The sequence below is a fragment of the Eptesicus fuscus genome, chromosome 10 (assembly GCF_027574615.1).
Source record: "Eptesicus fuscus isolate TK198812 chromosome 10, DD_ASM_mEF_20220401, whole genome shotgun sequence".
NCBI classification, from domain to species: Eukaryota; Metazoa; Chordata; class Mammalia; order Chiroptera; family Vespertilionidae; genus Eptesicus; species Eptesicus fuscus.
The window spans coordinates 40,045,135-40,189,313 of record NC_072482.1 but is presented as its reverse complement, the minus strand read 5'-3'; the positions used below and the strand labels follow the sequence as shown (position 1 = coordinate 40,189,313).

General features: G+C 37.6%; 2 long non-coding RNA genes and 1 pseudogene across 4 annotated transcripts; all 3 read right to left on the bottom strand.

The window, feature by feature from the left end:
• Window positions 1–27,561: 27,561 nt before the first annotated feature.
• LOC103284360 (trafficking protein particle complex subunit 4-like) lies at window positions 27,562–28,006 on the bottom strand (annotated as a pseudogene).
• Window positions 28,007–28,365: 359 nt separating this feature from the next.
• LOC114227603 (uncharacterized) lies at window positions 28,366–80,122 on the bottom strand. The gene is made up of 4 exons (XR_008557232.1): window positions 80,096–80,122; window positions 72,611–72,637; window positions 70,923–71,015; window positions 28,366–28,393 (listed from the first exon to the last, which is right to left on the bottom strand). It is a non-coding gene; the product is annotated as an uncharacterized LOC114227603 (long non-coding RNA).
• Window positions 80,123–95,644: 15,522 nt separating this feature from the next.
• On the bottom strand, window positions 95,645–143,956 carry LOC114227446 (uncharacterized). 3 transcript variants are annotated; one of them, XR_008557231.1, is made up of 5 exons: window positions 143,882–143,936; window positions 139,250–139,313; window positions 138,896–139,003; window positions 97,120–97,188; window positions 95,645–95,718 (listed from the first exon to the last, which is right to left on the bottom strand). It is a non-coding gene; the product is annotated as an uncharacterized LOC114227446 (long non-coding RNA). The 3 variants fall into 3 exon arrangements; XR_003613597.2 differs by lacking the exon at window positions 138,896–139,003; XR_008557230.1 differs by lacking the exons at window positions 138,896–139,003; window positions 139,250–139,313 and having other exon boundaries at window positions 143,882–143,956.
• Between the last annotated feature and the right edge of the window lie 223 nt (window positions 143,957–144,179).

Sequence of the window (144,179 nt, the reverse complement as noted above, 5' to 3'; positions counted from 1 at the left end):
TAAAACTGTTTCATAAATATTTTTATCTTTTATTAGGCTATTCTTTTATTCTCTTTAGTCAATTGCAAGCACTTGCCCTCTGAAAGATACTATATCAGGTTTTGTGAGTCAGGGTTATACGTCAAATGTGACAGCTTCTGCCTTCAAGGAGCCTACACTATAGTTCTAAAGATAAAACATATACAAATATTTATTTGTGAGGAAGTAATGAATTTTGTAAATAGATAAGTGCATTAAATGTTATAGGATGTTTATAAAATGAAGACATGCTTTTCACATAGAAGTATAAAACAAAAATTCATAGACAGTGGAATTTTATCTCAGTCCTAAATAATTTTGAAAATGATATTGATGAACTTTACATAAGCCAGCATCTTTAGTTCCAGAAACTTACTTTAATTAATTTGAACAGAAAGGGAACTTGTCAGAAGGATTTGAGGAGCACAAGGACTGGGAGAGCTAGAGAATCATGCTTCAAGGCACTGTGGCCAGCGGGGGAGTCACTGAGGTTTATATTAGGGAAGTAATTTAGCTTGGCACTAGCCCTATTGCTCTATCTTTGAGAAGGAGAGAATATTTTTTTTGACATTTGCTTTTAAAGGTGTTTCCTTTTTTAAAATATATTTTTATTGATTTCAGAGAGGAAGGGAGAGGGAGAGAAAGCTAGAAACCTCAATGATAAGAGAGAAAAATTGATCAGTTGCCTCCTGAACACCACCTACTGGGGATTGAGCCCTTGACTGGAATCAAGCCTAAGACACTTCAGTCTGTAGGCTGATGTATTATCCACTGAGCCAAACCAGCTAGGGCTTGACACTTGTTTTTTAATATTAATCTCTGCTCTTAGACTTTGCTTTGTGAAATGCTTTACTCTCTGAATTTTTAACCTAATAACTTGGATATTTCTTCTTCTTCCAATATGATTTTGATTTAGAATAACACATGAGAAAGGTTGATACAAAATCAAACATTTTCATAGCCCATGTGTCATGTGATGTTAAAATAAAGTCCTCATGGTAAGTGACATTTTAGAGAGTTTGACTAGTCTAAATATTAGCAGATGCCTCCCCTGCCCCCCGCCCCAAAGAACCAAAAGGGCATTTCCTTAACTAATATAAATTACATGTTTTTAGTATTCTCTTAAAAAATAGCATGGCCATTTTGTTTTCCTTTTTTCTCATTTCCTCCTATTTTCACCATTAAATTAAATTTGAATGTGACCATTGTACACTCTTGCTAAACTCCAGTTTATTTCCCATTAAAAATCTATTCTTATTTAGTTTATTGACACTTTTAAAAATATTTTTTTATTGATTTCAGAGAGGAAGGGAGAGGGAGAGAGAGATAGAAACATCAACGATGAGAGAGAATCATTTATTGGCTGCCTCCTGCACACCCCACCCTGGAGATCAAGCCCACAAACCTGGGCAAGTGCCCTGACTAGAAATTGAAACTCCTAGTTCATAGTTTGATGCTCAACCACTGAGCCATGCTGGCCAGGCAACACTATTTTATTTTTTAAAAAATTGTACTAAGATTTGTAGTAAGATTTCAATGGAAGGCATATCTTCCTATATAATAAAAGGCTAATATGCAAATTGACCAAACAGCAGAATGACCAGTTGCTATGATGCACACTGACCACCAGAGGGCAGACGCTCAATGCAGGGGGAGTGCCACTCAGCCAGAAGCTGGGCTCACAGCTGGCAAGTGCAGCAGCAGTGGCAGGACCCTCTCCCACCTCCACGGCAGTGCTATGGTTGTCTGACTAAGCCATCTCTCAGACATCCCCCGAGGGCTCCCGGACTGCAAGAGGGTGCAGGCTGGGCTCATGGACCCCCTCTCCCATGCATGAATTTTGTACACCAGGCCTCTAGTAGATTAATAAAAAAGAAATGGGGAAGAAACCATCAGAATAAGGGAAAGAAGAAAATATGCTAAGCCTAGGCCTAATATAGTTTCTTTGATTAAGCTTCACCTTGACTCAACTTCCTTGAATATAAGATAGAAGGAGAAACAGTGAGAGACTTTATCACCAAAATTAAGCTTCATAGTTTCCAAGAAACATTGTTCAGTACTAAAATTTCAAATGTGTGACTTCATATGGGGCATATTGAGTGATATAAAGGGCAATCTCATTAATATTTTTAAAATGCTGAAGCGAACTTCACTGGGCTTAGCAAACATTTATTTTATAATGATATCTATAAATAAACAACTTCTAGATACTAATAAATAAGATCAGTCGTGGTAAACTCATATATATATATATATATATATATATATATATATATATATATATATATATGAAAATGTAATTTTAAAATATTTGTATGGAGGAAGCAAGAATGAGCAAGATAAAATAGACTGTGGAATGTTCACTATAGGCAGGATTTTAGCTTTTTCCTTTCTTTTTAATTTCTGAGTGTTCTTTATTTCTTCTTTTTGTTAGTAGTTGTAGATATATACTATTTGTCTTAAAGGACCATTTCTGATTAGTAAGGAAACCATGGTGTCATTAATATGTATAATAGACTTATTCTCCTACTTATCAGGATAGAAGGGAAAAAAAAATTTTAATCATAGACCAGTATGATTTTTAGAGAGCACCTCAGAATTCTTTCTTAGTTATTTCCTATCTCTTCAACTAGATTATGATTACTTTTATTTCATAATATACCACAATACATATGGTAGAGACTTATTATATATTTCCAAAATAAATTATCTTTATAATATGATTTCAAGTTTTATGCATGGGATACGCTTTATCTTCTCATTGCTTCATCAGAACTAATACATGTTTAAAGTATCTATATACCAGATACACTGAATGTATTTTCCTGAGATTATCAAATAAGACATTTTCCACATTGAACATCACTGGGTGCTAAAAGCACTGTTGCATTGAATGTAGTTTAAGGTGCAGGATTTTGGAGTTCCCCAATAAAGAGTACTGTTAACTTTTACTATTCTGTGGCAAAATAAGCAAAGACAAACATGGAAATGGAAATAGTAAGCTTGGCTCTACTTTTGCAAGAAAAAGGTCATTTTCGAGGCTTAAATGAATAACACATGTCACTAGTCATATTTCTATATTTAATGTTTAATTTCAAATGAAAGTTCATATCATTAAAATACAGACATTAGACTTACAACAAACCTCAAATATAATTATGTTGGCCTTTTGTCAGCCTTCTTTCCTTTGGATGTTTTCTCTAAGTGACTTATTTGACTAACTTAAGCCCAGAGCACTTTCCTATTTATAATGAACTTAATTAATGGGGGGAAAATGGCTGCCTTAGGTTTATGAATTTATTGTTCTGGGATGATGACCAAATAAATTAAACTTTACTGGCATTGCAAAATGAATTCATAATAGCAGCTGAAGTTTTTTATTTATATTTTAATTAAAGCAAGATACACTATTAAATATAAACAATTTTAAATGCTTACAAATAAATATAATGACACATTCATATTGTAAAGGATATATATAATCACCACATTGAAATTGGAAGCTGGTCATGAAATGAACCTCATGTACTCTCTTTACTACCTCATAAAGTACTAATGACTATCTTATACGTAATAGCCACTTAGTGTTTACTGAGGCCCTTCAGTGACACATGCTTTAATTATACAATTAAGTCAGTCCACTCTAGTAAAATAGAATCATTAACCTCTCTACGTCCTATGTCTTCAGGTGGACTGAAGACCATCAAAGTTTGGCACCTGATAGATGTTGCTAGTAAAGTTGCCTTTCATGTTTCCTATATTCACCCTAAATACCCCCCCTTTTTTTGCTGAAAACTTGTATATGTGCATATATATCGTGTGTGTGTGTGTGTGTGCGTGTGTGTGTGTGTGTGTGTGTGTGTGTGTGTGTGTGTGTAAGTGGGGATATAATTGAAGATTCTAACAAATAATAGACAAGATCTTTATAGTTTCTCTGAAGGCACATTCCAGGGATTGCCACCACTCAAAAGGTTAATCTATAATTAGCTGGATGCTTGGCAGCCAAGATTCAGGAGATGGGAGCTGAGGGCTTTCCAAGCAGGGTATCTGTTATGGGATCAAGAAACTCTGCTGGCCAGCCAGCCAATAGGGGGAAACAGACTGGAGTGGGTGTCTAGGGGGTTGTTTAGGAACAGGTTAGAAGGGAGAAGAATTAAACTAGGATAATTTCAATGTCAGGAGGGATATTATCAAGGGATGTGAACTCCAAACTCAGTACTGAAGTTCCTACAAGGGTTGATAAGTCAGAAGGACAGATTAGGGCTCTGAAGGCCAGCTTCTCAGAACCTGTCTTTCTTGTTCTCAAAGTGGCCTGACCCTAAGGGCCCTGATCAGGAGAGCCAGGCCAGACACCTGGGAAGCTGACAATTTATGAAATTGTAGAATGCAATTTCAAAACAATCTGTTCTTTGAATGCCCTCTGGGAGATGGTTGATGGTTGCTTCCTTGATGGTGAGGATCAACTTGCTTTTAGCATCAAAGCTTCCTCTACTTTCAACTGATTATCAGCTCAATACTTTTCCTCTTATAAAGGTGGCAGTCATCATCTTTCTCAAATAGGAAATAAATGAGTTTACTTATTTATTTTTTCATATCCTTACCAGAGGATATGTTTGTTTGTTGTTGTTGTTTCCATTGATTCCACAGAGAGAAGGGAAGGAAGAGAGAAACATCAATCAGATGCCTCCAGAATGTGTCTCAACCAGGGATCTAACCTGCAACCTGGGTTATTGCCCCAACGGGGAATCCAACCCTTGACCCTTTGGTGCACAGGATATACTCCAACCAATTTGAGCCATACTGGCCAGGGTGAAAATGAATGAGTTTGAGTTTAAACTGTTTTAGATGAACATTGGATTTCAAATGTTGAGGAACATGAAAGACTTTCTCACAGGAGTTTTAATTAGTGAAATATTTGGACCTCCAGATCTCTCTAAAAATTGTGCACCTGCCTGACCCCTATTTATTTCTGGAGAATGTAGGCAGTATTTTATAGGGTCAACAACAAGGCCCATCTGCTGTGTCAGCTCTGCCACATTTACTAAATTTTTCTGCAGGCATAGTCTCCATTGATGTGAAGACTGGAGTGACCACAATGCTGCTCTGCCAAGCAGGGCAACTCTGCTAAAGGCTGGAAAGTGTGGGGGAGTGTAGGAGGTTCTAAAGGGAGATAACAGTGAGTGGAGAGGAGGAAGCATGGCTATTTCCTGGAGCTACACTGTGCCACAATGCCATACCACCACCCTCTGCCACCACCGAGCTTGTAAGAGCAACTTTGTTAAATGCTCTTGTTCTGGGGTCATTGGAAGGCTGTCTATGGACCCTGTATCTTTTAAAAGTTTAATGCTAAAAGGTTCCTTCCTTTAAAAAAAAACGAGTTCCATTTTATAGATGAAAAGTGAGGAATTTGAGTAAGTTACCGATGGTCACATAGTTTGGAAGTGATAGAGATACGATTTACAACTAGCATCTGAGTTAAGAGAGCTTGTGCTGGAACAATTATGCTGCTTTGTTCCAGGTGATGTGTTACTGAACTCAGCTTCTCTTCTCTGAAGAGATCTCTCTCCTCTTACAATGCTTTCTTTCAGTCTCCCAGGAAAATAGGTTCTTGGTAAACCTGATTAAGCCATCTTAGAATCCCCAGAAATACCCAGGCAGGCCTTTATGTGAATAATTCTTATAGACTGAATATTCGAAAATATGTGTTGCCACTCCATGTGGGCCTCTCTCTATGAGCTTTGTGCCTGCAAGAGAATCATACTTCCTGCCCTTTGATGTCAGGCTTCCTCAGGTGACTAGTTTTGGCCTGTGAAATTTAATAGGAATTTTTATGTGTCATTTCGAAGCAGAAGTTTGAAGAGTTAGTTCTGTTTTCCCTTTGTTTCATGGCCAGCATACACAGATAGGAGTAACTCAACTCATTCAGTCTGGATCCCAGCATGAAAAAGATGGGGAACAGAGCTGAAGTTGACCCCAAAAAGACACAACTGAGAAAGGAAACTTTGCTTTTGTAAGGTACTAACACTTTGAAGTTGTTTATTATTAAGCATAGTTTAGCTTTCACTGGCTGATTGAGGAGTCAACACGGTATGGGCAATTGCTTGGATCCCTGTGAAGGTCAGCTGCTGCCCCATCTCCATTGGATCTGATAAAATAGCATTTCTCTGATAGCCACCACCCTCTCTTCGAAAATATGGCATGGCACTACTCAGGTAAACTTAATAAGAGTGAGAAATCACACATGAGAGATGACACATATTTATGCTGTATCCAGGTTGCCTACAGCTTTAAATGATTGAAAAGATGCTACTGTCTGGACAGTTGGGGCATTTTAATTGGAAAACTAATGGACTCATGATTTTGCTGTTGATTTTTTTCCCTGTAATAGTAGGTTGGTTCAGTAATAAATGTGTCAGACCTTCCTTTAAAAAAAAAAAAAAGAGTAGCTGATTGGGTTGTGATTCAGTGAAGCAGAGGAAGAAGGCGATCATGCCTCCCACGTTTCCACGGCTCTGGGTGCTTCTGTTAATAATTTGCCTTTTCCTTCTCTCCTTGGTCCACCACAGTTGGATCCTTAGTGGTGTTGATTCATCCTTACAAACTTTATGGTAAGTTAAAATGTCTTTGATCATGAAATATGTGAGAACTAGATATAAACAGTGAATATACAAATTGCTACTTTTATAACCTTAAGAATGTTAACTATTGTTCGGATCCTCAAGATTTTCAACTTTGACTATTGCAATAACCTTTTTCTTTTGGCCTTCATTTCAACTCCCTCCAGTCTCTCATTCTTGTCAAGCGTGTCTTTATAAAACACATATCTGCTTATATCACATGCTTGCTAATCATCTTTGATAAAGTCCTTATTTCCACAGGACAAAGTCTAAATTATTTGACAAGGCACACAAAGCTCTCATGGACTGGCCCCTCCCTACTTCCATAGTTTTATCTCTTGACATTCTGTTATGGAATTATAACTGTCTCTTTGCCTGTGTGCATCAAAGCCCATTCAAATGCAAACAGGAGTTTGCCGACAAGAAAGTAGAGGTTTATTAATTGAGGAAATAGCATCCAGCCCAGAGTCACAGATAATCTAGTGTTCAAAGACCTGGCTCCTGGGTGGCTTCAGGGGACAGGTTAGTAGAGCAAAATCCATTAATCATGATGGCTAAAGGAACTGGGATTGTGGGCTCTACTGATTGGTTGGGGGCCAAGGTAGGGAGTAGTTGATCATTGTTTCAGGTCCTGATGTCAGCCATGGCATTGTTCTGTCTGGTTTCGTGAGGGCGTGGTCCATAGGGTCTCTCCACTTTCTTGGGCCTGGGGCTTAAGTATAATTAATTGAAGTCAAGATGTTATCTTTAGCTACACTCAAGCTCTGTTTCTGTGGTCAACAGACTGAGGCTTTGTTTTTAAGACAGCTTAATGCTGACCCAAATCAGATGTCCTAAGGGCTTAAAGACTTAAAAAGGAAGTGTATGGACAGAAAATATGTGAGAACAGGATATAAACCGTGAACCTGCAAATGGCTAGTTTTAGAAAAGGTCATGTTAAAGAAATGGAGTTTCTATGCAATTACAGTTTCTTACCTGAAACTTGTGCTCTAGGAATATTGAACTACTTGCATTTCCCAAAATGAGACCATGGTTCCCAATCTTTTGCCTGCAAACCTCTATATTTCCTGCTCCTTCTGGCTTGTCCGCCTTTCCACTCGAAAGCTCCTTCTTCCTGACCTTCAGGTTTGTGATCTCAGTCAGAACTGCTTCACACACTGGGGAAACCCTTCCTTACTTTTTGTTAGTTAGTGCATACAGAATTGTGTTTCCTTAAACTTGGGGGCGGGGGGTGGGGATCCAAGATTTAAGTATGAGATTGGAGAAGCCATCTAGACTTGTCTTTCTAGACAAAAGTAATGTTCCATGAGGTCCAATCAAACTCCCTAAGGTGCTATAGTTAATAAAACTTATTTCTTTAATTAATTTTGTCTGGTGCTTTGCATATTTCTATCAAAGACCTCAAGAAGAAGGGTCTTCTGATGGATGACAGCCCTAGGATAAAGATAATCTTAATATAACTTAAACATATATTGTTATTTTGTAATTAATGATTTACAAAATAAACTATGATGAGCTTCAAAATATTAAACAGCTGTTGTAGGCAGTGGGAATGGCACTAGGTATCTGACCGGTGGTATCAGACCAAACCTGGGTTCAGAACCTTGGTACTTGGGTTCTGGCTAGGAAAGAATTTAGAGCCAAGACTTAAACTGTAAGAGAACATTTATTTAGTAAATCAGAGAGGTAGAAGAAGTAATTTCTAGAAGAAATGGGCTTAGGAAACAAGTTATAGAGGTAAAAGAAGGGCCCCTGGAGCTTGGGAGTGAGGAAGCTCATGGTAACATGCCTGGGTCAGGGAGGGATAGCACACTGGGTCCTCCAGCCTAAGGGTTTTAAGGGTGGAGATTTTAGGAGAGGAACCAGGGGAAGATCTTAATAGAATATTCAGCAGTTTCCCAGGTGTGTCCTTTCAGAGTTATGGTCTCCACTGATTGACTGGCCTGCATCAGAGCAGGGGGTCATTACACAATGCAGCTGGTCCTGAGGCTGGTTTTGTTGCTTATCTGGGCTTGGAGCTGAAATACAACTTGAGGCCTAGATGTTGTCTCTAGAAAGGAAAGGTCAGGAGGTCCAAACTGCATGACCGGAGATATGCTAGGGGAGGAAAAGTCACCCTGTGGCTACGATTGTCCATAGCTAGGGCTTTTCTATCCTGGTGACCTGTACCTGGCCTATCGTCCTTGCTCTGCTCAGGTCTGTCTAACTGCCTACAAAGCTTTTCATCTTTAGAACTACAGTGCTTAGATCATGGTAGGGTCTTTATAAACATTTTATTTTTTCTCCAGTGTTTCTTGATGTTAAATTAGATAACATATACATGCACCTATAATTGTTTCTATTACATAGTGATTTCTACCTGAATTATGCTTGGGGCATTTGGTAAGTATTAGTTTCCTTCTTTCGTAGATGTTCATTTTTTGATTTGTTTATCTGTGGTGGTGACATTTGCTTATTTTAAAGCTCAGGTTCTAGTGGAGTCATGTGACTTTTCTCTCTCTTTCAAAGGAAATACAGACAGATAATTACTGCCTCTCTGGATGAGTCCCTTTCAAGACCTCACATACATCCATATCCTTCAAGATTCTTAGGAAGAAAATGTAATTCTATAAGAAGTACAAGGTCTAGTCTCTCTCTTCTGCAAGGCCAGTATAAAGGTCCAAAAGAAGCTCACATACCTTATATCTAAATATTTAAACATTCATGAACAGCCGGCAACCTCCCATATGGATTATGCTCTATCATCTGGCCTTTATAAAATATCTTCATAATAAATTTTTTAATGCTTTAAGCAATTGTTTTTTACATGATTAAAACTAACCAAAATACTAAAAAACTACTGAATTTAATTTTCACTGCATCTCTGAGTATTTTGTTGATAAGGTACTGAGGTTTAGATGAGTAATTTTTAAAAAAATACATAAGTCATTATACAGTTTCCATAAAAATTATTTTTATTTTTATTGCTTTCATTTTAATAAAATTATTGTGTTGACAAAAATTAAGAATTCTATATAATTTCTGTTCTATTGATAGTTATGTCTAATTAGGTAATCATCACTAAGTCATTAAAGTTTTTATTTATTTATTTATTTATTCAATCCTCACCTGAAGATATTTTTTCCATTGACTTTTTTTTTCTTTTTTTCTTAGAGTGGAAGGGAGGGAAAGAAGGTGAGAGAGAGAGAGAGAGAGAGAGAGAGAGAGAGAGAGAGAGAGAAACATCAATGTGAGAGAGACACAATGATTGGTTGCCTCAAGCAGAAGCCCGAACCAGGGCTAGGGATTGAACCTGCAACCCAGGTACCTGCGCTTGACTGAGAATTGAAGCTAAGACCCTTCAGACCACAAACAGATACTCCAACCACTGAGCAAAACTGGCCAGGGCAATCATTTTAAGTTTTTAATGTTTTTTTTGTTTTGTTTTGTTTTTAATGACCTTCAGTTTGGAGAAACTCCTTTATTTTTTTTAAGTATGTTTTTTTAAAATATTTATTAAATTGATTGGGGTGACATTGGTCAACAGGAACATATAGGTTTCAGGTATGTATGGGTTTCTATGTTTTAAGATAGGTATATTGCACCATGTGTCCACCACCCAAAGTTGAATCTTCTCCTGTCACCTCATATTAGGATAAAATACGTTTTCATTGATTTTTTTTTGTTTTTTTTTTTTTTTAGAGAGAGAGAGAAAGGGAAATGGAGAGAGAGATAGAAGCACCTGCCTCCTGCATGCTCCCCCCAACCGCACTGGGAATTGAGCATGTGCCCTGACCGGGAATTGAACAGTGCTCTGAATAATGGGTGGATGCACAACCACTGAGCCACACTGCCAGGTGAAACTGCTCTTTTGATAAAGGAACGACTAGATTTGTCAATGAAATTCAAAGTTATACTTGAATTTGAACGAGAATTTTAGATATTGTGTTCAAATATAATGGATCATATATTAGAAATTATTGGTAGAAAATAGTACAAGATATTTTTATTTCAACATAGAACTTTCTGTAACTTTTATAAATTCTTAAAGCAATATCTCTATCATAACCAGTATCATACTTCACGTATTATTTAGAATATGTATGTGCATAAATATATTTACATGTATAAGTACATATATGCAATTTTAGAGTAATATGAATTATTTAATGTTGCAGACTGGTTCTTAGCTGCCATTTGAAAAATCATGCTAATTAGTGAATACCTCTACAAACAACAAATTAGAAAACGAAGCAATAAAATGAATGCTTGCCACTACTAGAAAGATATATTTCTTTATAGAAAAAAAACAGCATTCATACTATTTAAAAGGATGAATTTTTTTTAAGTTAATGACTTTGTTTTTTCTAGTATATGAGTGCTATTCTAAATTCTTCCTCCAACTCTGAAGCAGCACCAGTATTGAAGTTTGCAGTGACACACCCCACAAACCTCTGTTGTAGACGGCTGGAATGGCACCAGGTGTTAGACTGGGGTCAGATGAGACCTGGGTTCAGCAACCTCTGTACTTGAGTTCTGGTACTTGGCTAGGAAAGAATTCAGAGCCAAGATTCAAAACTATAAGAGAAGAGAACTTCTATAATAATAAAAGTGCAATATGCTAATTAGACCAGATGTCCTTCCAGATGACCTGCCAGACGAAGCCATGGTGGTGGGGGCTGAGGCAGAGGCCCCCAGTCACCACGGCCATGGGAGCTGAGCCCCTTACACGAATTTTGTGCATCGGGCCTCTAGTTTGTTTATAAAATCACAGAGGTAGGAGAAGCAATTTGTAGAAGAAATGGGCTTAGGAACAACTTATCGAGGCAAAGGAAGGGCCCTAGGAGCTTGGGAGTGGGGGGATAATGGTAACATGCTTGGAGGGAAGGGGGAAGAGGAAGGGAAAGAGAAAGGAAATGTCAAGAGCATGCTCCCAGAGGAGAGTACCCTGGATCTTCAGTTCTAGGGGTTTTAAGGGTGGTGATTTTAGGGGAGCACCCAGGGGAAGATCTTAACACAATATTTAGCAGCTTTCCAGCTGTGTCCTTTCAGGGTCTAGGTCTCCACTGATTGGTTGGCTCCAGGGCAGAGGGTCATTATTCAATGCAGCTGGTCCTGAGGTCAGCCTTGGTGAGGTTTATCTACTTTTCTGGGCCTGGAACTGAAATACACCTGAGGCCTAGATGTTATCTCTAGGGAGGAAAAGTCTAAACCCCATGACTAGAGATATGCTAGGGGAGGAAAGATCACCCTGGGGCAATGCCCCATCCTATAACTGTCCTTTGCTAGGCCCTCGGGGCTTTCTGCCTTGGTGACCTTCTATACCTGGCCCATGGTCCTTGCTCTGCTCACGTCTGTCTGCCTACCACACTTCCAGCTCATTGAGACAGTTATTAGCCTGAATAGAGCTAGTCACAAGATTAGACATTGAGGGTCATAGTGTACCAGCACTAGTGCTGGATCCTGATTGACAAGGACACCCATTGATATCTCAAAACATTTATCTTGTGTGTGCTTAAAATATATGGGGGGTTTTACAATAGTGTGGATAAAAAAAAATGGGGTTCTATGGAAAGTAACCTCACAGGGTGATTTGATCACAAATTCCTAACTGGGCAGGTCATGGTGGGTAGACATGCCCCAAGCATATTTTTTTTAATTTAATTTTATTTTTTAAAGTATTACAAATAGTAGTACATATGTCTCCTTTTTCCCCCCATTGAACCCCCGGCCTCCCTTACCCCCTGGCACATGCCCTAACCCTCCCCCACTCCCGCCCCCCAGTGTCTTGCATCCATTGGTTATGCTTATAAGCATGCATACAAGTCCTTCGGTTGATCTCTTCCCCCTTCCCCCTAACCCTCCCCAGCCTTCCCACTGTAGTTTGACAGTCTCTTCCATGCTTCTTTTTTTTAGGAAAAATAAAATAAAATTGACAAATATTTAGCTAGACTGACTAAGACAAAAAGAGTGAACACACAAATAACTGTTCAAAAAGTGTGGACATTACTACCGATCTTTCAGAACTAAGAAGGTTATAAGACAATACTATGAACAATTGCTTGCCAACAATTTAGTAACCTAGATGAAATGGACAAATTTTTAGAACAACTCAAACTACTTCAACTGATTCAAGAAGAAATACAAAATCTGAAAATACTATAACAAGTAAAGAAATTGAAGCCATAATAAAAAAACACCCTCCCAACAAGAAAAGTCCAGAACCAGAGGGTTTCACTGGTGAAGTCTATCAAGCATTTAAACAAAAATTTTAATTCCAACCATTCTTAAGCTCTTCCAAAAATTAGAAGGGGAAGGGATACTACTCAAGACATCCCATGGGGCCAATATTACTCTGAAACCAAAGAATAAAAAAATATGACCTTGGATTGACAATGGTTTCTTAAGTATGACACTAAAACACAAGTAATGGTTCCTCAATATGTTAAAGGCAGAATCACTCTCCTAGGAATCTACTCAAAAGGACGAAACAGGTACTCAAACAAATAATTTGTACAAAAATGTTCATAACAACAATGTTCAAAGTAGCCAAAATATGTAAACAACTCAAATGTCCATAAACAAATGAATGCATAAGCAAAATGTGATATAGCTATACAATAGAATATTATTCAGTTATAAAAAGGAATAAAGTACTGATACATGCTATACATGGAAGAGTCTTGAAAACATTATGCTAAGTGAAAGAAGTCACATATAAAAGATGACATATTATATGATTCTATTTATATGAAATATGCAGAATAGGCAAGTCCATAGTGATAAAAATACAGATTAGTGGTTGCTTGTGGGGAGAGGAGAATGGGAATGACTGCTTAAAGGGCATAAAATTCCCATTTGGGGTGGTGAAAAAGTTCTGAAACTAAATATTGGTGAGGATTGCACAATATTGTAAGTATACTTATTGCCACTGCATTGTATATTTAAAAATCATTAAAATGTAATGTGTATTTTTTACCACAAGAAAAATAAAATAAAGAAAAAAATCCATGATGCATCACTCTCAACTTGGTAGCTTTGTGTTTTATAAAATAAAGAGAAAAGATAGACAAACTGGCAAGCACCTTAATAAATAATTCTATATGTTTACTTTCCACCCACCTTTTGCAGTTGTTTTGCTCACACCTAGTTTGGAAACTAACTAATTTAAGTTCGTTTTTAACAGAAACAACATGCTCTTGTTGCACTTTTATTGTATTTGCTTGCATAAAGTTTTATTAAAATAATTATATATATGTTAGCAAACATATTTATAGAGACATGTGACTAGAATAAATAGTTCAGGAAATAAACACAACTAAGTCCTGATAAGTAGCTTAGCTCTCAGAAGCAGGGGTGTGTGAGTGAGTACATCTAGAACATGCTATTACCAAGAGTGTCTGGGCACCACAGACATCTACCACCATAATTTTACAGAGAGAATCAGAGGGCGGGTAAATCAGGAAGTCAGTTGAAGGAGCTTCAACTGCAGTTAATATGTGTATAGTAAGCTCTGGCTTACCAAACATTTTCTCATCTACTATGTGAACTTTATGTAATGTATGCAACGACCTCATCTACATCACTCATAATCAGGTTCACATTGCCTACAAATAGTGCCTGGCACATAATCAGTTCTCGGTAAATATCTGTGATCCAGAAGTGACTCATTGAACAGGAGAGGATAAAAAGTATGTGAAAGTGTTTGAAAATATAGATGCTATATATAATATGCTTTATTATATGTTTTTGTCACTTTGCAGCCTGTAACTTCCTGTAGCATATGCTTGGTTTAGAACATGCAGTTTCAATCAACAGTCATTTGAAACTGTCTTTTAGAGAGCAGCACAGTTCTCTAAGGAAACCACAAGACAAAAATGAATGGCCCTTTTCATTATTTTATGTTTGATTATGGGCCCAACATTTACAAGGCAATAATAAAATAAAAAGATTTAAGTAAAACTTATATATTATCATATACTTGTGTGTGCCAACCTGCCCTTGAATCTCAGCGTTGCTTTACAATCAATTCTGTTAAGCCTGAAAACTGTAAATTATGATGGATATGGGTATTTATATTCTAGTTTACCAAAGGGTAAGTGATATACTCATTTTTAAAAATAGTTTCCATTCTTATCCCTGTTTTCAGTTACTTAGATCTTTCTTTAAAAATGCCTGTTTTTCTTGAAACTTTGCTTGTGTGGTCTGACCAAGTGTAAACCATCTTCGGGGAAAATGAGGGAGGAAAAACAAAACTACTTCAGCTATTTCCAAGTAAGGAAAACATATACTTTGTATGCTTTTTATTTTAATGAAATTAAGAACAGACATGTGATGCTCCCTCAGCATTTCTTAAAGTCATCTAGTGTCCTGGAAGCAAGATGGATGGTGGAAAAAACAGGAGCCCTGGAACCAAACAATCTTGATTTCAGTAAAAATGTTGTCACTGTTTGGCTGTGAGAACTTGGACAAGTCTTTTTACCATGTTTGGCCTTCTTGTTCTTATTAGTAAGTGTGGAAAGCAATAAGACCAGGTGAAAGTGGTAGCAAAATGTTCTGATAGCTTTAGAGGATAGCATTAATATTAGTTATTATCTCATAAAGCCCTCAAATATGAACATGAGGAATGTGCTGGTTTCATATGAATACATACAATACTAATTTTAATCTCACTCTTGACTTCCACAAAATTTAACAGCTTTTCGTATGGTAAAATAAACATTATTTTCCACGTGTAGATAAGTTCCAAGAATTTTATACTGTGAGCCACATAACACTGTTAGTTCTTTATTTTCAGAATCTACCCATGTTTCAAGTCATACTGCCAAACGTCTCTACTCACAGTTCCCCAGAGGTAGGACAGCAGTTTCCTCAAGTCTAGATCTCCCAATCTCTGATGCATTGGGTATCTTTCACTATGACTTGCAGTTTTCGGCAAGAATCCCCAGTCTATGTTCAGGTCCTGTACTCACTGCTATGTCTGGACACCCTCATTTGCCTGAGGTCTGGGATAGATATGGCACAGACTGATGACCATTATTAATTTTCCATCTTGCTCTGACTACCTCTACCACTCATCGATGGTTGCAGCAATTCACACACACAGAAATAAAAATGTGGCAGGTTACCCAAACTTCTATGTAAAAATTACAAGTATGAAGATGTTTTCTCTCACTGGAAGACCACAAGTAGAGCCAAATTTTACGTAGGGAAAGTTGGCTCTTGAGAAATATATGAGCCTTATTTTACTTTCTCCACAGGAGGACAGCTTTCTTTCCCCCCAACTAGCTACTTCAACTGAGCATGACCCCTTCACATCCTTATGGTGCACAGACGTCTACTCATTATATGAGTCATGGTCTTCCACTGATGCCAAGAAGAAGAAGAAGAAGAAAAAAAAACTTCATAAGGTAACACCTTTAAAAAAAAACACAGCAAAATGGAATTTTCAGCAAATTAGTTGACCTCATTTTCATAGGACTATTTAAATTCTTTATGAAGGTTGTTTGAAACATTTACCATTTTGAAGAAAGACATCCCCAAATAATTCAAATAATTCCATTATTGAAATGGACTGGATTTTAAGGATAAAATTTACTTTGGTAGGGCATAGTAAATTAAAGGAACAGATTTTAGTAAGAACATAATCCAATATTCATAAATAAAGTACTACTCCAACCAACATTATGAAGGAATTTTTTACATTCAGAAAACATTCAGACTTTCCATGGCAGCATTCTCCCTAGGAATAGATAACAGTGAAACTCAAAAACGTGATTATACAACACTGTGATCTGAAACCACAATTGCTTTCCTCTGTGAAGTTTAAGATGTGTTATGTCCTCAAAAACCAAACATCTCTTTTTATATACCTAAAATGGCTGACTTTAAAATGTCTTGTCATTGGAAACCTCTTTCAGAATGTCATCAGGGAAATTAAATATTTAACAGAAACGAATACCTTATCAGGGAGTCCTCACACTCTTTCCCATTACTTGTAGGAGAAACAGCAAAGGAGAAACAGTCAGTTAAAGCCAGTGGATTCCTTGCATCAAGAACTCACACGATACCCACTTCAAAGCAAATCTCACTATCTTCTTCTAATCCTTTTCACAATACTCTCTGCTTTATGACAATTAATCCCTTTGGTTTTCTGAAGGACTCTTCAGTAGACAATTTATTAAAAAAAAAAAAAAGGATATATTTCCAAATAAGAGATGGGAGTTACAAACACTTCAAATGACATGGGGCCAAGGAGCAACTAACCCTTATTCCCCACCTAATTTTATTCTGGGTGGAAAGGAAAATGTGGAATATGATGAGAAGTTTATCAAAGGACAACACTGAGTTCAAATTTATGCCATACAATATGGTCAGAGTGCAATACCTAATTACACAACAATCTTAGAACTATACCCTTTTTTAAAATTAAGGATTTCAATTAGGACAATCCAATCATTGTAGTTGGGAACTAAATACATTTATTTTTCTAAATTTAAAGTCCATGATTTAGTCTTTTGTCAAATTAAGACACATCCCTATGAAAAATCACAAGAGAAAGAAATATGAAGAGAAAGGGAAAAAAAACACAAGAAAAATAGGAGTGGGAGGAGGTTACATAAGAGTAAATAAAATACAATCGCTTTGCATAAGGAGAAAAGCAAAGCAATGAAAATGAAACCTCTTTACTGTGCTTGCAAAGCTGAAAAAGACAAAACTAGGATAGTGAAGCATAAAAAATAGTGACGAATCCAGTGGCCAGTTATGGAAATGGCACTTATCCTGAAGGAATGTCTGGAAAAGTGTTTCCAGTGGAAGCTGGTGAATGGCTGTGCCCTGGTGAAAATGAAAGTAGGGAGCCACGGCCAGCCAAGGGAGGAGCATCAGAGGGAACATTCCGCTGGCCAGGACAGATGATGAAAGCTGAGCAGCCACATCCACCGCCAGGTCTGGGACAGTCTGGAGAGAGAGGAAGCCAAGGTGAAGCCGAGCTGGTAGGAAAAAAATACCCAAATCCTGAGTTATAAAAAGCAACACCAGAAAGGTCACTTAGGTACCCCTTACCCTTTACCTTATGGATATAATCATGGGATTCGGAAGCAATGTTTAGGAAGAGCATATCTTTGATGATGTGACCAAAACTAAATTGAGGGAAGGGGGTGTTTTAAAGTTATTTTAAACACTTTATTTATTCAAAGAGCATTCACATAGTACCCATTGGATTTGGAATTAGAAAGTGGTGGGTGGTTGAAAGGAAAGGAGAGAAATTGGGCAGAAGCTAGAGGAGATATAGGGCTCAGATGGGTTTGGTGTTTGTTCCAAGGAAAGCAGTAATTCAAATTGATGGCATCTTTTGGTAGATTATTTGATTTACTTATGTTAGCAGAGTAATAATAATTTATACTTGGAAAAGACCCTCGAGATCATTCAATACACTTTTCACATTTTATAGATGAAGAAACTGAGGACCTAGAAGTTTTTATTTTCCTAGTCACTAATTTTAAAAGCCATACCAGCAGACATCATCTGTTTAATATGAGAGAATCAAAAATGCAGTGACTATTTAGGAATTCCCTCCCTCCCTTCCTTCTTTCCTTTTTGCATCCCAAAATTAGAACTATCCTCCTAATAATATCCATTCTAAGTAAAGTATATGATTAAAACTATTATCCAGATAATTTAAGGTGAAACTATAACACCATACTTTTTACAGTCATATATTTAAGCCATATAATTAAGGGAAAAGTGTTGGGGAGACATCAGACTTGGTTGGAAAGTTTGTAAGGAGGACATTTTGAGAAAAGGGAAGTGTGTGGAAGGCCACCTGCCTGGTTTATGGGAATTCCAACTTAGGGGAGTGCCACAGGCGGCGCCCCTAATTAGTCCTTGACCTTTCCAAACAAGTCTGTGCACGTGCAGACCCCCAGGTGTTTACTGGAATCCTTATGCTTAAATCTTTGGGTGTCCTTGCTTAAAGGACACTACAAACACATGTGTCCTCCCAATATTACTTACACTACTGATTGTATCTAAAAGATAAACTTTATCTCAAACTGCAGCTACAATAAAAGCCTAATGAGACAGGCAGTTGAGGCTGCCTGGTTCCTTTAGCTAGGCAGTCCCTTAGCCCTCTCTTTCACAGCAAATGATGTGTTGGAGTAATCCATTCATCCGTTGCTCAGGGTCTGCCAATCAGCCCTGGCAGAAAAGTACATTTTGGAATGATCTTATAATTGCCTCATTTCTACATTTTACTTTGCTCTTTTTAAAAAATATATTTTATTGATTTTTTTACAGAGAGGAAGAGAGAGGAATAGAGAGTTAGAAACATCAATGACTGAGAAACATCAATCAGCTGCCTCCTGCACACCCCCTACTGGGGATGTGCCCTCAACCAAGGTACATGCCCTTGACCGGAATCAAACCTGGGACCCTTCAGTCCACAGGCTGACACTCTATCCACTGAGCCAAACCGGTTAGGGCTTACTTTGCTCTTGTTGACCTGACATTCATGTAGAACTTTTCTTGGAAAAAGTAAATTGTTTTAAAAATAAAACAATCAGGCAAAAACTGGACATTTTTCTTATATAATTTCTTAGTGATAATTTTTTAAAGAACTTTCATTACAAACTATAAATCTTATAGCTGGAATCTCCTCATTCTAAGGCTCAATTAAAGTAATAGTAAACTGTAAGAATGCTTCAAACCTTATAGTAAATAGTCGTTTTGTTTTTGTAGTGCTGAAAGCTTTAGCATTAAAAATATTTAGTGCTTAAGAGCAGACATGATGTGAACCTAGAAAAAAAAATTACAGGATTTAAAAACCTTATGTGACCTTCTGCTCTAATTGAGCCAAAATACATAAATTATAGCACCATTGAATTCGGAGAAGGAAATGGCCTATTAGGTCATTTAGTATTTCCCTTGCTGAGTTTGAACAGGTCCCTACAGCATATTTTCTAACACTGAGCCTGGTTTGGAAAGCTTCACGTGATAACACTTTTCACCACATCCTTAAAAAGCTATTAATCTAGTTGAGCTTCAAAGGAGCAGGAAGTTGTTTTTTTCTTAACATGATTCCACCAGGTTCCCTGCCAGGTGCCCATCTCCAACAGCCTTCTTCCTTTTTTTAAGCATTTGAATCGTATGGAGCCAACCTGAAGGAAAATTGTAAAAGTGGCCGAATTTGGCCTGCTCCCTGTCTGAGCTTAGACACCGACAATGAAGCGTTGCCCTTCATACTTAAAATTATCCTGCCCTCTTCCTTTCTTTCAACTGCCAGGTCCCCTGAAAGAAGGCTATGGGAGTTTAAAATTATATTCATCATCAATTAGGGATTAAAAAAAATTATTGTTAGGTGTGTTTTCACAGCCTTGTGTGGAAAGCAGGGAGTCCATTACTGAATTTGTTTAGAATTGATCCAAGGCGCCATGCTGGGCATTATCCATAGCTAATTTACCGCCTCTAAATTGCTTCAAGAGCAGAGAAAAACAGGGGAGGGGTTATACTTTGAGAGTGATATGTCCTTAAGTTTCACTCTAATTGACAACTGAGATCATTATTCTGAAAGCAAACTGAAAGGCAGTTTTGGAAATTTGGGTCAACATTTGCAAAAGTGTAAACATAGTTATTCAGGAGGTGTTTAAAACACCTGTGTGATATACAGGCCTGTGTGCTAGGGCTGGTTCATACCTGCCCAGGAGTGCAGATTCTTAAATTTTCAGGAATTTCATGAGCTGGTTAAAAACACTCATGATTAATATTAATACATATAAATTAAGAAATAAATTATATCAAGGCAAAGCAAATAAAATCTAGAATTTTATCATTTCTTAATTATTTTACTACATGTAAAATAGTGTTATCAATGCTCTTGAGATTTACATCTATTGCCTCTTGAGATTATTTACATCTAGAAATACTATAAACTAATGGGCTATTTGAGCATCTCTTCCCAACACGTGTTCAGTGACTTCGTTCTGATAGCTTGAAATCAGCAAATGGTACAAAGCAGGGCTCTTCACACCCCAAAAACTGGTTGTTATGCATTTATTCTCATACCACTCTTAACAAAACTTTAATTAACTGTATTTTTAAAAAAAAATCCAAAAACATATGTGTAAGGAAAAGACATTGAATATCTCTCAGCAATTTTATATATATATATATATATATATATATATGTTTTTATTGATTCCAGAGAGAGAAAGGGAGAGGGAAAGAGAGAAACATGGATGTGAGAGAAACACATTGATTGGCTGCCTCCTTCGTGCCCACTATTGCAGATAGAGCCTACAACCCGGGCATGTGCTTCGAACAGGAATCGAATTGGTAATCACTTGGTGCATGGGAGGATGCTCAATCCACTGAGCAACACTGGTGGGGTTCTATCAGCAATTTTATCAGTTGTCCATCATTTTTGTATGTTCATTTTGATACCACTACACCTTTTCATTGAATTATGTTAATGATTTATTTTACTACTATTCTTCATACTATAATTGTGATAGAATATACAATTAATAAAAACATAAATTAGAACATTGAAAATACAATAAAAGTAAGTTTATTAGGCAAAATTGTGAATGTCACTTTGTAATCTGAATAGATTAATTCTTGAAAGTACTGGCTTGGTTCCAAATTTTCTACAAGAAAGATACAAATGAAACTCAATTGTATTGTGCTTTCTATTTAAAGAGGCGTTTATTTTTCTTGCCATTGGATACAAGCAGTAATGCATTACATGGGTAAGTGTCTAGGGGCACTAGATTAAAACCAGAGTATAGGCTCCAAATATGTATTTTTAAATCAATAAATTCATGAGCAGACTATAGCTAATTGGATTTTATTTCTGTTTATCTTCTATGTAAATCCAAGGTGTAACTTCTTTAGTATATTAAAGAATTTCTCTGATAAGTCTAGGGCTTAGACAACTGAGAGAAGCATTCATTTTCAACAAATGTATGTCTATGTGCTACAGACTTAAAGGTTTTGTGAAATAAATATGTTCCTGGCTTGTGAGACCTAACACATAAAGTGAGGTACTTTTACTATTTTCATATACTAGAATTACTAGTAAGTCCAAGTCCCATTAAGACTTTCTCAAAGACACATAGCAAATAGTTGGTGATATCTGAATCGCACCCAGCCAGTCTGGCATCAGATATCCCTGTTAGATGGTATCAAGAGCTCAATCTCAATCAAGTAGCCTCATTATCTTTGTGAAATGAGAAAAGATCCATAGGCATAAAATATCAATTATATAAGGAGCAAAATTGACATTTTTTGACAGAAAACTTCATGTAGTAATTTATTTTTGCCCAAATGGGTAAGCCAGTCTTCCTATGCAATGAGGTGGCCTACAGTTGTGTTGTAGAAAAAAAAAATAGGTAATTCTCTACAAAATGAGGCAAACTATCCCAGAGGCCATGCAACAGAAAGTTCACAGACCAAATTAAGATGCTCAAATCACACACACACACACACACACACACACAGACTTCAAGAGCATAGATAATACTAAAATGTAGTAAAATTTTGGGTCAACATTTGTAGATTTGTAGATCTATGGTTATTATCCACTAATTATTCCTGTTTGTTTATGCAGAATAAGTTCATCTATGCTGACTTATATCCTCTGCATTCAATTTATGAAATCAGCATAATTTTTAATACCAAAACTTTATATCTGGCAAATGTACAAAAATGAAATTACATATCAATCCCATTGTGCCCATTATAAGGGCAATCTTTAAAATAAAATACTACCAAATGGCAATATAGTGAAATAAAATTTTAAATAGTGTTCATTCCAGTAGTTCACTCATTATTAGAAATCTATCAGCATAACTTAAGTAAAAAAAATTAAAGCATAAATCACAATGCAAGATGCTGCAAAGACACTTAATGAATTCACCTAGAACTGTAACATTCTAGAACATATGTAAAAGAAAACTACTTGAGTATGATATAAATTTAGTGTGATCCAAATCATACATTGTTTAAATTAGTCTCAAAGTTGATTTCATATTCAGAAAAATATATTAAAATGTCTAAAATACTTATATTTTTAAATGTCAAGGAAAATATCACAGGAAATTAAGATATAAGTGCTTCACAAGATCCAGATTTGAAAATAAAATGTAAAATTTGAAAATATTACTGTAAATGTATGTTTTGGATGTTCATGGAGAAAATATTATTCTGGGAAACCATGAAAGTCAGCTGACTCATATTACAGAATATTTTATATCAGAAACACCAGTTCTGTGAACTGTTGCTTGATATTTCAATTTCTGCTCATGATAAATCTCAACATAAGAGTCCTTTAGGTTTTAATCAGGAATTCCAGTAGCCCAACAACCCCTGCCTCTGTAAGTGCTATTCCTGCATTGATGCTAAAATCGCTTGCATCAGAACTCAGCACCTTTCAAGCTCCTCAAGAATCTAATCTCACACTATCAATTTCAAGCAATGTACAAGTTACTGGCGATTTCAATGGGAATTAAGAGACACTTTAATATTGTACGTCCCTCAGCAAAGTATGTAGACGACTCCTGAAGTCCTGTCACTTCTTGGAAGAGCTCTCTTGCTGGTGTGGCCACTAGTGGCAGTGAAAGTCCTCTGCTTTAACCAGTTCTCCCACACTGGGCTGGCCCACCTGGCTGGTTTTTCTCACTTGTACGCTACAGAGCCTCTGCCCTCAAATATGCATCGATAAAGTCAACATGATTCTTAATAAAACTAAGTGTCTATCCTCCTGTTAAAATGACTACTTTGCTTATAAGGTAGGTTCAGCCGTCATTTTGATTATTAGGGCCCAGATTGGGCTCTCATCCTCAATTCAAAGATACCTTATTTAAAAAGAATATCCTATATAATAAAAGGCCAATATGCAAATCAACTGAACAGCAGAACGTCCGTCCAGGAGCTATGACATGCACTAACCACGATGGGGCAGATGTTCAATGCAGGAGCTGCCTCCTGGTTGTCAGTGCACTCCCACAGAAGGAGTGCCACTCAGCCAGAAGCCAGGCTCATGGCCTTCGTGGCAGCGCTAAGGATGTCCGACTGCCAGCTTAGGCCCACTTCCTGCTGGGAGAGGGCCTAGGCCAGCAGTTGGACATCCCCCGAGGGCTCCCAGACTGCGAGAGGATGCAGGCCAGGCTGAGGGACCCCCCGAGTGCATGAATCTTGTGCACTGGGCCTCTAGTATTAATATAAAGGGTTCTCCCATTGTTTTTTTGTTTGTTTGTTTTTAAATATATTTTAATATTTTATTGATTTTTTACAGAGAGGAAGGGAGAGGGATAGAGAGTTAGAAACATCGACGAGAGAGAAACATCGATCAGCTGCTTCCTACACACCCCCTACTGGGGATGTACCCGCAATCAAGGTACATGCCCTTGACTGGAATCGAACCTGGGACCTTTCAGTCCACAGGCCAATGCTCTATCCACTGAGCCAAACCAGTCAGGGCTGTTTTTTTGTTTTTTTTTAAATAAATATGTCGCCACACCTTTAATGTATAAAGTGTAGCAAAATCCCCAGCCAGTCTTCGTTTCAGTCTCTGTGTAGAATGTGCACAGTTAGCTGAAGTACAGGGACGTCATTTATCTACCCAGTTAAGGTTAGAAACACACTAGGGTGTGCTTGCAGGGACATTTTCTTTACTGATTTATTGATTCTCTTTTCAGAGTCCTCCTAACTCTTATGTTTTGAATTTGAACTTTTATGAGCCTGAGTCTCATTGTCTAAAAAATATAAATAACCCTCAGGAGATTGTTAAAATAAGTAAAAAAAAAATAAAATATATATATATATTTATATATATATATAGTTATATATATATATACTAGTATGTATAAAGGCCTAGAACATAATAGATATTCAACTAAATGCTAAATAGTTATAATAATTACTAGACAAAGATTGTGAGTTCAACTGTTTTTTCTTTTACGGAAAAGTATTAACAGCTAGAATGTGAACTCTAAGTTCACTGTTATATCTTAAAAGCCTAGCAGTTTGCCTGAAACATAGTTGGCAACAAAAATCAAACGCAACACAACAAAACGTAACAACAAAGATTATGTGTTGAATGTTGGATGGATCCTGATTCCTTTATCTGCACAGCTAGAACCCAATTCATTTAGCCTTCATACCCTTCAAGTTGTGCTATAATTTTACAAGTATCAAGGCACACATTTCTTGTGAGGTCAGATTGAGGAGAAATGTTATAAACTTACCTATTTTTGAATGGTGTTTTGGGATATATTCCCAGAAGTGAGATCACTGGGCCAAATGACAGTTCCATTTTTAATTTTTTGAGGAAACTCCATATACCAATCAGAAAGAATTTATGCACCCCTTTGTTCATAGCAGAGTTAAGTGTAATAGCTAAAATCTGAAAACAGCCCAAGGGCTCATCAGTAAATGAATAAATAAAAAAGCTGCAGTACATTTACATAATGGAATACTATGCAGCTGTAACAAAGGAGCTTTTACCCTTTGATAGCATGGATGGACCTGGAAATTATTATTCTAAGTGAAACAAGCCAGTTAGAGAAAGACAAATGTTACATGATCTCACTTATATGTGGAATCTAATGAACAAAATAAACTGATGAATAAAATATGTGCAGAGGCATGGGTGCATGGAACAAACTGACAGCTGTCAGAGGGGAAGGAGGTAGAGGGTACAGAAAGAGATGAACCAAATAATATATATACATAACCCATGGGCACAGACAATAGGGTGGAGAAGGCTTGGGTGGGGTGGGGGCTGTGTGGAGGAGGGAAAAAGGGGGGGGGGAGGGGACATCTATAATACTGTCAACAATTAAATAATAAAATTTTTTAAAAACTTACCTATTTCTTTTTCCGTGAGGTCATTGTCTAATTCCCATGTAATAGTAGGTACACTCATATCTGTGAATTCATAAAACCCACTTCAGAGTCAAATCAATGCCAACAAATGTTCTTCCTGTGGACTTTTAGAATTTTATTGGCTTGTCAGCTGTTTCATTAATATTTTACAACAGAAAGTAAATCATTATAAACTGCCCCAGCTTCATTCTATTGGTTCTTATAATGTCATCAAAATCCTTTGATGTATGTACAGAAGCCTCCTTACAGGGAATAGTTTCTATTCTCAGTTTATACATATGCAGAAGGGAGAAAACCTGTAAAATTCAATGTTCATGCCTTTGAAGATTTGGAAGGCTGTTTTGGAAATCTGTGTACATTTTTGTCTTCAGGATGGTTCCCATTGTGAAGAGTGTTCATCACCTTTTTTCAGGAAACATCAATCCTCTTGAGTTTTTCATCTTTTTCCTTTGGCCTCCTTACCTGAAAAATTTCTTTCCTGTTATATATGAATGAAAATCCTCAAATGCTACCTACGTTTTAGCTGCTAACTTTGTGTCCACTCTCTCATTCTTGATACTGGTAAGTCAGGCCTTATTCCTTTATCTTTACCAATTTAATTATTTTGATTATATACTTGATATTCTGAATATGTTTTAAGAGTGTTGATTTTTGTTATAGCAAATAGAGAAATTACTGCCTGATTACTTTGAACTTGTAGAGGGTTTACCTTACGGTTTTCCCTTAGTTTTTGATGAATCTCTTGGTCTTGACCTATGTTATTCCTATAATGTAGTCATTCTGGAACTTAAATAGAAAGTCACAGTTATTTATCAAGACCTTCTAACAAGGCAGGATTCAAACTCTAAACTCCTTTCTTTATTCTGCCTTTTCAGCCTTTTAACTATTGCTTTTCACTAGTTCCTTAAAGTTCACCCTACCCCCTCAAACACACCTTCGGTTCAGCCAACACGTTCATGGGAGTTAATATGCAGATGTGAGGTTTCCCACTCTTAGGTTCTCTTTCCTTTCCTGGATATTCCACTTCTGGTTCAGGTTTTTGAGAAGTTCTAAAACCCATTCTCTGACAGCTTGGACCAAAAAAACCATGGATCTCTTTTTAAGTTTTGGCCAAACTGCACTAAATGGACTGTGGACTGTGTGTTCAGGAGAAAAGCTCTAGAAATGTGAAGTCAACCTAGTAGAGTTCTCTTCTTTCAAAAGTATAATCCTCTCAAGGTTTCTCTACTACTGGTAGCATTTTAATCCTGACACTAATGTAAAATATTTTGATAAATAAATAAACATAACTATATTAAATTCAAATAAAATAAATGAATTTATGGTTACATCTATTGGTCCATTCATTAGTATTTCAAACTTTATTTTATTTGACTAGTACTAGTAAAATGAGTCCTAGTTACAAGGCATATCTAATTATTAAAAAAAAGAAAAATTACAATGTAAGGTACTAAAAGGTTTTGTATTCTCTTTTTTAAGGACTTTGGGGATTTTACTTGTACAACACTAATTATTAAAGAAATTGTGGCCACTAAAATAGAATTCTAACAAATTCAAAAGACATAACTTAGAAAGTATTACACAGAATAAAACAGTTGTACAACTGAGCTTTGAATGTGTTTCCTTTTTAGTCAGATTGTTAGCCATGACACGCATAAAAATGTTTTTGCTAAAATTATTAAATCTCTTAAGGAAATTTCATTTAATAAATGTCCAACCTATTTGCCACTTAACATTATCTTTAGCCTTATATTTATTTTTTCCTGTTTTGTAGGTTCAGATATTCTTTTATTTTTTGAGAACAAAGGAATGTTTATTACAGCATTTATGGGCCTGTTTTCTCTATAAATAAATCTGTATAGAGATGCGAAGTAGGAGTGATAGATACAGGAGGGAAGAGAGAATATTATTAAGGCTTTAGGTTCAGTACCTGTTATGAGGCTCAGCATCCTCTCATTTTTGAGAGCACTAAAGGCTTCTGGAATCCCCATTGGAATGAAACAACAGGACCCCTCCTGCAGATCTCTCAGAACTGGGGAGGGGGTTCCATTGCAGGTTCAGCCTATGACCCAGGTCCAAAACTTCCAGCCTTCTCTGACACCCCAGGGCTAGCTTCAGGTTCTTGTCAAACAGCTCACCCCTGATGGGCATTTCCAGGGAGTAGAATGGGTTCTTGAGGGCACAGTCTTAGTAAATCTCGCTAATCTTTTGGAGAAGAAAATCTATGGCGCTTGCCTAGGTTCTGCCAGCGCCACAAACCTGACTGACCCTATCTGACTGGAAGCCGTGCAGTTGGAATGTGTCTGTCTCCAGCATCTCAATGCCTTAGCTGCCCTGTTTGGGAGAAAGCTGGGAGCCGTTTTTCGAACAGCGAGTGGAACGTGGAGGCCAGATGAGCTTCTCATTGGAGGTGAGGTGGGCCTGGCCTAATCCAATGGACACTGGGTAGTTGGCAGGGCTGCCCATGTACTCCAGCACTTCATTCTTACCAGCTGTGTACCTGCCATTAGGGCCATGCCATTGATTGCCAGCACTGTGTGGCCCACTGCAAAAATCAGGCAAGAAGAGTCAACGATGCCCCATCCTGGGGATACTGCCAAGGCCCTCCATAAAAACTATGATGTCACTTTATGTATTGTGCCTTGTCATCTCATACTCTCACCTTCAAGAAAAAGAAAAATCATCATCATAAACAGGCACAGATCAACAATGCAATCTCAGGTTTTCTACATTGTTCTATTTTCATAATACTCTTACTCAAATCTGTAATTCTATTCTAAGCTAGACCAGAATCCACAGAGCACTCTTCTAACCCTGTAGTCACACACTCTGCCATCTCTCCATGCACTTGCACTGGAAATATATTTCATACAGACTCTGCTCAGAGTCCTCAGCTAGGGGATGTGAAAAAAATACTGACTTGAGCATATGTATATGGACAAGTAAACATTAACACTGAGTGATACATGAGGTACAAAAAGTTGATGGAGAGACGTGTCGTAGAACCTGGGAAAAATGAGCAATACTTGGACCACACCTAGGTCTCAAAGAACACAGAATAGTGAAAAGAAAAGCCTGGAATAAAGGGAACCCTAGTACACTGCTGCTGGGAATGCAGACTGGTGCAGCCATTATGGAAACAGTATGGAGTTTACTCAAAAAATTAAATATGAAACTGCCATTTGACCCAGTGATCCCACTTCTAGGAATACATCCTAAGAAACCTGAAACACCAATGAGAACGAATGTATGCACCCCTATGTTCATAGCAGCACAATTGTCAATAGCTAAGATCTGGAAACAGCCCAAGTGCCCATCAGCAGAAGAGCAGATAAGAAGCTTGGTACATTTAAACCATGGAATATCATGCAGCTGTAACAAAGAAGGAGACAGCATGGAGGGACCTGGAGGGTATTATGCTAAGTTAAATAAGGCAGTCAGAGAAAGACAAGTATCACATAATCTCACTCATGTGGGGAATCTAATGAACAAAATAAACTGTTGAACAAAATAAATCCAGAGACAAAGAAGCATGGAACAAACTGTCTTGAATCTCAGAGGAAAGGCAGGGGTAAGTGGGTGGTTGGGAAGAAATCAACCAAAGAACTTATAGGCATACTAGGGGCTCAGTGCATGAATTTGTGCACCTTGAAAGGAACTGTGGACTGTGAGGCTGCCATGCGCACAGGGCCAGGTCTCAGCCCATCCTCTGCACCCCCACTGGGCCCCTCCCACCATGGCCCCCATCCCTTGTCTGCTGGCAGCCCCGCTCCCGCTGCCACCAATCCCATGTGCTGATGGCGCCAGTCCCACTCGCACCCACTGACGGTGCAGAGTGATTGGGGCCAGCGCCAGGCACCAGCAACGAGTGCAAGAAGAGCTGGAGCCAGCAGCAGGTGCAAGCACCCAGCAGGACAGCGGCGCACAGGAGCAAAGAATTTTCAGTAACCACTAGAGGCTTGCCCAGATGACAGCAACCAGCAGCCCGCCTTGGTCTGGCACCCCCTGCTCACTTGTTCCACCATCCCAGCTTGGCCGATGCCTGCCATGTTCCTCGCTCTGCCACCTGCTGCCTATGCCCACCATGTTACGCGCATGCTCCCTGGTGGTCAGCGCACGTCATAGCGACTAGTTGTTTGTTCGGTTGTTCCACTGTTTGGTCTATTTGCATATTAGGGTTTTATATATATAGATATGCATATCCCATGGACACAGACAATAGGTGGTAAAGGCAGGGGGTGGCGGACGGCTAGAAGGGGTCAGTGGGGGAAAATGGGACATATGTAATACTTTCAACAATAAAGATTAAAAAATATATAATAAATAAATAGGAAACAAGTTTTCAGTTGGGGGAGTTCAGCCTGAGCAAAAGTAGAGAGTAGAAAAAGAAAGATGTGTTTAGGGAAAACAAAATGAGTGGGTAATTCTGGCTGGGTGTAGAGGGCCACAGAGGGAAGGAGAGGGCAATACTAATATGATTGATACATAGGATGCGGCTGGACTGTATATTTCGCAAAATTTTTGTCAGGAAATAAAAAGCAGTTCATAAAGACAAAGAGGTAACTCCTATCATATTGACTATTTTAAAAGTTTCTATTTCGAAAAACTGGAAGATGTAGGAGTGATCCTATTGGAAAATGAATTTAAACTATATCATCTCTGAGTAAACACCTTTGAATGACTAAGCTGAACTCTGAGGTGACTTTGTGTGGGCTTCTCTGTTGCTTGTCATTTTCAACGGAGTCAGTTCTGGAACACTGGGGATTTATCTCACAGAACAGATCACACAGGATGCTTCACAAAATGCATCCAATCCATCAGAACCGCTTAAGTTCACTCACAGAAATCAGTAAATGATGGGCAGGCAGGGATTTCTTAATAGGTTTTTTTTTATATATTTTGACAGAATGTATGATGAAAAGATGAAAACATGGATGTCTCAAAAGTCATTTAAAGATAGCTCTTCAGACTTAAGATGACTCCAACTATGAGGCACAGAGCCAACAAAGCTGTAATTTGTTGTAACTTGAACTAAGGCACACGCTATCAAGGGCATATAAAATTTTTAAAATAATCTAAAAAACAAGTTGCTTTTATGTCAATTTGCTCTAACTTGAATACTCTGTCTAGAATATTCAGCATTAAGATGAAAGATTTAGTAGATGCAGCATTACTATCAAAAGAGAAGATAAAGTGTTTCTATTGAAAAAATCCAATGATTTAAGCCACTTAAATGAATATTTATTAAGCACCTGTGTTGTCTGACCTACTGTTTTTGTTTTGCAGATAAACAAAGATGGGCAATATATAGTTCCTGTACTCAATGACTTTACAGTCTAATGATGGGGACAGCATGCATAGCTTATTGTAAGATAAGCAAAATGTGTTAAGTGCCATAGAGGACACCTAAAATATTATGGGATTACAAACTGTAGTAAAAGTAATAGTAGTGTTACAGGCACCTCTCACAGACAGCTGGCTCAGTGCTAAACATTGTATGTATATTAACTCATTTAATCTTATTAATAACTTTATACTATAAGCACTATTGTTATTTCAAAAAAAAAAAAATCTTTAAACGAAGAACCTGAGGCTCAGTAGGATTAAGTAACAAACTCCTACAACCAGAAAGCTCACACTCTCAGAATTCCTGACTTTAAAAGTTCCTCTTAAACACTGCACTATACTGCCTCCTAGGGGAAAGTTTCATGGAGATTATACTAGTAACCTCACTTTACATGAGGTAAAGATAAAGATAAGAAAGAGCATTCTGAAAGTCACAAATATGAGAGAGGACAGTATTTGCTCAGGAAATGTTAATGGTAATATAGACTCAGAGTATCAAGTGTATGATCTTGAGCAAGAATATAATGTATATGCTTTATATATACTATAAAACATAAGGCTAGGCTGGAAGAGCTTCAAGTCCCAGGAAAGAAGCTTGGACTTGACTTTGTGCATTGAGTCTCCTTTCATATGGAAATAACAGTACTAAAATTACCTTTTTGATGATTTTAAATAAGCCAGTATTTCCCCTTTGTTTAGATCTCATAACCACATTTCTTTATGGTAAATACAGCATTTCAGAATGTCTTAAAACAACCAGTCTTTTCAAATTTCCCCAGAATGGATTTGATAAACAGAAAGAAATGAACATAACAAAGAAATCACCATATTATTCAATTAAGAATCCTCAGCCAGTGATTTATATTGTGATATCTTAAACATAATTTATACTATGTTAAAAATCTTTCCACAATGTATTTAAGTCCTCCCACCCTACCCCCCAAAAAAACTGTCTCAATGTCCTTCACAGTAGCACAGTTCATCATTTGTTTGTGTGAATGTACAACTGATGCGCTTTTCCAATCCAATAAAATGTGTTCCTTCTTCCATATGTGGACGGTTGAACACATCAATCATTAAGTTACCTACAGTTTCTTTGGCTTCAGATTTCTGTAAAAATTCCATTAGCACCAGGTACCCTACCAAATGCTAGCAGCAATAATTTAATGATGTTGGTGATGCTCCAAGTCCAGTGTTTGCTTTTCTTTGAGGAGTCATAACGAAAAATAGGAATGTCATAGTTTTCTAGCCAAGTAAGAACTAAACAGTCCCATCCATTGCCTGGCTTATATCATTTTTAAGTATCTTACATGATTTTCTGATTACTTTTGAGTTATTTATAAGGTTGTCTCTTTCCTATCCGTCTAACTCTGAAAATCACTGAATCTGAATTCTTTGTGACTTCTGAACTCATTTGGTCCAATTCCATCCTTTTAGAGAAGAGCAGTCGGATGGATGCAAAAATGAAACGGTTGACCATAGGCTCTCAGCTGGTTAGTGCTCACCTGGAATTTGAACCTGGGATCATGTTACACTTCTCTTTCTATACTCCTTCCCTTTTTGCAGCTCAGGTCATGTTCTCACTATCAAGTGAGTCTGTTATGTCACAAAGGTTTGTTATTGAATGTATGAATTAGGTAAGCCAGAAAATATTTTGCTTCCAAGTTTTTAAAAAATTTCAAACTTACAGCAAAGTTGTAAGAAGTGTACAATGAAAATATATATATATCTTTCCCTTGCGATATTAATTCTTAATATTTTCCCATATTTTCTTCCTTCCTTCCCTTCACTTCTTTCCTTCCTTCTTTCTTTCTCCCTCTCTCCCTCCAACCCTTCTCCCCCTTCTCTCTCTCTCTATATATATACACATACTAATACATATATATAAGAACATACATACATACAGTTAATGTAAAAACAAACATATGTAGACATACACATATGTATTATTAAGTATGTATATATTATTTATTTTCTCTGACACTGATAAAATGTTTCAGACATCATGAAAATTCACCCCTAAGTACTTCATTATGCATTTTGACCTCCTTGTCTTTCTAAAATCTCCATTACCATAATATAATTATCACATGCAATAAATTTAAATTGATATAATACTATTATCTAATATACAGTCTATTTTCAAAAACCACTTGTATCTCAGAATCTATCCTATTGTAACTACTTATTTTCTTTCCTAATTCAGGATCCAGTCAAGGATCAAAATTGCTTGTTATCATTTCTCTTTAATCTTCTTGGAACTCATACAACTTAACAACAGGAGAATATTTTGACCATGGCTGTAGTCATGACATGTTAGGCTTTTTAATCCACTGATAATATATTTTCATAAATTTAATACAACAGAATGTATACAATGTACACAATAAGTTGTATTCTTTTAATGTTGTGTTAAACATCAAGTGATTAATTAATAGCATTTTGTTAAACTGTGTGATTCCAATTACCAATTAGCACAGCATTGAATTAACACCAAGAATTACTGCCTTCTTTTTATGGAATACAAACATAAACACTTTGACATCTTCTGAAGTATTTGCCATGGGTAATTAATTATCCAGTGTTATATGTTGACCTGTATTTAGTCTACCTGAATTACATTCACTTAAATCTGATAACTTGAAGTTTTGATAAAAGTAGCACCTGATATTACTTGTAACTTCATTCCAATACCATGTTTGTTTCCTTGGATAACCTTGCTTGCCAGTGTTTAATTAGGAGAACCCAGCGCCATTTTGCCAAAAGGAAGTTAATCCAAAAAAAGAAGACATCCTTGAGAGCTTTGGTGTTTATCTTGCATCACACTAATCTCTTGTCAAGATGGCTGTCTTTCCTTCAGGCTGTTTGCCATTGTACATTCCAAGTGTCAGGCTGAATCCTCCTCTTCAATGCTGACACATTTCTCTTGATCTCAGAAATTGATCAAGGTTTCCAGAAACGATAAGAAATTCATTTTTTTCAGAGTTATTTTTCTCTTTTAAAAAAGGCTGGAACTCTAAAAAAGACTCATTTGTCAATAAAATATGACTTTATGCTTTGACCAAAAAATTACCATACTTGGAATGCTTTTTCTTAAGGTTTCTAAGTAGAAATTGCCAGTAAGTTGATTTTTTTCTTGTTTCCATTCTCTGACTTGCTAATATACCTCAATGAAGAAGGAGCATTAAGTGAGGCTACATGAAAAAGCCACTCACTGCCACAGGCTTCTTATAATGCATCCATGTCTCACCACCGGGTACAGTGCCTGCCTAATAGGCATATTTCAGCACAGTGACTAAGGGTCCTCTATGGTGGGTGTTAACTAAGAAGGAATCACTGCAAACATTTCTAATGAACTGTTTCTAAAATATAATGTCCCCATGTGGTATAATACCATAACAGAATTGAACAGGCTAGAATAATTTAATTTTATAATTTGGAAGGGTTATTTAGTTTAAGGTTTCTTAAACCTGAAAGATAATCAGAGTCATCTGGGGACCTCTTTTAAAATACAGATTATCCAACCTCTGAATCAAAATATCCAGGAAACTGTGTTTAATGTGTAAAATGTGTTGAGCCTTCTCAGTAAGTTAGGAATGACCTAAGGCCTAGCTCCATGTGCACAACTTTTTTTTTTTTTTTTATACCTCACATGCCAAGTCATCATACTTGGATAAAGGGCTGGGCACCTCTAGGAGCTCCAGGTTCCAACCAGTTGCATCCATTATATCAGCACCTCTGTTCACACATCTTTGGCTCATCAGTCTATGCAACAAACCTGATTAGCTGACAGGAAAGCCTAGGAGTAGAAACAGTCTTTGTGTGAACTTACCCACAGGGGACCATGATCATTCAACTCAACAATTGTTTCTTTTTTTGTTTTACTCTAAGAGAGAATGATATTCAAAGGATTCAAACAGAAATTTAGAGCTGATGGAAAATGTTAGGAACATGTACTCATTAGACTTCTTCCCTTCAACAATGACAGAAACACAGCTCACATCTGCAAAAAATACTTTTAAAGTTATTTAATCTCCTTCTCCATATCTGAATTCTGCTTTCCACTGAAGGGCTTTGTTTCAAACAGGCTCTCTCCACACAGCCTCAGGATGGGCACTGGCAGTTCTCAAAGGGACTAGAGTACAGGAGTAGTGAGAGAACAATGATGCCCATATTAAAGAGATGTTAGGTACACCACTGTATGTTTATACCGAGTAGAGAATACGTTATTTCTTGTCACTTGATACCAACTTAAGCAGAGTCATGTGGGTGATAAGGAAGGAGCAGAGCTGATCTTTAGTTAACAAAATGGTCTGGGATCCTAGAACCATGGTTATCTAGGGAAAGTTTCCCTCTTAGAAGATTTAGACTCTGCTAACTCAGCACAAGCCTCAAGATACTTGCAAGATTAGGTTAAATCTATTATACTACTATAAATTAATCTGTACTTTACATTTTCTTTCATTTATTTCATACTAGTAGCCCTGTGCATGAATTCGTGCACCAGTAGCTCTCTGCCACCCTCCTGTAGCTCTCCGCCCACTGCCCCGCCCTCCTGTAGCTCCCCCACTGCCCCATAGCTTGCTACCCTGCCCCCTCCTGTAGCTCCCCACCACCCGCTTGTAGTTCGCTGCCCCACCCTCCTGCAGATTTGTGATCCAGTCGTTACATTGTCGGTTGTTATGCCTCACAGCGTAATGGATAATTAGCATATTCCTCTCTTATTATAGAGGATATTTATCACTGTTTCTTTAAATGAGAAAATTTTATTACAGAAAACATGTAATAAAATAGAAGGCATGCTACATAGTGTCTGAAAAATCTGATTTTTATGAATCACAGGGCTGTAATCAGGCATCAATATTATCCTTGTGATTACTCACCCCAATGAAAGGTAATTTACAAAAAAAAGGAATACTGAGCTTTATGTGGACTACTTTTGTTTACATCAATGTAAAATAGCATTAAATACTGCTTGACCTGACAGTGGATAAATAATTGAGATGCTTTTAACCAACTTGTCATCACAGGACACTGTGCCTGGAAGATGCCACCAGGAGGATGACCCCTGACCTCACCAGGTCCTCTGCAGCCTGTACAAAGGATTGAGAGCAAACCCTGGGACCATTAATGAGTCAGAACTGTCAGATTTGGTTGGGTTTTGCCATAATAATCTGAGTACAGGACAGTACAGAACATAATCTGTATAAATTCATCTAATAAAATAGAATACCTAAGATGACTCATAATGAATAAACAAATTATTCTTGGTCATTGAGTTTAATTTATATTTATAGAAAGTTTTATAATGGTGATACTTATGATGACTTGTAGTTTATCATTGTTCCTTAAAATATCTTTGTAAAACATATATCAATTGAAAGTGTTCTTATTTTTTTTTAAATATATGTTATTGACTTCAGAGAGGAAGGGAGAGGGAGAGAGAGACAGAAACATCAGTGATGAGAGAGAACCATTGATTGGCTGCCTCCTGCATACCTCATACTGGGAATTGAATCTACAACCCAGGCATGTGTCCTGACCAGGAATCAAACTGTGACCTGCAGGTTCAGAGATCGACGCTCAACCACTGAACCATCCAGCCGGGTGAAAGTGTTCTTATTGAGCAATGCCATCAAATGCTAGTAAGCTCTGCTTTAAAATTTGACTTCTAAACTCTCTTTTGGGTTATGCCTGTGGAGTATAGACTTGCTCGCAGACCCAGAATCAAGTCCCAGCTGAGTATCTTTGGCTAAGTCATTTAAGTTTTCTAAACCTCAGTTTCGTTTTCTAAAACATGTGATCCATGATTATAACTATACTAGAGGCTGAATGCATGAAATTGGTGCATGGGGTTGGGGGGGGCGGAATCCCTCAGCCCAGCCTGTGCCCTCTCGCAATCCAGGACCCCTCAGGGGATGTCCGACTGCCGGGCTTAAACCGGCAGTCAGACATCACTCTCGCAATCCAGGGCCTGCCTGCTCACTGCTCACTCCTTACCACTTGGCTCACTGCTCCTTGGTGCTGCTGCAGAGGCAGGAGAAGCTCCCACCACTGCTGCTGTGCTCACCAGCTGTGAGCCCCGCTTCTGGCTGAGTGGCGCTCTCACTGTGGGAGCGCACTGACCACCAGGGGCAGCTCCTACTTTGAGTGTTGGATGTTTGACCCCTGGTGGTCAGTGAGCATCATAGCAACCGGTCATTCTGGTTGTCCCGGGTGTTCCACCTTAATGGTCGCTGGGCTTTTATATATATAGATATGACCTACATCACAGAAATTGAGAGAATGAAATTAGATAATATGTGTTACTTGTTTAGCAACATGTGTAACACACATTACTTTTAGATATTGATATTTTTCAGCCTATAAATATTCTTGAAGTAAAGCTACATCTGAAAAAATCATAAATATATTATTGAAGGTTTAAAATAAAACTTTACTATTTATCGCAATTTCACTTACACTTCAAAACCAGCCATTATATGCATTTTTACATGTATATATTAATTTATATTATTCTCTCCAAAATTCCATGAGACAAAGAATTCAGGATCCTGGGATGAATTAAGATTGAGTGACATTCTCATGGTCATTCTGTTTATTTTTTATTTTTCTCTTTTTTTAAAATATATTTTTATTGATTTTAGCGAGGAAGGGAGAGAGAGACAGAAACATCAATGATGCGAGAATCATTGATTGGCTGCCTCCCACAGGCTCCCCCACTGACTAGGAATCAAACCATGACCTCCTGGTTCATAAGTCTACGCTCAACCACTAAGCAACACTGACTGGGCTATTTTTATTTTATTTTCATCCCCACTTGAGAACATGCTTTTGTTGAGAGAAAGAGGAAGGAAGAGAGAGAAAGAAACATCTATGTGAGAGAGAAACATCAACTGGTTGCCTCTTGTATGCACCCTGACCAGGGATCAAACCCACAATCTAGGCATGTGCCCTGACTGGGAATGGAACCTGAAACCTTTTGGTGTAGGGGATGACTCTCCAACCAACTGAGCCACCCGGCCAGGGTGGTCATTCTGTTTTCACAAGTCCCATGCTTCTATCACTCCAGAGCTCTGTCACCCAAGGCTTTTGAGAGTTTTGCATTTTCTCTGAAATGAAACAACATACCTCTTAAAGAGGTATCATCAATCCTGCTCCTGAATCCAATAATATTGCATTATACAATAATGCAAAACCACTCTTTTTCAGTTTTTTCCTTAAAATGTCTTATATAGAATATTAGACTTCCCAAGTACACTTATTTTAATCTAGTCAAATATAACATGAGAATATTTTTTTCACTGTTATCTTTACTACTTACCTGTAAGTGTTAGAAATACATTAGCTTCTAAATTCATTTGGGAAGCTATCAGTAAGTCATATATGAAATTAAATTCAAGATGGTAGGCTGACTATATTGTGAAACAAACAATGATAGATATTGTAAAATAAATACTACTTACAAAATACCACCTTGAAGGAAAAAATAGTGACAAAGAACAGTAGTAGAAAAAGAGGTTAATTTTAAGTAGTAGGATCTTAGGAGGCTTACAGAGGAAATAGTGTGAGTTAATTGAGTGACAAGAGAGATATTTATTTATTCAGTTATATATTTCTCAAATATTAACATCTACTAGGTTTATTTTCTTATTTACTTATTCATCAAATATTTATTTAGTACCTACTATGTGCCATTCACTGTCCTAGGCAATGGGGATATAGGGGCTTTTGCTCATAGATTCTATATTCCATGGGGCAGAAATAGAAAATAAGTGCACAAATGAATAAATATGTAATATTTTAGATAAAGATAATGTGAGACATAATGCCAGATGCTTTGGATATTAATGAACCAGGATGAAGTGGTCACAGATATTGAATTAGTGTTTTCAACCTGGATTGCTCTAAAAGTTGCCTGCTGCCTGTTTTCTTGCCTGTTTAACATTCTTGGGACAGCAGCTGGGGAAAAACTTATTTAACCACATATTTCTAGCACCTAGCAGAGTGTTTGACACAGAGAAGCTCACTCTATATACACTTGTAAAATAGAATCTAACCTGATTCTTTCTATAATACCACATTTTTAGTTTAAATGCACATATTACGTATTCAATATATGCTTATTGAATGAATGCTTATTGAAGGTTATTTTTCTAGTCCAACTCTGAGTGAAATAATTTATACTTTTCCTCCTTTTTTATTTTTATTTTCTAGGAATATTAGCCTCACTTCAGGTTAGGGCCACATGTTTCTCCTTACCCATCCTAAATTCTGCCAGATGCCTCATCTCCTTTTCTTCCCTGTGACCACAAAGAAAAAAATATATATTTTCTCATGTCAAAATCTGTGCAAGCAAATGTATCTACTTTCCTCTTTTCTAGGCTCTTTCTTTCTCAATTATATCCATTAATTAATTCAAACTTTTATTACAATGAGTTTTTTATGCTTTTGCTAATTTGCCTATATCCAAGTTCAACTCTTGATTTAAATGATTAGAAAATAAAGTACCCAGAGAAACATGAAGAAAAGAAAAGAAAGCTGAGACCCTACAAACTCTGAGATTTTCTTTACATTATTGTGAATTTCTTGAAGACAAATGCTATGTTTTTATAACCTTAGGACCCACAGCTTGTCAGACCTATAATGTTTTAAATAAATGTTTGTTGAGTGAATATCAGCTAAGTGTCTGCATTTAGACCTATTTTTATCGCCACGTGGTTGTGTGATCCTAGTAAAGCCACCTTTCAAATGAAAGGAACATCAATTCATTTTTAAAGTCCTTTAAAGTTCCAAAGTCTAGAATTCCATTATTTTAACTTTCTACAATAAGGCCTTTCCTGCATTCCAGTTTAAGATTCTCTCTGCTTGTACAGCACCAGTGGAGAATTGTTCATCAAACAAGTGTTGCAGTGAAATTAAACTATTATAATTTAACCAAAGATTAACCTACTTTCTTTACTAAAATTAATCTTTGTGATATGGAGTAAGTTGTGTTGAAAGATGATGATGATGGTGATGAGGATTTATACTGAATTACTGATTGTAATAAACTTGTGTGATTTTGTGATGTTGGTGAACAATTTAACTACCACATTTAAAAGCAGAAAAAAACAAGTACTGAAGTTTTTATATGCAACACATATGAAATGTTGAAATCTTCAGTAAATAGTAGAACTTAATTTGAAAAAAAAAAAAAAAACTCCTTTCTCACAGAGAACAATACGGGAATTCTATATTATTGCATTTATTTTAGGTAGACATTTGATTTCTAGTCTATTCCAGGAGTAGAAGGAGGTAACCATGGGAAGCACCTTCTCTTGTTGGCAAAAAAAGCAAAAACACCAAGATGCTAGTTTACAATTGTGATCTTGAAGAAATAGTAGGGACATTTATATTGTGAGCAATCCCCAGGGTAACCATGGATAAATTGAACATACAGACATCCACAGAGTTGCTATGTGTGTTTGATGGAAAATGCATCTTCATGTCGTTTCTATGGCAATCATAAATAAATCTAACTGCTCTGAAATCAACACAGCAGCTGCACAGACAAACAGATAATGTTCAGCAAAATCTGAAGAGTTTTAGCGTACATCAGTAGTTTGGTTCTAGGAATGCTTGTTTACAATAACAGAGTAAGTTGTTGGGTAACATTTAGTTCCTATGTCAACTCCTAAAGCTATCATTTTAGATTTGACTTTGTTCATGTTTAATAAGGATTCTAAAAAGAGTAGCAATGAAGTTAATTTTCCAAGTGGAAAGACTGTCTTAATAGTGTTTTCATTTACCAATGTAAAAAATAGGGAAAGAAAATGAGTTTCATACAACAAAAGGTAATTGGTTGAGCACTCATTTTATTCAACAACAACAAATCTATTCATTATTTTTACTCATTATGTTTTTGTTAATATAAGACAAACATCATGCTAAATACATTATATCTATTATCTTATTTAGTTCTCACAACAGCCCAGTGAATTAGGTAGTATTGCTACTTTATTTTACAGAGAAAGGAATAGGCCTAGAGCAATTAAATAATTTTTCCAGGTAACAGCTAGTAAAAGGAGAAGCTAGGCTTTGAACCCAAGCAAACTTTTATCATTTTAGATCGGAAAAGTTTTTGCCAAATGATACACAAAAACTTAATGCTAGAAAAGAGAAGACAATACATTTGTTTACATAAAATTAAAAAGGTTGTATGAAGAACAACAACAAAGTCAGTAGAATTAAAAAAAAACAAAACATTAAATTGTGAACAACTATTTACAGCTCGCAATGAAGGGTATATTTCTCTACTATATAGAAAGTACTTAAAAGTCAATCAGAGAAAGATCAAATGTACAATGGAAAATAGGCAATGAATATAAGTAGATAATACATAGAAAATATAATTAGCTCTTAAATATATGAAAGATGCAAACATCACTCTCAATAAAAGAAATTCAAATAAAAAGCACACAATTTTTTTCTCACTTATATTGGCAAATATAAAAAAGGGATAATGATGTATGAAAAAAGCATTTGTATATTGCTAATGTGGATATACATAGGTACAAACCATATGGAAGATAATGTTAAAATATCTATCAAAATTACAAATTCAGCCGAAACCAGTTTGGCTCAGTGGATAGAGCGTCGGCCTGGGGACTGAAGGGTCCCAGGTTCGATTCCGATCAAGGGCATATACATTGGTTGCGGGCACATCCCCAGTGGGGGGTGTGCAGGAGGCAGCTGATCAATGTTTCTCTCTCATCGATGTTTCTAACTCTCTATCCCTCTCTCTGTAAAAAATCAATAAAATATATTTTTAAAAAAATTACAAATTCATTGATACTTTGACCCAGCAATTCTCCTCTAGAAATTTATAGGAAACATATCCACATACACATTTGAAATAAATTTCTCATTGTACATAAATTTCTCAGTGTACATAAATTTCTCATTGCAACAATAGAAAAATAGTAGAAGTAGTCTAAGTATCTATCAATAGGAGTCTTGTGGGTGAATTATGTGTAAGCATACTATTGGAGGTATACCTAATACTTTGTGACCCTTAAAGAATCCCTGTCCATGGTGTTGGTTTGGACCCTAAGGTTCCATACTCATCTTACCTCATTCTGTTTTTTTCCTCATTAGCCCCCTGATTTCCTGCTACTGTAGCCCTGTTCACTTGAACAGACCTTGATATTCTGTCTATTTCTCTTCCTCAGAAGATGATGGTCTCCTAAATTAAAGCCACCTCCATGGAAAACATTCACACCAATCTGAAACTGTTCCAGCTGCAACCTCTATCCAAGGCTCATCACTTAACAAAGAAGACTAAGGACTATGGTGTATTTTTAAGACATTGAACATCATAAATCTCCATTTTAATTTTTCCTCTGGATGAATATTAATCCCTTTACATATATCATATGGGGCTAGATTTTTTTCTTTGAGAGGATTATTTTACCTCCCATTTAAATGTGCAGAAAATGCTGATTTTATATTCACTTGTTTAATAAACATGTATTGCATATTTGTATATACCATACTATGGTGCTAAATTGGGGAATACAAAAAAAATAATAATAATATAGAGGTTCCTATCTCAATAAACTAGCAGTCCAACAGGGAGCAGGCAGGACACTATAGTACCATAAATTGTTCCAAGGCATGGAAAAGGTGCCTAATTTAGCTTAACAGGTGGGAGGTGGGTCACTAAAAGCTTCAGAGAGAAAGTGAAAGTTGAGCATGGACTGGAAGCAGAAAAGTAAGTAGATAAAAGAGTAGACATGATTGGGCATTCTCAGATACTTTGACATAAATAACAGGAAGTTTAAAAGTCAGAGAGATTTCTTGTTACTTAAAGTTCACTAGCTGATTATCTGCTTAGTTATTTTAGTCTTCAAGAGCATTCACATTGGATCAAAATGAAATCTTTGTTCTTCTTAGAGCATAACAGAATGTTGATTTTGCATCTCTGTTCTTTTTTTAAACTGATGACAACAATGAATAAGTTATTTCGCTGAAACTACATTATCGATTTTTTGTAGACAAAAATGTAATTACTGAAGATGGAGCTTAGCCAGGCCACCTGAATTAATAACCAGCCTGAATCATCTTGCTCTATGAGAGAGGGGAACAGAGCTGTCTATTGACCATAGATAGCCATGACCTTTGTTATCTTTTGCACTCAAAATACCACAGGAGGAAGTCAATTAACTGCCATGACATTTAAACCAAATGAGAAATGCATGTATATAGTTCATGAGTACAAAATAATGCTTTTCTGAATTTGCACCACTATTAAAATGTGCCTATATAATATTTCCATAAAAATACTATAATTTTGTTGTTGTTTTTATTATACTGTTACTACCTTTAATGTCCTACATGAAAATGTCCTTTTTTTTTTGGTTTTTATTACTTTTATGCCAAGTGGACATAAATGAGAAAATACCTCAAATTCTCACTGTGCAGTCATGTATAATGGCTATTCATACTTGGTTTGAAAAATGCACTCTCAATAGGCAAATTAATCCAATGATCAGTTCATAGCTTTGATTATATTTACCAAAGCTAAAGCCAAAATATACAAGGCAAATATCCAAGATCTGACTTAACACTACTTTGATTGCAACAATAGAAATACAATTCAAAGTAACTCATATAATTAATAAAGTAATTTATGATTCACTTTACCAAACCATTACAAGAACAAAGAGTGGCTGATCTTGGGGAAGTAGAAACCAGGAATATACTAGTATGTGCCTTCAGGATTCTTTCTTGGTCTCTTATTTCTATTTTCCTTTGCGTTTCAGCTTTGTCACTCAGCCTGGCATCTCTAGGCTGGCTGAAATTTGGTCCATGGGTAGAAAAAGACCAATTCCCAGCTTCATTTAGAAATATTCCAAGAAAAGGCATTGTTAATCTCAAATTGGCTCATAACTATCCAAACATTAGGTCAGAAAACTAGGACTCGAACAGGGAAAAATAATTTCCAAACAGAAGGAGATGCTGTTGCTATGAGAAGAAAGAGAACTGAGCAGACAAAACTGTCAACAGTCTGTATGAGTGTTAACACATCAAAATTGCATCTTTTGAGCTGTAAAAATAATTCTCAATGATTTTCTTATTTTTATATGCAAAAAAAAAAAAATTAGCTAAGGTAGCAGAGTTGCTTAAGGACAGATGTATCCTTAAGGGCAAAATCTGTTGATTTGCTGTTTATTGCGTGATATTAGCACAAAGTAAAATAGTGCATGTTAGTGTGAACACCAAAGAATTTTAGAAAAAACATAAACTGTTTTCACATTTTTAGTCTTCTGGTAGTCATTATCTATGAAAACAAACAAGCTTGAAAATAAACATGCAAGAAAGAATAAAATCATTGGAGAAAGAACAGATTTTAAAACAAAATTCAATATGATGAATCATGCTTTGCAAAGTTCCTTTCTACAAAAAATATATATATATTAGTCATGAACAAATAAGTCAATACTTCATTTTCTGGAACATCAATTCAACATCTACTCATTTATAATTGTGCAAGTATTTTTGAGTGCCTTATTAATAGGAAATAACTAAGTTGGAGGACAGCAGGTATACTCAAATACCTCAAATTCCTTATGTAAGGAGAATATAGTAATTTAGGGACAGTAAAACATAATCGTCAATAGATATAATTTTAAAAAGTAGAAACTTTTGCTAAAAAGGATACATGGAGAAATATGGACAGTTGCAAATCAGAAGAGAATGAAACTTACTTTTAGCTCAAGGATTGAGAAAGACTTTTATAGATGAAGGATTTTATAATTTGTTGTCCATGGTAATGTTTACTGTTATAAATCTTCTTTTAGTTGTTCTTGAAGGAATTATGAGCATACTTTTGTTACCCAGGACATCTTTGACAGTTCACTCATCTTTCTCTCTCCTTAAATTCCATTCCTGAAGAACGGTCATTTGGTGGTGAGTGGTAAAAGTGAGAATATATTTTAAGATATACTTGAAATATTTTCACTTAGTGACTTTTTTTCAGGTTTAATGCACCCAAACACACATGAATATAAATATGCGTTATTATTTATTCATGGATTAACTATTGAGAAAGTACTGTATTCATTTATTTATTCAACAAATATTTAATAAATATTGAGGATATGCTGGTAAAAAACAAAAAAAACAAAATGTCCTGCTTTCATGGAGATTACAGTCTATGCGGGAGATGAGTTTATAATCCTATAAGGATGACAATATATAAGTGCAATACAATAAATAAATACAATTTGAGGTAGTTAAAACTTCATTGAAGAAAATAAAATGTAACAAGGGAATAAAGAGCAAAAGAAAAAGAGACTCTAGGCTGAAACAAATAAATAGAGAGGCCTTAATGATGAAACAGAGAAAAAGGAGAACACAGTATATGTGCAGTATACTATCATAAGATATTATATTAGTTGCTGAGATTTATAAAAATACATGTTTGGTATGTATTCTTTACTTAGGAAATCAGAGCAGATGTTTTCAATTTAATTGGAGAAAGAGGCATGTGCATAGTAACTAAATATGTAGAATAGTGCAGTGAGCACTCATTAGCTGGGTATAAATTATTAGAGTGCTTGCAATAATAGAGATATAAGGCTGTGAAACATAATTTATTATTTCATGAACATATTTGATTTAGTGAATAAACTATTAAATTAGTTCCTAAGAAAATGTTCTTTCCAGTTCTCCCTTGAATTCTTGCTGACATCCAGATGTCTATGTCTTTAATCACTTCCTGACCTCAAAGCCCTCCCTTCCCCTTCCCATGACATAAAAGAAGGCTGAATTCTGTAATTTCTCAAGATGGTTTTTAGGCTGCTAGTCAGCCATCTTCTCGACTTACTGGCTTTCCAGATAAAGTAACTTTCCTTGCTCCAACTCCTTGTCACTCAATTTATTGGCTGTCCTATGGCAAGCAGAATGAGCTTTTACTCGATTATACCTACACCTTTCCATCACTTCCCTTTGCCATTTGGATCTGGAAAATGATAATCTTTCAGCACCATGAGCCCTTTGGACTGACCCCTTTCCTGCTCACACCATGTTCTGCCAGCTCTTTGCACTTCAGCCACAATGGGCTTCTTTCAGATCCTAGAACATGCAATGCTCCCTCTTGCCTCAGGACTCGGTCAGACAGGGCTCTCTAGATGTGTTTACCAATCTCTGCTGATCCTATCTGCTACAGCTTACATGCCTCAAATGCCTGCTCATCTTTCATCTTGGAGGTTGTTGCTTTTCCTCTGGGCAGTCTTCCTTGATGTAATCATGTAGAAACTTCATTTCTTTAATATGAACTTTTCTCATTTCTTTTTTTGGATTCAAACTGGCCTCATCCAGCACCCAGACTCACCTGCCTCCTTAGCTCTTGCAGGACCACTCCCTTAATCATTAAGCCCTCAGAACAATGAGGTTTTGGTCAGCAACAAATAATCTTAGGAACATAGCCCCAGGTCTGTTGACTCCAGAAAAAGAGTTTCTGTTAAACTAGAGACAACATCTAGGCCTCAGATGCGTTTCAACTACAGACCCAGAAAGTGACAAAACCAGACAAAGTGAAGCCATAGCTGATGTCATGACCGGCTGCAATGAATATCACCCCCTACACTAGCGCTGACCAGTCAGTAGAGATCAGGACCCTGACCACAACCTTAACTCCCTAGTGACCATGATTAATGATTTCCCCCTATATTAGCCATCCCCTACAAGCCATTGGGAGCCAGGTCTTTGAGCATTAGCTCACCTGTCTCTGGGCAAAGGGCCCTTCCTAAAAAGAAACTCTTACTTTCTTTGATGCAGACTCCTGTTCCTGTCTTACTGGGCTTTGATGCATGCAGGCAAACAGTCCCCTTCAATTTGTAACATTGACTCCTTAAGAGCTGCTGTGTATGTTTCCTCAAGCTGTTATTATACTTATAATTTTGCTTTTTTGTGATCATTTTTGTTTTATGGGAGTATTTTTATCAATATGTGACTATTATAATATAAGATCTAATGAAGATAGGGACTGTGCTTACTATATTTTATTAACCTAGCAGAGAGCCTCTTATATTATTTGTTGGTTCAATGATTGAAAACATTTGAAGGTGTTTGTTGAATGATTAAAAATGACATTTTCTTTAAGGCTCTGCTAAATTTTGTCATTTTATGCATTGTAAGGGCATAACATTTAATGCACAAAATTATGAACATTTTAAAACAATTGGGATACTGACTTAATAAGGTTGAGAGATACAGATGTATCTGGAATGAAAAAATGATAACTTTCAGCACTACGGTTCTCTAATGAGGAAGACATTATATTTCCTCCATTGTCTTTCCTAAGTATCGTTGCTGATCAAGTTCATCCTATCATGTTGATGGCTATCCCAATGAAGATGGCTTCTTCCAACAAGACAATGCGCCATGCCACAGTGCTCGTATTGTGCAGGAGTGGTTTCAAGAACATGAGGGAGACTTTACCTTGCTTAGGTGGCCCCCACAATCACCAGATCTCAATCCAATTAAGCATTTGTGGGATGAAGTTAATCAGGCAGCTGGTTCCACAACCATCAAACCTCACAGAACTGGACAGTGCTATTCATCAGGCATGGTGCCAGATTCCTCGCAGCACCTTTCAACATCTCGTGGAGTCAATGCCAAGAAGAATCGCCGCAGTATGGAAGGCAAAAGGTGGTCCAACGAAGTACTGATGAGGTGGTCATAATATTCTGGCCACTCAGTGTATATGCAAAATATACTCATTTTTCTCTCAAGTGAAATGGAATTTTTGGACTGGAACCTGGATTCTTTGTCCACCGGAGTCGAAGAATGAATCCACGAACAGAGGGTAGTATAGCAAAGGTGGAGACTTATTGAAGAACAAGTATAGACTCCCTAGTGGGGAGGGGTAAAGAGTTCCACCCATTCCTTCTTCCACAGTTTATAAAGGCTGCAAGTCCCTGTACAGTCTGGATATCCCCTCTGATTGGACACTATAGCAACTCCTGAACTAGAAGGTCAAACACCACATGGGACACGTGATGCCCTCCTCCCTCATTGCTTTTTTCTTTCTGGACTTTCTTCCTTCTTTATTTTGTAAATATAGACCTTTTTGGCTACTTCCAGCTTCCTTGTCTTACGTAAATGCAACTGTTGTTGCTCCTTGCACCTGGCTTCCTTGTGTTATGGAGATGTACCTGTTGCTGCTCCCTTGTCTTATGGAAATGTAATTGCACCTGGCTTCCTGGTGTTATAGAGATGTACCTTCTCCCAATCTGTAGCCCAATTTCCCTGGACCCCAATTCTAAAAACTGACTAAACCTGCCTATATTCCCCTAAAATGCCTGTTTCACAAGGATCTCAACAACAATGAGAAAGTCACATCTACAAATCTCTTCTATATCTTAGACTCCCTGTGAAATTGCTATAAAATTAGAGTATTAGTATTCTTAAAATCTCATTATTAAATAAAGGAAATCTGTGAGATATATTGAAGTTCTTAGAGGGGCTTTTATGTGACTGGAATTTCTATGAGGTATTGCCTTAGAGATTTCTAATGTATTAGAGAATTTCATAGTTCAATTCTGGATTTGATCTTTGCTTTGAAACCATTTCTTAATTTGAAGATTGATTGTCATATTGAGTAGCTGAGAATGAGAAACAGTTTTATTTTTGAACTCAAAAGCTCCCCGTCTCTATATTTAACAGTTCATTACTTAGTTCATCTCTCTTGTACTTTAATCAGAGATAGTAACAGGAAGCCAGATGTCACTTTCAATGTTCTGCTGGGGATTTTCCCTGGCTAGATCACTGAGTTGATTTCCCTTTTCCACCTTATTGCAGAAATAGTGTTGCCAAACTTTCCACCTCCACATAACAAGATGCCCTTTCCTGCTGGTACTAATAACATTTCCCTTACTTTCCTTTAATATCTCACCATCAGCCTCCTCAAGTCTCTTTATTAAAACTCTCCTTAAAGACTTTTAGGCTTTCTAAATGAAACAGGAATTTTAGGGAAATATAGGCAGGCTTAGGGAATTTTTAGAATTGGGGTCCATGGAAAAACACAGGGCTACAGACTGGGAGAAGGTACATGTCTATAACACAAGGAAGCCAGGTGCAGTTACATTTCCATAAGACAAGGGAGCAGCAACAGGTATATTTCCATAAGACAAGGGAGCAGCAACAGATACATTTCCATAAGACAAGGGAGCAGCAACAGATACATTTCCATAAGACAAGGAAACTAGAAGTAGCCAAAAAGGTCTATATTTGCAAAATAAAGAAGGAGGAAGAAAGCCCAGAAGGAATAGGAGGACGATGTGGGAGGAGGGCCTCAGGAGTTATTATAGCAACCAATTCGAAAGGGGATATTGACCAATCAGAGGGATATCAGGGCACAGGAACTGCAGCCTTTATAAACCATGGAAACAGGAAGTCAGTGGGACCCTTTCCCCCTCCCTACATGGTAGTCCATTCTGTGGGACTCTTTCCCTCTCCCCATGTGGGAGTCTGTACTTGTTCCTCAATAAATCTCCACCTTTGCTATACTACCCTCTGTCTGTGGATTTATTCTTCAACTCCAGCAGACAAAGAATTTAGGTTCCAGTTCAAAAATTCTGTTTCATTAACAGTCTCTTCAAAGTCCTCCCAATTTCCCCTAATCTCTTGATCTCAAAGCCAAGACCATAGTTTTTTCATTCTTCTTCTCTTGTCTCTTTTATTTGTTCTTATTTTGTCTTATTTTTTTTTCAGGTCTATTTCCATAATTTATCAATTTTCATGTAGACTAAAATTATATTCAAGTTTAACATTTTCAAATCAGGCTATTCTTCTTTAGACTAATGTATCAACTCTTTCTTTGTTAAATACCTGTGGTTTGGATTGGACTGGCCTTTTCTTTTCCCCAACCGCATAACTGCTGCCTAAAGCTTTATTGTTTCTTAGAAGTAAGTTTTGTTATCCAAGCACAATACTGACTCTATATTATCAGGGTTTCTCTGCTTTCAATGACTCTATTAGAAAACATATCTTGAGGTTTTACTAAATGCTAGGCATTGTTTCAGGTGCTAGAGATGGGCAGCTATTTAAAGCAAATGTATTTGGCATGCATCTCAATCTGCTGATTTAGGAGGGCAAAAAAATGTAATATATTATAATAAAGTTTATTATAATTAATTTATTCACTAATAGTAACAGTAAAAGCTCATTACATGTTAATGTAATTATCATTTATGAGACATATTGTCTAAAAACATAGTGAGAACAGTGGCTATCTTATTCTATCCTGGCTATTATAATAGAATGCCATAGACTGAGTGTCTTGTGTGCAACAAAAATTTGTTTCTCATAGTTCTGGAGGGTGGGAAGTCCAAGGTCAAGGTGCCAGCAGGGTATCTGTTAAGGGCCTATTTCCTATTTTATAGAGGGCCATCTTCTTACTGAGTCCTCACATGGCAGAAAGGGAAAGAGGTCATTCTAGCATCTCTTTTAAAAAGGCATTAATCCCACCTTGGCTCAGTTGGTTGGAGTGTCATCCTGTACACTGAAAGGATGCAGGTTTGATTCCTGGTCAGGTCACATACCTAGGTTTTGGGTTTGATCCCTGGGTGGGCTATGTATAGGAGTATGTATAGGAGGTAACCAATCAATATTTCTCTCTCACATCGATGCCTCTCTCTCTCTCTCTCTCTCCCCCTTCTCTCTCCCTTCCTTTCTCTCTAAAAATCAATAAAATTATATCCTAGGGTGAGGATTAAAAAGAAAAAAGAGGGGGAGCATTAAACCCATCAGTGATGGCTCTGTCCTCATAATTTAATTATTTGCCAAAGTCCCCACCTCCCAATAATATCATTTTGAGGATTAGGTTCAACACAAACATTCAGTCTATATCATTCTAGTCTTAGCCCACCAAATTCATGTCCTTCTCGCATGCAAAATACATTCATTTCAATATACACACACACTCTGTTAGGATATTTTTTCATGATGTAGTACTACTTCCTTGTAATATTTTTTTCTGGTTTTGGTATGTGGATAATTCTAGTCACACAAATATTTATGGCAAGAATTTATTGCAAGAATGTTTCTGTATTTTTTGTTTTTTAAATCAACCTTTTAATGCATTCTTTCCAAACTATTATAATAACTAAAGCTTTCTGAAATGTCTTCATGTATTGTAGTTTAAGTCTTTATGAGCTCTTCCAATATAGACCTATGAGCCCAAATTCATTGTCTCTGGCTACATATTTTATACCTTACAATTATTAAATGTATTTCATCTCTAGTATAGACACTGGATTTTGGTAAAGTATGTCAAATTCGTGGTAAAATATATTCCAGTCTTAAAGTCTAGCTTGTCTAAATTCTGCAAAATGCTCACAGAATTATGATGCACTTAGGTGGTTAATGAGGCAGCTTCTCTTTTTAAATGTCACTGTTATAATCAGACTTCAGAAGTGAGGAAAATGGACAATAATGAGTTACCATCAATCAATTGACCTTCTGAACACACACCATAAAGCTTAAATGCTATAATGGGCAAATATTCTTCCACATAATTTGGAGAAAAATAAAGATAGATAAAATATCTGGCACCCACTAAAATATGATCAGATTAAAAACCCTGTATGTACCTCCTTTCCATCGATGGAACAAACAAGATCCTACACAGTAATAATCTGCGTAAAGAACATTCCTGACAATAACAAAAATAAAAAAAACACACACACAAAAACAAATCAAGTGTTCTTTTATTTTTTGAGTAAAAAAATCTATGAAGACAGTCAAAGGCTGTAGTCAGGAAAAGGCTATAGTCAGGAAAACTCAAATTTTTTATACAAAATGATCAACTCCAACAATTTATTCCAGATTTATCTATATTTTGGCAATGGACAAGCTGGATTAGACTTTTGGAAAGTAACTGAAATCATGGTGATCCAAATATGTAACAAATAAATTGCATTCATTAACAGCAAGTATCTAATATCATTCTATCCTTTAATAGGGCACCTTTGCATTATTCCTTGTAAAATGAGAAAGTATGCAAGATTCGCCCAACCTTAAATCTAGTGACAAAAGTTTGGACAGTATAAGGCAGCACATTTCAAAGTGTGGTCTGGAAAACCCTGGTGGTCCACAAAACCTTTACAGGGTTCAAGCACTCTTCATTATAATGCTAACACATGGTGTTTATTTTTCGGATCATTCCCTCACAAGTATAGAGTTTTTTGGAGACTTCATGGTATGTGATCATTTCAGTGAACTGAATATAGAAGGGTTTGAGAATCAAGCTTACTTCTATTAAGCCAGACATTAAATAGATATGCAAGAAGTAAAGCAAGGAAGCTAGCTGATCTGTGTGGTAATGGATTGGACACATGAGCATGAAGCTATGGTTAGCTTAATATGTAGACACAGATCGTTACAAATACAAACATTTATAAATATGTGAATATACACTGATCAGTATACACATATATAATTCTTTGCTATGTCAGCAGAGAGGACCTAGAAGCAATAACACCCTCTTAGCAACAAGCACACATAGCACCCAGATCTCGGTTCCTACTACCATTCTCCAATACATGAGCCAAGGCTTATTGTAAAAAAGGCTGATTCTAGGACTGGGGCAAAAAGTGTTCTAGTGACTTTCTTTACCTTAGGTTTTGAGTATTGACAGCCTTTGAGCAAAGATGAAATAAAACCCGGGGTGATAAAGCGGTCAACTATGGCTTTAGTTACCAAGACAAAGGGGTGCAATGAAAAGTTACTGGCGAAAACAAACCCACAAGGTTTTTGATGTAAACTGGCCTGATTCTTAAAGTATCAATGATATAATGTTGTCTGAAAAAAAGCAGTTGGTAAAGAGTAACAGTGTCAAATTGTGTCTGTCTAATACATTCTCTATTGTTTATCAGTGAATTAATTGAGTCAACAAATTGGTGGGTGCTTATGCATGCCAAGCATTGTTTTTAGACGTTGTTAACATTATGAGACTTAATTCATATCCTCAAGCATCTCAAAAATCTAAAGAGAAAGATTGAAACATTATTATTCCTTAATGCATATATTACCTGGCCTAATCTTTGTAATTTTTATTAACATTGGCAAATCATCTATTAAGAGACATATTTTTTTTTCACAATTAACATCCCTAAAATCAAAATAGTCCAAACAATAAATGATGTCTTAGTACGGTGTCATAGTTTATTGGCCATACTTCATCTCTCCTTGGTGTCACATAAAATAATAATTCTTTTTAAAAATATATTTTTATTGATTTCAGAGAGGAAGGAAGAGGGAAAGATAGAAACATCAATGGTGAGAGGGAATCATTGATTGGCTGTCTCCTGCATACCACCTACTGGGGATGGAGCTCACAACCCATGTGCCCTTGACCAGAATCAAACCCAGGACCCTTCAGTCGCAGGTTGATGCTCTATCCACTGAGCAAAACTGGCTACAGCAAAATAATGATTCATTTTAAAATCAATGGTATTGTAGGTTAGATGAAGTTAAACATATGCATCTTTGGAATCCATTTTTTTATTTAAAAATGAATAGTCTATAAAATGCATAGTAAATTCTCATTCAGCTATTGACTATAAGGAACTTGGTGGATAGGCTCAGATCTGTAATACCTTGACCTTAGCTTCCACCAATGCCACCTAATATCCAACATCAGCGATTCCAGAAAGGGACAAATACCTCCATGATTTTGCTTGGGTCACTGGGTTCTTCCAAGAGTTTAATGCTCCGTGTTCTACCAAATGAGGTCTGGGAACCTTAATAACTGGAAAGCCAAAGTTAGTATTTACGATAATTACAATAATTATAATAATAGAAATTGGTACTTTTTGTGAAACTAGTAAACTGATCAATATGCTAGGCTTAGCTACTGACATTTTTTGGTTTATTTATACAACAACATTGTAAAGTAAGTATTATTGATGCCCTTAGTTGATAAATAAGTGAACTGAGGCATAAACGTGTAACTGAGTGAATAGGAGAGCAGGATTCACAGCCACACCTCTGCTCCTTCACACTGCAGGATATGTCTTCCCAGAAACTTACAGGGGAAAACACACAAATTCAAGCAATAAAATAAAGGAACCACCAGAAAATAATGAACTATTAGACTATGTTCTCCATGAGGGAATTTCTAACATGTATTATTCAGTCAATAATTCCTCTGGATTTAAAAACTGGATTGAATTAATAGTGTGGAGATGAAGGGTGGAACCAAGTGACACCGTAGGGTTAACCACCAGTAGAAATCTATCCAAGTGGAAAACTAATAGAAATAAACCTGTGGTCAATGAAGTAGACATGTCCCTTAGGGCTGCCAAGAAAGATGTCCCAACTCTGAGTGCTCTAATGGAGAAAGTAGACAAAGGGTAAGGAGCCGCCAACAAAGCTCATTACCTTATGTATGTCCTTAAAAGCCCTTTGCTTTTTGATCTTTCTGTGATTTGAGAGAAAGAATTTTCACTGAGATGGCATGATATTGAAGGAAGGGAACTCAAAGTAAACTATTTGTTTTACCTGGCAGAGTGTCAAATAGAAATTCCAAGTAACTTGCCCGTCTTTGGTTAACATATACTTTTAAAAAAAAACCCTAATGCAATAAAAGACACAGTGGGGCATCTTATGTTGTTATTGGTCAAATATATATGAATTTACTGTTTTCTTTTTCTTTTAAGGTATGTTATTGTTGTTCGGGTTTGAAAAGAAAACCATGAAGCTCTTGATATTTGAAACTGCTAAAAATAGTCAGTTTTTTCCTGCCAGATGACAGAAAGGTCATATTTGTGACGCAAACCTTATGATTACATGCAATTCAAACTTCACAAATGTAAGGGTCATTGTAATCAGTGATAAACTTTTATTCATGCAAAAATATAGACTAATATGTCAGGTTGTTCTCCCCAATATTTTTCAAACAAATTGTTAAATATACTGGATTTTAACAGACAAAATATTGAGATTTGGGCAGGAAGAATACGTTATGTTATTTGTTAGCATATGTAGTCACTTGCCAGTAAAAACAAGAAAAAAATGAAATTATGAGTGTTTAAACATTAAATGTATTTTTTACTCATGAAGCCATTACTTTTTCAGAAAGATTCCCCAGTAAAACTATTTATGTACTTGATTTCCAACTTAAAGAAACCATAAAGGATTTCTAAAGATTTAAGAAATGTCTAGACTCCAACTGGGCTGAAGGTAAATTATTTTTAGGTTTCATTTAAATGTCTGAATTTACTCTGAAATGCATTGTCATGGAAGAAAGGTATTATACCTAATAATATATCTATTTATTTCAGTGTTTAGTCTCTATAACTTTATATACACAAAATGCAATCCATATAGTGAACCATTATTACATTCTGCAGAATGTCAAAACAAAATTCCTCAAGAATAGTTTTTTACAGAGAGCCTGAGATTTTACATGGTCCTGTGTTAAGACAATGAGTGTATGTTTATTACATTCCCATGTAAAAGTAATATATTTCCTTGTTGATATATTTTGAGAACTCATTTCCCAAATCAATTGCTGCATAAAAAGTGTCAGAAGCTGTGTGGATCATTCCAGTAGTGATATCTAGTATGGCAATTGCCATTGGCTAGCATTTTATAGGTTTATGGTACTCTACCATCATTCATTATAATCTATCTAGTTTTTGCAGAAGATGTGTGGGTGACTTTAACTGAGAAATGGTGGAGATCATCATCTGTGCATTTATTAGGATTTTGGTAACTCCTTCTGCAATTTTATTTTATTTTAACCAAGGGTTGGGAGGCTCTTATAATACAGGAAAAAGAATAAGCATGAGTTTTCTGTCAGTTGAAAAATATATGCACTTAGGGATGAGGGAAATAAATATAGGATAGACTGGACTCACTCAGTTTGAGATTAAATTAATTATGAAAACACTTTAATATGTAATCTATTTCTCCTGGGAAAAGAACTCTATTTCTATACTTGGATTGCATTGAGATATGACTCTTGTTTTTGATCTGGAGTCAATGAGGGATGACAGAAATGTATTTTGAGGAGGGCAAGCATTATTCCTTAGGAAAGTCCTTTGCAGGACATTCAGGCAAGGGAAAGCTATTCTTCTCTAGAAAAAAGTAAAAGCTGCTTCTCTTGGTCAAGAAGATCCTGGGAATCTGTCAGTTGAAGATTTTCAGAATTCTCTAGTGAAACACCTTTTTCTCAGGTCTCAGAATAACACAACTTTTTTTATTAGGGTCACAGGATACAAGGTTAATATAAAACAATCCATTATATTTCTTTATATGTCAACTAGAGGCCCTATGCATGAAGATTCATGCAAGAATAGGCCTTCCTTCCCCTGGCTGCCAGCACTGGTTTCCCTCGGCATCCAGGACCCGGGCCTTCGCTCTGGCCGCCGCCTCCTGCCTTTGCTCCAGGGCTGGGAGCCACCACCCGCCTTCGCTCCGGGCCAGCCACCACCATCTTTGTCACATTAATTTGCATATTCCCTCCTTATTGTCTGTGGGCGCTGCCATCTTTGTCATAAAGTGATGGTCAATTTGCATATTCTGTCTTTATTAGATAGGATAAGCTATTAAAAATTAAAATTAAAACAGTGTAACTTATAAATTTCCAAAGAACATAAAATACTTAGATATACATGTAAAAAGCTGTGTGAGATCTGTATGCTGAAAATTGCAAAACACTCATGAAAGATCAAAGAACTAATTCAAAAGAGATATATCATGTTTAATTATTGGAAGACTCAATATCTTCAAGATGCCAATTATACCCAAATTGCATTATAGATACAATGCAATTTCAACCAAAATCTTATTTTTTTTTAAATCGAAACTGACAGAGTGATTCTAATGCAGAAGGAAAAAAACTAGAATTACCAACACAATTTTGTAAAACAGAACAAACTTGGAGAACTCATTTCAACCAATTTTAAGACATAAAACCAGTTATCAAGATTGTATAGTATTGGTGAAAGAGAGACAAAAACAAAAGGAACAGATTTTAGATTCTAGAAATACACCAACACATGTATGGTCATTTGATTTTTATCGAAGACAAGTCAATGGAGTAAGGATAGTCTTTTCAACAAATGGCACCAGATCAGCTGGTCATCCATTTGCAAAACTCAAATATTGACCATAATTTGCACCATGTATAAAAATTAAATCAAAATTGGTTATAGATCTAAATATAAAACCTCAAACTATAAAATTTCAATAAGAAAACATTATAACCATGCAAGGATTTCTTAGATACAAAACCAAGGAATGTTTGATAAAGAAAAAGAAAATGACACAATGGAACTCATTAAGATGAATTCTTCTCTTTAAAAGACACTGTAAGAGGATAAAAAGACAAGCTACAGAGTGGGACAAATGTTTTCAAAATACATATCTGATAAATTCATGTAGCCTACATACTATTTCATTCCTCTTATATGACATTCTATAAAGACAAAATGCATAGGTTACAGAAAACAGATTAGTGCTTGTCTTAGGCTGGCATCTCCCAGAAGTGTTGGTTACCAAGGACAATGGGACAATTTTGGGGGCTGATAATACTTTTCTATAGTTTTTATATTGGTTACAAGACTCTATGCATTTTTCACAACTTGAAGTATCAAACTTTAATGAGCACATTTTATATTTAAATATGCTTATTTTAAAAAGAAAGAAAACTAAGAGATGACACTCAATTGTGCAATAACATGAGCCTAACCCAGTCTTTAATAAATCTTCCCTCTCCCTTTGACCTCTGGTGAGCTATCTTGCTTGGCACATACAACTAAGTTCTGGGTGGAATACTACATGAGTTTGCTATAATGTTTTGTATTTTGACCTGTTCAATTTATCTAAATGCAATTCAGTTTGTGGCTTATATGTCTCAAAGGAACTGTGGGTTACCCTGGAGTTTTGCTTTGAATTTCTACTGAAGAAGGTATACCAGGTTCTAACCATGATTTTTGAAAAATGTTTAGTCTCATTTATGGTCACTGTAGTTTTCAAAAAAAAGATGACATTATCAGCAGCAATCATTTGATATGTTAATGGTTTTCTTGTTTTTTAGTAGATATTTTCACTCATCTACCAACTAATTATGGAGAGGAAATAAATAGACAGTTTCCTATAGAATTTATTATACTAATTGAAATAAAATGTAAAAAAATTTAAAATGTTTAATTATGTTGAAAGAGGGTGTAATGACTTGGAGAGTTATTCTTGATAACCACCTTACAAAGAGTTACTAAGGTAAGCAAGTCTAGGTATAAGCAGTTAAAAATTATAAAAACTGGAATTATAAATTTCCAATTCTACACCTCAGGGTGAAATAGATTTTTCCCAGCTTTATTGAAATATAATTGACATGTAACATCATGTAACTTTAACACATACAATGTAAGGATTTTATACACATAAACATTGCAAAATGATGACCACAATAAGGTTAGATAATACATTTATTATTTCACATAATTACATTCCTTTGTGTGTATGTGGTGAGAACATTTAAGACATAACTCTCTTAGCAACTTTCAAGTATATAATACAGTATTATTAACTATTGTCACCATATTGAATATTAGATCCTCAGAAGTTATTCACCTTATAATTGGTAGTTTGTACCCATTGAACAAAATCTCCTCCTTTTCCCCACACACCCCAGCCCCTGGCAACTACCACTCTACTGTCTGCTTCTATGAGTTTGGCTTCCCTTTAGGTTCCATATGTAAATGAGGCCATACAGTATTTGTCTGTCTGACCTATTTCACTTCGCATAATGACCTCAAGGTCTATCCATGTTGTTGCAAAAAGCAGGATTTTCTTATTGCCAAGTAAATTCAAATATCCTATCTAATACAGAGGGAATATGCAAATTGACCATCACACCATCACAAAGGTGGTGGTGCTCTTAGCCACAAGATGGTGGTGCCCAGTCCCCACAGCCCCACCAGAGTCCCCCAGTCCTTTCAGCCCAGCCAGGGGGGCGGCAGGCACACGGTACAGCCGTACCCACCCTCAGCCCCCCCAGCCACCCAGGGCCAGCCTGAGGTGCAGGCAAGCCTTGGATGGTGGCTGCCCAGCCTCCCAGAGCCGCCCGAGGTTCAGGTAACCAGGGCCGGCCAAGGCTTACTCTGCCGGTAGTGGCAGCAGCAGAGGTGTGATGGGGCATTGCCTTCCCCTGATCACTGGGTCGCCTCCCGCCCCTGAGGGCTCCCAGACTGTAAGAGGGGGCAGGCCGAGCTGAGGAACCCCCCTCCCCCCCACCCCACCCCCACGCCGCTCCAGTTCCTGAATTGTCATGCACCGGGCCTCTAGTAAGAAATATAAATTGTGTATACAAAATATTATACATGTGCAATGTTGAGAGTCTTTTTATATACTATTGGCCATTTGTATGTCTTCTTTGGAAAAATGTCTATTAAGGTCTTCTGCTCTTTTTTATTAATTGGATTTTTTTGGGTTTTTGTTTTTGCTATTGATTGTATGACCTCTTTATATATTTTGGGTATTAATCTCTTGTAATGTGAATAACATTAATAAATTATATTTGAGATATCTTTGAAAAAGTTTTGTACTAATTCTGCTTCATAAAAGAAATGTAACCCTATCTCCTTAGGTATAAAGAATTAAGATGCAAAACAACACCAACATTGAAAAAAGGCTAGTACAAGGAATCACATTCTAGTTAGAGAACTATACATATCAAGTAGGAGAGAAAAAGCATGATTTTTATAAATATCTCAGATTGCTTAGATTTACATTTTGTTTTGAAGAGAATCATTGATTGGCTGCCTCCTGCATGCCCCACATTGAGGATTGAGCCCACAACTTGGAATTGATGTGCCCTAACCGAAAATTGAACCATGACCTCCTGGTTCATAGGTCAACATTCAACCACTGAGCCACATTGGCTGGGCTACATTTTGTTTTGAAAATGTGCAATTCACTAGAAGTGTTATTGAAGATTTCTTCTTTCTTTTAGCAGTAAATCAATCATTCTTGAAAGTTAGAGCTCATTTTAACATTGATGACATTTCATTTTAAAATACTAACTTGCAAATTATGTTTTTTCTCAAAATATCCTTTCTGGTGATATTCCATTTTCCTGTTATCTCCTTCATTAGAAGATTAGTGATATTTGAAGGTCACATTTGCAGGACATGGAGCAGATCATGGAATACATTTGCATTTGAACTGGTGAACTACCACCTATGCAGGTGATAAAAAGACAGCAAATTAATAAAAACATCTTCACAAATCTAAAAAAGATATAGAAATGGAAAAGAAAATGTCAGATTGACATTTACATCTTCAGTTTGAATATTTTAATTATCCTTTACTTCTCATAATCTATCATTTTATATTTCCAATCATATATCTCAACACAAAAGGTATAAATCTGTTCTTCCACAATATCTATTCTATGTGCATTTATTTATCTTCTGAAAGGAATTTGTTTGTAAATAGATGTGTTGGATCTCAAATTTATTGCTTAAAGGACATACTACTATGTTTTCTTTTCTTTTAAAAAATATTTTTTTATTGATTTCAGAGAGAGGAAAGGAGAGGGGGAGAGAGAGAGAAATATCCATTGGTTGCCTTCTGCACACCCCCTACTAGGGATGGAGCCCACAACTGGGGCATGTGCCCTGACTGAGAATTGAACTATGACCTCATAGGATGATGCTTTACTACTGCACCACACCAGCTGGGCAATCATGTTTTCTTTTTGATATGTAATTGAAATTCTGAATTTTTATGCATTTAAAAATGTGAAGACTTTATAATAAAGAAAACCCATAAACTGTATTCAGAGTTTTTTTTCAATCTATAAGATAACTTAAGAAATTATATTTTCATATTGTGGTCTTTAAAGTAACAAAAATATGAATTAAATTTGTTATTTGCGGCTATAGTAGTAGAGCACTTATACCCTTTTTATGAGATGGTACCAGTTCAAGAATTTAAAAAAATATTTTGATATGTTTTAATATTTTGATAATTTAAAATATTTTACATAATTAACCTATGTGACGCAAAAAGAACAACAAAACAAAACAAAAAAAAACAACTCATGAAATTTCAAGGAGTTCATAAATCCACTATATTATTTGGACCTTCAAAACCTCCCTGTTAGTAATTGATAGATACAGCGGAGTGAAATCAGTTAAGGACACCAATGGCCTGCACCATCAATTAACTTGATCTAATTGACCTTTAGAATATTCTATCCAGCAACAGCATAGAATAGGAATCCTTACCAAGTTGTCATGGAATATTCACTAGGAAAGATCACATTATGGAACATAAAACATACCTTAAAATTTTTAAAGAATAAAAATCAAAGTACGTTATAAGATCTCAAGAGAATTAAACTAGAAACATGTTATAAAAGGTGAAAGGTGGAAGTCAATGGTGCTCACAGGCAAGCTAAATAGCCACTTCAGACAGTTATTAAGAAAAATTGAATTTATTTAAGGAAAGGGGTTTGGGAGATAGGGATATCCAAAGGGAAGGACTACACAGCAATGAGCCAAAGGGTATTGGGTTCACTATGGCAGCAAAATTATACTTAGAACAGTAGAACAAGGGAGGGCATAGAAGCAGCAACAGGGGAAAGTCTAGGCTGGGCTTCTTTGGCTCACTGAGAAGTCAGAGAAAAGGGGGGCCTTGGAGACAGGCTCAGGGGTTAGCCTGGGATAACCTACCACTTCCCATTGCTCCCCCGGTTGCAAGTCTTGTTGGGTCCTTTAGAGAAAAGAAGGGAGAAGGGAATGGGGCTGGTGTGCTCCTCTGGGGGAGAGCGTGCACTGTGTCCTTCATTCTGAGAGTCCTCATCTCCCTCTTGAAGGTGGAAACCTTAGGGGAGATCTCAGGGGAGTGTCTCAATAGAATATTCATCAGCTTTCCAGGTTTGCTCTTTCAGGATCCTGGTCTCCACTGATTGTTTGGTGCCAGGGAAGGGGGTCATTAGTCAATGTAACTGGTCCTGAGGCAGCCACAGAATCACTTGTCTGGTTTTGCTGCTTTTCTAGGCCTGGAGTTGAAATACAACTGAGGCCTAGATGTTATCTAGGGAGGAAAAGGTCAGGGGATCTAAACTGCCTTACCAGCGATATGAAAGATCAGGAGTCCAAACTACCTGACCAGTGATATGCTAGGGGAGGATAGGTTACCCTGGGGATGAGTTCTCATTTTCACAGTTTTGCCTCTTGCTAGGCATCCAGGGCTCTCTGCTCTGGTGAGTTTCTCTACCTGGCGCATCGTCCTTGCTCTGCTCATGTCTGTGAGGATAGCTGGAAGATCTCTATATGTTTAGCAAATAAGCAATATATTTTTATATAACTCACAAGTCAAAGACGAAATTACAGAAAAAATTTGAAAAATATTTTGAATTAAATGAAAACACAGCTTATCAAAATGTGTGGGATGCAGTAAGTCAGTTTTTAGAAGAAAATGTATAATATGGAGTGTATGTATTAGAAAATATAAAAAGGTCTAAAAATTGATAACCTAAGTTTACACTTTAAGAAGTTAAAAAATGAAGAGAAAATTAAGACTAAAGAAGGAAAAAATAAAAGTTAGGTGGAAAACAAGAAAATAAAAACCAGGAAAACAACAGATAAAACTAAAAGTTAGTTTTTTGAAAAGATCAATAACATTAATACATCTCTAGCCAAGCTAACTGAAGAAAAAAAGAAAGGGCACAAATTACCCATATCAGAAATGAAAGAAGGGTCATTACTCCTGATTCCATGAACATTAAAATGGTAATAAAGGAATACTATCAACAACTCTCTACCTTAAAAGACACAAAGATAAATAGACACCTGGAATAGCTACAGTAAGCAAGATTGTGTGGTATTGATAAAAGAATAAACACATAGATATATAGAAAAGTACTAAAAGTCCAGAAATAGACCCATACAAATATAGTCAACTGTTTTTTATTTTCCCAAAAGGCACGAAGATAATTAAATGGAGAATCATCTTTTCAATAAATGGTACTAGAATGTTGGAAATTCATATGTGAAAAATTGAATCTAAACATAGAACTTACACCTTACACAAAAATTAACACAAAATTGATCATATATCTAAATGCAAAACTAAGAAAATTTAGGGAAAAAATGGACAAAAGCCCATATTACCTTGGTTTTGGTGATAAGTTAACTACAACACCCAAAGTACAATCTATGAAAAAAAAAATATACTAAGGCTTTGTAAAATTGGAAATTTCTGCTCTGTGAAAGATACTGTTAATAGAATGAATAATCATACCTTTAATAGGTGAATATATAAATAACCTGTGATACATTCACACAATGGAATACTATGCAATGATAAAAAGAATGAGCTATCACGTCATGTACCAATATAGATAAATCTTGTTTGTTTTCATTGATTTTAGAGATAAAGGAAAGGAGAGAAAGAGAGACATCAATGTGAGATAAACGTTGATCATTACCTCCCATATTTGCCCTTACTGGGATGGAACCCACAACCTAGGTATGTGTCCTGAATGAGAATCAAACCTACAACCTTTTGCTGCATAAGACTATGCTCCAACCAACTGAGCCACCCAGCCAGGGTTAGATATACCTTAAATGCATATTGCAAAGTGAAAGAAGCCAGTCTGCTATATGATTCACTTTACATGATATATTGGGAAAGGTAAACTCTGTAGATAGTAACAGATCAGTGGTTGCCAAGCAGTTCAGTGTTAAGAGTGGTGTTGAATAAGTGAACTACAAGGGATCTTTTTATAAGAACTATAAAATACTCTGTGTGGTTGTAGTAGCACATAACACTAGGCATTTGTCAAAACCCATAGAGCTTTATAGCATGAAGTAAACCTTAACATATGCAAAATTAAAAAAAATAATCATATAGGAGGTCAGGGAATTCCAGCATGAAATGCAGACTCTGACAAAATAATCTAATTTTAATATAAATATATGAAATAGCCTCATTGAAGGAGATGGGAGGGGGGGAAGCTTTGACCTAAGTAACTTTGACAAGGAGTCTAGAGTACAAGAATGAAGACAGAGGGATATCTACGTAAACATTTTTACTGTAGTTTATAAATGTGTTTCCCATGGGGGAACATGTTAATATATGAAACCACTGTGTATATATACTGGAACTGAACTTTTAAGTAAATGAATAAGAGAGCTAGGTTTTCTCACTGATGTTGTGAGGGTTTAGATTAGCAAGGTGAGAAGGCTACAGTGATTCATTCAGAGATAGAGTTAGAGGTATGAGTATGAAGCCATGCTTAACTTAAAATAGATATGATGGTGGCATAAAAAACATTTACACATATTTTATTACACAGATCAATATATATTCATATATTTCTTTGCTCTGTCAGTTGGGAAATGATATTTCGGTAGCAATAAGGAGACCTAGCAACTACACTCCAGAAGTGTTCCTACACATAATAACTTACTTTTAAAAAGTATAGTATGGAAAGGAAAATAAAGAGTAACTTTATTGTGGGAAAACACTACCTTAGCCAGGTGATCACGGTCAATGTCAAGGTCACACAATGACAGTGATAGGTTTTGGGAAATAGTGAGTTTTTCCAAATAGCAAGTAAGAATTGTACAAAGCAAATTTCTAATTTGTTGGAACTTTGAAAATGTTGCAATGTTAAAAGTAATTGCTGTGTGGAAAAATCAATAAAGTAAATTTAAAGATCATCAGTTCAACTCTCTTATTTTATAGATGATCAAACAGACCAGTGAGGTTAATTGAAGTCATGCAGATCATCCAGTGAGTTAGTTATTGGCTGATCTGGGAATAGAACCTGTATGTTCAAGCTCTTCTGTCTTTGCATTACTCCATTGCCAGACAAAAACAAATACTTCTATCCATCTGTTTTTTTTTCATACAAATTTTAAAAATCTTTCCTATCTACAAAGCCATTTCCTTCAATATACAGCAAAACTTCTTAAAGTCATCTGTGCCAATTATCTTCCAGCCATGGTGATCAAAGCTCAGAACTTCCACTTACATTTACTTTTGTCATAATAAAAAATTAAAGTTCTCAAACAACATTTTTCAAACAGAATAATCTGAGCAATCAATTTAATTTCACTTTCAAAAATTGGTCCAGTTTGGACAATAGTTATATGGTCCACATATGACTTGTGTATATGTATATGTAAACACTAGAGGCCCAGTGCACAAATTGGTGCACCGGTAGGGGTCGTGGCCTGCAGGGATCAGCCCGCTGTGGGAGCACCACTCATCCCAGGCAGCTCCTGCATTGAGCTTCTGCCCCCTGGTCAACCAGTCATTCTGCCGTTCAGTCGCTGGGCTTTTTTTATATATATATATACTAGAGGCCCATTGCACGAAGATTCATGCAATAGATCTTCCTTCCCCTGGCTGCCGACACCGGTTTTCCTCTGGCACCTGGGACCCAGGCCTTCGCTCTGGCTGCCACCTTCCGTCTTCACTCCTGCCACAGTCTTCAGTGTTTGCTCTGGCCGGAGCCTTCAGTCTTCTCCGTTCCAGCCGGAGCGCCAGTCCTGTAGCTGCCTCCGCCCTCCACCCTCCTCCTCATAGCAGGCGTCCCGCCCCGCCCGGCCGCTCCATGCCTGCATATGCAAATTAATCCACCAGCTTTGTTGGGTTAATTTGCATACTCACTCCTGATTGGCTGGTGGGCATCGCGGAGATATGGTCAATTTGCATAATTCTCTTTTATTATTGTGGACTAGTAGATACCCTGATGAACAGTGGGAGTTTGACAATCTGGAAGGATCCACTCAATCACTATTTCTCATTTGATCATTTTAATTACACATTACTATTAACTATACTTCAAACATAGAAAGTGTCTCAAAAATATTACTGCAAACAATCTATAAATTATATTTATTATTGTAAGGTAAGCAAGCAGAAACAACCAGAAAACAACAGAAAGGATACTTTCAACCCTAAAAATCCTACAACCATTTTTCAGCTCCATTATATCATGAAAGCTGTGAAGAAAACAGTTATAGAAATTATTAAGAAGATTTCTTGAAATATGAATTTATACCCATTATCATTAATTTTAAACCTTGATCTAAGAATCTATATTAACTATTTAAGGTATAAACCATCCTTATTAGCAAGATATTTAAAATTAAAAAATAAAGACTTCCGATTGTTTTGCAAAAATGTTTAGTAAGTCAATGCTTAATCCAAGTACTTTATAACATATCATTAAATATTAATAGCTTTATTAAATTTTAGAATAGTAATGATAATAACATTTTGAACACAGTATGTTCAAGGAGATATTTGAATACATAACATACATTATTTCATTTGATCTTTAAAACAACTCTATAGAGTAGTTATAATTATTATCCTCCTTTTAGTTGATGATTAAACTGAATCACAAAGATTTGAAGTAATTTTTCCAAGGTCACACAGCTACTCTTGGTTGCAGGCAGACTGGAGGATTTTTGAAAATTATATTATCAGAGTAATATATTAATATAACTTATATAAAAGCTTTATAAATGTAAAGCATTTTAGATTGATCCTGTTTGCATTATCCTATCTAATAATAGACAAATATGCAAATTGACCATACCTCCGACACACCCACAAGCCAAGCCCACAAGCCACGCCCATCATCCAATCAGAGCAAGTATGCAAATTAACCCAAACCAAGATGGCTACAGCCACAGAGAGCAAGGTTTCCTAGGTAACAGAGGAAGCCAAGGTTTCCGCCTGCCCTTGCCAGGCCTAAGCCTCCACTCAAGCTACAAAGTTTCAATTATAGAAGGTAAACAAATTCAAACAAATGGCGGCAGAATGGAGCTTGAGAGAGCAGGCCAGGGTTGCCGCCGTCAACAGGGGAATCAAAGCTTTCTGCACACCCTGGCAGGGCCCACCCACTTAAGGCAACAAAGTTTCAATTATAACCCCAACACAAATGGCTGCGGGCCTCGGAGGGAGCCCCAGGCTTGGCTCCTCTCCAGGCTACAAAGTTTCAATTGTAGAAGGAAAATAAATTCCAGATACCAGGGCCTCCGCTTGGGTTGCCAGGGGGCGTGGCCAGCCTGCAAACCACCACAGGCCCCTCGCTCAGGCCGCCCCACACCCCAAGGGAACCCCCACCTGATCCGGGACACCCTTCAGGGCAAACCAGCTGGCCCCCACCCCTGTACCAGGCCTCTATTCTATCTAATAAAAGAGTAATATACAGATTGATCATCACTCCAACACACAATATAGCTGCCCCCATGTGGTCAAAGATCATGCCCCCATGTGGACACAAGATGGCCACCACAGATGGCCAGCAGGAGAGGGCAGTTGGGAGGCACCCGGCCTGCAAGGGAGGGCAGTTTAGAGGGACCAAGCCTGCAAGGGAGGGCAGTTGAAGGTGATCAACCCTGCAGGAGAGGGCAGTTAGGGGTGACCAGGCTGGCAGAGGAGGGAATTTGGGGGCAAACAGGCTGGCAGCAGAGTGGTTAGGGGGTGATCAGACTGGCAGGCAGAAGCGGTTAGGGATAATCAGGAAGGCAGGCAGGCAAGCAGTTGGGAGCCAGCAGTCCTGGATTGTGAGAGGGATGTCCGACTGCCCGTTTATGGATCCTACTGCCCACCGGGATCGGGCTTAAACGGGCAGTAGGACATCCCTCGAGGGGTCCCATATTGGAGAGGGTACAGGCTGGGCTGAGGGACAACCCCCCTCCTGTGCACGAATTTTGTGCACCAAGCCTCTAGTGTAGAAATAAAAAATAAGAACCAACTTTATTCTTAGAGTTTAATCTTCAGATTTATCTGCAGAAATATAAAATGTTCATATATAAATTTTCTCATTGCAGCATTAGTTTGTAATGGCAACATTTGGACATAACCCAAATGTCCATCATTTGAGAATTTGTTAAAATTATGGGTTGGGGGCAGGAAAGACAGCTATACGAAAGAATTAGGACAACTTCTGTTATTTTATTAAGTGATTAAAAGAAAGATACAAAACAATGTGTATAATAGACTGTCCTTTTTTAAAACAATGGGCAATAATCTATATTTACATGTATATTCACAAAGGCACTCTGTAATATAAAAAAGGGGTGGGAGATACTAATAACAGTGTTACTTTGGGTAGTATTGAAGATAGGGATGGCTGGCTAGGGTATTGGAATAGAAGGGAGATATTTCACTTTATATTTTGTGGTTATTAATTATGGGCTAATATTGCCTACTCAAAATTAAATTAGCTTAAAATTTAAAAGGTTATTTAAAACTATTGTATCTCAAATGATTATATTAATAAAGAGAGGTCAAAATATTCAGAAAAAAATTTGCCATGGTACAAAATTAAGAATGAGAGATTTGAGATGTAAACAACTTTTTTCCTGTTTGAGTGGTTCAAATGTCAGGGCCACTGAAGGAAAGTAGAGAAATGGTACATATTTTATCATTAAGCCATAGAGATTATTTAATAGGCAGCCAGTGCATGGACTCCCATTAAAGAGTGAATGCCCATCCTGGGCAAACCTTGCTGTTTTTCCCCTCTTATTTGTTCCTGTTCATTATCTTCCCACTAAATTCTATTGTTTAGAATCCTTGCTATATTATATCAAGAGCACAATTTTCTTGTCATAATTCTTCCTCTCCTTTCTTTTAGTATGCCATTCCCCTTTTAAAAAGCTCCCAATATTTTTAACCTCCTAATAAAGCTTAATGATGAACCTATCTCATTTATTATTGACTCAGTGTGATGGAAGTAGTGTGCTCATGCACAAGATAAACCAAAGTTGTTGAATGGATTTTATAGAAAAATTATATCTCTTCTCTAGTCATATTTTCCTATTTTATGTTCAAATGAGCACATGTTACTTTCAAATGTATAACACAGATTATTACTATCTTCAACAGAATTTTCCAACTAAAATAGAAAAAAATTATATAAGAACAATTATTTTGGGAAACAGGCAAATTAAGTGCAGGAATATAAGTTGTTCAGTTGAAATTGATTTACTGAAGGCCAGTGATTCAGAAGAAACGAAGAAACTCAGAAGCAATTGTACACTCATAATAAAGACTTCCAATATTCCTGTGGCCAGGGTTGAGATTGTGGGCCTACTCTACAGGCCTTATTAACAAGGTCCTTTTGTCCTCTAGTAACTAAATTTCTTTAGGTGATACTAAGGAGATATCTTCCTTATGCCAAATTCTGATTCATGATACATGGTGCTATAATAAGGTTCCAGTGTGTTACCAAAGCATATTAAGTACAACAGAAATATGCAAAGTGTGCTTTAGGCATTTCAGCACCATTTAATAGCACATTTGCCTTTACTAAACTACAAAAATAATAACAGAAATCTTGAAAATAGAAGTTGAATTTTGTTGACAAAATTACAACAGGAGAATCAAGTTATTTCTTTTTAAGTTCATTTATATTGTGATGATAATGATGATTCTAAAATAACCAAAAAGCATTCTATTTGTTAGTTAGTATAACCTCAATATCAATGTAACATTTAGTGCTAATTTGGAACAAAATGAATTTCAAATGAGTTTTAGAATTGAAGATATGTTCTATTGTTCCTGGCACATTAGGGTTTACCTTGTTAATATTCATTAGAAAGGATGTTCAAATCAACTGAAAATAATTATAGACCTCATAAAACATTTTATTATATTTTTGAAAGGATTTCAAAATGCATACAAGTGGTGAGTCTCCCAATGATTACAATGAAAAAGAGGAATTACTATTGTAAAATAATACTCAAAAATTGGTTGAAAATCCTTTGTTAGTGTGGACAAACTGTGGAAAGCATTTAACATTTTTCTTCTAATGTGTTTTTGAAATTGTAATAATGTACTAAAGGGGTTCATTGTTGTAATATAAGTCAACTTTAATTTTAATATAATCTATGGTATTGGTTTATCTCCTGAATTAAAATCTGGACAAATTCCATGGTCTTTACTTTCTTTTAGATCATAAAATGTCCTTAAGTACAAGACAGCTTTGGTTCAAAAAATTCAGGTGCTCAGTTTCATTAATAATCAAAAGTTGAAAAATTCACTTAGATATATTCTTTTTTCTCTCCATTTTATAGATACCTGAAGTGAAAAGAAACATATTTGTTTTCCCTTCTTGAATTTCTATCTGGTTTCCATCTTAATTGTGGGGGGAGGAATACAGGAGGAATGTTATCAGGAAAGACCTTAATTGACCAGCATCATCCAAGATGTCATTGGCTAACCCACCTAGCACTTGGCAGCTTATCATGAGTATCTCCATCGACTCTTGACAATATTGCTTCTTATTGGGCATCTTTTATCTGTGGGTTCTTCCTTTGGTGTGGACAAATGGATCTTTTTTAGCTGGTTATTTATAGTTTTGTTCTTAGCCTCTGGGAATCCAGATCTCTTCTTCCAACATCAGTGTCTGTGTTTCCCTGTGGGGATCCTCTGGATAGCATCTAAAAATAACCTATGCCAGCATGCTGTTGTATGTAGCCCATGTATAGACACTGAGAAATTCTCAACTTTGCTCCACCAAATTCTGGAAGCCCCCCAAAGCAGCACCCATTTTGTGTTTGCCATTAGAGGATCCAGTCTCTGGCCCTTTCCACTTACCAGGTGAGTAAGAATGTATTCATCGTGTCTACAAAATTGTGATGCCATGTGTGATGTTCTTCAGTTGGTTGCACTAGTCCCACTGAAGCCCATCTTTCTAGCCAATGAGAAGTATATCAGTGGTCGGCAAACGCATTAGTCAACAGAGCCAAATATCAACAGTACAACGATTGAAATTTCTTTTGAGAGCCAAATTTTTTAAACTTAAACTTCTTCTAAAGCCACTTCTTCAAAATAGACTTGCCCAGGCCATGGTATTTTGTGGAAGAGCCACACTCAAGGGGCCAAAGAGCCACATGTGGCTCACGAGCCGCAGTTTGCCGACCACAGTCCTAGGTTATCTCTTAGAGTAGAGGGGGTGAGTGATGGGACCAAAAAGCTACCAACTTCCTCCAAAACTTCTCCTAATCTCCACTTCTGTTCTCATTTTCTCCAAACCTGAAGGTGGTGGTCAGCAAAGTATCACATAACTAGTTGTCTTCCATCTCTTTTCCAAGTCTTGCACAATGGCTTCCCTTTCAATTGTGGTATCTATTGAAATGAGGCAATAATAGTTTCATTTCTATATCCTGTTAGTTTTTCTAAGCATAGGTTCTTACAAATCAAATGCTCAGAACTCAGATTTTGGTTCATTACTGTAATTTCACAGGATGACATTGAAAAGACAGTGTATTCCACTATAATTTCAGATATTAGTGACATATTTTATAGGAATATCTGTATGATATGCTTTATCTACTGAGAATAAATTAATTATACAATATTTTATATACCTATTTTAATGTTATAAGATAAATCTATAATAATAAAAGTGTAATATGCTACTTAGACTGGACAGCCAAACAGCCTTCTGGACATCATTTCGGACATCCTTCTGGATGAAACCACCATGGTGGGGTCCGAGGCAGAGGTGGTTAGGGACAATCAGGCAGGCAGGCAGAGGCATTTAGGGGTGATCAGGCAGGCAGGCGAGCAGTTAGGTGTGATCAGGCTGGCAGGTGAGTGGTTAGAGGCATCAGACAGGCAGGCAGAGTGGTTAGGGGCAATCAGGCAGGCAGGCAGAGTGGTTAGGGGCAATCAGGCAGGCAGGCAGATAAGCGGTTAGGAGCCAGCAGTCCCAGATTGCAAAAGGGTGAAAGCCAGGCTGAGGGACCCTCCGCCCCTCCCCCCCCCCATGCATGAATTTCGTGCACTGGACTTCTAGTAGATATATAAAATGAAAGAACACGTTTTTATTTTTGTAATTAGAAAGGTATTATAGAAAAGTCAGATAATGTGGCTTTTAAAGCCTTTATGTGAAATCCATTCAAAATTATTTTAATGGGATTTAGTTCAATTGTGCACCCCTAAATGACCACTAAGCTAAATGTTATTCTGAGCATAAATGAAAGATTGGCTTCCTGCCAGTCTTTCTCCTTGACTGACATTGATGGAAAGATAAACAGTCAGCATCTGCCTGTTCTTTTAAAGAACATTATGTTACCATCACATTTGGGCCACGATCACTTGGAGTTTATTATCACTGTTTCTAATCCTGGATAGAAATTCTTGACAATACCAAAGTGGTTCAAGCATTTTGGAAGTTCTTACTATGAGATAAAGGATTCATGGCAGGTAAGGATACTGTTATAAAGGTACCTATAAATTGGTTGTTGGACATTTTTTCCTATAATAAGAGAAAGTTCAAAGTAATGTAATGAAAACAGTTTTGGCAAACATTGGCTTGGATGTCAGATTTAAGACTTCAAAGAAGTGCCATGGAGCCAAACCTGCAGCTTCATTGTTAAAATCATCCCTACCTAGGGGAAAGAGAGAAGAGAATGGAGAGGGCAGCATGGACCTCTATGGCTTCTCCTCTACCCACACACTTCCTATTCTCACTTCTTGTTGACCTTCCTTATTACTCAGCATAGAATAAGTCTTCATATTTTGCACATTTCTTTTTATGATATTAAACCACATTAATGTTCTCTCTAAACCTAGGACATCTATTCCTAACCTTTTTTTTATGCTTAACAAATCATATACATCTCTTGAGTTTAATAGATAATGCAAGATCCTACCGTTTGTCAAGCTTGGTCACTTTCACAATTTATGAGATAGAAAAAGTTGGACAGGGTTCTTACCCTCTATCAGACTCAGTTTCTTCAGCTCTAAAATGAGAAAATTATGATAGCCTTTATTTGTTGCTGTTTTTTAATGGGATATTGTAGATGAAGCCCCAATACAATTCTAACACATATTAGGGATTCAACAAACATGAATAGCTTTTCTTTTGCTCTCCATAAATAAAATAATATTCCAGAGGAGAGAGAGAAAACTTCCATCTGGTGAATCAAGGCATGGTTCATGGAGAAGGTATCACTTATTCTGAAGCTTGAAGCAGTACAAGTTGGAGTTGTGAAAGTGAAGGAAAAGATATTTCTAGAAAAGGAAATACCATAATTTAAAGTGTTGAAAGTAAAATATATCTAAGAAGTACACCTGAGTTTCAATTTATAAGAAACATACTATACATTAAATTAGTAGTAGAGAAGGTAATTAAAGGACAAATATTTTTAGGGTATTGAAATATTCACTGAGGAATTTGGCCTAAAGTTATAAAGAACAAATAACTGTTAAGGTTGTTTGTTTGTTTTGTTTGTTTTTTGACATGCTCAGGGTGTGATTCATGAAGAAAAATCCAGGAATAATGTATTTAAAGCAAATAGAAATTATGTAGGAAGTAAATAGGAAGGATGGATTTGAAAAACTCGGTGTAAATGATGGAACAGTAACTACTAAAGATACAATGAAGGAAGCATCACAGAACTCTCACTTACCTGCCAAGGAAACAAATGGGCATAGCTATGCATGCATGCATGGAGATTTAACAATGAATCACTACTTTGTGGCTCTGCCCAGGCATTATTTACTTTTTTTTTAGATGTTCTGTTTAATAATACATGGTGAATAGTTTAATTTTTTTATTGCATAAGATATGTGCCAAGGATCTTACATTTATATAGAGTTATCGTTCTTAGAGACAAGTAGCCCTAACTTTTATGCACGTGGCATTGATCTTGATATTGATTTGAGACATCATTGACATAGTTATTTTTTATTTAACCTGATTTTTTGTTTCATTTATTTATATTGCCTCCCTAATACTACATAAACTTTAAAAGAATTTCTGTGTGACTCCCATACACCAGATATTAAACATTTGATTTATTTTCACATATGTAAAAAGCTTCTGTATAATTGTCTTAACATTCATTTTAAATGAATATCTTAACACCAAATCTCATTTAGAGGAGATTACATAGAATTCTTCATTCTATCAATTGGATATGTTTCCATTAGCAATTATCTTTAATTTATTGATAGTCTTCATTAAGCGTTTTCCAATGAAAACATTTCATCTTCTTGCTAAATTTAAAGTAAAAATGACATTTAAAAATTTTAAGAGTGAACTTTCACTCTTAGGTAATTTATAGATATATATATGTATATATAATTGAATGATTCTGTAATGAATATATATATTACAATTAAAAATTATAACTTTCTATCATAAATCCTTCTGACTTAATTTTTTCAAACTGTTAATAGCTTTTCATTGCTTGTTGTATCCCATTATATATGTTGGATTTATTTTTCTTCCTGCTACAGTATATTTTCTGGTAATATTGTAGACAAATTATGCATGGGCAAGCCTTCTAAATACTTATATATTGAACGTATCTTTACTTCACCCTTGATCTTGAAGTGATAGTCTGATAAATACAGATTTATTGTGTTAATTATATTTCTCAGTATTTCACGTATATTGCTCTATTGCCTTCTTATGTTCTTCTCATGGCTTGTGGGAAAAGGGTAGTTTTCACATATGGCTGATAGAAATATAAATGTTACAGCCTGTTTTTGAAAGCAGTCTGACAATATCTCTTAATATTAAAAATATATTAGATCTTTGACCAAGAAATTTCATTCCCAGGAATTAATTACATGGAAATAAAAGCACCAATAAGTAAAAATTCCTTTACGTAAGTATACTTACCTTGTAATGAATAAAGAGAAATTGAAAAAAAAAGTGAATGCAAATCAATATAGAAATGGATAATAAATTAAGGCACAGCTAACCCATGAAATACTTTGCATTTATTAAAAAACAAATGAGCTATATAAGCTAATGTGAAAGGCTTTTACAATGCATCTATGAGAAGATAAGATGAAGGAAGGTATTTTAAATAATCTCATTTTGTAATTAATGACCTAAACCTTCCTTATACAAGCTAATTTGTATGTCTGAATTTGGAGGAAAATATGGAAAGAGAAAAGTGTTACCTCATTGTGTTGGAGTGCAGAATGGTCTTATATAGGAAGTTATAAAAGCAGGAGGAAGAAGGAAGACAGTGTAAAGAACAGGAATAAAGAAAAATAAAATTGAATGCATCAAATAATTAAAATACAGAAAGCATACATTTCTTGAGAACAGGAATGTACTTTCAAAAATGGTCCTACCTGGAGAGTATCATGCTAAGTGAAATAAGTCAGTCAGAGAAAGACAAGTATCACATAATCTCATATGTGGAATCTAATGAACAAAATAAACTGATGAATGGAGTGGATCCAGAGACATGGAAGCATGGAACAGAGTGCAGAATCTCAGAGGGAAGGTGGGGGGTGGGGGAGTGGTGGTGGTTGGAAGGTAATCAACCAAAGACCTTGTATACATATATGCATAACCCATGGACACAGAAATAGGGTGGTGAAGGCCTAGGATGGAGGGCGGGGGCGGGCTGGGGGGGTGGTCTGTGGGGGAGAAAGGGAGACATATGTAATACTTTCAACAACAAATATTAAAAAAAAAAAAAACTGGTCCTAAAATTGATTACCTTTATAAAATTTCATAGTCACATATATTCATATATTCTTATGGAATAAAGTTACATTTTCCCAACATAGATTAATTGTTTGACTAAATCAAACTTAATTAATGGTTTATAGCCTGAAACATTATGAGAGAGAATCACTGATCAGCTGCCTCCTGCACACTGGGGATCAAGCCTGCAACCCAGCATGTGCCCTGACCAGGAACTGAACCGAGATCTCCTAGTCCATGGGTCAACACTCAACCACTGAGCCACACAGGCCAGGCTAGCCTGGAACTTTTTGAATTAAAGTTTATAGAGATTTATTCAAGATTTGAAAAGAATCTGTATTTTAGGATACTGTTGTGAGAAAAATGTCATAAAACATGACCGCTGGGGTTTTTAGTGTTCTCTAAATGACAGTTGTACTCAATAACCTCCCATGTACTCCAAATTTTATGTGAAGATCAAGTGAATGCCAGGTTTTCTTTGCATTTTGGGTGATAAAAACAGCTTTGTGATTGTGTTTTGGAACTCTTTTATTCTAAGTAAGATATTAACATATTTTGAATAAAATTCAATATTAAAAAAAGTTCTGATTTTTAAGGCAGCATCTGCTGAACTAATAAAAAATTTCTCCAGATAGGGCTTCTTATGTCACAACTGATCACATTAGCAAGTGAGTCAAGACTGTGATATTTTCCACTAATAAGGGAAATTTCATAAATCAAATGCCCCTGGAAATGAAATAGAGCTAGAATGCTATCAAGATAGTACAATATCTCAAATAGTTTCCTGGTAACAGTCAGTATATAGTAGAAATGCATCTTAATATATTCCCTAGAATAGATTAACTCTACAAGGCTATTCACATCTCAGACCTCAATAAGAAAGAGTGTGTTCTCTTGGTGACTACTGGTAGGAATTCCTTGGCTGCCATTCAGGATGAGCACCACGCTGCCAAGATGCTCTATTCAGTGAAATGGGCATCTGCATCTGGACTTAGCTCATCAATAAATTACCAGAAGGAATATTTCCTTTCTGTCACTTGGGAGCCACATATGAATTCGGCTTCTGCTTGCTGCTTGTTCATGGTCAGGCCCAGACCTATTGGGGAGCAGGGAAGGCCGGGCACAATGACTCATTCAGGCCTGAGCACAAGGAAGGAAATGCTCGATGGCCAAAATGCTATGTGGAGTTCCATTCAGAGCACCACACATTTCCCTGAAACTTGCTTAGGAAAACATTCTAATGCTGTTTTTAGTGTGTTCTATTTGTCATTCTGAAACACAACATATTAGCTGCTTTGAACTCCTGGGCACTAAAAATATTTAAGTTACATAAGCAGATTGAGTGAAAGACTAAATGGAGCTTTTAACTCAACACACTCAAAAGCATCTCCTTATTGCCCTAACGAATAGTGAAGCTCTTGTAAGAGACTGTGGAAAGCCGTCCAGACAGCCAGCCCATATTGAACAGTGCAAGGGAGCAGCAAAACCAAGATAAATAGCCATGCATATTTTCTCCTGCTGGAATGAAAAGTAATGTTTTGCAAAAATATATACTCTTTTTCCTATTACTATTAAAGTTCTTGTATGACTTTCATGTCCAATTGTTGGCTGACTCAGACTTCCAAAATGTTTGAGGGTAGAAGGAAAACAGAAGGAAGAGATATTGCTTTTGTGCCCTATTTTGTGCACATTTCAAAAGTTGACACTATGTAAATATAAAAGAAAACTATTGAAATTTACTGATCCTTTTCATTGTTTTGCCTTCATCTTTGTTTTCTTATATAGTTCTAAAGCGTTGATTCATAATCTTGGTCCTTATAGTGTTGATCTATTTTTATGTATAAGGCATCCACTACCTCTCTTTAGGACTCTATAGTTACCAGTGAATCAGGAATTTTTTAGGATGGATATTGTCTGTGAGTATAACATTATATGTAGAATATATTATATAAGAGTAATGAGGGGATAATTATAGGGCTCCTGTGAAAAGCAAGCTTTAGTATGAATGTGAAAATAAATTGAATGATAGAGAGGACAAGCAGAATAAATGGCATCATAAATATTCACAATATAATTCTTTAAAACAATTTTTAAGTTAAACTTTATTCCTTGATTTTTGATTTAGCATTTTGGGTCAAATGTGTACAAAATTTACAAAGGAAACTATATTCATTAAAATCTAAATAAGACAAATGTCTGTTACCTTGCTCTAAATATAAATATAACTTCACTTCATACTCATTTCCTAAAGACCTCAAAATGTTCTTACTCTAGGAAAAAAATATAATAACAAGGCTATCAAATTAATCTGCATAGCTATAAAAAATGTATAACAGATATTTCTTAGAGGAAAATATTTTTAAAGCCTCTATATTTGAATAATAATAAAAAAATTGATGGCATTAATTAGTGGCAAACACAGATGTGAAATAAAATAAGGAGGGACACAGGATATAGGAAACTATTTGAACTATTTTAGCACTGGAAAATGTCAAAAATTTATTGAGGATTTATTCACTTGGTTTGGAAGATCTTAGGGACTGGCTATAAAAACATCGAAGAATAGGTGCTGGTATAACCAAGTCACAGAGTGTGAGCACAGAGTATTTTTCAGGTTGTTTTATTACACTAGTAAATGAAAGGAACAAATTAATTACTGTTCTTTCAACTCTAACTTCAAAGATAGAAGACAAATAAATAATAAAGGAAGGCAAAAGTTAAATCAGTATAAAGTTCATTTTGGGAAAAAAATAGACCCTCTGCTCTATATGCCTCTACCCCAATGGAAGATTATACCTCAATTCACTATTTTCATGCATCAGCTTTAATTCAGGGAACTTAACCACTAATTTCTGATCTTTTGATTTTTAAAAGTAAAACTAATATCAAAAGTTCTATTTTACTTTACCATAATATTTTTACTATAATATATAAGATAAATTATATGTAACTACTTTGAGATCTTAGGAAAAAAGGAGTTAAGGTAATGTTTTTAGTTGATAGGGACACATTTTAATATTGAGTAATTTATAGGAATTGTAATTCAGCTAATTGAATATATTTACATTCAACCTCTAATCCAGGGTTTATCATGTATCTAACTATTCCTTCCTAGGAGGACAGCACATCAAGCATATTGTGACGTAATGAGTAACCTAAAAGGTAAGTCACACTTTCTGCATTCAAACTTGTAACTCCTTTTTAAACTTCCTTGCCTTATTATCATTACATTAGCTCATCTACTAAACTCCGTTTAAAGGAAGCATATTTTAAAACAAAGTCAACATTTACCTCAGAAAGAAACTTTATTTTCCATGAAAATTTTTGGATTTTTCAATTCCTTTAGCATCATAACCGAGTTCTTTTCACACTATTGGCCATAGGATGCAAGACAAGTCAATACTATTTCCCTTATAAAAACATGAAAGTGCTTACATAGGCCCTTTTTTAAATTCCTTAATTACTCCTGTGGTGTTTCCTGTAGACACTGATCCCCTCCCCCTGCCCCCACCCTGTTCAATGGTGAGATGGGAAACTCAGAGGAAATAAAGCACAACACACTTGAAAAACAAAAACACTATTTTAGATTTTTTTTTGCCCTGTGGGTAATAATCTTGGATTATTAATGTGTGCTACTTACTACCTTTGTGCTGAATGTTGGTGTTTACTTTGTGTGTAGAAAGTGAATCATCTCACGTGCTGAATGCTTCTTCATAGTTTAAATTTCATGACAGTAATTGTGAACAATTCAATAGAGTGTGTGCAGCAAGAATTGTCAAAGGAATATTCAAATAAATGTTTCAAAGTCCATTTGTACTTTTAAATTACAAGCAAAATTTAAAAAGTAAGAATGATAAGGATCATTTTAAAGCTAATAATAACCCCCTTTCCTTATGAACTTAAATTTCACAATCATGGAATCCTAAACTATGAAGCTTTCCCATCCCCTTATCCTCCTTTAGATCATTTTTTTCCTTGTGTGTGATTTAGAAAAAATGAAAGTGCAGTAATCCAATCACTGTATCCAGGTCACTGGAGCACCCTGCCTTCCTTCTTTCCTCTCCTGTCTTCCCATCCACCCCACACACGCTGGAATGTAGTTGTGAGCATCATTTTCCTTGTCCTAAAGACATCATAAAACCAACTGAATAAGTGTGAACAGTGGCCAATTTTTCTTTCTTTTTCTTTTGGTAAACAGTGTGGTTCTCAAGTCTTCAACTCCTCTTCCGGAGCCTTCAGTCACTTTCATTGCAAACCACTGCAGCCTGCCAGGGCTAGACCACAATCAGAGAACAAGTTCATCCTGCAAAGCAGGGTCAGCTGTGTGAGAGGGAGATTTATAGGAGAAGTGGATAAGAAGATGATTTTTTTCCTAAGTTGTTTCTATTAGTAGTTATGATTAGGAGGATGTTGTAGGGCAAAACAATGAGGCAAAGCATAAAATGATGCACACTTGGGGTTTTTAAGAGATAGACTATGGCTAGTTTCCATCACATCTGGTCAACTGTCCCATGAACCTACGGAATTAAATTGAAATCAATGAGAAGATGGCAAAACTCTTTGCCATGAAAGTAAATTTCTACTAGTTGCGCTATTGTTTTAAATATATTTTTCCAACCTCCGACAAATATTTTAATGTGATTCAATTTGGGGAGTTCAAAGTAAACAGTACAAATTCACAGAACTCTGAATGTGTAAAGATTTTTCCCTGCATAAAGTATGCACAAGCTCAGTTCAAACTCACCGACATCTTTTAGTACATCTTCTGACTACACCCACCACTGCTTGGAGCAACCTAAGGAAACAAATGTCATTTTACTCTATAACCAATATACTCAGACTCAGCACAAAAAACAAATGTGAATACAACCTTTTAAAGACTCTGAGCTAGAAAGGGAATGGAAAGGAAAAGTGCAGAAACTGAAACAAACGAAAAAGAAGGGACACATAGATGATAAAGTAATTGTATTGTTAGGGCTGTCTCCAGATTATTTTAAAGGCCTCTTTATTATCGCTAGACAATTTACCAATTACCTTCTGACCTCTGTTTTATAGAACTCTATTTTTATACACCTTTTCCTGACAAGTTTGTCCCAATTGTATATTTGAAACAATTCAGTCTACTCATGATCAGATATTACATATGAATGATGCTACCTAATTATCCATTTTAAAAACTACCTAGGAGATGATTTATTGTGCTATCATTCCATTTATATTTATTCTGTAAAACTGCATCTATGCTTACATAAAACTTCTGGGATTTGTTTTATTCCGATTTTTTAGAATTAAAAAAATAAAAATGGGGTGAGTCCTTTACATAGCCTGATATGATGATGGGTCAACCTGCTTGTGGCCAGGCCTAAGAGAGCATAATGGACATTAGTACAATTTGGAAGTCGTTTGACTACTGTATCTGTCTCAACAATGGGATGAGATGAGTTGAGAGAAAGACGATAGATAGTGTACATGCAAGAAAAGTAAAATACTCTTATATTGGAAAAGAAGTGTTTTGAAAGAATGTGTAACGAAGGCCTTTATTAAAATTCATATACTTTACTTATCAGAATGAATCAGAGTCCCAAATGTCACATTGTGGGGGTTTTTAGTATCTTGTTTTAAGATTCAAGAGAAGGGAAAATCTTTAGTCCATTTAAAATGCAACACTTAGACACCTGATACCCGATCTCTATAAATACTAAGTCTAGAAATGATCAGAACATTTTAGGTGTAGTTAGTGAAGTTAATGTTTGAGCTAGAAATTTCGCCAGTGTGATAAATGATTAATACTTTTGAAAAGTGTGTACTAAGTGTAAGTTCTAATGTAAACTATGTTGTATTTTGCATAATAAATTGAACATTTTATGAGGTAAAGGAGTCAATTGTCAGTATGTGTAAAAAAGCCAATTAAAATGACACAATGCTTGTAGCACTCCAGTTGTGGCTCAGTGGTTGAGCATTGACCAAGAGGTCACCAGATTGAATCCTGGTCAGGGCACATGCCTAGGTTGCTTGCTTGATCCTAAGTAGAGGGCATGCAGGAGGCAGCCGATCAATGTTTCTCTCTATCCCTGTCCCTTCATCTCTCTCTCTCAAATCAATAAAAACATATTTAACAAAATAAAGTGACACAGTGCTCTCAATATAAATATTAGTGTTATTTATAATACTAATAAAATGACTGATGATTAAACAGCTTCTTTGTGTGTCCAAATATAGTACTAGTATAACATTTATTCCTATTCTATAGATAAAGATACTGATGCTCAAAGACACTAAAGAACTCACAAGTCATATAGGCACCATGTGGCAGAGCCAGGGACAGAGCTGGTCTCGTGCTGTTTGATACTGTCAAACTGAAAATAAGCGCTGTTTTGAAAAGTGTTGGAGTTAAATTAAATTTGAAATCACTATTGTGACTCTCAACCTGTCTGGTAATCTGAATAGTCATCTGAATCTGAATAAACACCTGTGTTCAGAATCATCTGGTTTTCTTCCACTTTGTCCTCTTTGATATACCATTCAAATAAATTTTAACAATATTTCATTTTGCTGTCATACATTTATGAGCCATCTTCAAGAGAATAAGACATAAAACATCAAGGATTTCTGCCACCTGAGAGATTAAAAGTCTGGTAGCAGCTTTCATCCCACTCTGCTTGAACCTGTCTGTACAGACTGAGCTAGCAGACTGTTTAAAGTTCCTGTGGCTTGGGCCAAAGCCAGCCTTTACAGACACAGTTTCATAGAAGAGAGACTTTTTCCCCTCACATGCGGCCAAGTTTTAAATCCTTCATTGGTTGAGTCTGATTAGGAAGGTAGCATTGGCGGGGAGATGGAATGAAGTGTGGGAGTTGTTTGATGAGGAGAAGGTATGTTTTATTTAAAAAATAATAATAATAGAAAGTCATCAGCTGCAAAAAAAGGCATAAAGGCACAGATATTTTCAGTTTATATCAGAAGCTAAAAGATGGGCTACACCTCATTCATGGCTCTTGTCCTTGGATTCGCAGCTGCCTGGACATAAATATCCAGCAACCCCCTGGCCACCTCAGTGTCATTACCATTTTCCTCGGCGAGGCTTTTTATTTCATTCACGCACTTATTCACTCACACATTCACTTAGGCATTCCTTCATTTTTCACTTGTCCATGCAATCAAACACCTCATTGTTCTAAAACTCTACATTTAGCTCTCTAGGTCTGTCTTGCTCTACTCTGTATTCAGTATCAAAACTATGGAAATCTCTCTCTCTAATCCAGTGCAGCCAAAAATAGGACAGCCTTTAAAAATATTTGACATGACTTTTTCTTTCTTCTTTCTTTCTTTCTTTCTTTCTTTCTTTCTTTCTTTCTTTCTTTCTTTCTTTCTTCTTTTTCTTTGTAGAGAAATGTGTGTGTGTCATATAACTTTAATTCAAACATTCTGATGCAATTAGAAGAATGTAACAGTTACTTTTGTGTTCATGGGAAAATACAACAGTCACCAGGAACTACACTAGGGATTCAACTACAGATACTTGTGCCCCTTCATTAAGTGAATTTTGGTGGGTTTGTGAACACCTGAATCTATAATTTTATATATACACTAGAGGCCCCGTGCACGAAATTCGTGCATGGAGGGGGGTTGTCCCTCAGCCCAGCCTGTACCCTCTCCAATCTGGGACCCCTCGAAGGATGTCCCACTGGGATCGGGCCTAAACGGGCAGTCGGACATCCCTCTCACAATCCAGGACTGCTGGCTCCCAACAGCTTGCCTGCCTGCCTTCCTGATTGCCCCTAACCGCTTCTGCCTGCCAGCCTGATCACCCCCTAACCACTCCACTGTCAGCCTGTTTGCCCTCAACTTCCCTCCTCTGCCGGCCTGGTCACTCCTAACTGCCCTCTCCTGCAGGGTTGATCACCTCCAACTGCCCTCCCTTGCAAGCCTGGTCCCTCTCAACTGCCCTCCCTTGCAGGCCTGGTCCCTCCCAACTGCCCTCCCTTGCAGGCCTGGTCCCTCTCAACTGCCCTCCCTTGCAGGCCAGGTGCCTCCCAACTGCCCTCTCCTGCTGGCCATCTGTGGTGGCCATCTTGTGTCCACATGGGGGCAGGATCTTTGACCACATGGGGGCAGCTATATTGTGTGTTGCAGTGATGATCAATCTGCATATTACTCTTTTATTAGATAGGATAGAGGCCTGGTACAGGGGTGGGGGCCAGCTGGTTTGCCCTGAAGGGCGTCCCGGATCAGGTGGGGTTTCCCTTGGGGTGTGGGGTGGCCTGAGCGAGGGGCCTGTGGTGGTTTGCAGGCTGGCCACGCCCCCTGGTAACCCAAGTGGAGGCCCTGGTATCTGGAATTTATTTTCCTTCTACAATTGAAACTGTAGCCTGGAGCGGAGCCAAGCCAAGCCTGGGGCTCCCTCCAAGGCCCACAGCCATTTCTGCTGGGGTTATAATTGAAACTTTGTTGCCTTAAGCGGGTGAGCCCGGCCAGGGTGTGCAGAAAGCTTTGCTTCCCCTGTTGCCGGTGGCAACCCTGGCCTGCTCTCTCAAGCTCCATTCTGCCGCCATTTGTTTGAATTTGTTTACCTTCTATAATTGAAACTTTGTAGCTTGAGTGGAGGCTTAGGCCTGGCAAGCGCAGGCAGAAAGCTTGGCTTCCTCTGTCACCTAGGAAACCTTGCTCTCTGTGGCTGTAGCCATCTTGGTTTGGGTTAATTTGCATACTCGCTCTGATTGGATGGTGGGCATGGCTTGGGGGTGTGTTGGAGGTATGGTCAATTTGCATATTTGTCTATTATTAGATAGGATGTATATCTTCTTACCTAATAATAGACAAACATGTAAATTGACCACACCTCCACTATGCCACCAGCCAATCAGGAGTGATATGCAAATTAACCCAACAAAGATGGCGGTTAATTTGCCTACATAGGCACCGAGTGACAGGGGAGGGACGCTTGCGTTGTCGCCAGGGCAATGATGCAGGCATTCTGCCCCACCCCAGATCTCAGGGCCTCTGGACAGCGTGGGAAGGTGGGGCCGGAGCAGAAAGAGGCGGCTTCTGGGCCTAAGCGGAAAGGGGCTGGGCTGGAGTGGAAAGGCGGTGCCGGCAGCCAGGGAAAGGAAAGCCCATTCTAGCATGAATCTTCATGCATCAGGCTTCTAGTATATTTATATGTAATATTCAGTACTGACATTTGGTATTTTTATCAGAGTCTCACATAGTCTGTGATATACTCATGCACAAAACTGTGTATCACCTGTTAATGCACACTTTTATTAAAATCAATAGCGAAATGAATTTTATTACTAATTGGCAAGGATTACAATTATCTATTCAGAAAAATATTTTCCCCAAATCACTCTTCTAAACCTTCTTTCTTTCATGAAACTATCAGTCACAAATCTTTAGAAGTGATATTGCTTATATAGGAGAAAAAATTTAAAAACCAAGCAAAAATAAGCAATCCTTAAAATACTTCTCTTGCTTCTATTTTCTTAACCATATTCTATGCTTTGCTTTCCTTACAAATTTAAAATCTTCAGCAAAATTTTACAATCATATTTATGTCATGCACAAATCATTTAGTCTTAATATTGGTGATCTGAGTCCTATCTAAAATGAACTAAAAAAAAACTTTTATGAAATCTTGCATTCATTGTTAGAATAGTTTACCATACAAATTCTGTGAAAAAACTATGGAGGTCTGAAAGATGACGAAAGCAAAGAAAAAAGAAGAAAATGTATTGCTGAGGTCACATTTTTTAAGTAATTATACTAAGAATTAAACGAAGGTCTTCTTTTGCTGTTCCTCCTACTCACTCATACCATCCTTTGCTAAAATGATATTTTTCTCCTTTACTGTAGTTTCTTATTTATCCTTTCCCAAGTCCCATTTTTATTCTTTACTTTTATGTTATTTAACATCACACTTCTTGAACCAATCCAGCCAAGATATTTGATAAGAAAGATAATCTCATTTTTCTTCAGATGCATTTTATACATAATATAGAAGATTTCTTCTTTCTTTCCTAAACTTAATCCCCTTTGGAACACCAAGCATAAACCAATGAAAATGATTAAATTTAAATTTTGTAGATCAGGTTAATAATAGGCTTATGGGTCTTAAGTGTACAATTAAGTGGGTTTTTACAAATGAATCCCACACTTCAGTTAAGATATAGAACATTTCCATAACCCTAGAAAGGTCCTTCGTGTCAAACTGTTCTAGTTTCCCTGATTGTGTTATCATTTAACTTTCCAAATAAATGCTTTCAATTTTACAGTATAATGATGTTTCCTAATCAAATTGATGGTATGAGTTAGATAGTCACAGAAATAAATTTCAAAAGTCAATAAAGAACTAAAGTTAGGAAAGGAGAAGAACAAATACTCTGTTTCTAAATCATTCTAAATCTCTCAGAAATGCCCTTGGCATCTTGCTTGTATTGACTTTCCAAATAATAATTTCATATGAAATACTAATGAAATAATCTGACTTAAGCTGTAATATTCTGCTCTTTATTTTGATATTGTCTTATGTGTATTGTCACTTAATTTTATCTGATCTATTAGATTTTTATCTCATGTCTATTTTGAAAAATTTCTGATAAATAATACTTCCTTGTGTTATACTTCTTCATAGCTTTTAATTTAACCTATTCTCTTAGTAGAAGAGAACTCATGCTTTCCAGGAAAATATTTTTAATAATTTAATCCTGATTTAAATCACATGTTGATTCAAATACAATTTCTACTGTTCTGAACTTTAATGCTTTTTGGAAAAATAGAATAATACTTTTGTAAAAAGTTAAATAGTTTCTTGCATATGTGAACCATATTTACTTGAGATTCATATTTCAGAAATGCTGAAAGCTGCTTATTTGTTTATAGGCTCTGAATAAATCCTCAAACCAATGGAGAATAATTAAAAGCATTTAAGTGGCCAAGTTTATCACTTTTAAATTCATGTCAGATGACCGAAACCACATGAAAATCTGCTAGATTCCCAGAAATACTACTACTTTCATGATTTAGTTGAGAACAAGTCTTCCTATTTTTGGAACCTTCTTGGTATTCTCTATTGGTAACGTCTTGTCATCTTTAATCTCTGTCCACAAAAATCTCCCTATAATTCCTCCAAATGGGAAAGTAACTTCTTAAATGAAATCTGCAAACCCCTCCCTTGTTTCTGCCTATAGACCCTACCATCTGGCCTCAGCCTGCTCCCATCAACCAACACACATCCATGAAGCTGAGCCTCTGAGGTATCCCAAGCCTCTGAAAGCCAACCAGATAACATGAGGAGAAAATAACTTGACAAACAACTTTCTTTGGGGTCACTGTCTCTATTTTTAAAGTCACAAATGTTTACTTCTTGAAAACAAAAATGTTTTCCCATTGGCTTTTGTTGTTTTGTAAACTATGCTTAGCTCTTTACATTTTGATAGTATTAGGCCATTGTCATAGCTTTTGAACACTGCTTGAGAGGTGCTTTTGGGTTAATGAAGGGAATAGGAGAATACAGGGTCAGACTGATGGGGGCCATAATCAAGTCTTTGCCAATTACTGGGTGTGTGATATAAGGAAATCTACTTATGTCTCTGATTTTCTATTTTGTCAAATATAAAGTTAGAATAATCATACATAACTGGAATTTGAATACCAAAAAAATTCTGTGATAATAGATAGATAGACCTATATCATAAATACTTTTAAATATTCATTATTTTGGATAGAGCAGGAATGAAATTCAATCTCTTAATTAAATCTCTGAAAAATATCACACATAGGTTTTAATTGTCACTACTAGCCAATGGTAATTTTCATGATGTCTGTTACTGATGGCAGATTACCTCACACACCAGACACCAGTATTTGTTCAATTTTCTCCAACTCAAAATCTTTTCACAGATGGATTAATAGGCATATATATAATGAAATAAGAATAATAAAATATAATGTTATATCCAGGTGGGCATTTACTGTATAATTATTTATACTTTACTCTTTTAATTTTTTACATATAATAAAATATTTAGAATAAAACACCCTTCCATGGACACAGACAATAGTGTGGCAAAGGCTTGGGAGGGGTGGGTAGGGGAAGAAGGGGGGTTAGTGGGGGGGGGAGGGGGAAAAGCGGACATCTGTAATACTTTCAACAATAAAGATAATTAAAAAAAAAAAAGAATAAAACACCCTGCCCTAGCTGGTTTGGGTCAGTGGATAGACCCTCAGCCTGCTGACTGAAGGGTGCCAGGTTCAATTCTGGTCAAAGACACATACCTCGGTTGCAGGTTCTATTCCCCAGGCCTGGCTAGGGCGTGTGTGGGAGGCAAGCAATTGATGTGTCTCTCTCACATAGATGTTTCTTTCTCTTTGTCTCTCCCCCTCCCTTCTACACTCTCTAAAAATCAATGGGAAAATATCCTCTGGTGAGAATTAGCAAACAAACAAAAAGAATAAAACACCATGAATTAAATGCCAGATGGTAAACATATATCTTTTTATATTGATATACTAGTAAAATCACTCTCCCTCAAAACTACCTTTAAAAAGAAAAAGAAAACAATAGAACTGGCTAATACTAAGAGCTTAGTTTTCAAAGAGGATTAACTCTTTGAAAATATCAATTCTTTGAGGAATATTATTATTATACTAGAGGCCCAGTGCATGAATTTGTGTACCGGTGGGGTCCCTCAGCCTGGCCTGTGCCCTCTCACAATCCAGGACCCCTCGCAGGATGTCAGACTTCCGGTTTCAGCCCGGTCCCTGCAGCCCAGGCTGAGGGACCCCACTGGTGCACAAATCCATGCACTGGGCCTCTAGTATGCATATAAGATCTTTGGTTAATCTCTTCCCACCCTCCTCCCTCCCCTCTGAGATTCATCAGTCTGTTCCATGTTTCCATACCTGTGCATTGAGCATCTGCCCCCTGGTGGTCAGTACATGTAATAGCTACTGGTCGAACGGTCAAATGGTCGAATGGTCAAATGGTCGAACGGTCACTTAGGCTTTTATATATCTAGATATATATGAAACAAGTCTTATTTGTCATGGGTTGTCTACAACTTACTATATACCAATAAAAATAGTATTTATTGCCAAAACCTGGTTTGGCTCAGTGGATAGAGCGTCGGCCTTCGGACTGAAAGGTCCCAGGTTCGATTCCGGTCAAGGGCATGTACCTTGATTGCGGGCACATCCCCAGTAGGGGGTGTGCAAGAGGCAGCTGATCGATGTTTCTCTCTCATCGATGTTTCTAACTCTCTATCCCTTTCTCTTCCTCTCTGTAAAAAATCAATAAAATATATTTTTAAAAAAATAGTATTTATTTAGCCAAAAGTAATTACTCATTTCCAAGTAAAATGAAAATTCATTGAAGTTTAATAAGAAAAAATTTCCTAGGTTTACCCCAAAATCTTAATAAACTTAACACATCAAAAATAAATTCTGTAATGCTCCATGCAATGAAAACTTTACTTCATTTAAAAAAATAATAAACTTTCATCTAATAGAATTTAAATGTTAGCAAAAATAAATTGTATTGGGCTTTTAACTCTTTAGTAAAAGGCAGGTAACAAAGTTTTGAAATTGCCCCACAGTTGAGAGAGAGAGAGAGAGAGAGAGAGAGAGAGAGAGAGAGAGAGAATTTTCATTCTTTTTCTCTTTGCATTTCATTTTTGGAAGTTTATATTGATATATCTTCAAGCTCACTGATTCTTTCCTTAGCTATATTTCAGTCTGCTGATGATCCCATCAAAGGCATTTTAAAATTTCTGATCTGTTTTTGATTTCTAACATTTCCTTTGATTCTTTCTTAGAGTTTCTACCTTTTTTCCATTGGAGCTGTTAACATATTAAACAGAGCTATTTTAGATTCCTCATTTGATAATCCAACATTTTTGCCATATTTAAATCAGATTCTGATACTCATTTTGCTAGACCAGCCTTTGTTTTTTCTTGATTTTGATCACGGCTTGTATTTTTTGTTGAAAGCCATACATGATGTATTGAATAACAGGACTAGAGTTAAATAGGCGTTTAGTGTGAAGCTTTAATGTTAATCTAGCTAGGAGTTCAGCTGTATTTAATTTTTGCTGTAGCTGTAGGTACCAGGGGCTTCAAGTCCCTCTAGTATTCTTGATTTTGTCTTTCTTTCTATAATGGGGTTTCCCTATAAATTATTTCTTAAATAGAGATGGGCCCTTGCAATTCTTTCAGCTATAATCCACCATTATTATACTTAAGCCTTATTGGTGTAATGGGAATGTGTGTGATTGGCGGTGAAACATTCTATATATCTATGATTAAATTTCAGTCTTTAGTGAGCCTATGTCCCTGTCCTGTGATCTTCACAATTGTTTCTAAGCTTCTTTCCCTCATCATGTGAGACAAGAAGGCAGGAGAGAGCTAGAAAAGGGCAATTTCTTTTCCCACTTGTTGGATAAGGCTATAGTAAGTTATTTCTCTGATACTATTGGCTTTCCTACAGCAAATGCTCTAGACATATTTCAAAATGGTTACTTTTTTTTTTTTTCTCTCCCCTGCAAGAAGCACATAGATATTTTTCTTGTTTTCTACTGTGAGAACTTGGTGATGTTTCTGGAAGGCATAACTCATGAAAGTGTTGGGACCATCTCATAAAAATTTCTCACTCTCATACTAATGCATACTCTGCTTCCAAAAATTTGCCCAAATTATCACTGAAGTCTATGTATTAATTTATGGTTCCAGAAGCTTCTGCTCCTGATAAGCTAATCTCAGCTATAATTTGGACATTTGGCTTTCTCTTCAGACTTGGAGTGGTATTTTGCCCTGAGACCTCAATTCTCTTAGGGGTCCAAGAAAAGTAATTGACTTTCTCTCCCTCACACCTCCCAACATTTGTTTTCTTATTGTAACATGGGAGTGATGACTTCTAAGGTTTTTACATGTCGGAGCTGAAACTGGGAGTTCCCAATATTCATTTATGATAAAAACTTTCAGAAAAATATATAGAGAGAGACTTCCTCAATTTGATAAAGAGCACTACAAAAATATACAATTAAACATTATATTTAATAATGAAAGATTGAATATTTTCTGAAAAAGGAATAAGAAAAGGATATCTGCTCTCACCACAATTATTCAACACAGTGATGGAAATTCTAGTTGGTGCAATCAGGCAATATAAGAAAATGGAAAGGATATATAATGAAAAAAAGAAATAAAACTATCTCTATATGTGATGCCATGATTGTATGTAGATAATCCCAAGGAATCTACAGAAAAATCCTAGAACTGATACATGAGTACATAAAAGTTACAGGACACAACATAAACATACAAAAACCAATTGTATTTATACAGACTGACAATGAACACATCAATACCAAAATTAAAACTGAAATACCATTTATAATTATTCAAAATATAAAAAGAAATACCCAAATGTTAGTGTAATAAAACATACAAGACTTGTATGATAAACACAACAGCATGCTGATGAGAGAAATCAAATATCTAAATAAATGGAGAGATCTATCATGTAAATTAATTAAAAGACTCACCATAATAAAAATGTTCAAAGACTAGTATTTAGAATAAATGCATAAGAACTCTCAAGATGCAAGAGTAAAACAAATAAAAAATCCAAGTAGAAAATTGGCAAAGATATGACCAGACATTTCACCAAAGACATTCAGTGGCAAATAAACACATTAATTTCTTATTTCTCACCACTAATTCTATGTTTTAGCAATTGTATCATGTCATTTTTCTACCTAAAGCCATTTTTCAACATAGCCCGGTTGGTGTGGCTCAGTGGATTGAGCATCGACCCATGAACCAAGAGGTACTGGTTTGATTCCAGGCAGATCAGGGCACATGCCAGGTTGTGGGCTTGATCCCCAGTAGGGGGCATGCAGGAGGCAGCTGATCAATGTTCCTCTTGCATCTATGTCTCTATCTCTTTCTTCCTCTCTCTTTCTCTAAAATCAATAAAAACATATTTTTAAAAAAGATACTCAACATCATAGTCATTTAGAGAAATGTAAGATAAACCACAATGAGATATCACTAGGTACTACCCATCAAAATGGCTAAAGTAAAAGTAGTGACAATGCTATATGCTGAAAATATTGCTGAGAAACTGGATTACTCATACATTGCTGATGGGAATGTAACTTGGTACAGCTACTCTGGAAAACTACTTGGCAATTTCTTTAAAAACTGAACATGCATGACCTTACAACCCAGCAGTTACACTACTGCAAATTTACCCCAGTGGAATTAAGACTTGTGTGCATATAAAAACTTGTACGTGAATGTTTATAGCATCTTTATTCATAATAGCCAAAGCCTGGAAAAATTTTTTTGAAGAACAAATGATTAAACAAAATGTGGTACATACATATCATGGAGCAGTTTTCAGCAATAAAAAAGGAATGAATTATTGATAAACCTGAATGAATCCCCAGAGAATAACATTGTATAAAAAAATAATCCCCCCAAATCATATACTATATCATTACATTTACATATCATTTTTTAAATGATGAAATTACAGAAATGGTTACCAGATTAGCAGTTGCCTAGGGGAAATATATGTGGCTAAAAGAACAATAGAAAGAGTGCTTATGGTGATAAAAATATTGTGTCTTTACTGTATCAATGTTAATATTCTGGTTGTGATATTGTGTTGAAGATTTTTGTGATGTCATTAGAAGAAATTGTGTAAAAGGTACACAAATTCTGTCTATATTATGTCTTACAATTTTATGTAAATCTACAATTATCTTAAAATAAAACATATAATTTAAAAGTTAAAAATAATTCTGGCTGTTGAATGAAGAATGGACTGTAGTATGCAAAAAGGAGAAAAGAACGAAAGAAATAAGATCCATCAGAAGGTAGATGTAGTACTCTAGGAGGGAGATATGGTGACATGGACTATGGGTAGAAATGAAGAGTACTGAATGGAGTCAAGATGTAGCTTGTTGCTGAGCCAATAGACCTGCTAAATGTTTGGATGGGAAAGGTGAGGAAAAGGAAGCAATAAACTATGACTCAGAATTGCAAAATGAGAGTTAGAGAGATAATAGATGGGAAAAAAATAAGCCGGGTGGAAAAGAATAGAAGGGAACATGCTAACTGGGAGAATGTGGAGAGGTTACCAAGCATATCTTGAAAGTCTACTGAACATATAGTGTGAACATAATTAATTAATAAAGACTGGAGTTATATCAACGGCATATTTGAATTAATTAACTATTACATGGAGCATTTCTGGAGTAGTGGGCGGCTACGATTGCATAGGAATGAAAGATATTGAGGATAAGAAGGTCATGGACTGAGAGGCCAGAGGAAGGCTAGCAGTGATGGATATTGGGGTCACCAGGATGGTAGCATGGCTTTAGGTAGAAAAATGACATGATACAATTGCTAAAACATAGAATTAGTTGGTGAGAAGTAAGAAATTAACAGCAAAAATGAAAGCTTCAGTATATTATAGATCAAGGCACAAGGGTTGTTCAAGGAAGTTGGGGGCATATTAGTCTGTAAATGGCATTGCTGATCTTGAGACTGAATTCTGAGGTGAGGTGGGTGTGACAGAATAAACAGGAAGTCAAGCAGCAGTGGAATCCTCAAGGAAGCCCGGTTTTAGGTACGGCAGAGATGGACTGTTTGGTATAGATGGTTACAATATTTCATGGAATGTGACATAGAATGTATGTGATGATTTGTGAGAGAGAGACATTTGGAAGACATCAAAATGAATAAGATAGATATCCCATCCTTAGGGAATTAGGACAAATAGCTAGCTATTCACTATAAAAATACTCAACTGAGATTCATTTACTGTCCCATGCATGGAGCATTTGTGCATAGTATACTTACCTGTTCTTCACTATCAGAGGGTCCTTTGCTGGTGGGCTGTAATTACCTTCCCGGGCAGGTTAGTGTGGTGGAAGAGCCCTCATGTTGTCATGGGAATAGTGGGATGTTTTTATTTTGACATAGAGGGAGGCCACATTGCTCGGGTAATACTTTCAGGGTGTCCACAATGAACTCTTTCTGAGATGTGAAACTGTCCCTGAGATCCAGCCAGAAACCACCCTTGGCAATGATAGAATAGCGCTCTGAAGACTCAACTACCTCAAAGCGTTTTGGAAGTAGGCTGGGTATAAATCCTGCAAACAAATTGATTGACTGAATAATGGATAGCTTGTGATTTAATTGCTCTTCTTTTCATCCCTAAGTTTTAGAAGAAGGTCTGTCTCAAAACAGAAATTAACGTGTATTATATTAGCAGATCCAGATTCAATGTCAACCAGTCTAGGCTGGAAGTCTTGGTAATAAACTATAAGCGGGGAGTGGAAAGGCACTTCTGCCAGAGTCTCAGTCTGGAGTGGATAGGCTCCATTTGTCACATAACAACTCAGCCGGGGCTTATCTTCATGAGCACAAAACAGTTCCTTTGAGATCAGTTTCCAACAGGCTTTGTGCTTGACAACCTGAAAACTTTAGTTTAGGTCAGAGTCTTACATACTTGGAGGAAAAAAACAAGGGCAGATTCCTTCATCTGAAGTTCAATTCTGTGGAATGAGCATGTGGTTTAGTAAGTTAAGTAATTTATTCCTGACCACAGTACTTTCCCTATTGTAATTTTTTCCTAAGACAAAATAAAGGTTTGTGCTGCATCCAACTGTTTAGAATGCAGAAGTATGGAAAGTAGGTGTGGTGGTCTAAAGAAAAAGGGAAGATCATGGTCAAATACAAGGACAGTAGCAAATACGCAGTCAATACTGTGAATAAAATCTAATGTATACATGAGGCACAATATAATTTAGCCACCTTATAATTAATTTGGGATTTCATGTATGGGATACCAGATTTAGACTAATTCCTTCATTTATAATTGACAGCATATTTCTTTCTAAAATGATCACCTCGCTACTCTTCAGTTCTATGTGACCATGTGATTTGATTCCAGCCAATAGTATGTATATAGGTTATATGTAATGTCTAGTAAGTGTCCTGCACATCTTTTTCTGTTTTCCTCCTTTTGCAGTCAGGCCCCTGCTGTTGACTGGATAGACCTACAATAGTCATCTTGGACCACAAGCTTCCTTGAGACTATGCCTGGTGTTTCCTGGGTTTCTTCTTCTGAGTACCATTTCTCTGATGTTCCCACCACGCCCTGGGAGCATTCTGAAACTTCCTGACAAATATAGCCATGGGAATCCTTGAATATTTTCAGGGCTTCTATGATACCCAATGATAGTTTCTCTAGCTTTACCTCTATGTCACAGTGGTTTAGGATTTTTCTTCTATATAAAGTAGGTGTTTTTAATTATTTAGTAACAATATTTCATATATTGTAGGGAAAACTTCAAAGTAACAAAAACATCAATATTTATTCAGCCATTTTTGAATCATGAAAATTTGACTTTGACAGAAAACTTTGTAAGAATATATTTACTTATTCAAATTTTATTTTACTTGATTAAGATAATCTACTTAAAAGTTTATGTGTTTCCTTTATCAGACAACTGATTTGAACAAAACAGAAAAGATTCTATCTTAATTTATTTCTACATTGATGCATTATGGACCAATTTCATAACCATATTATGATTTAAATGTGGAGATGATATCACTAAACTTTTGTAATATTCTGGAAGTTAATGTGAGGTCTCTAGCATGAAAGAGAAACAAAAAAAAAATGCACAAGGAGGGGCAAAAATTAGCCATTTAAGCAGCATATCCAATTACTGTCAGCTTTCCATATGAATTCTCGAATGACAGCATTATGTGAGAGAAAAGAGGTTGTTAATCAACTAATACAAACACACATTATGAATGAGTTAGAGAATATACATGCTTAAAGGATGAAAGCAGTGTTTATCATCCTTAGGCACAGCAACAGCTAAATACTGTGCACAGGTTTCTCTTAGCCCTTGTCTGGAGCCTTGCATTTCAATAGAGGGGTGATGAAAGAAGGAAGGGGAGGTTCAGGTGGTCTCCTGGCAACAGGTAATGGGGTCAAGTATCCCTGGTAGCAGAAGACACAGATGGATTTAGGTAGCCCTATCTAAAAGCGACACTGTTACAACGTGTATCATTTATACTTCAAGCCATTACAAACCAATTAACAGCCATGCAGCACCTCGCCCAAAGTGCAGAAGTGTCATGTGTAATCAGTGCTCAAAAGCTGCCACATTTGTTTCCGATCTGTTCTGTCCTCATCCCCAGTTCTCAGCCATAACATCAAATGTCCTCTGAACCTTCAGATTTTCCCCTAAGGCTCTTATTTGACTTGCCTGGTTTGATGCTTCTTGCTGGTCCATAATGTCTCACACAGGAACTCCTATTTTAGTTCTGACCACATGGAACCTAAAGAAGGACATTGGCCATTAGATAGTGTCCTGGCCAGGTCAACGTATTCCTTCCTAGCTCCAAATCTCACCCTCCCACACTGTAACATGCTGTAAAATGACTGCTTAGAATTTCCCTGAGAACAGTTGCTATTGCAGTTCAAGAATAGCTCAACATTCAACTGTTTAGTTCATTTGTTTTCTAATACAAATTTTGACAAGGCACACCTGTCTTGATGATGTTTCTGAGACTGTTGTAAACCCACATTCTCACACATATGAAAATATTTCATGACCTGTAAATTCCAAGGGAAACAAATTAACTCTCCATAATTATACATAAATAATTCGTTGGGTGGTTTATGTTTTAATGAGAAATAGTTGTGGCTTAGTGCATCATTCCAAGATAATACAGTCATAACAGCCTGTTTTAATAAATGAAAAGATTCCAAATTTACATTTGAAAAGTTATATTAAAAATTAGAGTCACCCTTTTATAAAACTTGTCATTACTGATGGCAAGTTTAGCACTCTTAGGAGCAATATTGGTAATTTTCTAATTCAGTTTTCTTATTTTATATATACAATAGGAAGGTTCATGGTAGGCATGAATTTGAAAAGGAAAAATAAACTAGTTACTACTTTCTTCTCAACACCTGGGAATACAATAGAGTATTTAGGGAAAATGTATTTTAGAACCCTGACCATTTAATTCAAATGGTCATTAAATACCATTTATTTCAAATAATATATGTAATATATTAACATAGCATATTAACATTTGACTCATCTCCCAAATGGGAAGACTAAATCAAATAAATATCTAACCATTGTTCTAGAGTAGGTTACTATCAAGTGATGAGAGTGGAATTGCGTGTATAAAATTAAGAAACAGAGGGTAGCCTGGACAGTGTGGCTCAGTGGTTGAGCGTTGACCTATGAGCCAGGAGGTATTGGTTCAATTCCCAGTCAGGACATATGTGAGGGTTGCTGGCTTGCTCCCAAGTGTGGGGCATGTAGGAGGCAGCTGATCAATGATTCTCTCTCATCATTGATGTTTCTATCTCTCTCTCCCTCTCCCTTCCTCTCTGGAATCAATTAAAAAAGAAATAGAGGGTAACTTCTCAATTTTACAAGTAAGTAAGTTTAACTAAATGTTGCAATAAGTATAAGCTAAGTTATAGTGGGAGATTCTCAGAAATTTCAAGCTCACAGGGCTTTAGATCTAACTTGAAAGACATATATTTTCATTCACAGAGTAACTTCCTCCCTCTAGAAGGGCAAATTTTAAAAAAATCACTAATAAAAATAAAAATTGATAGGAAAATAATTCATTGTTGGCTTGTTGTTTTTTTTAAATAGATATTCCTTCTAAGAAACTAAATAAAAAGGAAAGTACACTGGCAACAGTTGAACTAACCTGAGTATCTCTCAAATCACTGTGACCTTTGACAAGTGAAATGACCTCTTTGACACTCAGTCTCCTTATCTGTTAAAAGAGAAAACAATTCTGATCTAATGAATTAATAATAAAAAGTCTCCTGTCCATAGGATACTTCTGTACCTTCCCTGCATACCCACATTGTGCACATAATCTTTTAGGGGATGATCTTCTCTGTTAGACCACATGTGCTTAAACCACAGAAGCTCTGTATTGTGTAGATACCCCACGAGCCTGTATAATTTATGGCACATAGGAAGAACTTAATAAAAACAAGTTGGATAAGTTAATTCATATAGCACAAAAGTTGAAAATTTTTGAAAGATAATATATGAGTGATGGAAGAGCCATATTTCATATTATTAGGAGTAGTAAAGCAAATCCTCTGTTCAACAGCACACATGCCAATTTTATGAAATATAAATTATTTTATTCAGTTAGATAATACAAAACTAAGTTGAACTTTTTCCCCATGAGATTTCTAAGAATGAGTTCAAGAGGGATATTTTCAGTGATGGGCACATGAAACTAATAGCCTTTGGGCATCTCATAGTAGTTTTATTTTTAAAGCTATCAGCAGTCAAACATCAAAAAGGAAGTCAGACTCTTTATTACAAATCAGCAAATCAGAGACTTCTCTTCATCAGTGCCAAGCCCAGACATCTTTAGATTGGTCTTCCTGAGGAGATTGAAATTCATTCATAGAGTGAACCCTCAAGCCATTTAGCATCCTAATAATGATTTATTCACTTCATACAGTTTATTAAAAAACTAGTGGCCTGGGGCACAAAATTCGTGCATGGGGCCGGGGGGGGGGTGTCCCTCAGCCCAGCCTGCACCCTCTCCAATGTGGGACCCCTCGAGGGATGTCCAATCCCAGTGGGATCAGGCCTAAATGGACAGTCGGACATCCCTCTCACAATCTCAGACTGCTGGCTCCCAACCACTCACCTGCCTGCCTGCCTGATTGCCCCTAACCACTTCTGCCTGCCAGCCTGATCACCCCTTAACCACTCCCCTGCCAGCCTTATCAATGCCTAACTGCTCCCCTGCTGGCCTGATTGCCCCTAACTGCCCTCCCCTGCTGGCCTGGTCACCCCTAACTGCCCTCCCCTGCTGGCCTGGTGGCCCCCAACTGCCCTCCTTACAGGCCCGGTCATCCCTAACTGCCCTCCCCTGCAGGCCTGTTGCCCCCCAACTGCCCTCCCCTGCAGGCCTGGTCTCCCCCCCCCCCAATTGTCCTCCCCTGCAGGCCCGGTCACCCCCAACTACCCTCCTCTGCCAGCCCAGTCACCCCTAACTGCCCTCCCCTGCAGGTCTGATTGCCCCCAACAGCCCTCACCTGCTAGCCTGATCATCCACAACTGCCCTCCCCTGTCGGCCATCTTGTGGCAGCCATCTTGTGTCCACATGGTGGTGGCCATCTTTGACCACATGGGTGCAGCCATCTTATGTGTTGGAGTGATGGTCAATTTGCATATTTCCTCTTTATTATATAGGATGGCAGTGTAGCTAATTCATTAAGCTTAATGTTTATCTGTTCTGCACTTGAAGTTATGTGTTACATTTGAAGGTTTAGAAATATAAAATGTATACATAACTGCTTAAAAATGGGTTAGTTCAGCTGAAAATTCAGCAACTTTTCATAGAGGCTAGTATTCCATAAAAGCGTCTTCCTGATAAGGTATAGTTAATTCTTTTTCAAACAAAATTTGTAATTTTTAATGTAAAAATATTTTTAAGATTTTCAAATTAAATTCCTTGTATAGATATATAAATCAGGTCATTTGGTATTCTGAGACTTTCCCCTGCACATGGCACACTCAGAGAGGCATGTGTTCTCCAGAAAAAAAGATAATCATAAATATCTGGCTTTTCAGTGGTATTTTTTTCACCATAATACATGAAGGGAGTAGTCCAGGGACTTCAATGAATATAAAAATATGAATTTTTATGTGAACTATTGGAATCCCTCATTTAATAAAAGCTTAGTGAAGTGTGAAATATGTAAATATGTTGATTTTCCATCTCTCCCAAATTTTCTAAAGAAGCACTTATAAACTTGATTGCCTTTAAAAACAAAATGAAATCCTTCTATAGGTCTATAGGAGGGGTCCTCAAACTTTTTAAACAGGGGGCCAGTTCACTGTCCCTCAGACCATTGGAGGGCCGGACTATAGTTTTAAAAAATCTATGAACAAACTCCTATGCACACTGCACATATCTTATTTTGAAGTAAAAAAACAAAATGGCAAAAACACCCGCATGTGGCCCGCGGGCCATAGTTTGAGGATGCCTGGTCTATAGTTTGATGTATTCCCAAGTTAAACTTTTATTATTTTTTTTTATTTTGTACGCACTGTGGCTGTGAACCTAACTCACTTATTATGAGGCCCATTGAAAAGAACCTGTGGTCATTCTGACATTTATGTTGCAAGTCCTTAAGCCTCTTTGTATGGAGATGTTAAATGTGACTCAACCCACAGAGACAGATTGAGAACAATTCCACTCAAAGGCAGAGAAAAAGACCAGAGACTTGCAAAGTGTATGAGTGTGATCCATGCAGCAGAGTTTATTAGAGCCATAGGTTTAGTTTCCAGAACATTCATGTCAACAGGTCATGCATTTTTTATATAGATTTATATAATCTAGAAAATACATTTTTTCCCCCTCACAAGAAACTAGAAATCAAGTTCTCGGAACAATCTTGCTATCTGTATTGCCTAATGTATTCAGTTGACAAAGTGCTGACTGCAAGCTTTATCTAAACACAAAAACACATCGTATTTTTGTATTAAAAATGATTTCTAGGTTCCTTTTTCAAAACCACCCAGTACCTGGTATTTCTCTTCTTAGAATTTCTTAAATCAATGGCCTACATTCATTATCACAGGATAACTGAATGTCTTAAAAGGCACTTGAATTACCTTGGAGGTTACTATCCTATCTAATAATAGACAAATATGCAAATTGACCATACCTCCGACACACCCACAAGCCACGCCCACAAGCCACGCCCACCATACAATCAGAGCGAGTATGCAAATTAACCCAAACCAAGATGGCTACAGCCACAGAGAGCAAGGTTTCCTAGGTAACAGAGGAAGCCAAGCTTTCTGCCAGCAGTTGCAGGCCTAAGCCTCCACTCAAGCTACAAAGTTTCAATTATAGAAGGTAAACAAATTCAAACAAATGGCGGCAGAATGGAGCTTGAGAGAGCAGGCCAGGGTTGCCGCCGGCAACAGGGGAGGCAAAGCTTTCTGCACACCCTGGCCGGGCCCACCCGCTTAAGGCAACAAAGTTTCAATTATAACCCCAACACAAATGGCCTTGGAGGGAGCCCCAGGCTTGGCTCCGCTCCAGGCTACAAAGTTTCAATTGTAGAAGGAAAATAAATTCCAGATACCAGGGCCTCTGCTAGGGTTGCCAGGGGGCGTGGCCCGCCTGCAAACCACCACAGGCCCCTCACTCAGGCCGCCCCATGCCCCAAGGGAACTCCACCCTGATCAGGGACACCCTTCAGGGCAAACCAGCTGGCCCCACCCCTGTACCAGGCCTCTATCCTATCTAATAAAAGAGTAATATGCAGATTGATCATCACTGCAACACACAATATAGCTGCCCCCATGTGGTCAAAGATCCTGCCCCCATGTGGACACAAGATGGCCACCACAAGATGGCCAGCAGGAGAGGGCAGTTGGGAGGCACCCGGCCTGCAAGGGAGGGCAGTTGGGAGGCACCCTGCCTGCAAGGGAGGGCAGTTGAGAGGGACCAAGCCTGCAAGGGAGGGCAGTTGGAGGTGATCAACCCTGCAGGAGAGGGCAGTTAGGGGTGACCAGGCTGGCAGAGGAGGGATGTTGGGGGCAAACAGGCTGGCAGCAGAGTGGTTAGGGGGTGATCAGGCTGGCAGGCAGAAGTGGTTAGGGGCAATCAGGAAGGCAGGCAGGCAAGCAGTTGGGAGCCAGCAGTCCTGGATTGTGAGAGGGATCCCATATTGGAGAGGGTACAGGCTGGGCTGAGGGACAACTCCCCTCTGTGCAAGAATTTCGTGCACCGGGCCTCTAGTCTATAATAATAAAAGCGTAATATGCTAATTAGACCAGGAAGCCGAACAACCTTCCAGACATCATTCTGGACATCCTTCTGGACTAAGCCGTGGTGGGTGGGGGGTCAAGGCAGAGGCAGTTAGGGGCGATCAGGCAGACATGCAGAGTGGTTAGGGGGTGATCAGGCTGGCAGGCAGAAGCAGTTAGGGGCAATCAGGAAGGCAGGCAGGCAAGCAGTTGGAAGCCAGCAGTCCTGGATTGTGAGAGAAATGTCCGACTGCTCTTTAGGCCCGATCCCACCGAGATCGGGCCTAAACGGGCAGTTGGACATCCCTCGAGGGGCCCCAGATTGGACAGAGTACAGGCTGGGCTGAGGGACAACCCCCCTCCGTGCACGAATTTTGTGCACCAGGCCTCTAGTTTATTATAAGAGTTGTCATCTTTTTATGTTTATAAAGGTTTCAAGGTGACATAATAAAGAATACATTCAAGAAAATTGTCAATATAGGAAAAATACTATGTGGAAAAGAAATATAGACAAACCTACATCAATATAACATTACAACTGACATTAAATGTGACTCTATTTTATCTGGTATGGCTACAGCAAAAATGAAATATAAATAATATTGTAATTGTTGGATAAGAAAATTTGTTTCTGCAATCAGTTAGAAGACAATTTACTCAGAAGTGACTTTTATAAGAAAACTAGAGGCCTGGTGCACAAAATTCGGCACTCAGGGGGGTCCCTCAGCCCGGCCTGTGCCCTCTCACAGTCTGGCAGTCAGACATGTTTAGCTCTGCCATGGAAGCAGGAGAGGCTCCCGCCACTGCCACTGCGCTCACCAGCCATGAGCCCAGCTCAGGGCTTCTGGCTGAGCAGCACTCCCCCTGTGGGAGCACACTGACCACCAGGGGGCAGCTCCTGTGTCAAGCATCTGCTTCCTGGTGGTCAGTGCACGTCATAGCAACCAGTCATTCTACCATTTGTTTGATTTGCATATTAGCCTTTTATTATATAGGATAATTATAATGGTTTTATAAAGAGGATTATGAAACAATAAAAACATTTATGGAGGACATGCAAAATTATTTTCTCATGAAACCATTTCTTAATTTGGCCCTTAAGAATATTATATCAGCACTGGCCAGTTTGGCTCAGTGGATAGAGCGTCTGCCTGTGGACTGAAGGGTCCCAGGTTTGATTCCAGTAAAGGGCTGGATCCCCAGTGGGGGCATGCTGGAGACAGCCAATCAATGATTCTCTCTCATCATTCATGTTTCTCCCTATCTTTCCCTCCCCCTTCCTCTCTGAAATCAATAAAAATTAAAAAAATAAAAATAAATAAAATAAAAAAGATCCTTGACTTAATCACATCCATGGAGTCCCTTTAAGAATAAATTATAACAAAGGTAGCATGAAAGCTTTTTTCCATCAGGCATTTTGTGAGGATGTGGAGAAAGAGCATACGGGTTGTTGGTTCAATGTACTGACATATGCATTCTTTGATCTATAGCTAGAGGACTACAGACCACTTTAGCCACATGTATAAGATCTTTTGGATGCTTTAAAAATGTAGTTGTTGAGTTCCAAACCAGAAAAATTGCTTCAGAATTTTTGATGGTAAGATCCTCAAATTGATATTTTTGGGTTATTATTTTAGATTAAAAATTTAATACAACAACACAATTAACATTTTTAGTGTAAAATTTTGTGACTATTTACACACAAATCCACATATTAAGCAAACATTTCAAGTCTTTCTTTTATCCACTACATTTGCTTATCATTGATTACATTACTTTATTGTGTCAAACTTTACTGTGCATCAGAATCACATAGAGGACCTTTTAAAACACACACTGTTGTTCTTCACCTCTAACATCTCTGATTTAGCAGATCTGGGGAATGCTTGAGAATTTCTATTTCTGACATGTTCCAGGTGCTGTTGCTGCTGCTGGTCTGGGAGGCACACTGAGAACCACAGGACTAGAGCAATAGTTTTCAACCTTCACTGGGCGAACAATCACCCTGGGAATTGAAAGGAAAGAGAGAGAGAGAGAGAGAGAGAGAGAGAGAGAGAGAGAGAGAGAGAGAGAGAGAGAGAAAGAGAGAAAGAAAGAAAGAAAGAAAGAAAGAAAGAAAGAAAGAAAGAAAGAAGACAAGAAAGAAGGAAAGAAAGAAAGAGAAGGAAAGAAAGAAGGGAGGGAGGGAAGGAGGGAGGCAGGGAAGAAGGGAGGGAGGGAGGGAGGGAGGCAGGGAAGAAGGGAGGGAGGGAGGAAGGAAGGAAGGAAATAATACCTAGGCTCCATTGCTTTAGAGAAAATTACTTACTTGCTCTGTAATAGATACCAGACATATAGTTTTTCAACAACTCCCTATGTGTCCTGGCCGGGTGGCTCAGTTGGTTGGAGCATAATCCTGCACAAAAAGGTTATAGGTTCCATCCCTGGTCAGGGTGCAACTGATCTATGTTTCTCTTTTACATCTCTCCCCATACTCTCTCTCTAAAAATCAATAAAAATATATCCTTGGGTGAGGATTAAAACAAAAACAAAAAGAACTCCCCACATGATTGTAATATGCAGCCAAGGTTGAGAAGTGCTGCCATAATGGAAAGGATGGATATCATTCCTTGTAGTAATTTTTTCCAAAGTATACATTGGCCGGACTTTTGAGAGGAACCAAGGAATCAAGAGTATTGATAATTCTGGCCATAAGGAGCATTAAGTATTTCCATTTTAGCACATTATTCCTGGGGAAAAAAATCTCATTGTATCCACTATATTGAGGAGGAAATTGATGCACATGCTATTAATTAAAATCCCAAAGAACATGATTGAAATTAATCAGAGGTGGGGGCAGAAAACAAAATTATTCCTATCTGATTCTATAACCCATAGTTTGTGATTCATACTTTGAAGATCAGATGGTCGTGGGGGGCATATTGTCTTATTCCCCACATGCCAATTTTACAAGGTCATGGACACTGAAGTACCATGAGGAAAACTTTGGATCTATTCAAGCACCAGATAATATACTAGTTTTCTCCCCACAGTTATTCACCATTAAGTATGGGAAACATTATTTCAGCCTGGAAAAAAATGGAAGAGTAGATGTTATAATTGACCATCTGGGCTATAGTATTGCTCCAGTGGGATATCTGATTTTGAATAATATTGCATGCAGATGGGCTGGCCAAGGAGTAATGAATCCCTAATAATTTAGAGCAAAGTCTATTCTTTTCTCTGGGGGTAGCTTCTGCAGTGAAAGAATATGCTCTTAGGATGTATTATTTTCCAACATTGCTTTTGGTGACAAGATATAAAACATTAACATATGAAAAATTCACAGCCTTTTCCCCTCTCCCCAAACAAAATAAGTTTTATTTATTGTCCTCTCTGAGTATTCTTTTAATTCCTATATATACACAAATGTTAGTTTTGTCTTAACTACTTCTGCATTTTTTTCATTTAAATATGTTTTTATTGGTTTTAGAGAGAGAGGAAGGAAGAGAGAAACATCCATGTGAGAGAGAAACACCCATCAGTTGCCTTCCACACACACACCACAACTGGGGGTCAAACCTCCAACCTGGGTATGTGCCCTGACTAAGAATTGAACTCACCACCTTTTGGTGTACAGGACAATGCTCCAATCAACTGAGCCTCATTGGCCAGGGCTACTTCTGCATTCTAATTATGCAAACCACAGTAGGCTTGAAGGGCAAATTTGAGATAGCCTAAGGGGCTATCCAACACTATTAGAAAAGGGGATATTGCAAATGGATAGAGAACACACACACACACACACACACACACACACACACACACACACACAAAACTAATGAGAAAAAAATAAAAACAGCCTTTGGTATATTGCTTACATTAATGGCCTGATTCTTCTCTACTGCCTACATTGCATTTAGCACTAACTTCCACTCTGCCTTTTGGTTCTGTCATGTGGCATGTTTTGGCCAATAAGGTGTTAGCATATGTAATAAAAACAAAAACTTGAAAAGCATATGTGTAATTGGCTTGGTTTTCTTGCCCTATGCCATCACCACAAAAAGAACATGCCTGGGTGACACTGTTAAGATCACTCTAGATCAGTGATGGGCAACCTTTTGAGCTTGGTGTGTCAAACTTCGCCAAAAAACTGAGCATAACTCGGGTAGTGTGTCACTTTGAGGAAAAAACATTATTTCGCGATATTTATAGTTTAAATAACATAAATGTATAATTGTTATATATAATTGTATTTAATAAACCAAAAACTAAATATTTAACTTACCTGCTTAGTGACTTCTTTGTTCATCCATCAGTCAGTTTCTTTTGTTGGTCTTGATATTATTTAGCTTGTGTGGGGTGCCGTGAACTAAGATAAGTGAGGGGGAGGGGGAATTCTTTAACTAACCTGCCTATTAGTGACTTTTTTGTTGCTGAATTTCATTGGCTAAATCTTCAATTGAAGGTTGGTTATTTGTACACTTCAGGCCCAAGCAAGCGCTACTAACTTCATCTGTCAATCTGTTTCTTTTGTTGGTTTTGATATTATTTATTATTTTTTTTATAAATATATTTTTTATTGATTTTTACAGAGAGGAAGAGAGAGGGATAGAGAGCTGGAAACATCGATGAGAGAGAAACATCGATCAGCTGCCTCTTGCACACCCCCCACTGGGGATGTGCCCGCAACCAAGGTACATGCCCTTGACCGGAATCGAACCTGGGACCCTTGAGTCCGCAGGCCGATGCTCTATCCACTGAGCCAAACCGGTTTCGGCGGTTTTGATATTATTTAACGCTGAGAATAAGGCCTCACAAAAGTATGTAGAGGGAAAAATTGTGAGTAAAGCCATTGCTATATTTTTCAGGGTGCTAAAAGTGTCTGGTAGTCGGTTCCAGGCACTCCAAATTTCCTGTTCGTAGTGGCACTCCTCTTGATTCTCCAAGTGGCACCTTTCCAGATTCTCAAGATTTGACCTCAAGTTGACAAACACCTGAGCCCAGATACTGTCTTGAAATTCTGCAAGTTGCATCTCCAAATCATCAATTTGCATCCATTGGAAACCATTTAATTCCAAACTACTGTAGACTACTACATCAGGATACTTAATTATTTTTATGGTCTGTTCTAGACTTCTAAATTGACTAAACTGGTCAAGTAATGAGTCTAAAACATGCTGGTACTTCATATGCAAGAGTTCCATTTCATTTTGTACAGCTGCACTGGCCTTCTCAAAATACTTTGTTACTCGAGGAAAATACTTATAAGTTTTAGTTTCTACATCTCGCTGGAAAATTTTAACTTTACTTTCAAAAGCTTTTATGTATCCAAACATAACGTCAATCCTTTTGCCAAAACCTTGTAACTTTAAGTTCAGTTCATTAATATGAACAGAGAGATCTGTAAAAAACATCAGGGTGTTGACCCACTTATCATCATTAAGCTGAGGAAAGTTTCCCAGATCCTTATCGTCAAGAAATACCTTAATTTCTTCAAAGCACTTCACAAAGCACTCAAGAACTTTGCCTTGGCTCAGCCATATTACATTATTGTACATCAGCAGTCCACTGTAGGTGGAATCAACCTCCAGTAAAAGTGCCGAAAATTCTTGCTTGTGAAGGGGGCGAGCAGCTGTTAAATTAACTATTTTTGTAACAACTGACATTAAGTCATTTAAGTCGGTGAATCCTGCCTTGGCACATAAAGCCTCCTGATAAATAATACAATGAAAAGGCACAATCGGATGTCCAATAGCTTCTGTAAACAATTTGACAAATCCGACTTTTTTCCCCACCATATTTGGTGCCCCATCTGTAGTCACTGACACAACTTTAGAGATATCAATGCTTAGGTCACAAAATGTTTGTGTAACAACCTTACATATTTCGCTTCCTGATTTACTTGTTGACACTGATACTAACTTTATCAACTCTTCTCTCATTGTGAGACCATCAGAATATCGACCGATAATGGCCAACTGAGCATGTGATGTGACATCAGTAGTTTCATCAAGAGAGATCAAAAAATATTTACACTTCCTTATGTCTCTCTTTAATTGATGTTGTACGTTTGTGTTCAGTCTCATTATTCGGTCTTTTATGATATTTCTACTGAGTGGTAACTCAGATATTCTCTTAATAATTGCATCTTTATTCTGCATATCGTGAAATAGAACTGGTGCACATCTTAGGAGAGTTTCTTTAATAAATTATCCCTCACTGAGCGCTTTTCCATGCTGAGCTATAGAGTGAGCAATGCTCAAACTTGCAGATGTTAAATTTGTAGAGCCTTTCATAAATTTAAGGATGGAATTAGATTGGCTCTTATAAAGGTGTAGCTGCCTTGAAATGTATTCCTTCCTTTCATCCTCACTTTTTTCCAAGAGCTGGGAATGATTAGTTTCAAAATGTCTATTTATATTCCACGTTCTGCTTACTACCGTTTCAGTACATAGAACGCAAAATGATCTGCCACTTTTTTCTATAAAGCCATACATCTCGGTTCATGTCTCTTGAAAGGGTCGGCCACTGCTACTATCACTTCCTTTACTTAACCTTAGTTTTTTATTTTTTGGGTTCTCCATCAGGGGGGCAGTGACAGAAGATAGAATTATAGATAGCTTGTTAGGCCTGCAGGCAATTAGGGGTTAACTAGCCTAACTAACCACAAAATGGTGCATATAACTGTCTTTTAGGAAAGGGCAGGGTTAATAAGCAGAAATAGGGGTTAATAAGGATGCACAACAGTAATAGTGGTGAAATGGAGTCTGCACTATGGAGCAAGATGGTGTTCCTTATGTGAATTAAAATAGCTGCCGCTATTTCTAATGGCTGGAAATGGCACCCATAGCACACCACAAACCCTAGCCTCTCCCAGCCTCCCCCTCACTTATCTCAGTAATGATGCATTAGAAATCCATGACACCCCAGAACAGTAGATAATGGTTGCTGTGGTTAACTGTTATTTGGTTACTGGTAATGGCAGGGCCCCCAGAGATGCGTCCCCCGCTGCTGCATTCCGCTGCTCCCTGCTCTGCCGGTGGAAGTGAGGGCAAAGATCCCGGCTTAACCGGAAGTCCCAGAACTAGACGCTCTGTGCCAGACTTCTGTTGTTTTGGCCTACAGACCTCCGGCACAGAGTGTCTAATAGGGGAGGATGAAACATTTGCGACTAGAGTCTTGGAGTTAGAGTCTAACTCCAAGACTCTAGTCGCAAATGTTTCATCCTCCGGAGCAGCAAATGTTTCATCCTCGGCATGCGGCTGCCTCAGCGGCCGTGTGTCATCAGAAATGACTACGTGTGTCAGTGCTGACACGCGTGTCATAGGTTCGCCATCACTGCTCTAGATCAATCAATAGGCAGCTGATTCCAGCTTGTGAACAAGTCCCACCAAGATCAGCAGAGCTGCCTAGCAAACCTATAGTAAACCACAGATGCATGTGCCAGCACAGTCCAAAGCAAATAAAGCCTTCAGTTTAGTGAGCTAAAAATATTTATTGTTTATATGCCTGAGGTTTGGAGGTTGTTGCTTTGAAACATTATTAAAACAACTAGAGGCCCCATGCACGAAATTCATGCACCGGGGTTGGGGTTCCCTCAGCCCAGCATGCAACTTCTCTCAATCTGGGACCCCTTGGGGGATGTCTGACTGCACGTTTAGGACCAATCCCTGTGCAATCCACGACCGCTGGCTCTTAACTGCTTGTCTGCCTGCCTGCCTGCCTGATCGCCCCTAACCACTCACCTGCCTGCCTGATCACCCCTAACCACTTGTCTGCCTGCCTCATTGCCCCTAACCACTCTGCCTGCTTGCCTCATCACCCCTAACTGCTCGCCCCTAACTGCTTGCCTGCCTGCCTGACCACCCCTAACCACTCGCCTGCCTGCCTGATCATCCCTAACTGTTTGCCTGCCTGCCCAATTGCCCCTAACTGCCTCTGCCTCGGCCTCTGCTGCTGTGGCTTCATCCAGAAGGACATCAGGAAGGACATTCAGAAGGTCGTTCAGCTGTCCGGTCTAACTAGCATATTATGCTTTTATTATTATAGATAGGTAACTGATACACAGCTTGAACATTAAACACTTAAGTTTGAGAAAATTTAAGAGAAGAAAGAACAAAGTTGGAAAAGTATTTTGTAGCTAATTGTCATTAGAGAAAGAACAGTCACAAGAAATTGATTCTTAAGAAGAATCTGTTAAACATTATTTAACAGATTTTAGGTAAATTTTATATTTCTTTCCAGTTAATATTGGTTGTCATATTTGAATTTCATCACTTATAACTTAGCTGAGTTTAGCCTCAACACTAAAAAGAAGCAGACCCAAACTTTTATGGATTATATTTAATATAAATCTATGTAATGAGAAAAATATTCAGGAAACTCCACTCCAGATTAAGATCATTGTCAAGATGTATTTGAAATACCTAGGAACTAGGCACATAATTATATATATATATATATATATATATATATATATATATATATATATATATATATATATTTTGCTTCATGCAAAAAAATGAAACTAGATCACCAACTTACACCATACACAAAAATAAACTCAAAATGGATAAAGGACTTAAACATAAGACAGGAAACCATAAAAATACTAGAGGAATCCAAAGGCAGAGAAATCTCAGACTTATGCTGAAGCAATTTCTTTACCGCTCCTAGGGCAATGGAAGCTAAAGAGAAAATAAACAAATGTGACTATATCAAAATAAAAAGCTTTTTACAGAAAAAGAAACCATCAACAAAACAACAAGAAAGCCCACCGTATGGGAGAACATATTTGCAAATGTTATCACTGATAAAGGTTTAATCTCCAACATCTACAGGCAACTTATACAACTTAATAAAAGGAAGATAAATAATCCAAAAAAATATGGCCAATGGACCTAAATAGAATCTTTTCGAAAGAAGACAGAAGGAAGGCCAAGAGACATATGAAAACATGCTCAAAGTCACTAATTATCCGAGAGATGCAAATCAAAACACAATGCGGTACCATCTCACACCTGTCAGAATGGCTATCATCAACAAATCAACAAACGACAAGTGTTGGCGAGGATGCAGAGAAAAAGGAACCCTTGTGCACTGCTGGTGGGAATGCAGACTGGTGCAGCCACTGTGGAGAACAGTATGGAGTTTCCTCAAAAACCTAAAAATGGAACTCCCATTTGACCCAGTAATCCCACTTCTAGGAATATATCCCAAGAAACTAGAAACACCAATCAGAAAGGATATATGCACCCCTATATTCATAGCAGCATAATTCACCATAGCTAAGATTTGGAAACAGCCTAAATGCCCATCAGCAGATGAGTGGGTTAGAAAACTATGGTACATCTACACAATGGAATACTACACTGCTATAAAAAAGAAGGAATTCTTACCATTTGCAGCAGCATGGATGCACCTGGAGAGCATTATGTTAAGTGAAATAAGCCAGTCAATGAAAGAAAAATACCACATGATCTCACTCATTTATGGAAAATAAAGGACATTATAACCTGATGAACAAAAAGATAGATACAGAGGCAGTAAAGCACCGAACAGACTGTCAAATTACATCGGGAAGGCTGGGTAGTGTTGGGGAGGGGGGGAAAGAGATCAACCAAAGGACTTGTATGCATGCATATAAGCACAAGCAATGGACACAAGACACTGGCGGGGGGGGCGGGGAGGAGGGATGAGGGCATGTGACAGGGGGTAGGGGAGGCTGGGGGAAGGTCAATGGGGAAAAAAAAGGAGATATATGTAGTACTATATGTAATACTTTAAACAATAGAAAAAAAAATAAATAAATAAAATTTAAAAAAGCTAGTATGCATTACTCTAGACAAATAAGCAGGTTTGATATGAAAATATACTTTTACAAAGTCTATTTGTGCTTAATTGATTGAGTTAATAGAATTCTAAATTACTCACAGAATATAAATTAATAAAATGAGAATAAGTCCTGATCGGTTTGGATTAGTGATTAGAGCATCCACACAAGAACCAAAGGGTTGAGGGTTCGATTTCTGGTCAAGAGCAAGTACCTGGGTTGCAGGTTCCTGGTGGGGTCATGTGTGGGAAGCAACTGATCGATGTGTCTTTCTCACATTGATTCCCCCCCCTCCTTTCCACTCTCTCTCTAGAAATCAGTAGAAAAAATATCCTCGGTTGAGGATTAAAAAAAAGGAAAGAGTGAATAAATCTGCCAAATACCCAGGTCTTTAAGCCCAAACTATTTTTATAAAAAATAAAGTTGCTGTCAATAAAACAGGTATAGCAAGTTAATATTCTACATCTATCTGAATGAGCTCTCACTTGAATTGACATTTTTAGTAAGTATTTTGACTAAATCATGCTAAGTTATCCCTATTTTGACAAAAAGAAACAGTTTTCTTGGATATATTTTTCTAAAAGTTTTCTTAAAAACATAATTAAGGAACAAGTAAATGCCATTTTCACCTATAAAGTTGAAAGTTTTTAACAAGATAAACTCAGCTCTGAAAGATGTAATATAGCCACAAATGCTGATGGATGGGAGAATAATTTGATGCATTAATTCTTAGAGATAATTTGAAAACTATATATTAAAATTTAAAAGATGATTAAATTAAAATGTACATATATATTATTGAATTACTTCATTTATTTATTTTTTAAAATGTGTTTTTATTTATTTCAGAGAGAGGAATGGAAAGGGAGAGAGATAGAAACATCAATGATGAAAGAGAATAATCCATCTGCTGCGTCCTGCACACCCCCTACTGGGAATTCAGCCTGCAACCTGGGCATGTGCCCTGTCTGGAATTCAAAACATGACTCCCTGGTTCATGCGTCAATGCTCAACCATTGAGCAACACCAGGTGACCTGGAATATATTTTAGAACATTAAAAACCACATACCATATGAACCATGGTAAAAATATATATAAATTCAACATCATTAGCTTTTTATTAATTAAATCAGTCTAATTTTTTTTTCTCATTGCCTGGGAACAAATTCTATATCATTTGCTTTTCACATGTGACATGCTCTAAAATGTACAATAAATAAATATATAAATAAATAAAACATTCTAAAACATACTAAGTTTTTAAAAAAATGTATGTTTGGTGAGAAAGCAATGAGATGTTTATGTGTTCTAAGATCTGAAGCATATTTTTTCTAAATTTTGCTTACTCAGGTCTCATTATAGAGTTTTATGTCAAATTTCATGTAAAAGATTTCTATTTTAATATTTGAAAAAAGTTCAATTTTTTATTATAACAGTAATATAATTGTGAAAAATTCAAACATATTAGAAAGTATAAAGGGGAAGTAAAAAAAATCATGATGTGGTCAATCCAGAAATAATCACTGTTGATACTTTTGTTATATATTTTGCAAGGTTTTATCTATGCATAGAAATCTAACCTAATAATACCCAAACATGCAAATTGACCGCACCTTCGCTACACCCACAGCCAATCAGAACGAACAAGATGGCGGTTAATTTGCATATGCGGGTGCTGAGCAGCCTGAGTCCTGTAAACGTCCTCCAGACCCAGGCCGCTCAGAGCCTGTAGGCCTGCGCTTAGGTCCTGAGCAGCCTGGGTCCCATAAACATCCTCCGGACCCAGGTGGGATCGCTTAGGTCCTGAGCCGCGGGGACCCCAGAACTCCCCCTGGCCACTGGGAGCCTTGGTGGGCGGGAACATTCCCGCATCATAGCGACGCGGGAATGTTTCCGCCCCCAAACACTTGCAGCAGTCTGGAGTCTGGGACCTAAGTCACTCAGAGCCTGTAGGCCCGCGCTTAGGTCCTGAGTGGCAGGGGCCCCAGAACGCCCCCTGGCCACTGGGAGCCTTGGTGGGCGGGAACATTCCCGCCCCCAAACACTTGCAGCAGTCTGGGGTCTGGGACCTAAAGCCGCTCAGAGCCTGTAGGCCCGCGCTTAGGTCCTGAGTGGCAGGGGCCCCAGAACGCCCCCTGGCCACTGGGAGCCTTGGTGGGGCGGGAACATTCCCGTGTCGCCATAGCGACGCGGGAATGTTTCCGCCCCCAAACACTTGCAGCAGTCTGGGGTCTGGGACCTAAGTCACTCAGAGCCTGTAGGCCCGCGCTTAGGTCCTGAGTGGCAGGGGCCCCAGAACGCCCCCTGGCCACTGGGAGCCTTGGCGGGGTGGGAACATTCCCGTGTCGCCAAAGCGACACGGGAATGTTCCCGCCCCCAAACACTTGCAGCAGTCTGGGGTCTGGGAAATATCCTTCAGACCCAAGCCTCTCAGATCCTGTAGGCCTGCGCTTAGGTCCTGAGCAGCCTGGGTCCCATAAACATCCTCCGGACCCAGGCGGATCAGAACCTGTAGGCCCACGCTTAGGTCCTGAGCGGCAGGGTCCCAGAATGCCCCCTGGCCACTTGGAGCCTAAGGGTGCAGGCGCCAAGGGGCTGGGTCCCGCAAACATCCTCAGGACCCAGGCCAGTCCAAGCCTGTAGGCCCCTTGCTTAGGTCCTGAGTGGCAGGGTTCCCAGAACACCCCCTGGCCACTTTGAGCCTATAGGTGCAGGAGCCAAGGGGCTGGGGGCGGGGCGGGGTGGAAACATCCCCTGTCACCATAGTGCCCTCAGCCGCTTGGGAATGCTCCAGCACCAAGAGGCAGTTTGGGTCCACGCCCCCAGCCTGGCGCACATGATGGGGGGCTGGCTGCTGGCCTCTGGGGTGTGTGGAGACCCTTGGGGGCCACCACTGCGTGCGGCCCAGGGGTCCCTGCATGCCCCCCAGCCTGGTGCCCATGGTCAGGGCTCATACAGGAGGCAACCAATCAAAGTGTCCCTCTCACATTGATGTTTCTCTCTGTCTCTCCCTCTCTCTTCCACACTCTAAAAATCAATGGGAACATACCCTCAGGTGAGGATTAAAAAAAAAAAAAAGCATATCCTATGAAAGACACATCTTGAAAATGCCTAAAGAAAGTTGTCATTTTTTCTTGGTGAAGGGACTGGAGTCCGTGTTGATGAAAACACCTTCGTGGCTGTGGTGACTGGTAGTGGCTGCAGCAGTGGGGTGATGGGGCCGGTGCCTTCCCCTGATCAGCCCAGTTGCCTCCCACAAAGGAGAGTGGGGAGCGGGCCTAAGCCATCAGTAGGTCATCCCCTGAGGGCACCCAGTATGTGAGAGGGGGCAGGTTGGGCTGAGGGACCCCCAACCCCAGTGCACGAATTTCGTGCACCGGGCCCCTAGTTTATGTATATAAAATCATACCAAATGACTGTAGATATTTAGACTGTTTATGACTTCAGCATACTGTGAATTTCCATGTTAAAAATTATAAAGAATGATGATTTAAACATTTAAAAATATTAATGGCTACATAGTGTTCCTTTGTAAGGAAGTATAATTTTTAAATTATTCCTATAATTATATATAAAGTTGTCTTTTTTATTGTTGTATTACTATTATAAACAACACTGAGGTGTATAAAATTTTATAGACTACTATATTTTTAAAGACTGAAAATAATCAAGAAACATTTTTGTGAAGAGTACAGAAATAATTAAGGACATGATAAATTGACCTCAATTGAAAAAACATCTTGGGGGATTATTGTGTACACATGTGAGTGTGTGTGTGTGTGTGTGTGTGTGTGTGTGTGTGTGTGTATACAGTGGGAAGAGGGTTCTGAGAACTTATAGTAAGGGAAGTAAGCATCTCCTTTTCCTACAGCTTTTTTTTTTTTTTTTTGTACTATTGAAATCTACTAAAGATGAACATTATAGAGTCCCTCAATGGGTAAACAATGATTGCAAAACTATCACATATAACTTCAGAAGTTGTTCATGGAACAAAATACATTCACTGCTTGGCTTTGCTGAAAACATGATGCTGTATGAATGGAGTAGATGCCAAGCCCCATAGCCACCATTAAGCACTAGTTGATGCAGTTGCACCCTTCCCAATCAAAGACAGCTTTCTTTAGTCACTGTTCATTATCAGTTCCTTGAGTCCTTTCAAAGAGCAGAACCTACAGGGATAATTGTACTGGTCAGGAGAAAAGGCGTATTAATGCTGGCAAGTACATGGAGTAATATTCTTTGTTTGGGAAAATAAAGCATAACAATTTTGAGATATTTTCACTACTAGAGAATTTGTAAAGAATAGAGACATCCCCTTCTTGTGCCTTTGATCTTCAACTGCCCAATACCAAGGAGCAATAGTAGTGTCTCAGTTGTTGCTCGATATTCCACAGTAAGCCGTTTCCCTAAAATCCAAAGGATTCACTGCAATATTAATAATGGTTTGTTGTTTTCTTCACTATTCACATATATTTTATATTGATATGCTTCTTGGGAGATTTAATAATTTTAAAGAGCATCATATCTCCATTTCTAACAGCTACTTGTGATCATATTGTCTGATTCCCCCATCTTACCTAAGAAACTTTTAATTAAACAAACAAAACAAATAAACAAACATTGTATTTCTGAGAACAATCAATATCTTTTAACTTATAGAGATACTTTTTCTGAGCTGATTTGTTTAGAACCACAGTTAATAAAGTTAAACTAATTTTATCAAGCCAATGTCTACTTGTTTTATAGTTCAATGTTTTCAATCAATCCATGTGCAATTTGACTTAAACAACTTACAATACTAAATATTTCTTAAATTATTTTATTCCATTAAAACACTTTTTGATTTATAGTCACTATTTTTAATAGCTCTCCAGATCTTCCTAGACAATTTCCAAGAATAAATTAGAGACTCACACAAACCTAAATTTGCCCAAGAGAACAAGCAAATAACTATCAAATGTGGTAATAAAGATTCTCAGAAAAAAATAACATTCTTAAAGACAAAGATAAGACAATTTGGTCACAGAGTGCAGTGCAGTTTAACAATATAACTTTGAATAATCATTATTGTCAAAATATTGCTGTTTTATAACTCTAAGATCTTTTCTCTGTCATCTTCACATTTTCCCATTCCTCTACATCAGGCATTCAAACATGAACAATTAAGTTTGCTCTCAATAGCTAGAATAAAGACTATATTTTGAACTGATAAAACTCAAGTTAACTTGCAGTTACTCTGAATTTATTGTTTACAAGATATTTTCAAATATTTATTGCTCCAAATTAAAAAGAAGGAATTGTGACTTAAATACAATCTACATTTCTTATTCATATACTGTTATTGTTTTTAAATAGTTCCCTTTTGGTTAGACATTTCCTAGAATAATGTAGGAGCCACGATGCACTGCTGTTGAGCGCATAGACTTATGTAACAATTCTGGACAGCAATCTTGTGGAACTTTGTCAAAGTAAATATATATGTACCATGGGGCACAGATATCCTCCTGAGTATAGACTCAAACAAATTCTCAAACAAGTTCCTCAGCAGACATTTGGCAGAATGTTCACTGTTGCATCATATTTGATGTCAGGGATTTGGAAGCCACCAACCTTCTGCTATCACCAGAGAGCTATATAAGTACGGTGTCATGGATGCAACATGGAGAATTATGAATCAGTTGAAATAAGTGTGATCCTTAAAATCATAAAAATATGCATATATAATTTTTAAAATATAGTGCTGACTGACAAAAAAGTAAAATGAGTATTAAACATGACCTGATTTCTATAAATTGAAAATATGACCATATAAAATAAGCATACCAAACTTGTAAGAACAGAAACAAAAATTTACATATATTAAATCTTATCTAATAATAGACAAACATGTAAATTGACCATACCTCCACTATGCCCACCAGCCAATCAGGAGTGATATGCAAATTAACCCAACAAAGATGGTTTCTTAAACTCTAATGGAACAACCTATTATCATCTTAGCTGGAGGAACCAAAAGAGGGGTAACTGGGGCAAATAGGGCCCCTGTAAAATTAGAGAAAATTTCAGAATCATGAAAGCCATTCATTTGGGGCATAAACTAAGTGCTTAGCTGGCCTTTAACCAGGCTTTGAAACCAGCTAGTAGCTAAACTGAGACCTGAGCTATTTCCCACTGCAAGCTTAATGGTCTCAGTTTCAGCCCAACCAAGACAACTGCCCGCTAAAACAAACAAACAAAAACTAGCAAATAAACACACAACAACAATAATAACAAATTCAATTCTATTAGGGCAGTATAACAGGATCAAAGTCTGCATAACATAATATTCAAAATGTCCAGGATAAAATCCAAAATTCCTAAACATATGAAAAGCCAGGAAAATTTTAACCCAATCTCAAAGAAAAAGATAATCAATAGATATCAAACTCAAAATGGCCCTAAGTTGGGGATTATTAAAAAAGGACTTTTTAATATGTTTTTTGAGAGAGGAAGGGTGATGGATAGGGAGATAGAAACATCGATGAGAGCGAAACATTGATGCAAGGCTCCTACTAGCAATCAAACCTGCAACCTGAGCATTGCCCTCACCTGGAATCAAACCTGTGACCTCTTGGTTCTTGGGTTGATGCTAAACCACTGAACCACACTCGCTGGGCAGAACTTTAATTTTTGAGAAATAAATGAAGAGTATTAGAAATGAATTAATATAAATAATATTCATATAGTATCTTAATTTATTTAAAATGTACATTATTGTTTGCAGCCAAAGCTATAACATTGTTTTATATAATAATTATAGGTGTAATACATATAACACCTGTAACATAAGAGTGATGGGGTGGTGAATCTGTATGGTTGGAGAGCTTCTATGTTTAATATAAAGTATTATGATATTAAATATTATGTGAAAAATTAAGGCTTTATTTTTACTCTAGAGCAAGCAATAAAAAATGGCACAGAGGGGTATAGTCAAAAAAGCCAATAAATATATAAAAATGGCACTAAAATAGTAATTGAATAATTCATAACAAAGCAAGAAAGGAAAAACAGAAGAACAAAGTCAGGGAAGACAACAAAAAACAAATGACAAATCATACATTAAATATTAGACAGAATGCTCTAATTAGAAATCACAGGTAATAATAGATAAAATAAGCCACACCCAACTATCTTTCACCTACAAGGTATTTTAAATATAAAGACACAGATAGATAAAACGTAAAAGAATGAAAAACATGTTCCATTCAAACGTAAGCATATGAAGGCCAGAAACTTAATGTAAATATCAGATTTGTCCCTAATTGATACACAAAACTAAAGGAGCCTTGAAAATAAGTGTCTTTTCTCTCAAGTTTCCACTATCCTCGTTTGTCTCTTGATTCCTGGTGTTTCCTTCTACCCTGTAACTCACCTTTTCATTTCCATAGCTATTCTCCTTCAGGAACACTATTCCCCACGGCTTTATAGGTTTTTACTATAGGGCTTGCTTTGGCTAAAGAATATCATTTCGTGTGATCTCTGTTGCAGAATTTGAACTTTGTCAAGGCAAATAAATTTTGCCTGTGAGAACTTTAAACCACCTCATACAATTCACTTTTCTTTCATTGCTGAAAGATCATATACTGAGTAACTCAACTCTCTTCTGATTATTCTTGGGTTTCCAAAATCTTGTTAAGTCTAGGATACTACCTATGCCACAATCAAGACATGAGGGCTATGGGGGGGGGGGGGCAGTAATGGAGGAATAAGGACACATGTAATACCTTAATTAATAAAGAAATTTAAAAATTAATTAATTAATTAATTAATTAATTAAAATACGTATAACACATTTAAAAAAAAGACATGAGGGCTATGGTATATTTTCAAAGAGTGACATGTTCTTCCATTTAGTTGATTATTTTCTGTTCTTGTGATGGAGGCATGTCAATGTTACTGATTCCATATTTACTTCAGATGACTTTGTTAGAGCCTTTCAGATCTTGTAGAACAAAGACATTCACTGCCATATCAAATAGAGAGTTATAGAGTCATCTTTTACTCTTTCTTGGACAAAAATACCAGGTACAACCCAGTTTTGGGAGTTTTTAAGGTGCCTCGGCAATTCTAGAAGCTATCTTCCCAGTACATACTTTCAACTGCTATATTGATCCAACTATTTCTAATTAAAAGCAGTTTTTCAAGGTTGAATCATGTAAAATTGTGTATATTTTACTTATTTGTCCCCCCAAAACAAATATTTCATATGTTTCATCAGAATATTTCTACCGTTATCAGCTTCCTGCTTTCTCTGCTCTGCTTCATGATTTCTCCTTACTAATTTTTCCTGTCATCATCCAATTTCTTATAGCCTCTTCTTATTGATTTCTGTGTCTTGAGGCTTATGGAACACAATCATTTGTCTCTATTTGTTCATCAATGACATATCTTGAGATAGGTAATCCCATTAGCTCGACTGGTCACTACTCAGAGCAAAGTACACCCTTTGGGTAGAGTTCTCACCAGGCTATTTCATATTTCCTATTCAGCCTATAATTGATGCCTCAAGGACTGGTCCCAGACCTGTTTACATGGTAGAAAATGTGATTACCTATGAGGCATAAACAACTAAGAGGGGGAACATTGAAAATATTAGGCTTTAGAATCAATCAATACAGTTACTCTTTTTTTTTCCCAGCTGTTTTTATACTTGGAAAAACATATACTCATTTCTCAAGTACTCAAACCACATTTCTCCAGAGGCAGTCATATTATTTTGATTCTTTTTCCCCTCCCTATGAATAGAAAACATATTCAAATGATCCCACTAAAAACACACGAAATAAAGAACCCCTGACAATCTGCTAGGCTACAGCCTCAATTATGCTTTATCTCTATCATCACAAGTGTAATATGTTTTAAAAATGTCTTTAACATTTCCATTTCATTTTCTTCTTCCAGAAAATTGAGTTTCCCTATAAATTCTATCACAAATATTTAAAATCAATGACATACATATATTTAAATAATCTTTGAAAACTTTATACAGACTGAAGCGCTTTAGAATGGCCCTCAGCTTTTCTTTGCTTTAACACAAACAATAGGTCAGGTTGTCTCTAACTAAAACAGGTCTAAGTAAATCTGGCTCTCTTCCTCATTGTTACTGCTTGGCAGGCTCAAGGCCCTACAGTCAGATGAAGGCCCTGTCTTTCCAAAATGTGATGGAGCGTGAAGTCCGGCCTCTCCTTCACTCCCTTTCAGACGGTTTTTCCCCCCAGTGTGGCCAGATGGACTTTTTTACATCCTGTATACAGCACTAAGTTTGGACTCTGTTTTTCAAGAGGAATCCAAGTTTAACCTCTCAGTGTTACAGGATCTTTCCAAAGGAAAATTTTTCCAACCACTCTTCTGCATTTAAAATGTCTCAATAATTGTGTTTTGAAAAACTGATTGCTTCACCAAACTTCCTACTAACTTCCTATCTTTATCTAGTGGACATTTATATAGCACACACAGAGACAGGATAGTGCATGGATTCAGCTCATGCTTAGTTAAAAATAAAGGGACAATCAATTATAAGAAAATTGATTATATTTTATAAAAGAAACAAACAGAGGCAATTGGGGGGAAAAGAGAACAAAAGATTATTTTTTCAATTATGGTTCATTTTTCTTAATTATGATACAAAATGTTTTAATACTTTCTTATTCACTCTTAAGCAAAGAGTAAATAAATCTCATTCTTTCGCTGCCTCAGACCTGGAGATGGGGCATCTAATCTGTGTGACATAATTCATCTGGAAAGCAGTTCACTGGGATTGCCTCATAGATCTGATAAACAGCAAGCTGTACCGCACTTTCAAATGCTGACTGCAAGTTGACCCTGTTTTGTTTCACTCTTTACATGCCCAAAGGTTGGAATTGAAACTCATTCTATAGATGAGGAGCATCAATATCTTAAAAAACTATCAAAGGTATTGGGGCAGGGGGAATGGGGCACTGGGTCTGGAATGCGGACTCTCTAGCTCCTTGACTTCAACATGGACCTTCGATGAGACTCTACATACTGCAATTTTTTTTAGGGCATACAGGAGGGCAAATTCACTTCTTTCCTGCCTAAACAGCCATGTTTGAGCAAATCTCAAGTTTATTAAGGGGGAAATATCCTTGTTTAGCATTCCGAAAGTATCAGTAGAATTCTCAGTGCCCTTCTCTCACTTTTAAGACCTGAGCTGGCCCTGGCCAGTGTGGCTCAGTTGGCTGGGGCATTGTTCCATGCACCAAAAGGTCTCGGGTGGGTTCCATTCCCATAAGTGCAGGAGGCAACAGATCGATGTTTCACTCTCACATACATGTTTCTCTCTGTTTCTCTCCCTCCCCCTTCCTCACTCTCTAAGGTCAATAAAAGCATGTTCTTAGGCGAAGATTAAAAAATAAATAAGGTTGAATTTCAGAGGGAAGGCAGGGGTGGGTGGGTGGATGGGAAGACATTAACCAAAGAAAAAATATGCATATATGTATAATCTATGGACACAGACAAATAGTGTGGTGAAGGCCTGAGGCAGGGGGCAAGTGTGGGCTAGAAGGGGTGAATTGGGGGGAAAAGGGGACATCATTAATACTTTCAACAATAAAGATAAATAAAACATATTATTAAAGGAAAATATCAACTTTGGTTATGTTGGTTACTTACATTGGCTATCCTATCTATTAAAAGATTAATATGCAAATTAACCACCACTCTGCTACACCCACAAGCCATGCCCACCAGCCAATCAGGAGTAAGTATGCAAATTAACCCCAACCAAGATGGCTGTGGCCACGGAGCGAACAGGAGGCTTGGGTTTCCCTGGCAATGGAGGAAGCCAAGCTTTCCACACACCCTGGCGGGCCCAGGCCTCCACTCAAGGCTACAAAGTTTCAATTATAGAAGATAAATAAATCCCAACAAAAATGGTGGCAGCCACGGAGCGAGCAGGAGGCTTGGCTCTGCTTAAGGCTACAAAGTTTCAATTATAGAAGATAAATAAATCCCAGATACCAGGGCCTCTGCTTAGGTTGCCGGGGGGTGTGGCTGGCCTGCAAACCACCACAGGCCCCTCGCCCAGGCCGCCCCATGCCCCAATGGAATCGTCACCCTGATCTGGGACACCCTTCAGGGCAAACCAGCTGGCCCCCACCCATGCACCAGGCCTCTATCCTATCTAATAAAAGAGTAATATGCAAATTGACTGTCACTCCAACACACAAGATTGCTGCCACTATGTGGTCAAAGATCCTGGCCCCATGTGGACACAAGATGGCCACCACAAGATGGCCAGCAGGTCAGGGCAGTTGGGAGGGACCAGGCCTGCAGGGGAGGGCAGTTGGGGGCGATCAAGCCTGCAGCGAAGGGAAGTTAGGGGTGACCAGGCCGGCAGAGGAGGGAAGTTGGGGGAGACCGGGCCTGCAAGGGAGAGCAGTTGGGGGGGACCAGGCCTGCAGGGGAGGGCAGTTAGTGGCAAACAGGCTGGCAGGGGAGCAGTTAGGTATCAATCAGGCTGGCAGGGGAGTGGTTAGGGGGTGATCAGGCTGGCAGGCAGAAGCGGTTAGGGGCAATCAGAAAGGCAGGCAGGTGCACTGTTGGGAGCCAGCAGTTTTGGATTGTGAGAGGGATCCCAGATTGGAGAGGGTGCAGGCTGGGCTGAGGGACACCCTCCCCTCCATGCACCAATTTCGTGCACCGGGCCTCTAGTCTAAATATAACATGGGGAAATTTGGATTTGAGACTTTATTTCCAATAGTTAATTAAAATATATTGTTCCTGAATAAAATAATGTAATAAATAACAAGCTAGGTAGGAGACGTGTCTGAAGGCAGAGGCCTTCCTGCCAAAACACTAAGCTGGGCTCTCCAGAATGACAAACCCCTTCAGTTTCAGATTGACATTCATTAAAAATAAATTAGCATCCCCATCTGGTCTGACTCACTTGATGGGAACAAAAAGTTCTTCTAAAAGTACAAATAGGGGCAAGGGAATTGAAAAAGAAGGGAGGCATGGGACTGACCTTGTGCAATTTTCCTAGGTCTGGGACCACAAACATAATTCTGACATATAATTAAAATATCCTGAGCAGAACAAGAGCAGCCCACCTATGTAAAGATACTTATTACCCTGGATTACCTTACAGGTCAATGGAATTTTCAGTCTTAACAATTTTTCCTTAATCAATTTTTTAAAACTAGTTTCTGTTCCAGGATAAAGTGTTAAATTATTAAGGAATAAAATTAAAGGTGTTCTGCATTCATTGTGATTTACTTTTACCAAAGCAGTGGTGGAATTCATAAATAAATTAAAATATAAATTTCTTTAGCAGAGGTTCTTGAAACAAGTAGTTCAAAACTTCTTCCATTTCTAAGCCCTCTGTTACAATCCATAGTCACGAAAAGAAGACTATATATCCTATCTAATAATAGACAAATATGCAAATTGGCCATACCTCCGACACACCCACAAGCCACGCCCACAAGCCACACCCACCATCCAATCAGAGTGAGTATGCAAATTAACCCAAACCAAGATGGCTACAGCCACAGAGAGCAAGGTTTCCTAGGTAACAGAGGAAGCCAAGCTTTCCTCCTGCCCTTGCCAGGCCTAAGCCTCCACTCAAGCTACAAAGTTTCAATTATAGAAGGTAAACAAATTCAAACAAATGGCGGCAGAATGGAGCTTGAGAGAGCAGGCCAGAGTTGCCGCCGGCAACAGGGGAAGCAAAGCTTTCTGCACACCCTGGCCGGGCCCACCTGCTTAAGGCAACAAAGTTTCAATTATAACCCCAACACAAATGGCTGCGGGCCTCGGAGGGAGCCCCAGGCTTGGCTCCTCTCCAGGCTACAAAGTTTCAATTGTAGAAGGAAAATAAATTCCAGATACCAGGGCCTCCGCTTGGGTTACCAGGGGGCGTGGCCCGCCTGCAAACCACCACAGGCCCCTCGCTCAGGCCGCCCCACACCCCAAGGGAAACCCCACCTGATCTGGGACGCCCTTCAGGGCAAACCAGCTGGCCCCCACCCCTGTACCAGGCCTCTATCCTATCTAATAAAAGAGTAATATGCAGATTGATCATCACTGCAACACACAATATAGCTGCCCCCATGTGGTCAAAGATCCTGCCCCCATGTGGACACAAGATGGCCACCACAGATGGCCAGCAGGAGAGGGCAGTTGGGAGGCACCTGGCCTGCAAGGGAGGGCAGTTGAGAGGGACCAGGCCTGCACGGGAGGGCAGTTGGGAGGGACCAGGCCTGCAAGGGAGGGCAGTTGAGAAGGACCAGGCCTGCAAGGGAGGGCAGTTGGAGGTGATCAACCCTGCAGGAGAGGGCAGTTAGGGGTAACCAGGCCGGCAGAGGAGGGAAGTTGGGGGCAAACAGGCTGGCAGCAGAGTGGTTAGGGGGTGATCAGGCTGGCAGGCAGAAGTGGTTAGGGGCAATCAGGAAGGCAGGCAGGCAAGCAGTTGGGAGCCAGCAGTCCTGAATTGTGAGAGGGATGTCCGACTGCCCATTTAGGCCCAATCCTGGTGGGATCGGTCCTAAACGGGCAGTGGGACATCCCTTGAGGGGTCCCATATTGGAGAGGGTACAGGCTGGGCTGAGGGACAATGCCCCCCCGTGCACAAATTTTGTGCACCGGGCCTCTAGTAAATATATAATCAATCACAATAGCCAATTCAAACATGTTATAAATCAAGTTTATTTATATTTGTGTCAGGCAATCAAAATTCTCTTTCACTTCTTGAGCTCTTAAATTACTTCCTATTCCCATCTTAATCTGTTTGGCCTTTATAGCTGATAAAATATACTTGTCTTGGCAAAATTAATATAAATTATTTTCTGGTTTTTTAAAGTGCTTAATCCTGGATTTAAATTTTCAAAAACACACATAAATATAATTAATTAAATTTCCACATAAGCAAAGTATATTTAACTCTACACATAAAACTACCTTGATTACTCTTATGGGCAATCTTAAACTGGCATGTAAAGTGAGATTTCCATTGATTCCATGTTGTCTTCTTTGTCATCATATTTCGAGGGAAAAGGTTCATAAATGATAAGCCAAAGAGATTTGCCAGTTTTGACAATGTATTTTTTTTTTATTTCATAGGTGAACTAGGAAAGACATTGTTCACTTATATTACTTATATTTGGAAACCTGTTAATATCTTTTACTTAAAAAGACCATACACAGCATCCACAAAGATATGTGCGAAAGAAAGTGTTATCAAGAATGGAAAAAGTATGTCTGTTCTTGTGCCAGTACCAGGCAGTTTTGAGAACAGTGGCTTTGTAATACAGCTTGATATCTGATATTGAGATACCTCCTACTTTGCTCTTCTTTCTCAGGATTGCTGCAGCTATTCAGGGTCTTTTTTTATTCCAGATGAATTTTTGGAGAGTTCTTTCTAGGTCTGTGAAATATGCCATTGGCACAAGAACAGACATATAAATCAATGGAATAGAATAGAGAATCCAGAAATCAACCCAAACCACTATGCTCAATTAATATTTGACAAAAGAGGCAAGAACATACAATGGAGTCAAGACAGTCTCTTCAATAAATGGTGTTGGGAAAATTGGACAGATATATCCCCCAAAAAATGAAACTAGACCACAAACTTACACCATACACAAAAATAAACTCAAATTGGATAAAGGATTTAAACATAAGATGGAAAACTATAAAAATACTAGAGGAATCCACAGGGAGCAAAATCTCAGACATATGCCGAAGCAATTTCTTCACCTATACAGCCCCTAGGGCAATAAAAATTAAAGAGAAAGTAAACAAATGGGACTACATCAAAATAAAAAGCTTTTGCACAGCAAAAGAAACCATCAACAAAACAACAAGAAAGTCAGAACCTGTTTGGCTCAGTGGATAGAGCGTCGGCCTGCGGACTGAAAGGTCCCAGGTTCGATTCCGGTCAAGGGCATGTACCTTGGTTGCGGGCACATCCCCAGTGGGGGGTGTGCAGGAGGCAGCTGGTCGATGTTTCTCTCTCATTGATGTTTCTGACTTTCTGTCCCTCTCCCTTCCTCTCTGTAAAAAAATCAATAAAATATATTAAAAAAAAACAAAAAAAAAAAAAACAAGGAAGCCCACTGCATGGGAGAACATATTTGCCAATGTTATCTCCGATAAGGATTTAATCTCCAACATTTACAGGGAACTCATACAACTTAACAAAAGGAAGATAAACAACTCAATCAAAAAATGGACAAAGGATCTAAATAGATACTTTTTGAAAGAGGACATAAGAAAGGCCAAGAGACATATGAAAACATGCTCAAAGTCACTAATCATCAGAGAGATGCAAATCAAAACAACAATGATGTACCATCTTACACCTGTCAGAATGGCTATCATCAACAAATCAACAAACGACAAGTGCTGGTGAGGATGCAGAGAAAAAGGAACCCTCTTTCACTGCTGTTGGAAATGCAGACTGGTGCAGCCACTGTGGAGAACAGTATGGAGTTTCCTCAAAAAACTAAAAATGGAACTTCCATTTGACCCAGTGATCCCACTTCTAGGAATATATCCCAAGAAAACAGAAACACCAATCAGAAAGGATATATGCTCCCCTATGTTCATAGCGGCACAATATACCATAGCTAAGATTTGGAAATAGCCTAAGTGCCCATCAGCAGATGAGTGGATTAAAAAACTGGTATATCTACACAATGGAATACTACACTGTGGTAAAAAAAATAGAAGGAATTCTTACCATTTGCAACAGAATAGATGGAACTGGAGAGCATTATGCTAAGTGAAATAAGCCAGAGAAAGATAAATATCACATGATCTCACTCATTTATCCTACCTAATAAAATAGTAATATGCAAATTGACCACACCTTTGCTATGCCCAAGCCACACCCACCAGCCAAAGCCACGCCCACCAGCCAATCAGGGTGAGTATGCAAATTACCCAACAAAGATGGCGGTTAATTTGCATACACTGAGGGAGGGAGGAGTGAAGACTGAAGACAACTTAGAAGGAAGAGGGAGGAAAAACGGAAAGCAAGGTGGCTGCCAGAGGGAAAGCCCGGGCGGGGCAGGGCGGGGCGGGGCGGAGCGGGGTGCGGGTGCAGGCTCGGCAGCCGCAGCGGCAGCGGCAGCGGCAGCGGTAGTGCACGCAGCCGCAGCGGCCGCTTGCAGGATTCTTCCTGCAAATGGGCTACTAGTAGAATATAATGAACAACATAAACTAATGAACAAAAACAGATCTAGAGACAGAGAAGCATCGATCAGACCGTCAAACCTCAGAGGGAAGGTAGGGGAGGGTGGAGGTAAGGGGGAGAGTTCAACTAAAGGACTTGTATGCATGCATATAAGCCTAACCAATGGACACAGACACCAGGGGCATGAGGGCATGAGTGGGGGCGGGGGGGAGCAATGGGGAGATAAGGATACATATGTAATACGTTAATCAATAAAGAAAAAAAATTAATAAAAGAATGGAAAAAGTAGACAATATAGACAAATTATTTTTCAAAGGTAATGCTATCCAAAAACATTGGTATTTTACCCTGTTCTGCATTTGAAAAATAGACTTAAACTTGGTTTGAAGTAGCACTGATTCTTGGGGGTGGGATAGTAATTTCAAGATGTCTAATAATCATTTGTTCTGAGAATCAAGCATCTTATCACAAGAAATCAGAGCCAAGTTATAATATATAAAGAAAATATTATATTAAATTTTGACTTCAGGCTTTCTTCGCTATAGAAAGTCAGTATTTCCTTCCAAGGGATGTTTAAGATACATCAGCCCTCATGTTTTATAAGATGGCTGCATGTCTACATGTACAATTTAGAATTCACAAAACATTACTGTTGTTTTCAGGGTACATTTAATGAACTCAAGGAAAGAATGTATTTACAGATGTTTGGCTTGCTGCTTAGTCAGGGTCTTCTAAGGGTAATACTTTAATTGAGTATTAACAACCCAAGTCTAGTCCTCCACTTAAGACATTTAGAAACTCAGTACAATAAGTACATTCTGAAATAATCAATCTCCCTGGGACTGGTCCATGTAAATCCAATTAATACGAGAGTTATGAGTTATATTTAGTCTCCTCTCTGTGTTCTAGGCCCACTAGACTTCTTCCTGCCAATATAATCCCACCAGACAGCTTTTAAATTACATCTAACTTGTGTCTAAAATGCTCTATCTTCAGATGTGTTGACGTAAGAAATGTCCAAACTTGTAGACAATTTTTATAAGAGTTTATTTGAGCCAAACTGATGACATAGGCCATGGAGCAAGATCTCAAATGCTCCAGAGAATAACTGTTTTGGAAGCTTCACTTATGCATGTAAAATTAAGGAGGTGACATAAAGAAGATTATATGGAGTTGGGAAAAAGCAAGGCCAGGATTGGATTACAGGATAGTTAACAAGGTTATATGTTTTCTTAGGATGGTTATGCCTTAGAGGGGTATTACTTCTGGCATCTCAAAGGTGTGCTAACCTAGATGCACAAACACAATGGACAGGACTTAGCTTAAAAACCTTTCATGGAAGAAGTTTATAGTCCTCGGGTGTGACTACTCACCATGACCTACCCAGTTAAAAATTTATAATTTATTACAGCACCTTCTTTTTGTCCACAGATCTCTAATTCTGAATTTTGGTCTCAGTTGAAAATCACTGTCTCAGAGAAGCCCTCAATGACTAGCCTATCCATAATAACTTCTCTCTAGATTTCTCTAATTTACTTTACTTTTTCACATAGCACTCAGTCATATCTGAAATACTCTGATTCATTTAATTTTCTACTAAATTATTCTCTCTTTCCCACAAGTACATAAGGCCCATGAGACAGTCTTGGTCTTTGTCACTGCTGCCCCCAGTACTAAGAACAGTAGAGAGCTGGTACTCAATATATTTACTTGCAGAAGAAGAAATAGGGCAGGAGCAATAGTATAATCTCTGAATTCCCCTGTTTCAATCTATATAAGTAACACAGCTACTAAGATAAGAAAACATCAACTCAGATACAACATCTCTACCTCACATAGGTTAAAAGGTAACCCACCTGCAAACTTCAGTATATGAACAGCCACATGTTGCCACAAGACCCGTATAGTAGTATCAGCAATTGCGGAAAGAAGCACAGGGAAGGCAAAGGGCTTTCCGTAGTCCTGAGAGCCAGAGACCCCAGACATTGCCAACAAACGCTTACCCTCACGAGGAAGACAACTGTGTGCCAAGTCTGGTGGGTCAACATGAGAAGAGCATTCAAAACTGGGAGGGGGCATTGCAAGCTCTGAGGTAAGGTACAAGGAGAGCTCAGGAGAGCTAGCTGATTATTTTTTAGTGTTCAATTGTGCTGAGTGAAATGAATACTAAAAAATAGTCACAGTCCCTGTGATGGTTAATTTTATATGTCAATTCAACTACCATGGAGTGCCCAACTATTTGGTCAAATATTATTCTGGGTGTGTCTGTGAGGTTGTTTTGGGATGAGATTAACATTTAGACCAGTGACTGAGTAAAGCAGATTGTCCTCCTTCATGTGGGTGTGGCTCATTCACACACTTGAAAGCCTGAGTGGAACAAACATGCTGACTGTTCCCAGGAGTAAGAAATCAAGATGGAGAGATAACGGAACATGGGAGAATGTCAGGGCCAGTGATTTTGGCTCCTGCATGTTGGAGCATTGTTCAGATTAAGGAATTTAGTTGTATTTATATAAAAAAATAGTTTTTAAGTTGGAGAGACTGTAGGCTGAAGACTCAATATTTTACCTTTGGAAATTTGTTTTCGGTTATGCTTGTTCTATTTGGCACAAAGGGCTCTTTCTGTCATTGCATTGATAGAAGAAATAAAAATTATCTATGCTTACATCCTTAAGACCTGAAAATACATCAAAAGGAGAGACAAAGTCTGGCTCCACACTACCACAGAAAGCTTTCACTCAAGTTGCAGTGGCAATGATACTTTCTAAGGTAGTTCCTGTGGACCCGTGCCCTTGTACAGGATCTTAGGTCCTCAACTTCTACACAGCAAAGGAAACCATCATCAAAACAACAAGAAAGCCCACCGCATGGGAGAACATATTTGCCAATGTTATCTCCGATAAGGGTTTACTCTCCAAAATTTATAGGGAACTCATACAACTTAACAAAAGGAAGATAAACAATCCAATCAAAAAATGGGCAAAGGACCTAAATAGACACTTTCAAAAGAGGACATACAGAAGGCCAAGAGACATATGAAAACATGCTCAAAGTCACTAATCATCCGAGAGATGCAAATCAAAACAACAATGATGTACCATCTTATACCTGTCAGAATGGCTATCATCAACAAATCATCAAACGACAAGTGTTAGAGAGGATGCAGAGAAAATGGAACCCTCTTTCACTGCTGGTGGGAATGCAGACTGGTGCAGCCACTGTGGAGAACAGTATGGAGTTTCCTCAAAAAACTAAAAATGGAACTCCCATTTGACCCAGTGATCCCAGTTCTAGGAATATATCCCAAGAAAACAGAAACACCAATCAGAAAGGATATATGCACCCCTATGTTCGTAGCAGCACAATTTACAATAACTAAGATTTGGAAACAGCCTAAGTGCCAATCAGCAGATGAGTGGATTAAAAAACTGTGGTACATCTACACAATGGAATACTATGCTGCTGTAAAAAAGAAGGAATTCTTACCATTTGCAACAGAATGGATGGAACTGGAGAGCATTATGCTAAGCGAAATAAGCCAGTCAGTCAGAGAAAGATAACTATCACACGATCTCACTCATTTGTGGAGTATAATAAACAACATAAACGGATGAACAAAAATAGAACCAGAGACATAGAGGCTTCGAACAGACTGTTCAACCTATGAGGGAAGGTGCGGGGTGATTTGGTAAAGCAACCAAAGGATTTGTATGCATGCATATAAGGATAATCAATGGACACAGACAGTAGGGTCTTGAGGGCATGTTCTGGGGGGTGGGAGAGGCCAGGGAGAGGTCAATGGGGGAAAAAGGAGACTCATGTAATACTTTAAAGAATAAAGAATTTAAATTAAAATAAAATTTGCATAATGTCCCCTGAAGACCATCAGGCTGAATCTGGGAAAGCTGCAATGTCCTTGAATATGTAGCCCTGGGGGACAGGCTCCTTTGTGCTAAAATATGTCAGTGGCTGACTGACTGTGCACTCAAATATGAGGTGCTGTGAGTGAAAGGGAATCTATTGCCAAGATCCACATATATTGCCCTGGTCAGAGAAAAAAATTCCTCCTGAACCACATATCCATCCATTTCTTACAGGAAATTCAACTCCATTTTAATCTTATGGGGCCACTATCATATATGTGGTTTGTCATCGACTGAAAAATTGTTAAATAGTGTCTGAACATATTATTTTCAAATGACTTGAAATGGAAAAATTCCATGATTATCAAAACTGCAAAAGCAAAATCAAGAAAAAATAGAAGGCTCTGTGTCTATTAAAGATCTTAAATTTGTTTTTTGTTTTTTTTTAAAAAAATTCCCTGTGCTTCTTTCTGCAATTACTGATAATACTACACAGGTCTTGTGGCAACATGTGGCTGTTCGTATACTGAACTTTGCAGGTGGGTCACCTTTTAACCTATGTGAGCTAGAGATGCTGTGTCTGAGTTGATGTTTTCTTATCTTAGTAGCTGTGTTATTTATATAGATTGAAATAGGGAAATTCAGAGATTATACTATTGCTCCTGCCCTATTTCTTTTGTTTTGTTTTGTTTTTTCTAAAAAAAAAAGAAACCTTTTGAATTGTAACAAACATTTTAGGAATAAATGTTACCAATTTCTACAGAAAATCTTTCAGAAATATCAAGAGTAGGGAATACTTCCCAACTCATTTAATGAGGTCAGGATTACTCTGAAGCCAAAATCATACAAAAATATTACCAAAAAAAAAATACTACAGATCAACATTCTTCAGAAGAAAGATGCAAAAATTCTAAACAAAACTTTAGCCAAATTGAACCCAACAACACAGAAAAAAGATTTATTTCAAGAACTTAAGGTGTTTTAACATTTTGAATCAATCAATGTAATTCACCATATTAATAAATTAAGAATGAAAAGCCATATGACAATTTTAATATATGCAGAAAAAGCATTTGACAAACCTAAAATTCTCAGCAAAGTATGGATAAAAGGTAATTTTCTTAACCTGATAAAGGGCAATCATGAAAAACATAGAGCTACCATCATGCATAATGATAAGAAAACAAACTTTTTTTTCCTTCTAAGTTCAATAAAGAGAAGGATATTTGCTCTAACAATTTATATGTAATATGGTCCAAGAGGCTTAAGAAAAAGGGAAATAAGATTTGTCCATACTAGAGAGGGAGAGGTAAAGTGTTTATATCACAGATGACATGCTCATCTATGTAGAACATCAATGCAATCTACAAAAAAGCTACTAGAATTACTAAGAGAAGTTTACTCAGGTTGTAGAAATATATATCAAGTGTGATTCTATATAACAACTAAAAACCAAAAATTAAAGTAAATAAAACAATATTATTTCAATTACATACAACATAGAAAGTACTTAGGGATAAATCTGGTAAAAGAAGTACAATACATTGACATTGAAAAACAAAAAACATTGGAGACATACATAAAACCTTCCACAATAAAGGATTATTTAAAAATAAAAAATACAAGCCGAAACCGGTTTGGCTCAGTGGATAGAGCGTCGGTCTGCGGACTGGAAAGTCCCAGGTTTGATTCTGGTCAAGGGCATGTACATTGGTTGCGGGCACATCCCCTGGTGGGGGGTGTGCAGGAGGCAGCTGGTCGATGTCTCTCTCTCATCGATGTTTCTAGCTCTCTATCCCTCTCCCTTCCTCTCTGTGAAAAATCAATAAAATCTATTAAAAAAAAAAAAACATTGAGGAAAAAATTAAAAATGCACTAATAAATAGAGATTGATACCTTGTGTATGAGTTGGAAGACTCATAGTTAAAATGTCAATTATAAACCAAATAGTTGGCATATTCAAAACAATTGTGATCAAAATCCAAGTAGAATTTTCATAGAAATTTATATATCCTTTCTAAAACTCATTTGGAAATGCAAAGGATTTAAAATAGCTAAAATAATTTTGAAAAAGAACAAATTGGAAGGCTAAGCATAATCAAGACAGCATAGTATTGGCATAAATATAGACAACTAATTGATCAAATCAAACTGATAAATTAACTTCAACATTAAACATGTTTCCTGTTTAAATTATACTGTCATAATAATGAAAAGACAAACTATAGAATATAAGAAAAATTTTGCAAAGCATGTCTCATAAATGATGTGTATCCAGAATATATAAAAAATTCTCAAACTATATAATACAAAAGCAAAGAATGCAATAGACAGGGGGCCAAAGATCTAAAAAGACACTTCAACAAAGATGATATATAGGTTGTCAATAATCTTATGGAAAGATATTCAGCAATACCTAAAAACTAGAAACAACCCAAATGCCTATCCTATCTAATAATAGACAAATATGCAAATTGACCATACCTCCGACACACCCACAAGCCACGCCCACAAGCCACACCCACCATCCAATCAGAGCAAGTATGCAAATTAACCCAAACCAAGATGGCTACAGCCACAGAGAGCAAGGTTTCCTAGGTAACCTTTCCAAGGTTTCCAAGGTTTCCTAGGAAGCCAAGCTTTCCTCCTGCCCTTGCCAGGCCTAAGCCTCCACTCAAGCTACAAAGTTTCAATTATAGAAGGTAAACAAATTCAAACAAATGGCAGCAGAACAGAGCTTGAGAGAGCAGGCCAGGGTTGCTGCTGGCAACAGGAGAAGCAAAGCTTTCTGCACACCCTGGCCAGGCCCACCTGCTTAAGGCAATAAAGTTTCAATTATAACCCCAACACAAATGGCTGTGGGCCTCGGAGGGAGCCCCAGGCTTGGCTCCGCTCCAGGCTACAAAGTTTCAATTGTAGAAGGAAAATAAATTCTAGATACCAGGGCCTCCACTTGCATTGCCAGGGGGCGTGGCCCGCCCGCAAACCACCACAGGCCCCTCGCTCAGGCCACCCCACACCCCAAGGGAAACCCCACCCGATCTGGGACGCCCTTCAGGGCAAACCAGCTGGCCCCCAACCCTGTACCAGGCCTCTATCTTATCTAATAAAAGAGTAATATGCAGATTAATCATCACTCCAACACACAATATATCTGCCCCCATGTTGTCAAAGATCCTGCCCCCATGTGGACACAAGATGGCCACCACAGATGGCCAGCAGGAGAGGGCAGTTGGGAGGCACCTGGCCTGCAAGGGAGGGCAGTTGAGAAGGACCAGGCCTGCAAGGGAGGGCAGTTGGAGGTGATCAACCCTGCAGGAGAGGGCAGTTAGGAGTGACCAGGCCAGCAGAGGAGGGAAGTTGGGGGCAAACAGGCTTGTAGCAGAGTGGTTAGGGGGTGATCAGGCTGGCAGGCAGAAGCGGTTAGGGGCAATCAGGAAGGCAGGCAGGCAAGCAGTTGGGAGCCAGCAGTCCTGGATTGTGAGAGGGATGTCCGACTGCCTGTTTAGGCCCGATCCCAGCGGGCCTAAACGGGCAGTGGGACATCCCTCGAGGGGTCCCAGATTGGAGAAGGTACAGGCTGGGCTGAGGCACACCCCCTCTCTCCGTGCACGAATTTCGTGCACTGGGCCTCTAGTCTATATATATAAACCCTAATATGCAAATAGACCAAACAGCGGAACAACTGAACAACCAAACAACCGGTCGCTATGATGTGTGCTGACCACCAGGGGGCACACATGGAACATGGAGGGCATCGGCAGCAGGCAGCAGAGCGTGGAACATGGAAGGTGTTGGCTGCAGCAGGATGGTGGAGCAGGTGAGTGGGGGCGCCAGACCAAGGCGGGGCACTGGTCGCTGTCATTGGGGTGAGCCTCTGGTGGTTACTGAAAATTCTTTGCTCCCGCGTACCACAGTCCCACCCAGCACTTGCATCTGCTACCAGTGCTGGCCCCACTTTCACCTGCTGTTGGCACTGGAACTGCCACTTGCACCTGCTGCTGGCGCTGAACACTGGCCCTGATCGCTTGGAGCCATCAGTAGGTGCGAGCAGCAGCTGCCAGGCCCTATCTCCCCTCAGGGCTTCTCCACCTCCCCCTGATGCTGAGGGGTGATTGGGGCTGGCAGCCACCTCTGGCACCTGCTTCCGGTGATGGCCCCACTCGCACCCACTGCCGGCGCCCAGCGCCAGTCCCGATCACTTGGCGCCATCAGAGGGTGCGAGCAGAAGCTGCTGGCCACAATTGCCCCTGAGGGCTTCTCCACCTCCCCCTGATCCTGAGGGGCAATCAGGGCAGCAGTCGCCACTTGCATGCACTGCTGGGACCAGCCCCAATCGCCATCAGCGGGTGCAAGCAGGGCCAGCACCATCAGTGAGTGGGAGCAGCGATGGCTGGAGTGGGGCTGCCGGCAGACAGGGGACCGGGGACCACAGCAGGAGGGGCTGGGAGGGGGCATGGAGGATGGGCCAAGACCTGCCCCTGTGCCCACTGTAACCTCGTGGCCCACAGTTCCTTTCAAGGTGCACGAATTCGTGCACTGGGCCCCTAGTCAATAGATAAATGGATAAATACACTGCAGAATATCCATAAAATGAATTACTACTCAGCAATAAATATTAATAGACTACTGGTGCATGGAAGAACATGAAAAAATATCTCAAAAAAGTGCTGAATAAAAAGAATAAAAGAATTTGCTATCACGGTTGCCTGGAGATTGGGGGAGGAGGGCATAGGAGGGAGGAATAACTAAGGGACACAAAAAAACTTTTGGGTTGATAGATATGCTCACTACTGAGTGCATTCTTACTAGCTGTTATCCTTTTTTTGTATAGTTGCAGAGTGGAACAATTATTTGATTCTATATTATGCAATCGTGTCTGTATTCAACAATGAGCTCATTAAATTCCTGGAAATATAACAATCTGCTCTTGAACACTGGTTTGAGCAAGTTTCAGCACACAACTGTATCTGACCCTCCAAAAAAAAAAAACTAGGCCCAGCAGACTTCTAACAAAACATCATAGGTACCAATGTTACATAAAAATTTCCAAAGCATAGAAAATGAAGGAAAACTTTCAAATTCTTTTTATGAAGCAAGTGTAACATTTTTATATAAATTTGATAGGAATAGTGTAACAAATTCAATTAAAACCTAGTAACACTTATGAGTATAAATGCAAAAAGTAATAATTGAAATGATTGTGAGTAGAATCTAACAGCACATTAACAAAATAATAAACCATACATTTCAAGGATGCACAATTGGTTCACTGTTAGGCGATCCATTAACTTAACACATAATAATAAAAATTGTTAAATGTCTTGGCCAAGTAGATAAAGTACAACCATAAAAAAATTAGAGATGAGTGGGGAGAATTTATAGAAGTAGAACAAGCTTGCTAATGTCACTTAGGATCCAAGATTTTAGTGTAAAAAAAAAAAAAAAATAGAGAGAGAGAGAGAGATACATGTAAAATCAAAAAGTAAGCATTCTAATCCTAAATTTCAATTTGAAATGTCAGCATAAACTCAAGATATGTTTTCTCTTTAAAAAATACCTATTTCCTAGTTCTGAATACTGAACTACCTAAACTAATACCATAGCAATAAATATTCCAAGTGTCTAGATTTGGGAGCCTCAATATAATTCCCTCCTAAAGATAACCATGTTCTTTAGAGAAATAGTATATTCTGGATTTAAAGAAGAAAATATACACAATAAACATGGGATATTTTATCATAGTAGAAAATAAGGATTCCGAAACTACCTTAAAAAAAGCCAAAGTTGAGATAATTAGAACACTAATAAGGATAACTAAAACTCATTGCACTTATTAAATATGTTAATTTTCATGGGTTCACAATGATACCAAAACAAAAAGAAACTTTGATGGGTCTGAACAAGTGAAAATTTTTATTTTGGAAATGAATTTACACATGATTTAAGAAGGAGCACGGGGAAAGTCAGACATAATTCTGCATTTATTATATCTTTTCTATATCATCTGTATCTCAGAGTACCTTACCTGTTGATAAAGGGATACTTCTATTTTTTTATTATTACAAAACAATACTTATCTATTTAACCAAAGTAACAATATTTTGAAATAAAATATTTAAAAGATAACTACAGAAGTTTAGCTCTTACTATTGACAACACTGCATTTTCTTAAGTAATCAAAGATCCGATTAAGATGACAGAAAACACAGAACATTGTTTTGATAAAATACAGAATTTTTGTTTTCTTAGTAAATTACCTTTTACAGGCTCTTATCAGGAGCAAACAGTAAAAAAAACTTTTTTTTCTTTTAGGGATAATTCTATTTTATAGAAGTATTCCAGTTACTCATTAGAAAATGAAATGGTAAAATTAGAATATCATGATAATGCTGTATTATATAATTAAAATTTGCTAAGAGAGTGGAAATTAAATGTTCTCACCAAAATAAAGGTAAATTTGTGAGGTGCTGGACATTTTAATTAATTCAATGGGGGATCTTTTCATAATTTATACATATATTGACTCATTATATTATTCACCATTAATATCTTATAATTTTATTTGTCAGTTTACCTTAATAAAGCTGGAAAAGAGAATATTAATTTTCAAACCTTTTGCAAACTTTAATGAATTGACAAAATGGGGAATGACTGCTTATATCACAGGCAGAAATTAAGACATCCTATATCCAGTGATGTATATACAAATACCTATAGAGTTGCCTTGGAAAAATAAAACAAAAGCTGAATTTGAATCTGATTAAGTCTTTATTTCAGTCTGGATCTAACCAAGAGACAGAAATCATATAGTAATTTGGACAGGAGCTATGTAATGTAAATAATTATTAACTCTACTTCAGGATTGGTGTAATGAGGGATTGGATACTTTAGGATAAAAATAATTCTAAATAATACAGGAATGGCAGACATAAGGAACAGCCACCACACCTAGGGGAGTGAAAACACGCAAAAAAGAACAAATCTGGAAAAGACTCCCAAGGATGAGGTCTAGATCCCATTTGGAGAGGCTGTGTCCAAGGCACAATGAATTGAAGATTCACCGAAGTGCCACACTGAGGAGTCTGCAGAGAATCTGCCTTTTGGGGTGGCAGGGGAAGTTGTCCAACAGGAGACTCCCCACCAGAGGAACTCACTGGAAAACTACTCTCTGGGGTGTTTGGTTGAGAAACTACCCAAGGGGAGGTGCTGTGTCCTGGAACTTATTGCCCATCTGCTAAAAAAGAGCCAGGGAAATCATCCACGGGGAGGTGCCTTGTGCGGCTGGCCATTTTGCCGCAGAAAACTGCCAAAATGACACACCAGAACCAGGAGGCAGAGTTCCTTTCCTTCTCTAGGATCCCCTTGGCACCTTCTATGATAAAGCTTGACATCATGCCCACTTGCAAAGGAAAATATGTTCCGGTATCTCAAGCAACATAATGAAGGGTGAATTTGGAACTAAGGGATAATCGGTTGAAAAAGGATAAATTTCTAACTTGAACTCCCAATACATTGAATTACAAGAGGTGTTTTAGTTGACTCAGGCTAACCTAACAAAATATTGTAGACCAGGTACCTTAAACAACAGACATTTATTTTCTCACAGTTCTGGAGGCTAAAAGTCCAGATCAAGGTGCCATCAGGATTGGCATCTAGTGAATCTCTCCTTGTCTTGCAGATAGCTGCCTTCTTCCTGTGTTACCAGGTGGCCTTTCTTCTGTGTGCAGATGGAGAGAGAGGGAGGTCTCTGGCATCTCTTCCTCTTCTAAGGGCATTAGTCCTATCAGATTAGAGACTCACCTGATGACATCATTTAATCTTTATTATCTTTTTGTAGGTCCTATCTTCAAATACTGTCATTTGAGGGTTAGGGTTTTAACATATGAATTTCAGGAGTACACAATTTGCCTATAACAAGGGGCAAAGCAACATGTTCATCTCACGGACTACAATAAAAATTAAACAAAAAGTGGAGGGAAAACCTATAGATTAAAAAAATTAACATTTGAAACTAAAAAAGGCTATTTTGGAAAATGTGAACACATACTAGGTATTTGATGATATTAACAGTTAATTTTTTAATATGTGATAATGCTAAGTGGAAGTATTTTTTAAAAGTTCTTATCTCTTGAAGTTATATGCTGAAGTATTTACATATAAAGTGATAAAATGTCTTGGATTTTCTTCAACATAATTCAGAGGAGAAAAGAAATGGATGCTGGTAAGGATGAATTAAGATTGCCATGAGTTAATAATTTTTGATGCTGGGTGACAGGTACAAGGAAAGCTCATTAGACTATCTCTCTACTTTTGTATAAGTTTTCATTTCCCATAATAAAATTAAAAATAATAATAAGTAGGTATTTCTTTAAATAAAAAGGTTAAACATTTTAAGAGAATATTATATATAACTCTATGTCAATTCCTTTTAAAACGTTTATATTTCAGAAAAATTAAAATTAAAAATGTTATTGTCTTGAGAATGAAAAAATTGAACTAAACCAACTGAAATGTTAAATATTAAAACAAATTGTCAAAAAAAACCCACAAATTGTAAAACTTCCTTCAAAAAAAAAAAGCCACAATAAATGCCTAAGGTAATTTCTTTTGAACCATCAAGGATTAAAATATTTCTATATTTTAGAATTTCCATATCATGTTACATGGCCAATAAAGTCCACAATCTGATTATCACTTTGTACCCAAAAAACTATTTGAAAAAACATGCCATATTTGAATATAAAAACAAAAATCAATAGTAGTATTAGGAAATGAGAGTAATGATGCTATCAACAGTCTGAATTTTTGAGTACTTTCTCTAAGGAAAAGAGAAAAATAACATTAGAATGAAAAAGGAAAAAACCAGAGTTGAGGAACCTCCAGATTCTCACAGATTAAGGTATTTGGAGAATTTGGATTTTTTTTTTGAAAACTGAAAACTTGGTAAACAAAGCTGGAGGTAGAGTGGGCATTGAGCCAGAAAGGCAGGAAGTAAAGGAAGGCAAAAGCCTTGAGCCCGGCCTTGCCTTTGAACTCTACACTGTTTGTGGTGACCATCTATGGGCTACAGCTGTGGCCTATGGAGCAGTAGATGAAAATCTGCCATGCTTGCTGATGGAAGCAAAGCATTCGATGATACTACTTTTCTTAGGTTATTCTTAAAAAGCACTTTGAAAAACCAAATGAGCAGGCTGGGGATAATTGTGAATGAAAACAGGGCCTTAAAAGAAGGAGGCTTCCAATTATTTTGCCAGACTAACCAAAGGCAACCACCAATTCTTTGATGAGGAGAACTACCATGTCATATCTGAATTCCACTTTATAGTAATTAAAAGTTGATGAATAATATATTTATACTTAAATTATTATATAAGCAAAATGTATGCATTTCTCAACCCATAGTGTGGGTTCACTTCTTTTAACCATTTTGCTATATTCACAAATTCTGGCTTAGGAACACATAAAATATGCTGATGTGTTTTAGACTTGATTCTTTTATGTTGTTTCAAATTTGTTTCAAACATCTCATCTGAACTTTCCAGGGCTCGCTTGCTCTCTCTCTCTCTCTCTCTCTCTCTCTCTCTCTCTCTCTCTCTCTTTCTCCTCTTTAAATACTTTATGACACTTTAGCCCCATTCTTTCTTTCTCAATTTCCTACTATCAGCTACTCTGTGCTCTTCTGAATTTGTGCCACATTTTGCAATGTTTCTCAGGAAACAAATTTTAAATTTGCTCACCAATTTATGCACTCTAGCTATAAGTAAAAGATACTTCTAGTGCCCGGCCTCTGTCCTGTGAGCCAGAGTCAACACACCACCAAGGGAGGTTTGGGAGGAAATGCAATAGATACATTACAATTGTTGTGGTATATGTAAAGTGAGAAAAATCTCAGCACTATTGCTTTTAGAATATTCATGTGCATGTGTTGCATCTTATGAATGTATCGTACCATTTGAAAAAGACCGAGCTTCCTTAAAGAACAGCTGTTGCAGCATTCATTTGTCCTTCTAACCCCATCCAAATAAGCAGGTTAATCCTATGAGAGTCTTTCTGATCTCAGCATCCAGTGAGTAGTATTGATAGACCGTATGATTTCTATTGTGAAGACCAAGGTATGGATGAATGTCTACACTTATTATATAACTAGAGGCCCAGTGCATGAAAATCGTGCATAACGGGGGCCCTCAGCCTGGCCTGCATACTCTCACAATCTGGGACCCCCTCAGACATCACTCTCACAATCTGGGAGTGCTGGCTCCTAATTTCTCACCTGCCTGCCTGCCTGATTGCCCCTAACCACCTCTGCCTGCCTGCCTGATTGCCCCTAACCACTTGCCTACCTGCCTGATTGCCCCTAACCATTCTGCCTGCCTGCCTGATTGCCCCTAACTGCTCACCTGCCTGCCTAATCACCCCTAACAGCCTCTGCCTTGGCCCCCGCCATGGCGGCTTCATCTGGAAGGACGTACAGAAAGATGTCTGGAAGGTCGTTTGGCTGTCTGATCTAATTAGCATATTATACTTTTATTATTATAGATTGATTTAACTTTTACCTTAAAAGGAGAACTGAAAAGTCTCACACAGGACTTTGTATTTTGCATTCTTTTAAGCTTATATGAGCTTACCAAGGCCAAGCTGGGCACATTCCTCACCAAATGGTCAGCAACCTCCTCTCTAATGGCACTGATAATGTGGCATTATGGACCATAAATATGTAAACAAGAGGATTTCTAGTGCTTTTATTTGACTAAGGAAATCACAAAATATTATGGACTTATCAGTACTTAAAACTAAAGCGACCATATATCTCAGTTCTTTCAAGTAAATAATAATTTTAATTTATTGACTCAAAGTATTTCTAGTGATTTCTTTCACTATCAAAAGTATTCATATGTGGAGAATAAATTATATAACCCCAATACTTGAAACCTATCGCCTCCCACAGATGAGCAGCATCCATTTTACCCTTAAGCCAGATAAAATAAAAGAGTAACCATAGAGTGCAGCTCTCTGCAAAAGCAATGGTGACCTGCCAGTTTCTAAAATGTTGGGTTTTTTTTTCTTTTAATCTAACTATACATCAAACAATAAATGAAAAAAATTCTATGTTGAAAAAATGATTGGACATGACATCAGGTAATTAAATATAGCCACTTGTAGTTAACCAGAATAATCTTTCCCATATAATAATAAATGATAGTGGTAGGATGTCAAATGGGGTATACTTAATGGTTTTAAATGTTAAACACAAATATAACTGTAGAATGTAGTTTAGAAAAATAGAAATAGTGCTAGGACTTTAGAATTAGAGGCTGGCATAATATTCATTTATAATTGTAATTCTATTATATTATTCATTGTGGAAAACAAGAGAAGAAAAATGGTATATAATCTACCCATCTATACTAATAAAAGTGTAATATGCTAATTAGACCAGAGACCTTCCGGACATCCTTCCAGACAAAGCCATGGTGGCAGGGACGAGGCAGAGGCTGTTAGGGGCCATCAGGCCAGGAGGGGAGGGCAGTTGGGGGCAAGCAGGCCGGCAGGGGGGGCCAGTTGTGGGCGAGCAGGCCGGTGTGGGGGGGGACAGTTGGGGGTAAGCAGGCTGGCAGGCAGAGTGGTTAGGGGTGATCAGGCAGGCAGGCAGGTGAGCGTTTAGGAGCCAGTGGTCCAGGATTGCGAGAGTGATGTCCTACCGACGGTTTAGGCCCAATTCCCCGAGAGGTCCCAGATTGGAGAAGGTGCAGGCCAGGCTGAGGGACAACCCCCCCCTCTGTGCACAAATTTCATGCACTAGGCCACTAGTACATTAAAATAAAAACCAAGAAAATATTCACATCTAATGATAAAAAAGAGAGGGGGAAAATGAATATATTATGATTCTTTCAGAAAATCCCAACATTTGTTTTTTTGAAATTGTGGGACAGAGTGATATACATTGGTTCCAATCAACCATGCACTTTTAAAAAACCTTAATTCAAATTCATTTTGTAAGTAAAAGTGATATTGAAGACTACTCTCTTTCATAGTAATGGCAGAACTAATAAAGCGCATTAAAATATTTTAAATTGCCTCAAAAATAAGGTGTTAAAGATATTTTCTACCTCATAATTCTAACACAGAACACTTACATACTCCACCATGGCTGAAGAAAATGGTAACTGTAAATGCAGAGCGAAATATTTTAAAATGACACTATAAACATTGAATTAAAAACTAAACTAGAATGCAGAGTTGTCTAGCCATTGGAATTAGGCCTTATTTAGATGTAGCAGTTTAGATCACTCAACTCCAATACTAAAGCTGGCAGACTGCCTATTCTGTGAGGTAGATGTAAAAAAGAGAATTTGATGTGCTAATTAGATAAAGTACAAATCCCTAAGATTTTTTTCACATAGAAAATATTTTCAAATACTAATAAAGTCACTTTTCATGTAGTTTATAGACTTCTAAGTTCCTCATTCTCAAAATAGGCCTGAAGAAATGAACACCAAGTATAAAATGCTATAGTTGCCTCTGTTGATACAACAGCTCAAGACTGGTCAAAAAGAATAATGTAATAAAAGTGCTCAATACATTTCTAGAAATTGTTAATGCTCCTATTATTCCAGTTATCACTTTGAACCTTAGGAGTTATAAATCCCATTTAAAAAGTCAACAAACCAAATGGTCCTTCACCAAAACCCACTGCACAACATCAAGTTCCTTTATGGAAGGATTTCACCAAAATGTGTGAAATTAATCCTTTTCTGAAACAGAGGGCTGGGTGCCTTGAAAGCTTACTTGTTTCCTTGAGTCGTGCCTTGCAACACAGATGAGTTTAGTATTTCAGGAGCAGACACTAGGGGAAGCGGTGAGCCTGCCAATTCTGTAACAGACACCAGCATGTCGTCACGTCTCACAAAGACCACCTTTGTGGGCCGCATTCTTTTCCCATCAGGCCGTGCTGCCCTGACCTGTGGTGTGTTTTTAGTTTCCAAAGAATGCTGATCCTCTCTAAATGATCTACTGAAAACTGAGTGTTGAAGCACAAATGAAAATTGAAAAGTGCCATTTAGCACACAACATAGTTATTTCATGG